We start from the raw sequence: 144,179 nt of genomic DNA on the forward strand, positions 1-144,179 counted from the left end.
TGATATCCAAGTTGTATATTAGTGCATTTTATTTATGACATTACTTCCAATTTGCTTCATATAGTGCCGTAGAGAACTGTTATCGTCTGGAAGAACTGCTTCCGCTGTTTTTTTTTTTTTTTTTCGCTTTTGGTCGAAAACAATGTGGAATTTATGTAGTCACTTTTTGTTAAATGACATACTGACTAATATAGACCATAACAGAATAAAATCTGATAGATTGGAATGCAATTATTAGGTACTATACGTAGACGACTATTTTTTCACTACTTGCTATATTTTTCACTCAAATTTTGTTTGTCCACCTTCGTAAGCAATAGCAACTAGGGACGAGCGTAGCATGTGATATCAAGATGGAAAGTGGACTACTGCAATCGAATGTGTTTTCATGATAATCCAAACTTCCAACATACGAGTATCAGTCTCCTAGATTTTCGTAAATAACTATAAAGATGATACTAAATCTTCCAAATAAGTACAGGTAATGATCAATAGAGTTCATAATTGACTTTTTAAGAACATGTTTACCCTAATTGATATATCACATGACTACCTTTCCATTTCAAAAAATATCACAGATTTCAAAATGGCCGCGGAGGTTCGTGATCTACTCTGCCTATTCTTGTTTTGCCAATATATGCAAATATCACTGTTCGAAGAAATCACATTCATCTTTACTAAAGTAGATGTAAATAAAACTATTAATAACAGAACTGTATCCTAGTTATTTTTTCGAGAAGAATGAATAGAATAATATCTAAAATTTATGATGAAACTTGAAGAAATAGTTATTCTACTTACGGAATCTGTTAGAATTACTAAAGAAAAATTCCCTAGAATTAAACCTCTTCCTGTTCAGAATTCCCAGCTCAAAAGATTAGGCAGAATGGGAATTGGACAGCATGAATTCCCGCCCTGACTAAAGATAAGATCATTTAAAATATTAAGTGCTGGAGGGCTTTTAGGCAGAACGGGAATAACCCTCCTGGCAACACTAATTTACCCAAACCTTAGAGCTCAAATGTTTCAGTATTTCATAGTTCATAGTATAAAAACTATAAATTGATAGAGCTATTGTATTAACACAATGAAGAGTTTAACAATGTTTCAGATACGCAAGTCATTAAGCAATATACTCCAATAATAAACATGGTATAAATGTTGCTACATAACACCATTCGTCCTCGTCTTGTAATGTGGAAGGATTCTGGTTACTAAGCATAAATTTACGAAACAGAAAGAGAAAAGTTTGGAATTTTTTCTCGAGAATCGGGACAGGGCAAGAGTTCCACAAATTTTAAAGGACGACACAAGAAAGTCTTATTTCTAATGTAGTTTCGTCTCGTGGACAGGTCCGGATTTAGAAAGGGGCTTAGCGCTTAGGATAGCTTCAGTCCAGGGCCTGCACCACTCTTACAGAGTCTTTACTAAAAATGAAGAATAGCTTTGAAAAGATGACTATGTGATTGATATTTCCTTAAAAATTTCTTCGAATATTGGAAAGCTTTAGAGTGTAATAATACATTCCGAACACAAATAACAAAACTTGGGTTGCACATGAAACGATACCAGACAATTTTCGGGATGAGATTTGAGATGATTTAGAATTCTTCCAACAGAAAGATATATTTTTTAGAGAAGAGACATCCATTTCAGCACATATATTCGAGACAATACATTCTCAACTTTTGCCTCATGCGCATCCCTAGATATGGCATAATTTCTTTAAAAAGATCTATATTATTATTATTATTATTATTATTATTATTATTATTATTATTATTATTATTATTATTATTATTATTATTATTATTATTATTATTATTATTATTATTATTATTATCTGAAGGTTATCTTTGAGTATATTTTATAAACTTCTTTCTGCTTTTTTGATATTATCTCGCTGAATCATGTTATTTTGAGTCAGTAGCTTGCTGAAACATGTCACGGAACCTTGTTAGCCCCGGGCTTTCAAATACCTAGGTACATAAATCCCGGTACGCTCGGGACAACACTATGGTCAACCCTTGTGTGCATTTAATATCGTTGATTAATTATTTTAAATGACTGCTAACCCTTGATAGGTAAAAGTGCAGCTGGTGGAACTTGAAAATGTAAATTAATGAGCATAGATAACCTCTAGCAATCTGGTTCAGCTGTCAATTCCTCATAGAAACACAAGCCCCTAGCAATACACTTAGTACACCATGGTTGGGGTGGTTAGGCAGTGTTAATTGCTAAAAATAATAATTCAAAAATATGCTGGACCAACGTAATGTAAAGTGTAGCTGACCGGCTAACACTTTGCCGTCATTTATCCACCTCTCTCATCCAATCGCTTTTTTACTCCTTTCGTAAGAGACTACGTTGGCAATTGAGTTGGCAAATGGTCGGTAAAGCAGTCAATAACAACTTAGCTTACAGTTGACTGGCTAGCCTCCGTTTCCCAATGATGGGACTACATTGACAATTGAGTTCACAAATGATCGAAAAAAAAAAAAACAACTTAGGGCCAACGCTGACAGATGGCAGGTCTACTTCCACAATGATGGGGCTGCTACGTTGGCAAATTGAGTTGGTATGTGGTCAGTAAAACGATCAATTACAACTTAGGGCCAACGCTGACGGTTGGCTAGCCTACTGTTTTCCAACGATAGGGTACTGACTGTGCTGGTAGGAAATGATTTTGGTCTCATACTAAATTACAGATCCACATTTCATACAATCTTCTGAGATGGAAAAGAATGTTGAGCATTAAAAAAAAAGAAAACCTTCTCCACCAAAAGAATGTGATACAATGTAACACATGTGAAATTGAACGGATCTGAATTAAAGGGATTTTTTTATTTATTTTTAAAAATTATTATTATTATTATTATTATTATTATTATTATTATTATTATTATTATTATTATTATTATTATTATTATTATTATTATTATTATTATTATTATTATTATTATTAGCTAGCTCATTGTGAGATTTCAAACCGCAATTTACAGCTTTATACCTAAGGGCAACACTTGCATCAGATTCTAAGAATTTGTTGGTATTACAAGCAGCACACAGTACTTTCCGAACCTGAATGTTAGTTTTCTTGGAACAAATAACAATCTTAAGAAATGACTGGGGAATCCTGCTGATGTTGCAGACAACATTAATAATCGGCGTCTAATCCGTTTTTATTTTTTATTTTTTTTTTTTTCCTCTTGGACAGCTAAGGAATAGAAAACAAACCATTGTATCCAACGAAAGGTATAATTAAAATCTAGTTTTATGTTTCATAATAATGTAAGTCCCTAAAGCGTCAAGTTTTTTTTTAATACATTACAGTGTACCAGTGTACTGTATATTTGCACATTTATAATTATTGCATGTAATGCACATAATGCACGTAACTTTGTAATGCAGATATAAAATAAACTTTGTTTTCCTGTCATGTTACTTGCATGTTCTTCTCTTTAGTATGTAGCTGACCTTGTGTTTCTTCGTTATCAAGGATATTTCTCCTCGTTCTTGTATAATTTTAGCTTCTATATTATGAAATATTGGAAACCTTTCAACAAGTTCACGACATATGTTAGCGGTCATGTGTTTTTATACAGTGTCGCCTACAAGACTAGAAAGACAGATTGGCCTACATGATCAGATATTTTCCTTGATGTGGCATCATTTTCAGGACATTTTTCGAGATATGATACACTCACTTCTTGTATCATAAACAACTTTATACCACATACCGAAAAGCATAATAGTTAAGCAATTTCGTACTCAGCGCCCTAGTGATCGCCCTTGTGTTCGAATCTTATAGACGGCATCAAGAAATGTCGTATGAATACTGTTGAAATAGCTTTCATTCAATATTCAGTTTTCTTATTCTTGTGTTATGGTATCAAAACCATTTATTTGGTTAAATTATTGACTTTGTTTAGCTAAAAGACGTATTTACTAATCAAGATAATTAAAATGCAATCTTCAGTTTAACGTTCCACGATTATCCTCTTTAGGCTAAGGGAGACGGATGATTGAGGCAAGTGAATGATGATGATGGAAGAATATGCGGAATGAGATTGTAGGAGGAAACGGGAGTATCCCGAGAAACCCCCACAGACATGATGTTGTCAATCACAAATTTACATGGCCGGGGATCGAACCTCACTCACCAGAGGACACTTAGTTACTGTGTCACCTCAAGATTCTTAAGAATACACTGATACACCATTCGCCAGACTAAACTGACAAGAATATTGTAATATTTTGCGTAGATAGAGACAATAATGGACCAAGAGTCTAGCCCTTCATCGATTTATTTATAAAAATACAAAATAGTCTTTGTGTTTTACAAAGTCAATATATCAGAATCTGCCTTATGACCAAGGGTGAAGGAAGTAACGTTTCATACGGGAACCCCGTCGCTCATGGCAGCCACCGGGGTGTTTTGTAGCGACTTCAGGTTATGATCCTGGGAAAACCTCCTCGGCTCATAACAGCCCCGTAAGGTATGGTTTGTGTTGACGAATCCCCTTCGCTTCAAAGCAGCCTCCAGGAATGTTAGGATAGGTAGAGACCCTTAGTCCAGTGCTAACTCCAGACCTGTTGTGGGTAGACGATCAGTGGTCAACTGACGTCTTCTTCTTCTGTAGTTCTTCTTTTATAGTCCCTCTTCAGGTGGCTCGTCCTCTTTCGGTTCCCATCGTGTTGATCTTCGTGTCTTCCTGTTCAGCGTATCGTCTGCTTGTTTCTAAACGTTAGTACGTATCGTCCATAAACATGAGCTCATGTTGTGATGCGGGGATCCTTACAATATTATAACAAGTAAGTTTCATCTCACATGTGAAACAACGTTAAACTTCTTAACTATGTGAATCCAATAATGAAGCCGGAAGTAGTAGATCTATAAAAGACTGTTCTAAAAAAAGGGGGGGGAAGCATTAGAAGACGAAACTTATTCTTAGGACGCAGAAGCCATGCCAAATAACCATTTCATATTATATCTTGTCCTTATTCTACGAATAACAAAAGTAAAACCAGAAATAAGAGGTCTCTCCTATTTCTGGTTGCAGTAGAGGAATAACATCAGAAGTGAAAGGTGTTCGTGAGGTACTAAATATACATTAAATCAAGTGAGTATCCTTTATCAGTATAAATTTAAGACTTCCAAACTAATGGTTGAATGAATAATTGTTTATCTTGTTTCAAAGCACTGGTGATGTTAATATGTGTGGCAAACCCCCAAAGAAGCCTATCATTCACACACGTGTCTCCATCCAAGTCTCTCCAAGTGACTCTCATTATTGTAGAGATTTTAAACCGAGAAGTCTTATAAGTATTTGTTTTGAAACTAAAAGTTTTAAAAATGTAATATAAGAAATAAGCACCTATTTTAACATCAAAGCAATAAATTTGAAATTTACTTGTGTAACAAATATTACACTTTTAATGGTTTCATCATACACTACCTTCTTGTTTAGAAAATAAATAAAAAAAACATCTAAGGTCCAATTTCGAACCCTCGATCTTCAATTTCAGAAGTCCTTTACGAAGATTGAGTGCCTCAACACGCTCGGCTACACAATAAGAAATGGCTGTGTTAATTCAACTCAATTTTAACACAGGGCAGTGGTTCCTGCGTGACTACCACTGTGCGGTGTTGATGTTTAACACAGGGGGTTGTTGCGTTTTTAACACACAACCGGTGTTGAGCGGTGTTAAATTCGGATCTGTGTTAGTATTTTCGGTGTTGATTCGACACCATGTAGTGTGTCGGTAGTGTGGAGAAAAGTGTTGAGTGTTACTTGTAGCGGTGTTGTACCAACACGAAGAAAGTAACACAGTGTGTAGTGTGTTAATTATTTTGTGTTAATATTACACCATGTCAAGTATCAATATAACAAAGTACCTGCGTTACTTGGACATCATTTTCTTATTACTTCAACACACAATCTGTGTCATAATTCAAGGTCAAATCCGTGTAAGTAACGCCGTTTTGGTGTTAATTCAACACTCCCTGTGTTAAAATTCAAGGTCAGACCATCAGATTAACACCGTTTTTGGTGTTAGTTCGATTCCACTTCTGCATTACTACGACACCTATTTCGGTGTTGAAATAACTCCGTGTGTGGTGTTGGTGTAACCATTTTTCTGTGTTGAAAACCATGTGGTGTGCATGCTTACGCTTATCGAAGATTCTAATTTTTAAATAAGAATAATAAAAAACTATAGAACACTTCATATAGAAAATTTTCATTAAATTTTTTGGCGTCCTCCCCACCATTTATTGTGAAGTATTTCTTGATGGTCCGAAACACAATCTTGACCAACATCTTGTTCAAGAATGCTAGGAAACTCTTACCTATATCCTCTAATGTGTTTGCCTCTTAATCGTGATTCTATTTGTTTTCCGCCATTTTTGAAGCACAGTCCCCGGTTTTGACTGGTGAGGTCTAATGCAGTGCAGAAATGAGACAGTAATACGATGTTGCTTCTCGCTCTTGACATTTTTCTTCAGAAACATTATGTAAAACAATTGAAAACACATCGCGCGATTTGCCTGTTGAAATTTTGCGTATACCTGGATTTGTTTAAGTATTTCTTTCTACTGTGTTTGCTTGTAGCTTCAATTCATAAGCCTTTATAATTAGATGTCCAACATATTAGGCAATCACGCAGAAAACAACACCGAAGATTCTACACTTGTGTTAATTTAGCACACAGCCTGTATGTCATTTCAAGTACCGGCATTTGACACACAACTCCAAATGGAGAATGAGTTGTTCTAACCACCTGTTTGTGCTATATTTTAACAGAATGGTGATAACACATAGGCATGTCGTTGAAATAACACAACGATTTTTTTACAATGTACTGTTTACAAATGTATGCCTTTTATTATTATTATTTATTTAATTAACAAGAGTTTCTCTCCCATCTTCAAGTTTATGGAGTGTTTAATATGTAGAAAGTTTGCAGGCTGTATGATATTATGAGCTGAAGTAGGAAAAAGTATAAGGGTGTAAGTATTGCAGCTAGTGTCAATATAAAGAAAGGAGAGAAAATGCAATTTCCTCTGTATAGATCTGCAGGAATTGTGATGGATCTAGGCACACTTATTTTGGACAGTCTCTGAAAGGGTTTCTAGATTTTTCTGAACATAATTGTACCAGATTGAAAGCTTCTGGATGGATAAAAAAAAAAAAACCCTAAGTGGACTATTTTCTATTATTTTGAAAACTTTCATTTGGTAGCTATTTTTTTTTTTTTTACCTTAATTCCTCCTTAGAATATCTTCGTCTCGGTGATAATATCATATTGATTTGACTAAAGATATAAGTTTGTAATTACTACAAATACTGTAGTTTATTACAAACAGAAAGTCTATCATTTTACATTATTTTTTTTTAAACTAATCTACTTTAGACCTAACTATTTACTCGAAAATCTCATTAAAATTCTGATAGAAAGGCGTCTTGAACAAGAAAATAAAATTTCTGTACACAATTTCTGAAGTCTGAGGAAACTACTCATAAAATCGACAAATTATTATAACTGCATTGATCACTTGTTCAATTCTTTATAAGGAAAGATTGAAATCTGAACATACAACGATACTTGTATTTTTTTTTTTTTTTAATATCTTTATTTGTACTTGTGGGCAAAATGTACTTTTAAAATACGCACAAGCTGTTCAAAAAAGGAAGAAAAAGAAGAATATAAAAAGGAGAAATAGAAGTAATTTCTTTTCTGTTGTTATGCGATGGTATTTTGTTATGATAGTTTTTTTTTTACGATATAAGTTTAGTTGTCATAGCAACGAAAGTAAATAATATAGAAATGAAGGATCCATCTCGTGGAAACTGTATATACAATATTTAAAAGTGTGTAAATATTTAATTTATTACGTACAACAGTAAAAAAAAAGGTAACATTTAAATGAAGTGTTTAGATGAATTTTGATAAATCGGTAACCTTAGTTATATAAATATACAAACTGCGGACCTTACGTTACAAATTGGCGTTATCTGTACCAGGATTTCGTCATAAATAGAATGTGGTGGCTTCACATTCCACCTTAAACTGTGTGTTCATGACCTGAAAAGGGACGCTAAGTTTCATAAGCAAACATGATACTGGTTAGATTGTCTTACCTCAGAACATATTACAGACTTATATTTTTGTCACTGTAATCTTTGGGTTCTTAAACCCTAGATATGCAAAAGAGTCCACGTGAAATAAAACGTCAGGCTCTAAGCAAAATATTGTGTAAGTTACTGGCATTGTTCGATTGTTAAGAGATGTGTTACTTCCGTGCACATAATACCAAATTTAATTTTGGACGAGAATCAGAATTTTGGTTGTTGATCCAACATCATGAGGGAGGTTACTTCAAAAAGATGTACTGATTTGTTTTCTAGAAAGACAATTAATAGAGGCTGATATTCTGACCCACATTACCTTCACACAGCCCTTCGTCTATTGTAGTGTTGGGATGGGATATTTACTTTCCAAGTGGCTGATTGTCATGCGTAACTCTTTTTCTTAGGACTTCATCTCTGATAGTCTTTCGATCCCTGTGTACGAAAACAGATAAGTGATAAATAAAAGTGTATAATTATGAAATAGTTTATGAAATGAAGATAATGAAAGAACCCCCTAACAGAAATCAAGCTCACCATGTTGTCTACTAATATATGTCAAAAATAAATCATGTAAGATTCGAATTTTGAGCCATTTGTGTGGTAAGATGTTGCCAAAAGGTAGACAGCGTGACATCTGTCAGTTCAGAGTTATTAAAAAATGAAGCGCTACACGAAAGAACAGCGCGTTTTCATTGCTGAGAAATATTTTTAAACATAATGAAAGTTTTCAGCTACAGTTTGCAATTTTCATACAAAATGTGGTTGGAATAGTGATTTAAGTTCATCAACTATAAAGAGATTAATTTAAAAATTTAGGGAGACTGGATCAATTTGTGATCTTGGCCATCCTTCAACAAGTCGTTCAACACAAAACATCGAAGTACTTCGTGAGAATGTTGCTGAAAGTAAAGGAACATCAATTTGACACCATGGTCAAGAATTGGACATTTAGAAAAACTGTCTAAGCGTATTATGAAAAATTTGTTTCTTCACGAAGTCCGATTGGCTCAAGAATTGAAGCCGACTGACCACGCACAGCGAAGAGAGTTCATTGAATACATTTCGCAACAACAATGCGTGGATGTGCCAGCGAAGCTTTGGAGGCCATTTATCCGATATGCTATTAAATTATAACCATGAAAAATTTCAACAAAGGAGTTCGTATGTCCCAGCAAAGCCATAGAGGCCATTTGACAGATATGTTATTCCATACATTGTATAATTTGTCAATCAATAAAAAAAAAATACAATTTTTAATTAAAACTTGTGTTTTCTATTAAAATTACTTCTTGCGTGAATTTTAGGACACCCTTTACAAAATCACATGATATAGGATAATTGGCGCCCACAGAACTATTTGTGGAAGAAAGCAAAGAAAAGCCAATATGGAGTTTCAGAATGTTCTACTATTCAAAAATGTAATAACCATATCTAAATAATTTGTTCAAAATCATAATGCCCAAGAGTCGTAAGTTTGTACAGAAATTGACTGGAACCTACCTAACCGTAAGTTGAGTGCGAATGTTTCTACGAAGTATCTGTACATTTCATTATCGATGAAAGTGAAATTAACTTTTTTCATTTTTATTTATTTATTTTTTTTAAAATACGAAGGTTTAACATATAACTCAAAATGGAAAAGTAAATAAATACGCTTCCTTACTGAAAACTCTGCTTGTTTTTGAAGTTTCGTGGAATAGTGTAAAACGAAATGAGAAGCACTTCTTGCTGATCTCTCGTTGTGGATGGATGGAAAATCTCGAAACTAAAATGATGAATTTTTTGAACGAACATTTCTAAGTATTCTCTTTGGGGGTAATTTGATACCGGTACTTAAAATCTGACATTTACTGCAGAACTGAACAATAGAACAATTGTTGGATTGAATTGGATTTGAGTCTAACATCCCGTTCAGCAACGGGGCTATACTAGACATGTACTTCTAGCTTAACTTGGGATCCGAACCCTATGAGGTCACATAGGGAATCGAACCCCGATCTCTCACTATTTACATACCCACAAGGGAACTCTACAACAATTGTATTTTGAAGTGAGATTAATTAGATATTTTATTTCAAGAAAATAATAAAAATTTTGATATAAAAATCAAACGTTTCCAAAACTAACTTTTCGGGGGGGGGGGAGTGTTTTAATGTTCGTCCTTCCTGCAGGAATATCACCATTTCAAACTATAGGTTCAACGGGACAGAATACAATTTGTAGAACCAGATCATTTCAGTAATTGCTTATTGATATATAGAAAAATATAAGTAAATGTTGTACTTGAGGGATTTTGATAACAACCTTTTTTCTTACTTTCACCAGATATTATATTATTATTATTATTATTATTATTATTATTATTATTATTATTATTATTATTATTATCGAAGTTTAGCGTCTCTTTTCAGCGCCGAAACTATATGAGATGTAGGCCCACAGTTTAGAGTGGAGTTAAAAACCATTATACGTTCAATGCATCTACTTAATATCGAATCCTGGACTCAATCCACCGAAAACGCGCGTTCTAGCTCCTAGTCCTAGGCCAGCGTGGACTAACAATAAACTGTTTTCTTTTTTTAAAGAATATTTTACAATATGATACAACTGGATCGAATTGCTTTTAGAGCTCTCTCGTGGCTAAGCGGTTAGCATACGCGCCTTTCGCGTGGGAGACCCGGGTTCGATTCCCTTCGGGAGCTCATGTGGTTCGGATTCCACGTTAATCAGTAGGTCCACGTCTCATATAGCCTCGCTGCTGAACGGGACGCTAAACTAAAATCACCTCAACAACGAATTGCTTTTAGTGAAACATTTGTTTTGAGCAATGTAAAGAGTTAGATCCAAACAGCTGAATGTGTTTCCATTCGAGAAAGTGGCCCCATCGAAAATAGTACACGAGAAAATGCTGTTTAAGAAACAACTCACGACAGATACTTTGTACAAAATAATAATTAAAATTGATTAACTTCCACAGTTACCAAGTAGAAAGAGACTTGCTCGTAAATATAACTCTCAAAACTGTAATGGATTGCGACTCGTAATCTGAAGCCTGATACCACAGACCACTCGGCTGTGGGCACTGGCTTATAAAAATATATGACCTTGATAATTACACATTAAAGGTGCAATTGAAACACGCATAAATCAACATATCTGTCAGAGTATAACCTAACAAATCCATTCGTATCAGGTTTTTTTTTTTAAATTTATATATTTGTTAAGAACAGATACAAATTTGCTAAAAGTATTAATAAAACAAAACTGTACCAAAGCACAAAATATACAGGCTGAGTCGGAAAGGACTTTCACAGCTTTGAAAACATATAAAAATGTATTGAATTAACTTAGAGAATCAATAAAGGTTCAATTTATATGTTTTCGCTCACTCGCCTAGTGCCATAGTACCAAATTCCTTCACCGCGAGGGCCACCATAATGCATTTTTAAAATGACTTTTACTGGTACGGAGCCTGCTCGGTGTCTGTTGTAGTTTGACGAAACGAATTCTGTAACAGCGGTTCAGAGCGTACATTTCGTCAAGCTAAAGAATCTCCAAGCAGGCCTACAATTTATAGAACTTTGTTGAGACTGGTTGTTCTGTCCGTCATGTGAAATCACCAGGTCGTCCGCCCGTTGTTGCTTCTTTTGTCGAACAGGTTAGGGAAAAGCTTTGCCCGTAGTCTCAAAAAAATCAAGCCGGCGTGCGTCTCGCGAGACAGGCATTCCAAAAAAGACAGTTTGTCGAGTACTATGTGAACGTTTACATTTGAAACCACACAGATTTACAATGGTGCAACGAATTATGACATAAATAAGGTTGCTCACAGAGAAAGTTAGATCGGATAAAAGAAGACGAGACATTCCTTAACACAATTATCTTCAGTGATGAAAGTACATTTCATATCAGTGGCATGGTGAACACACACAACTGTAGTATCTGTGGCGCAAAAAACTCACGCCAAACCATTGAACACGTCCGTGACAGTCCAAAGCTAAATGTATTTTGTGCCCTTAACCTTGTGTACAGTCCTTTTTTCTTAATGGAGAACGTTGTCACGGGTATCGTGTATCTTGATATGTTTGATTTTTCTTTTCAACTCCTCAGATAGATGAAAACGAACAACAAAACGTGACCTATTACTAGGGGAGAGGAAGGGAATGGCGATCAGCCCACTTTGCCCTCTTGCGTGACCCGACAAGAAATCAAACTAGTGCTGCCATCTGCCTCTTGTAGCAAGGTTCTTGTGTATTCTCGAGGAAGTTGCCAGACAAGACTGAAGTCTACAGCGTGCTGAAACTTGTTTTTGTTGATTTTCTTATAAGGATCTGCATATTTCAACTCACGATACGTACAATTTTAAGTTGTAAGATCTTGAAGTTACTAAGATTCATAAAAAGTTATATTACGTCTAATGCACGACACCCAGTTATATTACAAATAAACTACGTTTTACAGTATAACCAGCTCAATTTTCAAAATAGTGCAATGTTGGGAATGCCGATCAACGTGATCGGTTTACTATCATGGTGATTGCCATTCCTAACAAACATTTGGAATACTTCTCCAGCGAAAAATTATAAAAGAGGCTAGACCTAAGACAGGTAATACGCCTACTTGAGTTAAACACTGAAACTTTGGTATCGGTGTAACTTTTGTAGAGCGTGGGTGCATGCTGACTGTACTGTTGTGGACTCACCACATGGATATACAGGGTGCGGCACGTAAAACCGGCCCGTAAAGTGAACACATAAAATGAAAAATGAAATGAAATGAAATCTTTGAGTTTTACGTCCCACGCTTATGCCGGTGAGGCTAAAGGAGACGGTGATGATGAGTAATGAATGAAATGGTGGAATGAAGAAAGTGGGAGGAAACGGGAGAACCCCGAGAAAACCCACGCACACGGTGTTTGTCCACCACAAAGTTCACTTGGCGAGGGCTCGGATCGAACCCGGGACCCCAAGCACCAGAGGTGAACGCTCTACCACTGAGCCACCACGGCCCCATAAAATGAAATGTAATGTATTGAATATGATTAACTACAACACATAAATGAAATGTAATGTATTGAATATGACTACTCACCTTCACAGCAGCCTTCACAGCAGGTGCTGAAAGTGTCCTCCGCTCACTTCAACACACATGTGAGCACGATTGAGGAGATTCATATATACCCTTGTCAGTTCTTGTGTTGTAATGCTATTGGTGACATCCTGGATCCTGGTCTTGAGTTCTTCAATTGTGTGTGGATTTGTTTCGTATACTCTTCCCTTTAACAGTCCCCATAAGTAAAAGTCACACGTGGACAAGTCTGGTGACCGAGGAGGCCACAAGCCTTTGCTGATTGTCCTCTCTGGTGTAAACATCTCATGCACAAGGGACAATGATGCAGCTGATGTGTGGCATGTTGCACCGTCCTGCTGAAAGTAACATAACTGACGCTACTTTTCGGTCAAGTGTGTATAAAACTCCTCCAGAATTCCCATATACACGTCACTGTTCACTGTCGTCTCAAAGAATATGGGCCCAATAACGCGTGTGGCTGAAATGGCACACCAAACACCAATCTTCTCATCATGCAAGGGTACCTGGTGGATTGCGTGTGGATTTTCTGTCGACCAATACCGGTTGTTTTGGGAATTTACGTACCCAGACAGGTGAAACCACGCCTCGTCACTCATGATGAGCATTAGTGGATCCAAGAAACCACTGGCAACATTGCTCAACAGCCATGAACAGAAATGCACCCTCTTCTGCAGGTCAGGCTCCTTCAGTTCTTGCACAACACTTATCCGGTACGGTTTTAACTTCAGTCCCCTTAAAACACGTCTGCAACTTCTCTCACTCGCATGAACCTGTTGACTCAATCTCCTGGTTGACTTTCGAGGACTTCTTGTCATTAACTCCTCCACCTGCATCTTTAATTCAGGTGTGCAGACAGATGGTCGTCTGTTCCTGGGAGCATTTTGAACCGATCCTGTACGCCGCCATTTTTCAATCAATTCCTGAATGGTGCTTTTTACAGGCACAGAACGTCCTGGAAATTTCTCCCGAAACAAATTCTTTGTTTTCACAAAAGATCCAGTGAGAATGAACCCTTCAACAATGGCAACACGCTCGGGTATCGAATACGGCATTATCTCACACTGACACTCACCCGGCTTAACACAACGAGGCCTTTTTCTCAACTGGTTTCGACAAGTTTCACTGGCTGCGGCTGCACGTAACTGCTGCAGGTCACGTAAGTCGACCCGACCTCGACACGCCATCTCTTGGTAGGAAGGTAGATTATTTAAGTGTTGCCAAAAACACAATATACCAGAATATTACGACGGGCCGGTTTTACGTGCCGCACCCTGTATTTGTGACATGTCTTTGAAAAAACGTCAATAAAACATTCAGTTGAAGTTTCTTAGTCTTTCGAAGGCGCAATGTAGAAAAAAAAAAAAACTTAAACTGCCTATGAAACTATGTGTGTTTATTAAGCTTGTACTATGATCGCCATTACCAACATGTGATGGGAATGGCAACCAAAGTAGCAATTTGCGTTTTTTCCATCGTGTTCCTGAACTGAATGATCCTCTTTTCATTTTACACACTTATTGTAGAAGGATTGGAGTACGTATTTACAAATTTGTTTCAATATATTTTGCAAATCAAACCACGTAATAACACATTTTTCTTAGGTGATCGCCATTGCCCACCTCTCCCCTACTAGCAAGACGACACACCGCCTCATTTCCTCACGGACGTTCGAGATTTCCTTGATATTGCTCCTCACTTCGGTGGATTGGCCGTTCAGGTTCAATTTTAATATCCACCTCGCTCCCCAGACTTGTCACCGATGGATCTACCTGTGGGGTTTTTGTTAAAGATTGAATGTATGTTCCGCCCCTACCAGATAATCTTGCAGACCTGAGAAATCGTATCTACGCTGCCGTTGCAGAAGTTACGCCCGAACAGCTGCAACGAGAGTGGGAAGAAATTGAGTTCCAGTTCGATGTTTGCTGGATCACTAACGGCAGTCACATCGAACCAAAATGGTACATTTTGATGTTAAACTTGAAATGTTTTGCTACAAATTGACACCTCTCTCGTTCCTGTAAGTAATTTCAGTAAATTTTTTATATGTTTTCAAAGTTGTAAAGACCTTTTTGACTCACCCTGTATATTAATAATACCTGCGAAATAGCTTCAGTACTGTAACATAACCCTAATCAGAAACGTTACGATGAAGGCGATGTTACATTGTTGAAACCATTACTTACGTATTATTAATATAAATAGATATATATATATTGTTTTGGCTAGTTTTGTTTCATTAATGCGAATATTCCTAAAGCTCTAACAAGATTGTACTAAAAGTATTTTCAAAATTAGAATTACAAATCAAATACTTATACGCCTTTACATTATTTTCTTCAAATTTTGCAAATAATTTTGTTGAAATTCCGGAAGATTTTACTGAAAACATTTTTGTTCCCCAGAATTTGAATTAAACGATTGCGCTTTTTTTTCTTTTTTTTTTAGGGGAGACCGGGGTATTTACGAACACTTAAAGCTTTGATTATAAATAATTATTTTGTTTTTGGAGATAAAATTAAGATTTCTTGTGTATACCTAGGTAGAAATGTTCGAGTTTTCCCCGTTTACTAAAGTGCAGAGGAAATTCAAAAGTATTGTTTTTCAACAAACCAGTGAGAAGTTTTAAAAATGTCCCTATGTTCGGGATTGCCTCACAGTCAGTGGTCGGGGTATTCCAGAACATACTGTTTACTTCAAACTTTCCTTTACGAAAGAAGCGAAATACATTAAAAATATACCGTAATTTAGTATTTAAATCTTCAATAAGAATTATAATTACAAACATAACTCAAGTTAATGAGAAACATGACCAGACCTAATCATTTTTGAAACTATTACAAATGAAGGGTAATAGGTAATGGGCTAAACAAAAATTACTCTTATGAATACAAATTCAGAAATAGGGTCTAACGGTGCATTAAGTAAAATATTCATTAAAATGAAAACATTATTTGTAATTGTAGAAATCACAGATATATGCATTAATGTATTGCTTCCATAAACAGTAATCTTTATTAGTTAACGATCAAATGCGGTTAACACGATTAACAAAATTGGCTAATTGCGAATGGACTCTACTAGGCTAAGTAAATTTGTAAAACACTCTGTAAATCACACACACAGAAAAAATTGCAACCTATGATGAAGGATCAGATATCTAACATAGGGTTACTGACTATAGAATAATGAAGTAGGATACCAATGGCCTAAAATAATAAATATAGCAAACCATTCTAATTAATAAAGCTAACGACGCGTATTACCAAGATACGATCTATTTTCCAAACCAATTTCATTATAATTACACCATGGGACAATCCCGAACACTCCGGGGTAATGGTAAACATTCTGTCTGGCATTTCCACATGAGACACCATTTTATTGTTAAAGTTGAAACTAATTGTTGACTGCATACAGGCTAGTAAGATTACAAAGAACTAATGCTCAAATATAGGGGAATATATAGCCTTAGTAACAATATAGATAAGATATGAGCCAACTTACCTTGCCCAGATTGTTGAATCAACGTTATAAATAAATCGACAAAAACAACGAAACGTCTTCTTCCTGGCAATCCACTCAACTGACTGTCACCAAATTTATGCTACATATTTCTAGGTCTCTCCACTAGCATGCAGCAAAAATGTCTGTTTTTTAACAAGCTTTTTTGGGTGTAAACTTGGGTGTTCGGCATTACCCCAGTGTTCGCGAATACCCCGGTTTCCCCTAATATTACTTTCTTCAATAACCAACTGGTTCACATTAGCTTTGCTGTCTTAAGAAACTTAAACTAGAGAAAGAAATCACTGAACAAAGCAACTTTTACTATAAAATAATAAACTGTGTGATAGTTTCGCCAACTAACTGAGACACTGTCTCACTGGCTTCATGAAACACTGTCTCGATGTATGGTGAAGCCAATGTGTTCAGTTAGTTGGCGAAACTATCATACAGTGATTATTTTATATTAAACCTTGCTTTGTTTAGTGATTTGCTTTTCTAGTTCAAATTATTTTCTTTAATATGTGTAAGACGTTTTGTTAAAATCTCGTTAAGAATTTACTCCAAACGTTTACAAGATTTGAAATAAACAAATATGAATTGTAAATGAAATGAAATGAAATATTTAAGTTTTACGTCCCACAGTTATGCCGGTTAGGCTAAAGGAGACGGTGATGATGAGAAATGAATGCAAATGGGTGGAATGAAGAAAGTGGGAGGAACCGGGAAAGCCCCGAGGAAACCCACGCACACGGTGTTTGTCCATCACAAGGTTCACTTGGTGGGAGTTGGGATTGAACCCGAGACCCCATGCACCAGAAGTGAACGCTCTACCACTGAGCCAGCGTGGCCCCCCCTTAAATATAAATTGTGTCAGCACGTAAATCTCTAACATGGCTAATATAAGGATATTTATTTATATTGATGTTCTGAGAATTAGCTTTGTGTTGAACTGTAAATCTTTCGAAATTATTAAATACTAACTCTAAAATACTTTAATACGCGTTTTCCCTCTTCTTAATTGCACAATGTAGACATTAACTGCCAGTTTCCGTTGCTCCAAGGAAATAGCAACTGTCACGCCAACCTTCTTCTTCTTTTTTCTTCTTTTTCTTTTTTCAGTCCCACGTCGAATACTGTAACATTTTCATAATAAACTCCTAACTTATCATTCTTCTATTCTCTAACGTATTATGTCAAAAAGTGCTAATAGTAAAATTATTGTTATTGACTTTATAATATAAAGTCTTCTGTGAAAAAAAAAAAAAAAACTGCCAACTTTATCAACAGCTAATTGAGGTATTTCAAAGTCAATTTTGCGAACCGGAAGATGCCATTTAAAAACAAAAAGAAAGAATGAAAAAGCAAGAGAGAGAGAATGTGGATCCAACAACTTGTGGAAGAAACACTTTCACTTTCACCTCGGCCTACTTTTGACGCCAGAAACAAGAATTGAAAAAAGCAAAAATCTGGTTCCAGCATTTATGAGAGTCACTGAGTCACTATGTAATAAACCTTATTACTTGGATGTTTCTCTTTTACCTTCAAACTTTGCCACGGTTCTTTAGAAAAAACAAACATATCCACAACAAGGCTAAATTGATTCACGAGTTTCGAAGTTTTCTTTTTTATATATATAATATGTAGTATTGACTTTTAAATTCCCTGTGTCATGGCAACTGTGAGCGCTCAGCCTGAAAGACCTTAAGGTCAGAGTATTATGTTGGAGAAACGGCTGGAAGAGTGCACGACCGTGCACTCATCCAATTAAGGGTGTAGAAGCTTTGCTAGATTCACTTCAATGGTCAGATCAGGGTCGATTCATACCTCTGTGACCTTTGTCATCTTACTTTAAAATGTCAAATTAAGCTAAGATCAATTTGTTTTACATTGATTCGGATTAATAAGTGTACCAAAATCTTAAAATTTAAAACTGTTGTCATCTCCATTACCTATAAATTGCAAAGCCAAAATTAACTGAATGAAATGCAAAAACCAACGAGGAAATACTAGATGAGAAAGGCAACAGCCAAGTTAGTTTCATATTACATTGTGAAAATCATTCAGTTTAACGTCCCACAATTATGCCCATCAGGTTAAAGGATTGAGGCAAGGAAAAGATTGATGATTGAGGCAAGTGAATGATTGATGAATGAGGCAAGTGAATGATTGATGATTGAGGCAAGTGAATGATTGATGATTGAGGCAAGTGAATGATGATGGAACAATCGGTAGAATAAGAATGTCGTAGGAAATGGGAGTATCACGAGAAAACCCACTGTCACGATGTTGTCCACCACAAATTACCTGGCAAGGAATCGAACTAAGGACCCAACTTAGGGAGGTAAGTACTTTACTAACGAGCTACTGTGCTCCCATTTCACATTGTAAAATAACAATAGATTTCTAAAAGAAAAAAATACTATATGAATTCAGTAGTAAGGTGACCAGACGCTAAGTTATAGCCGGGACAGTCTCTTTTTGCAAATAATCTCGTTTTCTTCTTCTTCTTCTTCTTCTTCTTCTTCTTATTATTATTATTATTATTATTATTATTATTATTATTATTATTATTATTATTATTATTATCTAATTGTACGCCCAAAATAATCCGTTTTTAAGCAGAAATAAACAACGTGTCTCATAATTGTTATTCAAAATAGAAATGATCAGAACAAATTCTACATTCTTTGATTTGATTTGACTTTTAGTTTAGAGTCCCATTCAGCAGCGAGGCTGTATCAGACGTAAACCTATAAGCTTCACACGGAATCCGAACCACATGAGCTACTTCCGGGAAACGAACCCGGGTCTCCCACGCCAAAGTCGTGTACGCTATCTGTTTATCTACAAGGGTGCTCTCTCTACACTCTTTCGTTGAAATAACTGTGTATAGAGCTATTTTTGGTACCAACACTAAATGGGAATTTTTAGGCCGTGCCTGGCTCAATTTTTTGAATGCACAAGTAGGTACGAATTGTGTCACCCAACTGCTGGTGGCTAAAATGCACCTTGTGAATGAGATATTTATCCTCCTCCCTCCCGAGTCTTGTGAATCACAATTTTGCAAGTTAAAATTCTGGCTACCTGATTCAAACAGAACGAAGTAGCTCAAGTGGTGGAGCGTTGGCTTCGCATTCGGGAGGTTGTGGGTTCGATTCCTGCTGCTGACCATCCTGACTGCCAACCATCCAGGGTTTTCCTCAGTTCAACCAGGCAAATGCCGGAATGGTACATATGAAACAGGCCCTGGCCGATACCTTCCCAAATCCTTTCTCTTGTTATTGTTGTTGTTAGATATCCAATATAAAATGGCCTCTGAGCTGTATTTGGTGATTGTTAACTAAATAAATAAATAAAATACAAAAAAACGGAAGTAGCATATCTGGTTGTAAAAGAGAGATAAAGTGAGAGACAGGTGCTGAATTTGGTGGGGTGCTGACTGCCACAGCCAATTAATGGTGCTGATTGCCACGACTGGGGCTGATTGCCAATATCAAGGTGCTGACTGCCACGAGCTTGAGAGAAAGTTGCTAGACGTAACATTATCGGACGCCAAGAAGCATGAAAGAAACTAGATGATCCTTAGGATCGTGTTGTTCAGACCAACACCAAACAAAGGTAAACAAGTTTCTGTATATACACTCATGTCCAAAATTATTGTCACATGATTATAAATATGTTGTTCTAGTAATATAATTTGATAACGAATTCGCCCGGTACTTCTTATAATGTTAGTATGTGTATAATCGGCAAAGACAAGTATGTGGTAAATTTCATGTCAAAAGAGCAGTAAATAAGAACAATAAAACGAAAATAAAATTTTCTTGTCCATTTAGTTACACTTTATTTTACTCATTATGATTTTCGTATTTATAATTCTTTTCCTATGAAATTTATCACAAATATAAATTTCCTGATTATACACATAATATAAGTATTAAAAGTACTCTGCAAAATTATCAAATTATATTCTTACAAGAAGACAGTTATAGATATGCGCCAATAATTTTGGACATGAGTGTACTTTCAGTTTTGTCAGGGAGCGGTGCGTACAAAATTGGTACGATTTATGTATTCTCACTTGAACTCCCTATGTCAGCATGAACTGTGTACAGCTGTGCAAATTGTTTCGAGCAGCTCTTAAAAGTTCCATCAAAAAAGCACTGCTGGCTGTACCTCACAAGGGAAGTTCAGGAGAAAGCTCTTGCCTGCAGATAAACTAAGCATGCCATTTGAAGTCCCAATTCATGCTGATTATAACAAGCTAATAAAATTCCTGTACGGTTGAGAACGGTTCGAGATATTCAACTTGGAAGTTTATATGAGAAAATGAGGATATACGCATTTATACGCGTTAAGTACAACGTAATTAGTAACGAATATTGACATACGAATTGAAAGCTATCGGAAGTAACAGGAAAAAAGTGTTTTGCAATAACTAACGGGTTTGTTAGATACAATTAGTCATTACATTGTTCACAATAATCATAGGTTAGAGATGAAAATTGATCACTGTTGTTCTGTTTTATGAAGAAATGACACAGGCAAAATACTCCCTTGCACCATGAACATTTTATATGTGCAATTGTGTTGCATCCGTCAAGAGAACAGTTCGCAGAACCAAAGCAAAAAGCAAATTCGACAAGTGATTCAAAAGTTATAGGCCTTTCGTAACCTGCCTTGCAAAACGCAAACTGAAACAATAAAATGTATCGCGGTGATCGGAAGTGATTCGAATGGACACGAACTTTATTTGATTGTTTCGTTGCTACATTATAACGTCCATATGAAGAAGATTCATACTACGTACAAATCTCCTGCCATAATCTTTGATTGATCGGAATCAAAACACATCAAATGGTTGCACAAATCGTGTGCAATTCTTTGGTATCTTCTCAACCATTGCCATCCGTCATGGAACTTGTAATAGACAAATTGTCCGTGAATGGACCCCAGTGATCAAGCAATAGCAAGTTCAAACCATCAGGCTTCGCCATGGGTGAGAATACTTAACGCATTGAAACGTGCATCCACTCATTTTTTCATAGAAATTTCCAAGCTGAATATCTCGAACAGTTCTCAACGTACAGGAGTTTTATTACCTGTTGTAATCAGCATGAATTGGTCCTTCAAATGACATGCTTATTTCTCTGCAGGCGAGTGCTTCTCCCAAACTTCCCTTGTCAGCTGGCTTCAGACCATCATATCCATTAAATAATACAATAAAACAATTAATATAAACAATGAAATGTGCAAATTGTACATATAACAGAAAAGACAATCCCTTTATAAACATCCAAGCGTATGTCGTTCCACTTAGTGAGCAACTTTGTAACTTATAGGATGCCACATAGATTTGCTGTGATGATTACTAAATTAATCCCTAATTATTCTCTACTAAATTAATTAATAATCATAAATTTAATATGAGGGATTAATTCCTCTCTTTCCAAATACAGTTTCTCCCAGGCTCGTGGCAGTCAGCACGCCGTCGTGGCAGTCAGCACCTATCCCTGAATTTACATCAAGAAATTCCTCACTGTCAATTAATGCTTGTTTTAACAATGGCAATCATTGTTAAAACCGGAAATCATAGATTTCCAACGCTTCCCATTTGAATAGAGGGACATTTTTAGAACGCTGGAGCCACACCAAAAGGCAGTTTCTTTCTATCTTTCACCATCTTGCTCTAAATTAAAGTACAGGGTGGCCCAAAAGTAGGTATACACCCTTGCATTGATCAAGTATAACATTTTAGTATATGGGTTTATTTGCTTAGGCTCTTCCGAGCTTAAGATGTAAGTAATAACACATTAAGAACAAATAATAAAGAAACTAAGTCTGACTGATGGATAACAATAAGAAATGATATAAAAAGCAATGAGTTGGCCAGTAAGGGACTGTATATCTACTTTTGCGCCACCTTGTATAAGAATGTTAAAAAAAAAAAAAACTTATTACATAACAGTTCTCCAAATTAATACAACTCTGATCATAAAGACAGTTAGATGCCTTTGGAACGTTAATTCTAATAAAAATAAAACACGAATGCTATATGTTAAAAATTTTATTTATTCAAAAACGAAAAAAAAAAACTATAGATAAATATTCCAGTTAAGCTTCAATACCATAGGTCAGAGCAGATATATAGTGTCCTTCGTTTCTTGATAATCGAGTGGCTAGTGCATGTGCATTGGTGCTCGAGGTGCCGGGTTCAGTTCCCAGTGGGAGTGCATCGAATGCACTACAGTGGTTCTGGTCATAACTTAGACTAATTGTTTTACTGTATACCCTCGCTAAGGGCTTAAACACAAATCAATTAATGAGACAGATAATGTTCAAGAGGGAGAGATCGAAACCAATTGTAAATTTTGATTAATTAAGTTAGGTTGCCTTCAGTTGAATCCACGTTTCGGCACCAGAACTACACTATATGAATTAGTGCACACAGTTAAAATGACAACTAAATAGCATAGATTCCGGCCGAGAATCGAGGTCAGGTCTCCCACCGCGAAAATTGGAAATGCTAACCATTTAGAAGAATTTTAATGAATTAGAATAAACACAAAAGAGAGAAAGCGTTTCATGAACTCAGACAGTTCAGGGGTGGTATTTAAAAAAAAAAATACTATAAAAGAAATCGAGTAAAAACATCCATTGACCTTGTCCCCTTATCTGACCTTTTCTGTAATTTATGTCCCTGTATGTTTACAGTTGACTTTTATTGGGATGGGTAGGGGGCATCATTGGATAAAAAGCTACACATTCAATGGCGTTAATTTGACTCTATTACATCAAGTGTAAACATATGCAGTATAAGGTGAGAAAAATATATAAACTTGTTCCTCGAAGAAAAAGAGGAAGATAAAAAGCCTTGATAACATGCGTTGACTTCCACAAATGTTCCAGTGAACAAGAGCTGGAAATATATTCTCAGCCTTGTAATGGAGAAGGCCACCAGCAAGTTCAGAACAGCATTGACGTCGGAGAAGTACCCATTAATATGCAGCTCATAATAAGTTCAGTTGGTTATTCGTCTTCTTTATTTTATTTTCCTGGTCAGACGTAAAGCATCTAAATTACAAATAAGTTTTCGAGGAATAAAAACATATATATGACATCCAATTGTTTCATCGTTTCATCTTTTTATTTCCATATATGAACCTGTAGAATACTTTATGAAATTATATTCTATGCATTTTAAACGCATTTAGTTGCACACTAATCTGGAAGTTTCTTCAAAAGTGTTTCGTAAGACCAATGAATAATGCAATCTACACCTTACTTGGATATTAAAATGCAAAATTCAAGTTTATCAAGCAATTATATTTTCTAGAAACGCTCGCTCTATACAAAAATTGCATTTCTGCACACTAAGAATCCATCTGAGATAGATCTTGTGTACGATTAGGCTACATCAAGAAAAAAAATGCATGTATGTTGCTTTAAAACATTTATTACTTTATACTGATTGCAGGTAGAACTCAGACTATGACAGCTATATCATGAGTTTACTATAAATTTACAAAAAATAAGAAATAATACCTTAAATTATTTTTGTCCCTTAAACAACTAAGGGGCCTAGACACCTCCGGCTCGAGGATAGATCATCCACTGCTTTATAGACTCTAAACCTAAAGTTATTCAATAATAATAATAAAATTTCGTAGTGACAACTACCTTATGTCGAGCTCCTTCGTGGCTAAGCGGTTAGCGTGCACGCCTTTGGCGTGGGAGACCCAGGTTCGATTCCCAGTTCGGATTCCACATTAATCAGTACGTTACGTATCATACAGATTCACTGGTGAAAGGGACGTTAAACTCAAAATCGACTTAACTCAACGACCTTATGCGTACGACATCTATGAGAATAAAAGTTCTGTATTTGTACTTGGAAAGACAGTATTTGGAAATTCTCTTCATGCATATTGAGTTAAAGATAAATGTTAATATTAATGCAAATGCATATAACGAATTCCATCCACTCAGAGGCTTTTGCCCGATACTCCAAGCTAAAACTCAATTCCATTATTACCGTGACAATCTCCGGGCTACGATAATGTCTTACTTCCAAATTCATTGCTTCCGTAGCTTCACTTTAAAGTTGATCTACACGTTAAAAAAAAAAAAAAAAAAAAAAAAAAGCAAAAAAATGTATACTGTAAACAATTGTGGTGAATGAGTATATGTATAAGGCTTGTCTTCTCTTAATGTTCCTTGCAGCCAACTTCTTTGCTTTCCGCTATGCTCTTTGGAAATGCTTACCCAAAACTTTTTTTATGCACAAGGTTTATCAACCTCAAAGTCCACTGCCCCCTTAGGAAACAAAATGTAAATATTGACATCGGAGATTTAAAAACATACAATTCTATAGATACTACCAGTTGCAATTGAAAGAGAAGTTTTAAATACTTGTTTTCGTTTTAACTTGCAATATGTAAATTTAAAAAAAAAATGGTGGATTAATATGAATTACTTCTAACTATTGTCATGATTTTAGAATTGATCATCATTATATCACATTCAGTGTTTCTTTCAGAAACATCGTTCCGGGGGGCACACTTAGTATTTCGGGGGGGGCACTGCTGACATTATTCTATTTATTATTATATTATAGACTATTATTTTGGTCTCCTCCGGGGGGCACTCTCAGAGCTCCAGAGGGGCAGTGCCCCCCCAAAAAAACAGGTCTGGAAGAAACAGTGGTCACATTTAAGTCTAGTTTTATGACTATGATATCAGGACGTTCTATGACGTTCCGCCTATGATATCAGGAATACTGGAAGTCTTATAAGACAGCTCCATCCGTCCGTGTCTCTGTTGACAGGTATCAGTGTAGAAACGGTAAGAGGTAACGTGAAACGGTTTTCTGAAGTGGGTTGAACGTCCATTCGATTTCCTCTCTTATCCATCTACCACATATCCGATTGTGTAACAATCTATTCTAATAACGTGAAATACCAATAAATACATTTCATATATGATGAACGTATTTTACGGACTGCAATATTAACAACCATTTTTATGTAGGTCCTATTAGTTCAACTCCATTCGTTAAATGTATATCATGAATTTGTATATACAAAAGTTGAACACTCTTACAAGACTAAAGCTTAATAACAGGTTTTTATGAAGTATTAGAAATCCTCTAACTTTCGTAAGTTTGATAAGTAAACTATCAAAGCCAATATGATTACCATAAAAGCATTACCTTAAAATCTAGAATAATTTACACAAATCGTTTTCCTAACCTTTGGCCTCAGGCGTGATAATTAATAGCGTAACAAAACTTCAGAAAAAACAAACAAAAAGTTGAATTCCACTATTACTGAAAATTAGCAACAAATTAAACAATTTTAAAGACAAAATGAAATGAAATTAAATCTTTAAGTTTTACTTCCCACGGTTATGCCGGCTAAGCTAAAGGAGACGGCGATGATGAGTAATGAATAAAATGGTGGAATGAAGAAAGTGGAAGGAAACGGGAGAACCCCGAGAAAACCCACGCACACGATGCTTGTCCACCACAAAGTTCACTTGGCAGGGTCTGGGATCAAACCCGGGACCCTAAGCACCAGAGGTGAACGCTCTACTACTGAGTCACCGCGGTCCCTAATTTTAAAGACAGTAACTCACAACAATTACAATATAATCTCTGACAATGACATCTATGTCAATCAGGGTTGGAAAAAATAGTTTAAAAAAAGAACAAAGCGTGTTTAAAACATGAAAAAGGCGTTCAAAATGTTTTAAACATGTTTTTAAACACCCACGAAAAAACATACCCTGGTCCTAGGCTACCACACCAAATTTTTAAATTTGGGAATTTTTAAAATTTAAGGGGGTGGTTCTATGTACCGCTGACAAAATTTAGGGGGTGTTCTAAGGTACTCCTGCCAAAATCTAGAGGAGGTGGGCCAAGATACCCCAAGGTCATTGACCCTGGGGCCAGGAACCATGGGTCCTGAGGCAGAGTCCCAGAGGCCAAAAGTTTCCTCAACTGTCCCCCATATTACTCCCTCCTAGCAAACATTTCTGGGTGTAGAACTGGCAATGCTATTTGTTATAACTAATGTCCGGATTTGTATGTAATTACATATTTTTTCCTTCACATGTAGGTACGTCAAATCCTTAAATGTTTGTGATTCACACCTGTAGGGTGCTTCAACTCAAGCTTCATATTACATATGTTTACATATTTTGACCAATATTACATATTTCTATGGCTTCTACATTTTTTTTACATAAAACTGCCTTAAAATTTTGCGTTTACTGAAATTTTATTTTAAAATTTAAAAAAAAATAAACTCTCCAACTGCGCAAGGCTTGCATCTAGATTCAATTTTCTCATATCTATCTTTTCGTTTCTTTACCGAAAGAGAAATCTCTCTCTCTCTCTCTCTCTCTCTCTCTCTCTCTCTCTCTCTCTCTCTCTCTCTCTCTCTCTCTTTTATTTGTCAAACCATGTTTCGCAGAGTTTTCGCCGATAACAAAAGAAATATAAGAAGAAACAAGTAAAAATCCTCTCTCCGGGGTATATTAGCAGCGCCCTTTATTCTCAACTCTGGAGGAAGACATATCACGTGCTGACAGGCGACTGGCCAGGAAATTCCTAAAATGAAGTCTATTTGATTGTTATCGGAGATCGGACGGGGGAAAAGGTGAAAGCAAATCCTGCAATTCAAGTTAAAACTGTATGCTAGTGTGCTTCCAGGAATTTACTGCAAGAGTTCTTTAAAAGAAGCTGGCGACAATGGCAATATCATAGCAGGTAACCTAAACTTTCAAAGAACTTCGCTTGTTGAACTGAATGACAGGAGGACAGCACTCTAGTATTGCAGTTGCTAAACGCACGTGTTCTGTATTGACCGTCGAAGTTAGAAATGGCTCCGGTTGCCTCAACTTTATCCGCGAAATTGCGGTCGTGGGTAACTATCGATGATGCGTTTACTACGGACGGTAAACTGGTGTTGTGCCAAGTGTGTGATAAAAAAATGGATGTTCAATGAAATCTCAGTTAGAACAACATGTACGAAGTGCACTCCATGCAAGAAATAAAAATTTGCGAACTGCAAGAAAACAAGTACTCTTGACACAAATGCATCAAGATACTTCAGTGAGTGAGTTTTTCAAAGACTTGTGCCAAGCAATGATAGCAACAAACATTCCTTGGAACAAAGTTCAAGTATCAAAATACCGTGCTTTTCTGGAGAAGTACTGCGGGCGTCGAATTCCTGACGATTCCACTCTTCGAAAGTGTTATCTCGAAGTTTGTTATAGGGAAGCTATAGATACCATTAGGGCAGAAATAGGTAGTTCATATATTTGGATTTCTGTGGACGATACAACAGACGTTTTGAGACGTTATGTAGCAAATTTAGTGATTGGAAAGTTAAGTGAAGATGCTCCATCTTATTGCGAGTAAATTGCTGGAACACACGAATCATTTCACGATTGCTCGCTTTGTAAACGATGGTCTTAAAGTGTTGTGGCCGGGAGGAGTTCAGGAAGAAAAAGTCCTTGTTCTCTATACAGACAGTGCAGAGTACATGTTAAAAGCGGCTAGAGCACTTACAGTTTTTTTACCCTCACTTAATTCATTTCACCTGTATGGCCCATGCTTTTCAGCATATTGCTGAAGAGGTGAGAGACAACTTTTGCGAAGTAAATCAACTAGTTTTTTCCACAAAAAAATGTATGTTAAGGCGCCACAACGTGTTCAAGTTTACAGAGATCAACTTCGAGACGTGCCACTTCCTCCGGAGCCTGTGTAACTTGGATACAGGCAGTACACTTCCACTATGAACATTTTCAAAAAAATTAAGCCTGTTGTTCATTCATTTCCATCGGAGTCTGCTGTGTCCGTTGGCATTGCTTAGAAACTGTTTAATGACTCAAAAGTAGCGTGTGATATCGCATACATAGACAGCACTTTTGGCTGGCTACCTACAAGCATTAAAAAGCTATAGACTATTGGGTGGCCTCTTCCGGAATCCATGGAAATCATAGAGGATGCAAAGAGACTGTTGCAAGGTGTGTGTGGAGATGTAGCAAAAAAAAAGTTCGAAAGAAACTAAATGCAGTGCTGGAAAGAAACCCGGGTTACGACAGCCTATTGGCAGTGTGAGATTCTCAGTGGTGAAACAAGAACCCCCCTGAAAATATTTCCCCCAACTATCCCCCTCTTGAAATACGCTCCTGTTACCTCATGTGATGTGGAGAGATCATTCTCTGCATATAAGAATATTTTATCCGATCGCCGATAAAATTTTACTTCTGATCATTTGGAAATGTACCTTGTAACCCATTGTGCAACAACACAGTTGAACTGCAGACACATCTTTTGTAATTACTTTATTTCAAATTAAAAATGTTCATTAGTGGAAATATTCTTCAATTTTAGTTCAGCTGGTATTGTTTAAAAGATATAGGATTGCTTTTCCCTGCATGAAATAAATATATATAAAACAATACATTTCGTCTTAGGTTGCTTTTAGAATTTAAATTTGTATATTGCGTATAATTCATTTCAAGATTGGACCGTGGTGACGGATGCGCATTTAGTGGAAAAGGTTCTAGATTTGAAAGGGGACCACAACACACCACATGAGATTGCTGATGTAGAAATGCCGTATGCATTGCTTTTCTCGGGGCTTTCCTGTTTCTCTCTAGCCGATTCACATCTTCCTTCATTCGCGTCTGATTTTTATTATCCTGCAATCAGTCACGTCAGTGACGTATGGCTGTCTCAACTGTTCAAGCATTTCACTTCATAAGGGGACTTGCATTAAGCAGGATAAAGTGTAGTAGATTTTACTTTTTATTTTCATAATTGGTTTAAATATTGCATACTCATACGCGTGTTAATATTACGTTTTTATAAACATGTAACATATGTAATATTACATATTCTTATATAATTTATTTTACTTTGTAATGGAAAAACATCTTCATTCTTATATAATATTACATATTTCTTACATTTTTAAGCGATTCTGTTACATATTTATGTACATATTTAGGGAGTTGATATTACATAAAAATCCGAACTCTAGTTATGACGTTCTTTGACTTTTGGCTTCTGTTACATGCTGAACCTACACTGGCGGCTTTGAAACTTTGCTTTCCAGAATGTATCACATTGATAAGCATATTGTTTCCTCTCTTGTGGAGGTATATTGTGTTCATCGTTCATTCCTTACAATCAAGACGGATGATTTGGAATATAGTTCATCTTTTACGCACGTGTGTGGGTTGGTGTAGGCCTATATGTGACATTCGCGATTCATATACCATAAGATAGGGTTACTTTGTACAAGATTTAAGCAATTTTAAAGAAAATGTCATGTAACTTACAAAGGCAATGATTTAGGACAATGTATTTTAAATATATAATAGTTAGATATATAAGGAAAACATTAGTCCAAGTTCATTAGTGAATATTCAGTATGACCACAGTTATTGAAATATAAACTTTGGTGCAAAGTAAGCCCATAGCTGGGGTTACTTTGCACAACATACATAAAAATATGTTCAACATACGAGCATAACGTTTATGTGCAATGTTTTCCCTTTAGTATTTATACATTTTACTTTCTACACAAAACTGCATGGAGTCTACAAATATTGATATTAGAATGATGGTACCGGTATCAGTACTTAGTTTGAATAATCGATATTTGTAAAGAAAATTATGTATTTTCTGGTACTGGCACAGTAATCACACTCTTAATAGTTTAGCATATGTCCTACAAAAATGCCAACTCAGTAACAGAAAAGAAATCCCCGTGAATTGATTTGCTTTGTTTTTTCCTTATTTATTTATTTATTTATTTATTTATAATAGTCCTCTACAGAACCAAATTCCATTTACAGAGGAACATAGGTATACACACATAATTACATATGAAATACATATATGTCTGTATATTGAAAGAAAGAAAGAAAATATACATGCAAAGAAAGAAAAATACAAGTTAAATAATAAAAACAAAATTAAAATATTAGTAGTATAAATTTAAAAAAATGAAAAGTATGAAAAATATGAAAAATGAAAATTTGTCTCGAGTATAGGTTCAACATTCATAGAGATAACACTTCTTACCTAATTATTCCATACATGATGTCTTTTCAAAATATTATTTTTGAGAATACGTAAATATACAGAGATAGGATAACAGAAGTCAAGTTCCAAATCTGATGAAATCAGCTGATTGAAATTCTTACAAGCTCTAACTATGAATGACTTCTGGTGGATTGTAATACGAGATCTCGTTATGTTAAATACTAAATTCTTACGCAATGATCGTTTCGGTATATTGAAATTAATATATTGGAGTAAATTATAATTATCTGTCACTGAGTTTACTGTCTTGTACAAATGTGTTTGTTGAATAAGGAAACGTCTGCTGTACTACTTATGTCCAAGAATATAATCTCAACCGTAATCAGTGGAAGATTTACGGGGTTTGGGACTTTCAGGCTGAAGCCCGCTCAAATTGCATCAACTCTAAACTCTATGCTAGTCATTCCTATGCGTATAAGGTGCAGCCCTCCCCCCAGAAAAAGTCTAGTGATTTCAAAAAAAAAAAAAGCACGAAGCCTTTGTGAGTGAAGCCCCTCACAAACTACTTTTCTGAATATGCCACTGTTCATAATTCATTTTCCAACAAGGAATTCATTCCGGCATCTACCTAAATAGGAAATTTACCTAAATTTAGAACGTAAGAAGTTCAAGTAGTAATAATTTCCTATCTAAGCGGTATTTTGGACAGGTGCAAAGTAACCCCGAGTAAAGGCTGAAACCGCCTTCCCCCAGTTTTACTTTTTTATGACTTTAAAACGTTTCACATTTCAATTTCAACTATTGCTTCAAAGTCTCATTATACACAGTAGTATTCTACGAAACTGACTTAACTTTGACGGAAATTCTTGTACGTGATATCTTTCAAATTTTAGCGGCCTTTACAGTAACTGGTTTTCATACCTCTACAACAACAAACCCTCCCGGTAATAGAACTGATGTTAACCGCCAACATTATAGCCAAAATACAGTTAGATGTTCTATCTTACGGTGGCAGTTGAAACTTCCTCTTTTCTGTTCATGGTTTTGTAGACAGAGGACTGTGAAACTCTTTTCATATTTTGTGCAAAGTAACTCCTGGTGTGCAAAGTAGCTCCTGATGTCTTACGGTACCTCTTTTATATCAGCTACTTTTTCTAAATCAGCTGTTTTGGTTTTTAGTTATTAGAGTTACTTGAATGTGTGCGCTCTAATTCTGTAAATAACCTACGAACTCTGAATGAATTCTATAGCATGACTTCTGTAAATAACTTACAGAAAAAGCAGTTTGCACAGCTCTCCACTGAGGAAAAACTTGCAATTAAGGCTTGGATAAAACAAGCAAAGGGCAATTCAGAAGTGTTCGAGAGAAAAAAATCCAGTTTAAATTCATAGGACATCTTATGGAAGCAATGCTGTTTGCACTAGATATATTTCCTCAATTCGTTTTAAATTTTCCTAAATAAACTGTGAATAAAGTGTGTTTACATTCTTTACATTCTTTTTATAACATTAATCTCTGCCACGAACTGTCTTCAGTCTACGCTGCAGAGGAATTTGGATATATGTCAGGGACTCAGTTTGCCAGAATGAATTGTTCGCAATAATCTAGAAAAAGTTATTTAGTGAATCTACAAAGCTTATGAAATTAATATTAACTGTACCTATGACGTCAGCAAAAGATGACGCGTTTTTCCAAATCGAAAATATTGGACACTTTCAAGGAATTGAATACTCCAAGAAAAGTTATCACCATTGGTTACGCTTTTCATCGAAAAAGACCTGATAATGGGAATACCAGAGAGAGTTCAACCAGCATGTATTAGAGAAATTTACTCAAATCATAGAGAGGAGAATGGACTTACTAATTAAACAAAGTGACTAACCGGATAAAATGTTCAGCGTTATATTTTATTTTTTAAAAACATAATTTTATTTAATTACACATGTCACATAGCATTGCATCTAAAGTTATGCTGATTAGTCAATGAGTCCAGTTTATATCTTCTGTTTCCGATCATTCATACTGCAACACCCGAAAAAGAATCCCACGGCCGCCAGTGCACACAATGTTACATTGATAAGGATATTTCTTGACACATCCACAAACGTCAGCATTCACTGTTGTTGTTTATTAAAGTTTTGCGTTGGTTTTGAGAACCATGACTATATGAAACATGAACCTATAGTTTAATATGGAAGCCGAATACATTCAATGTTTTCCTACAAGAAGTCGAACTCGGGACTCTGTACAACAAAAGCTTTCATGCTAGCCGGTACACCGGCGGTAAGGCTAACTTTATCCACGCAGATTTCCACTAATGATCATGAGTTAGCCCTCCTTCTAATACGCTTCGTGTAGAGTAGTGTACTGTATGGAACAGAAGAATGGACATTGCGCAAAAATCATTAAAAACTATTAGAATTTTTTTGAAATGTGGGTGTGGAGAAGAATGGAGAGAATTAGTTGGATCGAGCGGAGAACGAATGAGAGGATGTTAGAAATGGTGGGGGAGAAAAGAACAATTGTATATATTATTTATAAGAGGAAGAGAAACTGGTTGGAACATTGACTAAAAAGGAACTATATTATGAGGGATGTGTTAGAGGCGGGAAAAATGAAACATTTCAGTTAACGTCCCACAATTATGCCGTTTCAAGCTAAGGGAGACGATGATTAAGGCAAATTAATGATGATGGAAGAATTGGTGGAATGAGAAAGTGGGAGGAAAGGGAGTTCTCGGAGAAAATCCATGAACACGATGTCGTCCATCACAAACTTACGTGGTCGGGGATCGAACCAGGGATCTCACGCGCTAGAGGTAAGCGCTCTACCACTGAGCTACCATACCCCCTGCAAAGAGAGAGAGAATTGGCGAAGGATTCTACAATTGTTGGACGATATGAAAACAGCAAAATCGTACGTTAAAATGAAGAGGTTAGCGAAAGATCGTGGAGCATGGAAGCTTTTCAGTTGCGGTAAGTGACCTGCCAATACTGTCAGTATATTTATGATGATTGTCATATTGCACCCTTACTTTTCCTGATCCATTTCACATGGTGTTGAAATATTTTACAAATACCCACTGGCGTCTCTGGCATGTAAAATTTGGGGGGAAGGGACATCAAAGAAAATGATTTAAATGGTACTACTTAGCCCTACCTGTTTATAATCTTCTATTTCATTTGTTACCTTTCTGCTTACCTTCACGGAACCTCTAACGTATATCAAGAACTCTGTTATAATCGTGGGGGGCGCGGTGGCTCAGTGGTAGAGCGCTCACCTCCGATGTTTGGGGTCCCTGGTTCGATCCCAGCTCGCGCCGTGTGGACTTTGTGGTGGACAAACACCGTGCTCGTGGGTTTTCTCGGGGCTCTCCCGTTTCCTCCCACTTTCTTCATTCCACCATTTCACTCATCTCTCATCATCACCGCCTTCTTTAGTCTAACCGGCATAAACGTGGGACGTAAAACTTAAAGATTTCATTTCATTTTCTGTTATAATCGCTTCACAACCTGAATATTATACTCCAAATAAATATAATTATTATTATTTATATGTTATTGTGTCGTTAGTAAATAAATAAAATTAGAATATTGAGTATTTTGAACTTCAAAATATTGGGGGGACACGTCCCCCTCGTCCTCCCTCCAGAGATTCCCGTGCAAATACCACAGTATTATTATACGTATGAATCAGATACTAGCTGGAGAGGAAAAGTTGAAAACTGAATTTTGATTCAAAAATTCAGATGAATGCACTTCTACTTTTTTTTTTTTTTCATTACACTGTTGATCTTAGTGAGCCATTAACCCTGAAAAAGGCAAACAAAAGGAAACATAAAACTTCCTTGGAGGAAGATGCTTGTATGTACGCTATGTACAGAGATTCTTTTCTCTTTTTTGTGAATAATAATGATATAGTAATAAAAAAAAAGAAAAAAATATTGGACATGGTAATTTCGTATTTGTTTGACTTTTCTCCTCTAAGTTGAATGAAGCATAACGTTCACATGTAGCGTTGAGCAATGACCTATTTAGTTACTTCACGTAGCATACAATCCACGTTGTTGCTTCCTACCTGGCCGACAGGTAGTTTCTGCACGGCCCCTAACAGGGCATTACGCTATATCGCAGAGTCCCCAAAAGCCAGTAGTTCTGAACGAGCTCAAGCAGTTGTCGTCTGCTACGCGTGGAGTAATTGTGAGAGTGGAATTCAGTCAGTCAGCACGATGAACGCTTGGACGTGTGGTTTTGTTTTGGTAGCTGTTATCTGTACAGTTACTGGTACTCATGTGAGGGAGTGTCAAGACGGTGAGATTTCCTTTTTTTTTTATGTTTATTTATATCTCCATCTTTTTTCTTGTTTAGAGCTAAACTCATTTTTAGAAACACAATCTTGAAATATGTTTTCTAACTGGTGTTAACTCGGTTTCATGAGGGACTTATGTCAAGAATGTTATGATGTAACGGTACACCCACCGTTCTCCAACTTTTAAATAGGTTTCTCTGTTCTTAAAGCGTTGCAACCCAGACAGCACAGCAGTTAGTATTATTTATATTTATAGAAATATGTACAATATGCTGTTTATCAAAGTTTCTGCCGTTTTTATTTCAATTATTTATTTATTTATTTATTTTTTAGATCAAAAGATCCAATATATTTCAATCAAAAATTTTTTTGTAGGCTTTATGTATGGAAAACTACATATAATGTAGCCAAACCCAAACTATCACTTAACTCAGTATGATGTGCTTATTCCGTAGAAAATACGAAAACTTGATTTAGGCGCCGTTCAAAAAATTTGTGGTCCCTGACCCAAAAACTAATTATTGACCAAGATCGCAATCTTTTGATCCATTTTTGGTTTTCCTAATTCCTTGTTATTTGTATCAATGAAGATATTTTAATGATTTACGAAGTATAGGTAAAAGAGAAGGAATAGTGCTACGATAAGAAAATTAAAATCTGTATTACCTTCATATTTATTTTCAATTTAAATATATTTAATAGTTAGTTTCTAGCCTGACATTTGGTAGTCCGAGGCTCGAATCCTGCACACGACCATCTAGAGAGCTCTTTCCTGCGTTCCATTTCTTGTACTATGCAAGGCTATCATGAGAGATGCTAGTTTGACTTTCTAAATCTTGGTCTTGCCTATAAGACGAGATATCTTACGAGTCCCGTGGACAACAGTAGTTCACCCGATTGTTAGCTCTAAACAATGTTTCAGTGTTACATGATTTACACTATAAAAACTATAAATTGATCAAATGTTTGTACTAACACATTAAATAACTTTTACCAACGTTTCAAGATGCTCAAGTCATTACATAATATACAGTAATAAATATGGTTTAAATGTTGCTATATAGACTCTTCGTGGATATCTCGTAAAGCGGAAGTATTTTGATAATTTCTAGATGAAATTAAGAAAAAAAATTAAAGCATAAATTTTGTACAAAAAATTTACGAAACCAGACGAGAAAAGTATTTTGCGAATCAAAAGGAGACGATATTTTTTACAAAATTTATGAGGAAAGAAGAGAAAACTACAGAAATATGCCTTGCGCTTCTAACAGACGTCAGTCTAGGAATATCATGATCAGTGACAACACCAGTTTTAATTTCTAGATGGAGGAGGGGCAAAAAGGGCTAAGCAGCTATTATCTTATACTGAAAAGGATAGTGTAATTACTAGACCTATGTTAACATACATGTTTGAGGGAACAATGTTAGACACTGAAGAAAAGGGAGAGTACTTGCCTCCTTGACCCTCTTTGGCGTAGTCACTGATAGGGGCGTCCAGATAACCACTTAAATCCCGGAAACAAAATTTCTTGTGAGATACTTTTTGACTCTTTGTGGAATAATTACAGGACTACTTTTATGGATGTTCTTTGTTGCCCTATGGCAGGCACATCCCAGTGAAACCCAAGGAAAATCCCCTCGTATTTCTGTTCTTAAAGTTTGTACTGTGGCAAGCACATCCGATTGAAATCCAATAGAAATCCCCTGGATATCTCAATTATCCTTAAAGTTTGTACTGTGGCAAGCACATCCGATTGAAATCCAACAGAAATCCCCTGGATATCTCAATTATCCTTAAAGTTTGTACTGTGGCAAGCATATCCGATTGAAATCCAAGGGAAATCTCCTGCATATCTCTATTATTATCCTTAAAGTTGCTACTGTGACAAGCACATCTGATTGAAATCCAAGGGAAATACCGTGGATATCTCCATTATCCTGAAAGTTCTACTGCAGATGTATGTCCCGGGATTAGAGTTATTCACGAGACAAGCGTTGAGATTGTCTTCTATTGAGAACAGATCATGAAAGTGATGTCTCGAAAAATGAGTCTCGCCTCATATCTCCTCACGGAAATTCTGTTTTGTCTCGTCTTGTGGGTAACTTTACTCGAGATAAGTCGGAGCACGCTGACTCAGTAATTGAGCGCTGACGTCTGGTGCGAGTGAAGTTCGAACTAAAGTTTCTACTAAATAATGTTGTATCTCTGGTTTTCTACGAGGCAAAACAAGGCAGAATTTTCGTTACGAGACAGCTTTTCCGACAAAAAGAAACAAATATTTTTCAACACGACACTGAAGTTTAGTCTCGTAGACAACCCTAATTGTGTCTGTGGGTTTCTCGATTATTTTCTGTCTGACTCAGGGGCAAAAGTGAGGTGGAACGCGGGAGGACGTCGTTTCCCCACTTCCAAAAAGTATCTATAGCGTCCCTCCACTTCCTAAAACCTACAATGGACATAGATAGGCACAGAGACAGCTTGACGTCATAAGTTCCCTTACCTTTTCGGATCCTCTTTTACCCCCTAGTCTGAATCACTTCCTTATGTTAACAATTCAGCTCCTTTAGCGTAAAAGGGAAGTATATAGAAAGTTAAATTATTATTTGAATAATAAACGATCCATTTCATAATAAAAGAAATAAATTCTTCATTTCATTCGGTATATATCATACGATAAACACTTACTGTATAAAATTTACTTCTTCTTTCTTGACTTCAGTGACACGGATGGAATCAGTAAAGTGGGCGGGTAAGAATGCATGAAAATGCGTCAATGGATACGTGAATCATGTAAATTGTTCTGTAGTTTAAAGTAATAGGAACGACGATAAATGTAAGGGGAAAAAATTGGCCTTGTGGTAAAGTGCAGTTGTCTAGTGCAAGAGCTACCTACTCCAATCCATGCTATGGACCATGTGATGGACAAACATCGTATCTGTGACTTTTACTTGGGATTCTTCGTTTCTTCTTACATTCTTGTTCTACCAGTTCTTCCGTAATCATTCGCGTTCGTTTATCATCCGCGAATTAGCGGCGAAATTAAAATACCGCTAATTTTACAGTAATTATATGATATCTTTAAATAGATAAAAGATAATTGAAATATGGAACAAGAGCGCCCTAGACAATATTATTTTGCGTGAGGTACCGTTATCACAAGTCACCTAGTGGCTTTCCGTTTTCAGCTGTTTAGAAACGCGAAAATAAATGCTGATTTTCAAAATGGCTCGAAATCGAAAGCAGATAAGTAAGTCGTGATAACGGTTTCTCATGTAAAATAATATTATCTAGGGCGCTCTTGTTCCACATTTCGATTATTTTTTTTATCTATTTGAAGATATCACATAATTACTTTAAAATTAACGGTGTTTTAATTTCGCCGGGATGAAGACTCTTATGTCTCAACTGGTCGATGCATGATGTACCAACGGGTATTTCTGATCAGATCCAAGACTACAGATGGCCAATTCCGGAAATTTTTAGTTTCCGGATTCCAGAAAGTTAAATCGGAAAAATTCAATATTTCGGAAAAAAATCCGAAATTCGGAAAAATTTTTGAATATTTCCGATTCCGGAAATTTTCGGAAATCCGGAAAGTAATATTTTCGATTCCGGAAAATTTTGGCCGTCCCTAGCCTAGACAGAGAGCAGGTTGAGAAAAGAAGGATAGGAAACGAGGTAGGTCAAATGGAACAACACAAGTGTTGCCAATCATGAATCCGCGAATACTGTAGCTGCCAAACGATCGACTACGCCTTCTTTCACTGTGAACACTGTCTTCTATCAACAGTAAGTTTGTTGTCTTCCTTTGCTCTTTCTGCGTGGTTTATTGAGTATAAGAGCTGTGAGATGATGTCACAGAGCATCTAGTTGGAAATAATTGGCTCTAAAAAGTAATACTTTATTTCGTTTCCAGACAAGAAAAAGTAACAAAATCCATCATTTGATACACCTCCTATTCTCACGATTTTAATGCATTGTTATGTGTCTTAAGAGAAAATACTGCATGAACTCTTTATTTTACACAGAGTAATGCTTCGGATCTCATAAGTATGTTTTCTGTGTCTGTACAGAAATGATGTCCTTTACAAAAAATTGATTTTCGAAAACGCATGGGAAGTGCGAGAGTGACAATTTGAGCCTTATTCCACCAGCATATCATACACAAATCTCGAAAATATATATAGGATCCAGGGGCGTCATTTAGGGGGGCAGGGAGGGCAATTGCCCCCTGAGTTTGAGATTTATATAGACTTTATCAAAAGAATAATGGTAAATCAGTGAAACACGAGAAATTTTACTTAAATCAAGGGGTCTTGCCCCCCCAAGCAAAATCTGAAATGACGCTCCTGATAGGATCAGAAAGATAAATTGAGGTTCCTCGTGGCTAAGCAGTTAGCGTACGAGCCTTTGATGTGGGAGACCGGGTTTAATTCTCGGCGGGAGCTCATGTCATTCAGATTCCACGTTAAACTGTAGGTCCACGAGTAATACAGCCTCGCTGGTAAAAGAAATGTTAAACTGAAAATCAAATTCAAATCCAAAAAAGACAATTTTCTAATATTGTAAATAAATAATATAAGAACACTTCTGAATAATATAGAAAGGTACCTCATTTTGTCTCGTGGGCAAAATTCATTTCAACTTTTTTATATTTGTATAATTTCACAAACAAACTAGTACTCACCATATAAATCACATTTCTCTCTACAGCTACCTAGGAGATAAGAATTGAGAATATGTTGTCTCCCAACCTTATCGAAAAGTGTTATCTACCTTTTATAATTCGAGACGAGACAACAAAGTTGAAGGGTCTCGTGTACAACACTAGTTCACCCAAGTCTGAGATATCCAAACACATTTTAATGTTACATGATTTATAGTATAAAACTATTAAATTCATAGAGTAATTGTACAAATGCAATGAAGAATATTTATCAACATCTAAAGATACTCAAGTCATAATACACAATTCTTCTTTAATTATTAGGTTTGAATGTTGTTATATCACACCCTTCGTGACCTCTCATGAAGCAGAAAGATTTTGTAACTTTTTGACGAAATGTCTCAGAAAATAACATATTTTTATTGAAAGTGCTCTGTCTCGTCTCCAAAATTCTGTTTCGAGATCAATCCTATACGTCTATTGATCGAACTTTATCACACAAATCAGTCTGATTTAACAGGAAGTATCAAAATTCTTTTTTAATAAACGAAAATCGTCTTGATTTACTTTTTCTTCTTCTTTTTCGTTTTTTGATTCAAATAAAGGATGAAAGCTTTTTTTTTCGCGTACAATAAAACTATGCTTTTTCAGTTTCTTAACTGGAAATGATTTCTGTTTTAACTTACAAAATCAATGAAACAATGGGAAAATTTCTCTGGAGCATTTTACCGTTGTATTCTCATAGCTGCGTTATGAATCGTTCAAAACATACTTTGAAACTTTTGTGTTTGTTTTCATTTCGTCTTGTTTTTATTATTACGTAAATAAACAAAAATAAGAAATAAAAGAAGTGAAATACAAGAAATATACATATATATACGGTTGTTAGAAATAACCATTAGAACACATGAGAAGTTTTCTGTTATTGGACTTAAGAAACAGGAAAAGAAAAACAGAAATCGAGGTGAAACTAATTCGTTTCACACCAAAGCTGTTACTTTTACTAACTACATTATATTTCTGTTTGTATTTCTATTCATTATCCTGGGTCTGGTTTACACGAAATGTTGTAATACATGGTTTTGTTATTGTTTAAAGTGGAGTTGCGCTGGCGAAACCGGTAAGGCATTTACTTGCCAACTGGGAGACTCGAGTTTGTTCCCGGCACTTGATACCAACTACATCACTTTTTGTATGGACCGGAGTTTAGGAAGTGGGAGACTTACCTCCAATCAGCCTTTGTCTTACCTTGTTTTGTTTCGGATGTGGGTGCTTTATTCCTTTAATTGTTTAAAATAATATATAGACTATAGTAAACCGTATATTAATGGCATGTCTTTGACTTCGGTAGTTCGTTAATGAACGATCAAAATCATATCATCAACTAATACAATAGGTACTTTCTGAAAATCATCCTAAAGCTAACTTGAATAGAAAATAAACTTTGCACGCAGTCCTGTACCTCCAAAATCTAAGTTGCACTTACTTTTCACTTTCAAACACAATGAAGGAGAAGATCGTGAAATTATTAGCTTAAGGGAAGACTGAACCACTATGTATTCATTAGCTTATTGAATAGCAGCACTTTGTTTTCTAAATCACACACATTTTTCATTCTCTTTCAAAATCCTGAACACTATGCAACTCTGCAATACGACATAGTTTTGTATGGTTACATAACAGTGAAGGATATTTCCCCATACCTATAGCTATCTAGACAGGGACGCCTTGAGGCAGTTGGATTTGAGTTGATTTTGAATTAGGATTTAGATTTCTGGGCTGTCGACATCTGTGGCCATTTAGCCCGATGACGTCCCTCGGTGAGCACACTATCCGGGGAAAAGGAAGGAAGGAAGAGGCCTGGGACCTATAAATTAGGTACCGCCCCGGCATTTACTGGTGTGAATAAGGAAAACCCAGGAAAACCTCACTCAGGGTGGCTGGCCTCAAAAAGCGTTTTACATTTTTCGACCGAATGCCCCCACAGGGAATCGAACCAGGAACCGCTCGCACCGAAGGCGAGTGTGTTAGTTACTACGCTACAGAGGCCACTGACTTGATCTTGAGTTTAACGTCCCTTTCAGCAGCGAGGCTAGGTGAGACGGAACCTACTGATTAACGTGAAATCCGAACCACATTAGCTCCCGCCCGGAATCGAACCCGGGTCTCCCACTCCGAAGGCGCGTACGCTAACCGCTTAGCTACGAAGGAGCTCTTAAGGCAATCGAACTGATTGTCAATTGTGAATTGGGTCCCGCGCCTAGGGAGGCCCCGTACTAGAGTGTACTATACTCTTGGCTTATCAAGTAATAAACAATACCATATTGCAAATTGGCTGGAATTTGTGGCCGACCAAAAATTATTCCCAATTGTGCCCTGCACCTCCTAAGACCGGCTCTGTGTCAAGAGTTTTGATAGCCACGATGTTAAAGCGTCTACCTACCAACAGGATAGTTCGGGTTCGATATCGAATTGGAGATATTTATTTATCGTTCTATCCACGTTCAAATGTGGTTTCGTGGTTTACTTAAAAATTGTTAAGTGTCTGTATCTTCGGATATCTGAAAGGTAAAGGCAACTGGTGCGTCGCGTTGATTACGTCACCTTAAGTCTAGTATTGCAGACGCTTACTTATGTATAGGCCTTGTTGCCCTCTAAAAAAACCCGAGTTGTACGTACAATACCTTTTACATACAAGACTCAAGAGTTCCTTTATTTTTTATCCAGTATATGGATATTCTCCTAACAGGTGACCTACCCTACATTTACTCCTTTTATTAGCACGAATCGTCTTATTTTTTCCTTAAATGACGATGATTCACCACCCGCATTTTTGTAACACCCGTGTCCCTAGGCCAAAGGCAACCAGTGAAAGAGATCAGTCATTTGCTAATTACACCATCAAGATGAGAGCAGCAATTGCAACTGAGGAGCCTGCAATACAGTTTCTTCCTTGTTCAAGGTATATTATCCGACGTAAATAATATACCAATATGTGGTAAGTGTTCGCTACATTCAAAGAAATGTTGTCAACACGTGAAAACGGCTGAATAGTTTGAAATGAATTTTAGTTCATAAAACCTGCCTCGAGCTAAGTTTTTCATCAAATTCCTTTGATTCGAGGATATATTCTCAAGAAGATACGTAGGGCTTAAAATTTTTGCAGAAAAGTGCCACTCACGATCCTCTCAAGCTTGAATCTTGAAATTTGGTATAAAACTACTAAACATTTCAATACTCTAATTGGGCATATGCCTGTTGTGTTGATTAATTAATTAATTAAAAATAAGTGAATACGTGTCCCAGCGGTTTTGAAATTTCCCGTTGAAAAATCGAAGTTATCTGTTGTTTGTGATAGCATCATGAGAAAACGACTGACCTGTTTGAAACGGATTGTGGAACATAGTTATAACCTTCCTCAAGCTAGGTTTTTACCACGTTACTTTGATTAAAGGGCGCATCATAAGTGGCTACTGCGATTCAGAAATAGGAGTATATACCAAAAATATATTAAATTTCGGGCAACCATCATTAAACTTTCATTGATATGCGTATCTTCAGAGGTGAATGGGGCCCAAATGTTTACCATAAAGTATTCTTCTCGTACAAAGAACAGGCTTTGCAAATAGTGCGAGATAATTTAAAATTATAAGTATTTGTCACGCCTTAAGTCGCACGAAAAATACGGTGGGATACGTGGAATTCTAGTCTGGAAACATAAAGTAATGGAGAGCTATGTTCAAGTGAGCCAACTAGGTGCAAAGATAAGTAAAGCGGGATTTCGAAGAGAAATGTGACAGAATGTGCTTATCCAGAACAGGATTTAATGGCAATGTTTTGTTTTGGTAACGATGAGACTTTGGATCTGGATGAATATGATCAAATTACGAGTCACATCATCGCTCTTAGTTTAAAAAAAAATGTAACATGATTTTAAAAGAAAAAAAGTTTCGATTTATTTTAGTCAGTTGGCAACTTTGCTGTGTTGCTTATACGTAGAAAGTTTTACTAAATTTATTTTCAAGCAAGCTTAAGTCTCGATAAATTAATTTACTTTCTACGTTATGAATGACTGTATATTGATGAAAAAGAAAGAAGACCGAAAAGGAAAATGCATGCAGAGAAAGCAGGCCACAGCATTTCCTAATGCAACTCAAGCTAATAAAATAAAAATTAAAGAAACATAAAGACATACACATTGCACCAGAAATCCAAATGCGAGAAACACGAATAACTTCTTTTTTATATTCAGAGATATAAAACACACAAAAAAATCATTTTGTGTGAATATGTAGGCTAACGTTCTTCTAGAACCTGTCTCAGACCTAATAGAAAGATACCAGTGAGAAGATCCTCACATTTGCTGGTTTGTGTGGCAAAGACAGATGCACTTCCCTAACATTCTGCAACGTTCCATTTTATTGTACGTAAAAGTAGGAGTAAATTTCAAGTCAATCCTTATTAACTTGCTTCTTCTGTTTACTCCGTATATCGTTCTTGCTATGTAGATACTTATTATTACTCTTTTACTGTAGATATTAAATAATGTAGAAAAGCAAGAATGTATACGGTTTACTCAATATTATTAGGGTCGTCAAAAAGCAAGAATGTATACGGTTTACCCAACATTATTAGGGTCGTCAAGTCTAAGAGGCTTAGGTGGGCAGTTCATATAGCTAGAATGGAAGAAAGTAGAAATGCTTTCAAAGTCTTGACTGGAAGACCAATCGGAAAACAACCATTAGGAAGAGCTAGGCGCAGATGGGAGGACAATATTAAGATGGATCTCGCAGAGATAGGAATACAAAGTAGAAACTGGATTCAATTGGCTAAGGATAGAAGTCAGTGGAGAACTTTGGTGGACGCGGCATTGAACCTCCGGGTATCATAGGCCACAGAGTTAGTTAGTTAGTTAGAAAAGCAATTCTCCTAAGCGGTTAGCGTACGCACCTTTGGTGTGGGATTTAGGATTTAGTATTTATAATTTTGGGTTTTCGGCATCTATGGCCATTTAGCCCGTCATGTATGAGGGATGATGTCCCTTGGCGAGCACAATATCCAGGGAAAGGGGAGGAAGGAAGCGTCCTAAGACCTATTAGTTAGGTACTACTTCGGCATTTAGCTGATGTGAATGAGGAAAACCGAGGAAAACTTCATTTAGGCCTGAAAAAGCTTTTACATCTTTTCGTCCGAGTTCCCTCACCGGGAATCGAATCCACCTTTGGCGTCGGAGACCCGGATTCGATTCCCGGCGGTAGTTCATGTGGTTATGTTTCCACGTTAAGCTACAGGTCCACATCTCATATAACCTCACTGCTGAAAGGGACGTTAAACCCAAAATCAAATCGAAAGTTGTGGGCAGCGGTGGCTCAGTGGTAGAGCGTTCACCTCTGGTGCATGGGGTCGGTCCCAGCCCCCGCCAAGTGAACTTTGTGGTGGACAAACACCGTGTGCGTGGGTTTTCTCGGGGTTCTCCCGTATCCTCCCACTTTCTTCATTCCACCATTTCATTTATTACTCATCATCACCGTCTCCTTTAGCCTAACCGGCATAACCGTGGGACGTAAAACTAAAGATTTCATTTCATTTTCACTTCAAATAAAAAGTAACTCTCTTGTCAAACTCCTTTCCCCTTACACCTTCATCTTTCATTGCTTCGCCTATTCTGAACTTCACCTCAATCTCGTGTAAATTTCTTAAGAATCTAGGATCTTTCTATTTTATCTCAACCTTATACAGTTCTCCCATCAAAATATCACTTTTCACTCGATCAAAAACCTTTTCGAAATCAATATAAATCTTATAAATCTATTTCTTTTTCGATAAACTTGTGTATTTACCGATTATCGAAGATAACCTAATGGTATCTCCTACGATCTTTCCCGTCCTAAACTCAAAATTTTAATTTTATATTCGTCGACGCCATCTCCGACATGTTCTTCTGTGCTCTGACTCCAGCAGCGCTTTACATAGTCTCACGGATGTGTCAACTGTGCACCCTATAGTTCAGCAAATTCTACTCTCTTGCCATTCTTTACGACTTGCAGGTTGCGATGTCCAATTTTGTTGGGTGCCTGGCCATGCTGGTATTCCAGGGAACGAGCGTGCTGACCGTGTTGCCAAAGAAGCTGCCCTTACAGGACCTGAGTATCCGTCACCGCTTCCCAGCTCTGATATTCGCCCTGTAATCAACCGTCTTCTCCTTCAGCGCTGGCAGACAAACTGGGATGAGCACCTTCAGAATAAACTGCATGCTATCAAGCCGCGACTTGGTGTTTGGGCCACGAGTTCTCGTCCTTCAAGACTGGAAGAACGACGATTGGCACGATTACGTATCGGGCACAGCCATCTGACCCATGGCTACCTGTTACGTCGTCAGAACCCGCCTTCCTGCACCCAGTGTGGTGCATTTCTGACCATCCGCCACCTTCTTGTGGAATGTGTTCCTCTTGCTCCTGAGCGAGCCCGCCTTGGCTTACCAGCTGATCTGTCTACCTTGCTTGGAGACGATGTCCAGATGATCCAGCGAGTTTTCACCTACTTGCAGCTTTTGCACGTCTTGCGTGATTTGTGAGTGCATTTCTCACATTTCTTTTAATTAATTTATTTCTGCTTTTATCTACCGTTTGTGTTTTTTCATGGTGTTTTTATGCTTGTCATAGCATTTACTTGCTTTTATCTTCTTTACTGCACTGTCATATTCATTACTAATTATGGGCTGCCCCACGTGTGTATACCTATTGCCGAGCTGCCCCGGCAGAGAAGATTAACATGCTGTTGTGTACTAACCCGTCCTTGTGTTTGTGTATCGAGTTTGCACATTTCTTGAATGCTATGACTTTTAATTCATAAATGACCGAACACCTTTTACGTACTCCAGACTTTGCTTTTACTTTATTATATCTATGATACTATGGTTTTTTTCTTGGGTGCTTCATTTTTCCTGTCAGAGAAGGGTGCAAAAGACCTCGATGTCGACGCGCCCATATAAACCCTTTCCATCATCATCATCAAAATTTTAATTCTAAATTTGTTTTGGCTTATATACAACCGTGTTCGATATTCGCAGTATAATTTTTCCCGTGCCCTTTCTTGGGGAAATTGCTATTGCTTATCTATACGCGCAATCCACGGTTCGACTTCGGTTTGGCCATTAACTTGATTATATATAATATGAGTAATGGTTCGCCTCGGATTCCACTTAAACTGGGAGTAGATCTCTCCCTGTAGCGTCATTTGCGATTTTACTTTGAGAAAGTGTGTGTGGAGGGAGGGGGTACAAGCTCGGCATGTATAAGTAGAGTTACACATTTTTTTTCCATTAAAATATGATTATACTATTCATTCATTAAATGTGCATATCTCAAACACAGGGGCAGGACAATTGTTTCGTTCTGCCCCCTCTAAATAATTCCCCGAATATCATCTCTTCGTGACTGGAATCAATACGAAAATTCTTTCTGTCTGTGATCGTATCTCAGTAGATATGATTAAAATACGTGCTGAGGGTAGAAGTACTCCAGTGGCGCACCCAAGACATGACTTCGGAGTTTAACCCCTTCACCAATATATTAGGGAAAAATAAACATTTACAATAATAAGCTATATCAAAAAAAATCACACTTATATTATAATTATGAGATTGAGCGCTTCAATCTACCTCTTTCCTTGATTAAATTCTGCGTACGTCACTATTGAACCCTAACCATTAAACAAAGAAGGCATGTTGAATAATTTGATTTATAAATAACTGAAGTGCGAGTAGCAACTGATGAAATATTATATTGTTACCGGTGTTAAGTGTGCACAAAACATTCTAAGAAAATCGAATCGGAAGAAGTGACTACAAAATTGGTTGCGAAAGTTGATCCGAACCAGTGGCGTATTTAGGGGGGCTATTGGTCTGAAAGCCCCGAAATAAATTTGTTAATTTTTCGCATTCCACGTATAACAATAATCCTTCTTAACATTTCTAAGAATTTCATTGACTTTCCATTTTCTTATGCTCTTTGTTCAGAAATAATAGTGTATTTGTCAAATTTCATTCCATGTAAGAACTACGTTCTTTTTTCTTTCTTTCGTCCATTCTACTCTTCTGTTTCTTTTTCATAGTTGTTACTTTCTTCCGTTTTTTCTATTATACTTGTCGTCCATCGTTAGTAAAACCAAAACTAAGAGGAGCTAATAAGCGAAACCACACCGACTTTCACGGATATCAACATAGCAAAGGATTATTTGCATCGTTTAGTTATAAAGAAAGGTAAATATTTGAATTAAAGAAAATCAAGAGGGGTGGAATAAGTAGCCCGGGGAAATTAGGTAGACCAAGAGGATGCTTCCTTTTTCTTATATGAATAGAATAAAAGGTAGATTCATTACTAAATTTTTGTGTATCATATCACATAAGATTCACCAGTCTGCAATTCTTGCCATTGAAACTTCAATTGATGCATAAACTAAAATATATTTAATTCTCAAACTCAGGTGGGCAATTGCCCCTTGCTTCCCCGTGTAGTACATAGCCTCCACAAAACAAAATTCCAAATACGCCACTAATTCTGAACTGAGACAGAAGTACAAAGGAAGAAATCATATCAGAAGTAGTGATATTTTACCTTCTAAATATATTTAAATGGTTGTAGTTGTTTAACACGTCATTCTATGACTAATTTAAGGAAAGAATGTGGTTTAGTAAGAAATAAGGCATCGGCTTATCTATATACTTTCCGGTTTACTGAAAACAAACTTTCTCTCTGTCTCTCCTTTTCTTTTTTCCCCTCTCTCCTTATCACCACAAAAATATAAAGTACTCATACCTTGACCTTCCTGTTTGTAATCTTATATCCACAAACAATAAAAACTAAAGTATTTATCAAGATCACTATATTCATAGATATTATCCTAACTACAGTCAGCAGGTCTACATTTTTTGTTTTTGTTTTTGTTTTTTCACAAGGAAAATGAAGAAGCCTTAACGCTTTAATTTTATTTTATGGTCGTATTATCCTTGAGTTCATAGGTAAAGACTTTTTAACGACTATCTTTCAGGGTAGGAAAAAAAATGATACGTTTTAGTATCCTCTTAGCCAATCGTTTCTTCTGTATTCTTTTTTCTTTTCTTGTGTTTCCAAAGTTTATAAAAGAAACTAAATGAAACCCAAGGATCTTATAAAATAGAGGTTCTGCCCTTACAACAAAATCTTGAAGCCATACGTCACAGTTTCGCCACCCCTACTCTGCCCACTCCGCCCAATAGGATCGCAATGTTTTGAGCCAACAATCATGGCGGAAACGAAAATAGCCAATCAGGCGATGCCGGAAACGAGAGTAGCCAATCAGACGTGCCGATGCTCGGTTTTTTTCTTTTTTTCTTTTTTTTTTCTTTTTTTTTTTTTTTTTTTTTTTTTGCTTCATCGATTTAATAGGATGACGATACATATGGGCCGATCCTCTATTTATAACATCCTTGATGAAATCCTTAACATTTTGTTGTTATGCCTGACAGGTAAAAGAACATCGATAATAATTTAATACATGTAATTTAAATAACTGCTAGTAATGAAAGTAAAGACCAAAAATACATGACTATATCCGTCACAAACTCGAGTGGCATGGCATTTATCCAAGAACCGGTGGCGTACGCAAGAGAGGATTTCGGGATTTAATTCCCCCTTGAACAAGATATTATGTAAAAGTAAACATTACTTTCATCATCATAGGTATTCTGCCATTATTGGCAGGTCAATTGCCGCAACTGAGAAACTTCCATGTTGCTAACCTCTTCGTCTTCACGTACGATTTTTCCGTTTTGCTATCGTCCATTAGTTGTAATCTTCTTCTCCCCTCGCTCTTTTTCCTGCTACTATTCCTTATAAAACGCTCCTCATGATACAGTTACTTCTTTGCCAATGTCCCAACCAGTTTCTCTTCTTCTTCTTCTTTTTAATAATATCTAAAATTGTTCTTTTCTCCTCTACCACTTCTAACACCCTCTCATTCGTTTTCCACTCGATCCAATTATTTCTGTGCATTCTTCTTCACGCTCACATTTCGAAAACTTCCAGTCGTTTTTCATCATTTTTGCCTAGTATGTTTTTGACTTATACTAAACACGGAACACTTTTCAACTCTTTATTCAAAGCCCCACAAAATAATATTTTCTTTCTCCTAAAGGCTTCTGTCGACATTCTATCCTTGCTTTTACTTCACGTTCACACTTCATATCGTTACTAATAATACTACCCAAGTGTCGAAAATACTATTCATCTGTCCTATTTTCTCCCTTCGTACTCCTATATTTCACATCGACCCCTTCGTTCCAATCACCATGGCTTTTGTCTTTCTCACATTTATTTTCATCCCATATTCTTCGCAGCCCTTCCTCAAGTTTTCTAATATCTTATGTATGTAAGTATATACAAAAATCACACTTTTGCTAAAAGAATATGAGATTGAACACTGGGACCTCCCTTCAAGAAATTCTGTGTACGACACTGCCAGAGACCATTTCCCATCAGATCCTGAGTCAATGCCCACATAACGCATGTCCACGGGGAAGTCCTTTGGATATTCTTTGGAGCCCAATAAGGTTAATGAGCCCGAGAGTGTGAGTTATCTCGTATATCATTAAGAATAGCGAACTCAAACTCGAACAAGTGCCAATCTGAGTAAGCATGAGTCTCCTTGAGATTAATGAGCGTGAGTTCCATCGAGGATAGAGAACCCAGGTGAACTCTGATTTCTACGGTAAATGGCCATCTATGGTCACAGAACAATATTTTGATGTCAAAAGGTCAACTTGTAATAATCCTACGAAAAGTCTAGAAATGTCCCATAGGAATTCTTCTGAAAGTCCCGTTTCCAGGACAGCCAGATTTCTCGCTATCTATTACCGTTTTTTGTTTCGATGGCGATCAACGTTGAAACCGGAAATGGTTGATGTCTACGACTTCCGGTTTCAATGGAAGATTAGTGAAGGGGATGAAACATACTCTTGAGGCAATGAATCGATTGCTAAAAACCGGTTTTCACTACCTCGTACAGTTTTTATTCTAATTCCTGTCAACAGACAAACAAATGGACATATAAGCCTCTCCATACTTTTGCATGACACAGTTTGGATGTTTAAATAAACGTAATTCATGTCAACTTCTCAATTTGTGGTAAGCGACTTCACAAATGATGTATATAGAATATTTGCTGTGATGTTGAACTTCCTAGTTAAGATGCAACATGTTATTTTTCTCTTTTCACATGCCATATACTGTAACCTACACACAGATATTTACGTTTCACATTAGGCCGAATGAGTAGAATAATATAGGCACTCATCACGTCACCTAAAGCACGAGTGGCATATTAGCTGGAATCATGTATGAAATTAATGTTGCGTGCAAGCCATTAAAAAAAAGTAAGAACGTTGCTCTGTGCAACTTTCTCTTGGCTACAGTCTGTTCGATTTCTCATCAACAAAAGTAACATTTGAAAATTCCGAAGAAAAAAAAATATCTCCCTTCTCTGTAGTTAGATATCTTCTTGAAGCATGAACGTAGTAGTAGCACTAGTAGCAATATAGTTAAACATTAATTTCTGACCGTTAATAATTATAGTATTTGCACGTAATATATTAGGGAAATTATGAAATATGTTATAGTACTGAGTGTGCTAACACATAATGATTTGTCTTCGGGTTAAGTTCTCTATATCATAATGACAACAATCTTGTATGTACATACGTTAGCAAATGTACTGCAAATTTCCACCTGTTGGAAGCTTTTAGTGAAAACTGTTCTTGTGATTATTCTTTCTCTCCTCAATGATAGGTTGGTGGACAACATGGAAATTTCAAAACTTTTCTCTTCCTTGCGAGAGCTGTTTTATACTTTGATACGGTCTCTTCTTCGCAGCTCACAGATGACGAGAAGAACCCTAAAACAGGGGAAGTGGGGAAAGATCAACGACACGATCAAGTCCATTTTCGGTTTTTGAGGTGTGGTCTATACTTAGATGTCGTCTGCTACTCCGGGTAAAGTTATTTTCCGTGGTGTCATTTGAAACCCCCGTGTGAAAAGTGGGCGAGCCCATACCTACGTCACACTACTTCTGCTAGGGTTCTTCTCGTCATCTGTGAGCTGTAATTGCTTCTAGATATTCTATTCTAGGTCTTCCTCTTCCTGGTTTTCTTTCTGCCTTTCCCTCTATCAAAACGGTGATCCAAGGGGAGTGCCGAATAAGGTGGCCAAGCATGCTGTTTCTTCTTTTTCCTATTATCTTCATGATCTGTCGTTCTTCATTAGCTTCCTTTAGTACGTCTTCATTTTTTTTCCTTTCGGTCCATGATATGTGCAGCATTCTGCGCCAACACCACATTTCAGATGCTTCCAGCTTAGATATTTTAACTTTTCTCAAGGTCTACGTCTCTGATCCGTAAAGCGCCACGCTCCATACCAGAATCTTAATTAATCATTTTCGAACGTCCAACGACACATTTGTTGATGTTAGCCGTCCTCTTTTCCTATTGAATGCTTGTTTTGCCTGTGCTATTCTTGAACTTACATCTTTTTCGCTTCTTCTCTCCGAGGATATTAGACTTAATACTTTTAAAGTGTTAAAATGCTCACGAAGATACAGTAACTAGGCTGTTAATTGAATTGCTATAATGATCGTATTGGGGCATTATGAGCTGGTTGATTCCCAGAGTAGAATTATTCTTAATGTGAACATTTTGAACAAGCCGCACCAATTGAGCAAATGATATGATTCCTGGATTTACCAACAAAGTCAGTGAGTTTTAATATTCTCCTCTTTACATAGTGCTTTATCAATAAATCCTGAAACAATGGACAAATTTGAGTTTGGCTCTCAATAAATTATAGAGAATGGCATTTTTAGTCAGTCAGAGAATAGTGTGTCCGAATTAATCCATTCGTTCTGAACTTACTGACCTGAGAACATGTAAAGAGGTCGGGAATGTGAACTTTTTTTCAACGTTCCTTATACTCTTTCTCTAACCTAGTCTATAATGTTTTTAAAATAATACTAGCTGAACCTGCGCTCTCTACACGTCTATACAACGCACCATTCACATATGAGAATGAATCTCCTTGTCATTCCTCATAACATCTGTACATGTCCCTTTATAGACATAAATGAAAAACGTCTTGATGAAAATCGGTAAAGGGCACCATAAAGGGGAATTTTTTTTAGATTTTAGATTAGATTTTTCAATATCTCGCACCGTTTGCAAGATTTGAGTCTACTTCCGGTTGGAGTTTCAAATTCATGTATGATCAGGGTTTTCTTTCTTCTTCCATGCGGTATGTAATAAGCAAATACATTACATTCACAATTAATTAATTAAAGCAAAATATACTAATGTCAGCGTTCAATGGGCAAAACACTGCAAACAATAAAGATTCATCTTAGATTGGAGAAATGGTTATTTTTCGTTTTACATTAGCATTTGGCCACGAAACAAACGCCTGAGAGATATACAACTCCTGTATACACTCATGTTGTGTTGGAATGTATAACTCCTAGGCTATGATGATTTACCTTCTTTTTTAATCCAACACTTCCAGTGTACCCCTAAAAATATAGTATAGAAATAACGACACATTTTTTTTTTTAAATATTCAATTAGAACTGGACAATTTACACAAAATTTGGAATCGACCAGCTATAACAGCACGTTTCTAACACTTGCGGTTTTCGAGATCTCATTGTCGAAAGGATTGGAGACAAACATGTAAACTTTTCTTTGGAAAAATCTTTTTAGTTTTACCTCCCACGGTTATGCCGGTTAGGCTAAAGGAGACGTGATGATGAGAAATGAGTGAAATGGTGGAATGAAGAAAGTGGGAGGAAATGGGAGAACCCCGAGCAAACCCACGAGCACGGTGTTTGTCCACCACAAAGTTCACTTGGCGGAAGCAGGGTTTGAGGCCGGGACCCCATGTATCAGAGGTGAATGCTCTACCACTGAGCCACCGTGGCCCCCACTGGCTATAGGATAAGCTTCTTTTAAGGCCCACGTCATTTTGGAAGGAATGGAAGTCGTTTTAAAGAAAGAATGAGTAAAAACAAAGTAGAACTGGGAACAGAGCAAAAACCTAAAAGTTAAAAGTTTAAAGGGTACAGATTTTAAGAATGTTATCATTTATGTAATTGAGAAACCAAGGACAGAATTTTGGATGACAAAAAGGAACTGTGAATTTGGTTGGAGTAAATTAGTGTTTTAAAACGTTTCTATTTAAAGTTGATTCTAAGAGAAACCACTATTTCTTACAGTGACCCGAGTAAGAATATGATTACATCAAATATGATAGTTCCGAAACACTGACCTCTAGTTCAATGGCAAAGTCAGCTTCCTCTAGACCATCTCGTAGATGAAAACGCAGAAATACCTGTTAAAATCAAGGACAATAGAGGTGCAATGCCGTTCTTACAGCCTTCAAATACTTAACATCCGCGTCTGTAATGCAAGAGTTACAAATTACCATTAACTTGCAACTGGCGACCTTTAAGATATATCAGTTCTCACAAGTCATTAACTTTAAAAGTTAATGCCTTTGACATCAGTTACCAATATAGTAGTACCTAACCTTCTCTTATTGTGATCCAGCGTTTCTAGTGCCAACGAGAAGTGCAGAGAGTACAAATGTCAGAGAAAGAAAGACTTAATTGAAAGTCAAATACAAGTCATTGATACGAACGTTTATTGAATACTGAAAAAAGTAGGTTACTTACGACTAGCTCTGCCGGTATTTTCTGTCACACTCTTGCGTCCTTGACTCAGATTAGTCTTCCGATTTGGAAAGTTTAATACAAATCTTTTAGCAACTGGAACAAACGAACAAAAACATATTCTGAAAAAAAATTTAATAGTTAGAACTAGTACAGGGAATCCACAATACATGTTTCTTTGCTTTTCAGTAAACTTTGCAGATCTGGAATTTGTTATACGCTGCAACAAAGATGTGGGCTATTTTGCAATTGAGGATCACTTGAGATGAGTCTCCTGCCTCTCGATCTTGCGCCCCTAACCTCATTGGGCTCGCAGTTGGACTCAGGATCGGGCTCGCGCTAAGTTATTAAACAAGAAACCGATTTAGTCCGAGAGCCGAGCTAGCAAGTTTGGACATGTCTGTTCCGGAGTGTTTAGAAGAATTCATTTCTTTTTGTTTCCTCATTTACTAGACTAAAAACTTACTTATCTGAAATTTTATTGCATTCGATTTTTCTAGGGATGCGCACGAGACAAGATTTGAGACTGTCTCGACTCGAAAATGTGCTGTAAAAGTGATGTCTCGACTCGATAAATATATATTTTTCTATTGGAAGAGCTGTGTCTTGACTCGAATTTTGTCAGGAAAATTCTGTCTCGACTCGACTCGAACGCATCCCTAGATTTTTCTTTCTCTTTCACTTTTCAGTAAACTAAAGTTGTTAAAGAAGTAACTGTGAAACTGAATCAGGGCTTATACACCTTAACTAACCGTCTGACTTATGATACTAGAAGGTTCGTCACCGCAGAAGTATCAATTAAATGAAGTTAATTCTTTTTGTTTAACATACCACGGTTTTCCTTAATGTTTAGGGAGACAGTTATGATGATAATGATAAAAAATAATGGAATGAAAAAAGTGGGATGAAACAGGAGAACCCCGAGAAAATCCACCACGCACACAGTTTATGTCACTAATCGAATTAGTTAGAGCACTAATCGAACCATGAAAGCACTAATTCACGTTCAGTGAGTGCTCTGCTACTTAGCCACTGCTGTCACTCAATCACAATTTTTGTTACTCATTCTCCCACTAGCAAACTTTATATGTTTTCCTGCAAGTGATCTGTCCTGTCCATATCAAGCTCTGTTTTTACTTGTTCAACTTCGTCGCAATGGATATAAAATAGACTTTCTGCAGTTATATTGAATAGACTAGGATGAATCCGATTATTCGACTCTGTTCAATTATTTCAAGCAAAATTGAGTATTGATTGTCGATTAGCTCTCCTCTGCTCGATATGAAATCGACCGACAATCTCAAAGACGTCCAAGAGAGCTGTTCCAGTAATGTGTCGTGTTGTAGGAGAATTATGTATATTAGAGACTTTACGGTTATTTTCTTAAAGTCCTTAGTTAGACAATTGCCATTTTTCAGTACCAACGAGCCTCTATATTGTTAATATGTATTCATCCTTCAAAGTGTCGCCCATAGATTTTAAGGGCTTCGAGACCAATTTCTTGGATCTTCACTATTGTTACTTAGTTCATATGAAAATAGTTGAGTAACAATTCAAAAGTCGCTAAATTTCTGTTTTATCATGGACTAAACTTTACTCTTGTCATAAAAGAGTGTTGAGACTAAATCCATATTTTTTTAAAAAAATCTAATTTTATTTAAAACAATCAATAGGAAATTTATGATTTTTTTTGTCCCTGTAGGGAATTCCAAACTTGCAAAGATCACGTATATATATATATATATATATATATATATATATATATATATATATATATATATATATATATATATATATATATATACGGGATTTGGACATTTTTCGGGGTCCTCATTCCTCCTTATAGGCGACGCTGATCCTCCGTATCTTGTAGAAATACGACAGATAATATGGCTGGTTCCAGTTAATAACCGGATAAGTCGACTTTTTTGAAAATTGATATTTTACAGGGATAAGCTTCTTTTGGTGAGTTCTACATTGTGACGAATTCATAAAATTAAGGAAGTTACAGCATTTCTTTATGTCAAAATTAACCATGTAACTATTGTAAAATTTATCTTTAAACTGCTGTCCTGTAAAATTTAGTTTTCTCGACTTAGCCGGTTATTCACTGGAACCAGCCATATAGGCCGCTATGGCTCAGTGGTAGAACCCTCACTTCTGGTGTTTGGAGTCCCTGGTACAATTCCGTTCTAAATTAAATTTTTGATAGACAAACACCGTATGCATGAGATTTCTCGGGATACTTCCGTTTCCCCTAACTTTTATTCCAGCAATCTCATTTATTTCATCATTATCTCCCTTAGCCTCGTTATACACTCGTAGGACGTTAAACAAAAAATATATATACTATGTTATACATGTGTGACATCCGTTTCAGAACGGTCTTTAGATTTATGAATGTACTGGAAAACACAGAGCGGTAGACAATCATATATTAGTAATACAGAAATTCTTCTTTTTAACAGTGACAACAGATGATTCACTATAATTACAACAGGAAATGGGTTTAAAACGTGTTTATTTTAGATTGGAAATCTAGTACAAATACATCAGATCCAAAGATAAAAATTCCATTGTTGACATTTACTTCATTTACAATCAAATAACAGTAGAAAATCTGAAAGTTGTGTGATGTCTGAATCATGTGCGTTGAACCATACTTCCTTCACTTCAATTTTCTTTTTACATTATTAGATTGAAGTTTCATCCGAATAATTTTCGAAAATAATAGTGAATACGATCTACGCCGGAAATTACATAAAACTTTCAGTGAAAACAAAATGTCGTGTCCTTCACTTGCACAATTTGTAAAGCTAAAGCAGATTGGCAAAGATTTGTTTGGAAGGAAGATAACTAATGAACGCAATTAGTGTGTCATCCCGTAAGTTATATATGGATGTTTTGACCTAAGTTTTGCAACAGTAGGTGGCTGCGGGAATGTTTGTTTGGATGAGTATTTTGTGAGTGTCAAATCAATGTTGAATTCTTTTCCAGACGTCAATCAAATAACGAGTAAATCAGCGTCAAAATGATTTCGTAAAAAAAATATTATTTACAATAAGAAATCATATGTTCGTTTATGAAATAAATATTAATTTACTCATATTTAATGACAGTGAATTACACTATTTTAGCAAATAAAGTAAAATTGAAGAAAAGTAATAACATATCCGGTTGTAATGATGTGAATAGGCTTTAGGGGAGATGGCTGCAATTCAGCTGAAATGTAGAAGAGACTATGTAGACTCTGTATTCCGATAGCAAATTGTCCTAAAATGGATACAATCTAAAAACGGTATAGTTGGAACAACCAGAAGTATGATTGAATGCAAAAATATGGCTTCAGCAATACTTATGGCTGGAAGGACAATATTATATGGTTAAAAATATAGCAGGATCAACAAAATGTATTGCTATCGCAGTCAGTTTTATGATGTTAATGACTGTGTTAATTGTGGTACTTGTAATTATAAATCTTGTGTTGGTCTTCGTAATTACAAGTACCATAATTGACATAGTTGTTACCATCATAAAAAAAAGACTGCGACAGCAATACATTTTGTTGATCCAGCTATTATAATATTGTCCTCCCGGCTATAAGTAGTGCTGGAGCCATATTGTTGCATTCAATCATACTTCTGGTTGTTACAACTATACCTTTTTTAGAGTGCAGAACGTAGTCAACAAGCACGTAATATTAACATTAAGGTTAGCTTAAAGGGACAAATTTTGCCGATAGATGTCACTACAGTCTTCCTATTTCTCTCATGTATTTTTTACCTTTCACAAAAATTCACGATTTCTCTTACAAATTTCAAGCTAGAAGTTTCAAATTTTTACAGAAGGAATTTCATAACCTATCTAAGACAACAAACCGTGCCGATTTTTTATTTAGAATTTTCGTCATTGTTGAAATGGTTTGTTTGTTGAAAGGGATATCCAAACCTTTAACAATATAACTGTTTCAACAATGAAGAAAATTCTAAATAAGAAATCGGCACGGATTGTTGCCTTCGATAGGTTATCAAGTTCCTTCTCTAAAAATTTGAAACCTCTAGCTTGAAATTTGTAAGAGAAATCGTGAATTTTTGTGAAAGGTAAAAAATACATGAGAGAGATACGAAGACTGTAGTGACATCTATTGGCAAAACTTGTCCCTTTACACCAACCTTAATGTCAATGGAAAATCAATGAAAAACAAATAATTTCTCCACTTATCTCAAAAAGCAAAACAGGGAGATGCTTGAAATTCAACTCAAATGTAGAAGAAACTATGTAGATTCTATAGTCGGAAAGCATATTGTCCTCAAGTGGATGAAACATAGTAAGAAAAATCACAAAACATGAACGTTAAAGACAACGGAAAATCAATGACAAAATGAATTCGTCCACATAATTCAAAAACTATAATAAGGAGATGGCTAAGTAGAAGCTTATTGTAAAGACATGATGAAGAGCTTAAAAATTACATATAGCACGTAAGGTAAATATGGATAGAACATTGTCAAAAGTAAAGTTGTTTGAGTAAAATCAATAATAATGATAAAGTATATGCATCTTCTTCGAATTTCCCAAGGCGCCCCACGCGGAGGTTTCGTGCTTGACATATCTCACATCTGGAATTTTAGTCTCCAGACTCAATTTAGCACGCAACGTGACTTTTGACCTGATCATGTGACACAGTCTGGTCCTTATGGCAAACTGGATAGGACCTTAATAGCTTATTCCGCTTTACTGTATTACGAGAAACAAACAAACAAACAAAGAAACAAAAAATTCTTGAATTGTGGCTTATTAACTTACCTCTACTTTATTGTTAGAAATTAAAAATTCTTGAATGCATTATGTAATGCATTTCCCATCAAGCTACTGACCTACCTCAATACACGAACTCTTATGAATTCCTGATTTTTTTCACGTATTTATATCATTAAAATAAACACACGCTGAACAAGACTGCACTTATTTAATATAAAAACACATTTACACGTGACGTTTCGATCTTCTAGCCAAGATCCGCATCAGACATACGTCTGATGTACGTCTGATGAGGATTTTGGCTAGGAGATCGAAACGTCACGTGTAAATGTGTTTTTATATTAAATAAGTGCAGTCTTGTTCAGCAGTGTGTTTATTTTACTGATTTTATTTGCAAGGCGTATGACTATGATTGTGTGTCAATTTATATCATGGTGAATCAATGCGTAATTGTTAAGAGTTTTTTGAGAGTTGAATTTCTGCTCGACGTCAATGAGGACGATGATATTTTGAAGCAACAGACTGCGGAAAAAATATCTGTGAATCAGAGGAGAAGTATAGTTCTGAGGAAGGGAGTAATGATGGAAAATGGACCACTGTTAGTTCCAGTCATATAATTATTGTTCTTGCACTGTTTGTCACATTTTAGTTTCGTTATAAACCTATTTAAAATAATTTCCTCACATAAATCACCTAACTACTGTTAGATATTAAAAGCTTTGTTGAAACATAAAATGCGTTAACTACGGAAGTACAGTATAATTCGGAATGTGAAACACAAAGTAGAGTTACATACGTCACTGGTGGTCAAATGGCAACACCAGAGTAAATATGAAATAAATGTATGATTAGTTCTTTATTCTTTTTTAACCTTATGGGTAACAGGAAAGGTACAGCTACCTGAATCGAGAGCTTGACTTTTAACTGATAAAATGTTTTCGTTAATCTTTTGGTTACCAAGACCATTTTGTAAGGTATGGTCGTTGGTTTTTGGCCAATTTCCCGTTAAATGTAGATTTCATAGTTACTTTAAGTCTTCGTAGCTCAGACTCTTATTGTCTTAAGCAAATGAAACAAGAAGGACGATACACAGAACAGAACAAACATTCAGAAAAGGTATGACTCAGCGAGCATTGGCCCCAAATATAGTTTTTACGTAAGTGTTCTAGGGTTATCAGCCAGGTGAAGATATTGACACCCGACGTTTCGAATGCAGACATTGCATTCCTCTTCAGGGATAGTGACGAAGAGACAGAGATATGAACAGTGTCAATAGAGACAATGGGTTTCAATTTAATTCTATCTAGTCGACCCTTTTCAGGAACAGACAAACAGACATTCAACGAAGCCATTTGTCGTAGCGACAAAAACAGCTAATAAAGAACCAGCCTTTTCCTAAGCTAATCACAAGCCCTCATGCATAGCTCCGTCCCGAAATAGTTACTATATATAGATATGTCCACATATCACCGGTCTTTTCATCACAGTCTCAGAAGATGAATGCAATGCCTGCATTCGAAACGTTAGATGTCAAGCCCAAGAACATAATGCTAAATCACGTCGCCAGGAGAAATTCAATTCTTTCTGTTGTTCTTATTTTGTCTTATCCCCAGTATATTATAAATTGGGCTTCGTTGACTTATATTGATGGTCTAACAATGAAAGGCATATTATTTAACTTAGTGGTCAATATTATAATCAGGAAGACAGTCCGTAAACTTAAATGGGTTAAGTTCCAAAGTTGGGCGTCCGTTTCCAGCAAAATTTTTAAAATTTACAGGACAGATATGGATAATTTGATCGTTTGTGTGCTTGCTAATATATAAGATTCTCGAAAAATCTGTTTATTTGTTATATATAAGCGATTAAAAACATGGGACTATACGGCGAGCGAAGGGAACTACTTGGCGCAAGGTAACCGAACAGTTGCATTGTGGGAAAGAATCGAGCATTTATGTTATCAACATGGCGAATGTACGTACAAGGGCAATGAACTAACAGTTTTAACATTTGTGAAGCAATACGTTGATAACGAGCAAAATCTTTTAAAAGTTTGTGAAGAGCACGGATTAATGAACCTAATAACAAATTGCAGAAAGTGTGGAAAGGAAATAACAGTGAAAGAACGTGGCCGACGAAAGCGGACGCCCAACTTCGGAATAAATGCCACTTAAATTAATACAGCTTAATATTGGGTTGTGCCGAATTAATTTTTCTTCTTGTTTTGTCATGCAGTATTTCGCCATCTTATTTTCAGCCACTCAATTTCTCGACTATTGAAACATACACAGGGTTGCTAAATTTCACAAAGTAAAAAAAGGACATCTGACCAGGGTTCCCATATTTTATTAAGTAAAAAACAAGAACATCTGATGAAAACACATATTTACAAAATATGAAAAATTACAATATAAATTCTCTTTTAGTTTTTAAATGACTTTTTCTATATTACTTTACATATTTTAGGCCTAAACATCTTTAAGTCAAAATTAAGTTCATACACTATTGAGTATAGTTTTAAACATTTGTAGATCTATCTTCTGTACCAAATTGTATTTGTCGGTTGAACCTATCTGTTTCAAAAGGTTCAGGAATTCCTTTTATACATGTAAATGAATGAATTGCTCACATGTTTTGTCTGAAATTATACTGAACAATTATAATATTTGCAACAGAATCTGGAGTCAACCTCCTCTATATACGAAAAATGTTTCCAGATTTTTAGACTAAAATAAGCGGGGCACCCTATGAAAGTTTACAGTATATTCATATTTATGCACTTGTTCCTTATTGAAACATCTTATTTAATTAAATTAATTTTATTTAATCATATTCACGAAGAAATTAAATGTCGACTAAAAGCAGGGAATTCGTGTTACTATTCGGTTCAAAATCTCTTGTCGTCGCGAATTCTGTCGAGGAATTTGAAGCTTAAAATATATAAAACGATAATCATGCCTGTTGTTCTGTATGGTTGCGAAACATGGTCGCTTACTCTGAGGGAAGAACATAGACTGAAAGTATTTGAGAACAGGATCCTGAGAAGAATATTCGGACCCAAGAGGAACGAGAATGGGGAATGGCGGAAGCTAGATAACGAGGAACTACATAGTTTATACGGTTTACCCAACATTGTTAGGGTCGTCAAGTCTAGGAGGCTTAGGTGGGCAGGTCATGTAGCTAGAATGGAAGAAAGTAGAAACGCTTTCAAAGTCTTGACTGGTAGACCCATAGGAAAACGACCATTAGGAAGGCCTAGGCGCAGATGGGAGGATAATATTAAGATGGATCTCGCAGAGATAGGAATACAAAGTAGAAACTGGATCCAATTAGCTAAGGATAGAAGTCAGTGGAGAGCTTTTGTGAACGCGGCACTGAACCTCCGGGTTCCATAGGCCATAGAGTTAGTTAGTTAGTTAGTTATTTAATTAAATAATAGGTCCATTCATGACAAATGAATAACTAAAAGTAGATTATTCTTTTTAGCTCAGTCCCGGTGACTATTGATTTTTCTAAAATGTCTTACGAATGCTATTAATTTATGGTTTGGAGAAAAACCGGGACATTTGGAGTTAGGTACAATTTTAAGGAGTGAGAGTTACGTACATTCGAGATTACTTCGACTAAACTGGGGCATCTGGGAACCGTATAAACGCATTCACTTTCCTGGGTAATGTTATCAGGTGTGCCTTCTGAGATGTGGTTGGCTAGGATACACTTCCTCTGTGACCGATAGATACAAATATTTAAAAAAAAATCGAGATGGAATAATTTGTTTCAACTTTCGAGTTTTCTGAGTTGATAGAAAAACCTACACAATTTAATGTAAGAGAAAATACTCTACTCATTAAAAAAGAAAGAACGTATACAGGTAAAGAAGAACGTTTGGTGATCCTAGACAATACAGCTACAATTTGAATGTGGGATTTGAACATACGAATTCATGCATAAAACAAGGGGTGTCTTCCGCAAAAGGTAAAATACTACCCATTTTTTGAATAGATATAATCCCACATTTATCATTTTCATGACATACGAAAATGTTTTAATTTTTAAGTAAACTATAAGTTCTGGGGGTAAACGGAAAGAAAGAAACAGAATCATCTGCTCACGTAAAAGCACATGCACCCTTGGAGTGCATGTCTATTTAACTTCATTTTACGAAGTAAATAAGAGATTCGTATTTTGAATTAAGACAAGGGAACATAAAATAGCATTTAAAAAAAACTATCAATGAGGGAAAAATAATGCCTATCAGAACACTTATTTCAAAAGCCTTATGCGTTTATTTGAACCATACAATAAATAAATAAATGAAACGAATCAGTTAAAATAAAGATTAAAAGTGGTAGTCATCATGGCATCTCCCTTCTTATAGCTTATGCAATAATGAAAAAAATACAGCAAAACAAATGTTGCTTTACATAATAATCAAGCACTGTGATGAAATAGTAGAAGATTTAATTGGAAGACCATAAAAAAGATAATTACATCAGCTGATGCAAGGTATACTTAAAATTAAAAAAAAAACGAAAACATGTCAGTACTTAATACGATTTAAAAGAAACAAAACAGCTCAATGACACGTGAATTTCTTCTAATAGATATGATATTCTATTTTTCCTTTATACACCTTGATATGCATATATATATATATATATATATATATATATATATATATATATATATATATATATATATATATATATATATATATATACGTATATTAACGAAAAGAAATAATTTCTTATTGAAATGGTTGCTGAATGTTAGAAAGTGTTACTTAATTCCACTTAAGTCTTCTTGAGATTCAAGGGCCTAGTTTCGTAAAAGGAATTAACTATTGTAACACTAGAGTGGAGCTCATAAAATAATAAAAGCTTCTACAATTCTATGTAATTAAGTACTACAGTGTTAACCCGAAAATAAGATAGAGTCCTTATATAATATAGGGTGAACGGTAACTATGTGAACAAACTTGGACGGGTGATAGTACATCTAACAAGAAGCACAAAAAGTCCTAGTGAACATGGGGGAAATTCCGTCCCGTTTTTAGGAGTGACAGAGTGTCGAATGCGTGGGAACATGAACTTCAGAGGCCAACACCTTAAAAACAATACATCGTAGAGAGTGCGGTTAAAAACGTCACTTGGAAAGCCATACCTACCCTATTGAAAAATACATGTTTGAACACGTGCGCATGGGATTTCCCAAAGGAATGAAGGGATTCCCGGACATGGTGTAAAGGAAAGAAGTGTCACACGTTAGTCCCGTGCGCACGCATAGCTGCGTTTTCAAACATGCATTTTCCAATAGAGTAGGTATGGCTTTCTAAGTGACGTTTTTAACCGAACTCTCTGCGATGTATTGTTTTAGTTCATGTTTTGAAGTTCATGTTCTCACGCATTCGGCACTCTGTCACTCCTATATATATATATATATATATATATATATATATATATATATATATATATATATATATATATATATATATATATATATATATATATATACAGGGTGATAAGAAACTATTTGAACAAACTTCCGGAGCTGATTCCCGACACCGAAACCAGCAAGAAGTTCCTCTGGAACTTTGGTCAGTGAAGGATAGTTTCGGTGATATAAGGTGCGGAAAGCGTGGGAAAATGAACTTCAGAGGGTTGTAATTCAAAAACAACGCAACGTAGATAATGCGATTTAGAACATGGCACTCGAAGTCATACCTGCTCGATTTTTTTAAAAAAAAAATGTATATTTCAAACCTCCGCAAGTTGTCTGCGAGGAATTCCTTAAAGGAACGTAGGGATTACTTGCCAGGATAAAGGGAATCTCTACATTCCTTCGGGAAATCTCTCGCAGACAACTTCCGGAGGTTTGAAATATACATTTCTTTTTTTTTAAATCGAGCAGGTATGACTTCGAGTGTCATGTTCTAAATCGCATTATCTACATTGCGTTGTTTTTGAATTACAACCCTCTGAAGTTCATTTTTCCACGCTTTCGGCACCCTATATCGCCGAAACTATCCCTCACTGAACAAAGTTCCAGAGGACTTTTTTGCTGCTTTCGGTGTCGGGAATCAGCTCCCGAAATTTATTCAAATAGTTTCTTAACACCCTGTATATATATATATATATATATATATATATATATATATATATATATATATATATATATATATATATATATATATATATATATATATATATATACAGGGTGTTTAATAAATAATGGTCATAAATTAAACCGTAGATAGTACACGCCAAAACTAACAAAAAAGTCTTAGTAGACATGTGTCCGCAAACGCTTCGTAACGGAGATAGGGGCTGTCGAAAGTGTGGGAAGATGGAGTTTAGAGACGATTATCTCAAAAAGTATGAATCGGATAGAGGGCGGTCCAATGAATGAATATCGAAGTCAGACCTGCGCTATGCAGAAATGCATGGTTGATAACTCTGCAATGCGCGCGCAAGGGATTCCCCAAAGAAACGGAGGGATTCCCGGAAAATTGTCAAAGGAAAGGGGGCTCGAGATGAACATCGAGGGCGAGTCTATCCACCAGTAATTCATAAGTCGTGGTACCAGGTCGAAAGCTCGAAAAGATACAAAATGGCGGACAATGTTTACGTGCCGTGTGTGTTTGCATAATCAGCAGGAAATGAGAGAGTCAATGGAAGAAAGGTGGTGGTGCATGTTGTGAACTACTTCAGAGCACATTCCTAAGACGAATGCACATGTACAGAGTAGTCCTTTACTGTACCAATACAAAGGTAAAACAAACGATGCGCGAAAATGAATGGAATGCCCGAAAGGAACACTGGTAGAACATGCAAACCAACTTCATTTTCCCACACTTTCGACAGTCCCTATCTCCGTTACGAAGCGTTTGCGGACACATGTTTACTAAGACTTTTTTGTTAGTTTTGGCGTGTACTATCTACGGTTTAATTTATGACCATTATTTATTAAACACCCTGTATATATATATATATATATATTAGGGATGGCCAAAATTTTCCGGAATCCGGATTCCGGAAATTTTGTTTTCCGGAATCGGAAAATTTACTTTCCGGAATTCGGAAAAATTCCGGAATTCGGAAAAAATCCGGATTTCGGAAAAAATCCGGAATTCGGAAAAAATCCGGATTTCGGAAAAATTCCGGATTTCGGAAAAATTCCGGATTTCGGAAAAAATCCGGAATCCAGAAAAATTCCGGATTTCGGAAAAATTCCGGATTTCGGAAAAAATCCGGAATTCGGAAAAATTCCGGAATTCGGAAAAATTCCGGAATTCGGAAAAATTCCGGAATTCGGAAAAAATCCGGAATTCGGAAAAAATCCGACATTCGGAAAAATTCCGGATTTCGGAAAAATTCCGGATTTCGGAAAAATTCCGGAATTCAGAAAAAATCCGGAATTCGGAAAAAATCCGGATTTCGGAAAAATTCCGACATTCGGAAAAAATCCGGAATTTTTCCGAAATCAGGAATTTTTCCGATTTTACTTTCCGGATTCCGGAAAGTAAAAATTCTGGAATTGGCCATCCCTAGCTAGTAGCTGTTAAAAGAGAAACACAATAATGAATATATATACTGTATTAGTTTCTTGTAGTTGGATTTGTCTTTAGCACTTACGTAGACAATTGCTACTGCAGTTATTTACTGTTTTATAAGGGTCTTATTTTCACACACAAAAAAGTCGCCGGTATGTCTCAAACATTATCGCGTTCCCACCTACAGCTACTCCAAAGCACTGCAAACTACTTTGTAACCAGGCGAAAGGCAGTGGAGGAAAAGAAATCTCAACAAATATTCTAATAACATTCGCTTATTGTCAACATACCTACAGTGAGCGCAGAAAGTGTTCGTACACCGTGCATACTTTATATTGAAAACAGCTAGCATGAGAACGGGAGGTGGAAAATATATATATAACCAGAATTAAGACTACACATTCATACATTTTATTTCTATATACAAGAGAAAGGCCAAACAAACACAATCACTGTTTTGTTCAGAAGAAAAGAGAGAATTCCTTTTTTGTAAACGCAAAATGTCACCGTACACTTATGCTTGAATTAGTGCTTATAAAGTATATTACGTTATTTAATATTTTGTAGGATTACCCTGTGCGTTAATGATTGTAGTCTTCGTGGCATTGATTTCACCTGTAGTAGTTCGTAGTTCTGTAGCTTCGGGACTGATTATGTCCCATTCTTCTTGAATAGCTTTTCTTAGGCCTTCTTTAGTAGAGACAGGGCCGGCGCGAGAGAGGGTCGAGCCGTGCCACCGCCCAGAGCGGCAAGTCTAATGGGCGACAAAATTTGAAAAAGAAAAGAATACTATCAAAATATAATGCTTCGTAATAGGCTCACATGGAAAAATAAGATTGTGTTAACCTGAGAATGTAATTGAACTTACTTCACTCACATTCAAGAAATACTCTCTCAGGAAATTCAGAGCATTCCTCCTCGTTTTCAATTATCAAACTACTAGCCACAGGTATCTCGTTCAATATTTCCCTTGCAGCAGTGTAGATAGGATTTTGAGCTAGAGTGCATAAGATTATCACGGTGTCTTTTTATATTTTTTTTATTCAATAACGTTCTAACGCTCCGCTCCAAGTATGCAAAAGGTACACTCCCACTTGAGACAGGCCGTTCTAGCCTGTAGCATTCAGGGGCGGATCCAGGACGGACTTCTGGGGGGCGGTGGGTTGTAATACTGCTACTTAGAGCTACTTTTAAGAGCGTAAAAAAATAAACTATATATTTTATTTATATATAAAATAAAAAAGTTTCCTCTTCTGGGGGGGAGATCGCCCGATCGCCCCCCCCCTGGGTTCGCCCCTGGTAGCATCTAGAGACATTTAGGTTCTAATAGCGAGTTTTTGACCAATTTACAAATTGTTCATTCCGAATATAGTAAATCGTACAGCGTATTATTTCTTGAGAAATGTTTCATTTTTTGTATAGCTAAAAAAAAGTTTATGACTTTTTTTTTCTGCGTCAGTTCAACGTTGGGCCATACTAAAGGAACATATTAGTAGTCTCACTTTAAAATCATAATCCACCACAAGGTGGGAGAGCCGAATTGATGCTCTGACTCAGTTATCAAATATAGGAAGTTTATGATGCCTTACTTCAAATAAGTAATGACAATAGAACCGATAGAATGGTCGTCCACGATGCTCTGTGTATAGCAAACCAGCTGAGTTACTTTTCTTTCCTTTACTCACTCGTTGTCTGATATGACTTTAAAGCATTGATTCTCATGTGTTGGATGCAGTAGGATTTCTTGAAAATATATCTGGGTACTTTGAGAGGAGCAGAAATTATGCAAAGTTTAAATCTTACTTAGTTGATACGATGGACTTGGCATCAGCATTAGATACGGGTGATCCACTGATACGTAATACAGTGCAAGCTCGAAGTCGAAAGAAGAGACAGTTTCAGTACGAGGCAGAGGATGAAGCTACTGAAAACATCCACAAACAAGATACAAGATCGATTTTTATTACAAAGTTCTAGAAGTGATTGTGTTAGCTTTTAAGAGAAAGATTTGAGCAACTTAAACATCACAGCGAATATTTCAATTTTCTTTGCGATATAAGTAATCGTAAAGATATAGCCTACCACCTGAACTTTTTGTCTGAAAAGTGTACTAAACTTACCACCATTTTAACACACGAAGAATTGAAAGATATTAACCCCAGTGATTTGAAAGACAAACTGAAAGTGTTATCCACTATAATTAAGCCTGTGAAAGTTCACAAAATAATAATAATAATAATAATAATAATAATAATAATAATAATAATAATAATAATAATAATAATAATAATAATAATAATAATAATAATAATAATAATAATAATAATTAAGGAACATGACTTTGCTCCCAATGTTAGTATTGCACGTAGAATTTTGTTAATCTTGCCTGTAACAGTGGCAAGTGGAGAAAGAAGTTTTTGGAAACTTAAGTTTATTAGAAACTATCTACACTCTTCTATGTCTGAAACACGCTTGAGTGGTCTAGCGACGATATCAATAGAACACAAATTGGCTAAAACATTGGACTACGTGATGTGATAAAGGAATTTGCTCATATCAAAGCAAGAAAAGTTTCATTCAATTAAGATATGTTAAATTTATGTATGTCTATTGTGTTTTAGTACATTATAAGGCTTAAGCTAATCACTTACATTTACCATAATATCTGATTTACTGTATTATCTTCTTGCTCCATACTCTGTTGAAAACGCCTTTTGATATAAAATAAGCCTAAAAATTAAAATTCTTAGTCATGATTAAAGTATATTTTTAAAATTTTATTTTCTGTATGCGCTGCTCTATATTACAGATATACAGCGAAATCGAGCATACTGAATATTGTGTCAGTATAGAGTCGTTTAAATATTACGTGAACATTCCAGAAAGGTAGTTTTTTTTTTTTTGTTTACTTTTCCATTTTATACATGTTTTTAAATGACACTTGAACGTTATCTGTCAAAATAAGGTTTGCGGATTAAAGGGGCGGCATGTGAAAGCACCGCCCAAGGCGGCAAAATTGCTAGCGCCGGCCCTGAGTAGAGAAGCTGTGCCTTCTGATTGTTGTCTCCAGAACAGACCATAGATGTTCTATGGGGTTCATGTCTGGGGATTGGGGAGGTGTGCGAAGCTGTTTCAAGGTATTATAGAGTAGCCACAATCGAGTATTTTCCGCTGTATGTTTGGAGTCGTTGTCTTGCTGAACAATAAATTGTTTTCAAAAACCATCTTCTGCGCACTAGTATGGAGATTTTCCTTTAATATGTTAATATACACTTTGTGGATCATCACTCCATCGATAAGGTGGAGACGACCCACCCCTGAGGCACTCATACAACCCCAGACGAGCACGGACCCTCCTCCGTGTCTTACTTTAGGGACGAGATTTTGAGGATTCATCTCTGTATTCACCTTGCGCCATACAATACGCCTCCCATTGGACTCGATAAAGTTAAATTTACTTTCGTCCGAAAATGTGACCCTATTCCAGAAAGAAGCCTGATCCCTTATCTTTATACTCTTTTTCAAACTTTAGTCTCTTTATACGATTTGTCTTGTTCACCCAGAACATTTTCCTGGCTATCCAACCATGATACCTTGGAAATATTCCGCACTGTACTGGCTGATACTTTAACACCGCGTGTTTCCAGATCCGTTGCCAATTGCACAGCACTATTTTTTGGAACCTTTTTTCTTTCCCTAATAATGTAACGTTTATCTTGTTCGCTCAACAGTCTTGGTCTTCCAGTTTTGTTTTTTTTTTTTTCGCACAGTGATAGAAACATTATACATAGCAATTATTGTTTGTACTGTTGTACGAGGCCTGTCTGCAAGGTTTGCTATCTTTCTCAAAGACTTACCCTTCTTATGCAATTTAATAGTTACTTTTCTTGTCTCCTCATTTGTTTCTGTTCGGTTGCTTCCCACTTTGACAGCCCAACGTGCAGTTTTTTCACTTCTATTCACAACTAAACTCATTCTGTTACTCGTCATGCTATACAGAGGTGTATATTCAGGTGAATACTAGTGAACCCCAGTTGTGGTATCTTTGTTTCGTATTCGTACGTCAGGTGTACGATCACTTTTTGCGTTTACTCTATACACTTTCTACGGAATTTATTTACTTTCTGACCATTAAACTTGTCTTTGTGGTTCTTTATTGATACATTCATAAAGCTTAGTTTTCATTATTCACATTGTGTGTGTTATTACACTTCTTAAATTTTCTGTTTCTTTTTCGCAGGCATTCTCGTTTCAATAGCATAGGTGTACGAACACTTTCTGCGCTCACTGTATGTACAGTAAATACAAATTTATAATTTTTGACTTTACGAAGTGTACAATGTAATTGTTCAATAATTAACATAAGCAGGCATTCATTAATTTATATTAATATAATAATTAATAAAACTAATAAGCGGGTGATTGATGACTCAGTGGTAGAGTTTTCATCTATGGTATTCTAACCCAGGACATGTGGGTTTTCGATGGCTAATTTTGTGTTCGAAAATTTTCCCGGTGGAAGGCCTACCTTTCTTATATTTGTTCCATCATCACTCATTAACGAATTTAGATTATCAAAACTCTATAGCCATATATTCATTCTGTCCGTCAGTGAAGCAAACAGTCTCAAGAACTATCTGATGGATTACCAATCAATTTTGGCCATGATGTACAGAGTCAATAGTTAAGAATCGAGTTCCCTGATGAATGTAATATTCAAACCGGAAGCGGTAGAAATCAACCATTTCCGGTTTTAACGTTAATCATTATATAGTAAATATGGTAATAGATAGCGAGAAGCGGTTTCCAGTATTCGACATATATATAACATTCATGTAGATAGAATGTTACCCAATTTGTGCATCTGCTGAAAATAATGAGCTTAGGTATTTAGAGAGCATTTTCCGCTTTAGAAAATGTGTGCTTGGTAAAGAATGTAGAGAATTAGCTGAGTCAGGCATGTAGCTAGAATATGGTAATAGGAAGGGGGGGGTCTGTCACGAAATACTGTGGTTATTTACCAGGGGCTCAATCATTCTAAACTATTTTATTGGCAACATATATTGGTTCGTTTAGCCAAGATTTCTAAATGGGGGGATGATATGAAATACTGTGGTTACACACCAGAGGCTCGATCAATCTAAATATTTTACTGACAACATACCCATATTGATTGGTTAGGACAATAAAATGAGGATATATTAGTAAGTATTTTAATAAGAAGCTATGAAGAAATCTCGAGTAAAAGAATATAAAAAAGTATTGAAAAAGATATAGTTTTCCGAGGTCATTCGAACGGTGTCGAGAATTTTGCGTCTGGGAAATTTGCGCCCTACCTCAAGAACAGGGAAAATTGCGCCTGCGATGTACCTCCACCGGGAAGTTGAGCCCTGCGAAATAAAAGAACCTATTGGAGCTTACGCATTTGCTCGGAGGGGCTGACATTACAGCATAAACAATCCTTCCCCACAACCATGCCATTTGTGATTTATTTTCATTGTGGCTATATAAGGGGAGAATAAACTTCAATATAAGCCAAAAGAACACAACGGATCAAAGCAATCACTGCTTCTTCCAGAGATGATTTTGGGGGAACACTGGCCTCCCCAGAGCTCTCAGAGTGCCCCCTCGGAGGAGATCAAAATAATACGTCTATAATATAATAATAAATAGAATAGTACCAGCAGTGACCCCCCTCCGGAATACTAAGTGTGCCCCCCGGAACATTTTTTTCTGAAAGAACAACTGAACGCAATTGTGTGTTTGAATTCCAGCAAGTAAACACACTGTACATAGTTTTCTTGATAATATTACTGAACTGATTTTACATTCACTTTACATTTTCTTTTCTATATTTTGTGTCCTGAAAAGCCAAACAACTCGCAAGGATTGTGAACAGAGATATCTGGGTAGAGCCAAACAACCTTTTGTAGATTAAATTATACTCTTTGATTATATTAATAATTATATATCAGTCATTTATACTTTTTTGTAAATTTTGTAGTATAATGAAAAATTGTATTTGTATGGATTGCCCTTTAGTGAACTAAAATTGTATTTTTTTCATTTGTTCGGAATATTATAACGGATGGAGTAACTCACTGAGACGATGATAGGCAAGCCTAGTTCAAGTGTGAGTGGAAGTTACTTTACACAATACAAAAATAAGTTGAATTGTAGGGCGCTAACATCCCAGTGCAAATATATAGCCGGCGCATTTTCCCCTCTTTTTGGGGTAGGGCGCAAACATCCCAGTGCAAATATATTGCGAGCGCATTTTTTCCTATTTTTGTGGTAGGGCGCAAATTTCCTGGGCGCAAAATTCTCTCGTCAAGGAAAATATAATGTCCGTGAAGTTGACAAGCCACTTATGTCAGACTCCAATTTCGACTTTAAACGTCGCTAGTGCTACGTTAGTGTTCGATAGTGACGCAAATCGTTAGTACTCCACAGATAACGTGTGCTTTTTAAATAATGGATATAGGTCTTCTAACTGCATGCCAACACGCCCCTTCTAAGAATCATCTCAAAAATGAGGTTAACCGTTAGAGCAAGTAAGTGCTCATTAGAGCCATTAACATTAATGCCTCCATCGTACGGCCCTATGAGTAATGATAATAGCACGCTCTTTGCTAGTCTCAATGCGTCCCTATATTCTCGCGAACATTCTGACGTGCCCAAGTTAGTTACTTTTTTTTTTTTTTTTTTGCAACTATTGTTTATCTGTTATTGTTTATTGCTAGTCTGCAGAGTAGTCCTTACATTAATATGCCATTGTCCTTGATAATCATTGCGTATTTACAAGCAGTTTGTTATTACTGTTAGAAGATATCAAAAAACAACAGATAAAATCTACTACTTAACGGTTCACATTTTTCTTTTACAGTACATAAACGATTGATAATAATAATAATAATAATAATAATAATAATAATAATAATAATAATAATAATAATAATAATAATAATAAGACTATTCCAGCATAAAAGTTATCAATTGCATCCCACTGGCAACAAGAGACGCATATTTTAACTTCACAAAAATTAGTTTCTCACGATTTTCTGGAAAACTACGTATGATAACATCTTCATTATGTCAAGTTGTTTATCTCAGTGTGATATATGTCTTACCTCTGGACAATATCACAGTAAAACAAAAATTAAATATTAGAAGTACATCGTACTTTTGGACTACATCTCATTAACCATGGGAAGATTGAGTAGTGTATACTTTAGGATGTAAGTTTCAGCTTAATTTGCATCATACATTCTTAGGATTACAAAAAGGAAATTTGTTCGTTTGCGTTTGACAAAATTCTTAGGATTACAAAAAGAAAAAATAATTTTTCCGAATTCCGGAATTTTTCCGAATTCCGGATTTTTTCCGAAATCCGGAATTTTTCCGAAATCCGGAATTTTTCCGAAATCCGGATTTTTTCCGAAATCCGGATTTTTTCCGAAATCCGGAATTTTTCTAAATTCCGGATTTTTTCCGAATTCCGGATTTTTTCCGAAATCCGGATTTTTTCTAAATTCCGGAATTTTTCCGAATTCCGGAATTTTTCCGAAATCCGGAATTTTTCCGAAATCCGGAATTTTTCCGAATTCCGGAATTTTTCCGAAATCCGGATTTTTTCTAAATTCCGGAATTTTTCCGAATTCCGGATTTTTTCCGAAATCCGGAATTTTTCCGAATTCCGGAATTTTCCGATTTTACTTTCCGGATTCCGGAAAGTAAAAATTCCGGAATTGGCCATCCCTAATATATATATATATATATATATATATATATATATATATATATATATATATATATATATATATATATATATATATATATATATATACATTAGCCAACATATTTACATATATATGTTTACATTACATCCTACGTTGCGCTTAGCAGTAATGTTTTCTGAGACTTCTTTAAAAAATTACCTAAGATCTCAAATTTATCTATCCCTCTCTCTTGGCTCTTGGTGGGAGATCATGTGATTCAGATCCAAGGTTAAGCAGTAGATCCATGTCTCTCGTAGCCTCGATGTAAAAAAGGACGCTAAACTCTAATTCAACCAAACAATTCAAGTTCTTGAACAGATCTAGCGTTGTATATGTTTTTCGGAGTACCATGACTGAACTCGCCAATTCACGAAAATTGTTATTCTATGCTTCAAAACCTCAAATGCAAATTTAAAATTCCACACATTGCTTCAGTGGAATCTTCACACCTACCTGTAATGATAATATAAAATGTAGCAATAATAATTATAATCATAAACCGTTTTGATGGCTGCGTTACTGAAATGACGGATTTCAAGAACTAGATTAGCGAAACTGCACTGTATAGTCACATTAGTGATAACTGTATTTCTAAATGTAGGAATACTTTGCATATAGTGGTGTAGTCGAACAATGTAAGACTTTATTATCTGACACGAAATACATCAGGGGTTCGAGTCCCTCTTCAGACCAGGACAATTTTAACTGTCTTTGATGTTTGTATTCGTACCTTATTAAATTTTGGTAGATATAGCTGTTTCAAAAAAAAAAAAAAAAAAAAGTAGAATGTTGACTTCTGGTGCGAAAGTCCCTACTTTGATCTCTGCCAAAATAAGATTGTGGTAGACAACATTGTTACCGTGTGTTTTCTCGGGACTCTCCCATTTCTTTGCGCTTTCTGATTGCTACTATTATTATCATAATTATTTACTTTCATGAATTGACCTACAGGGCATAAGCATGTGACAAAATGGAGAATTGACGCGATGAATTATGTAGAACTTCTATATGATTAAAACAAATAAGCCTCGAACAACGCGGTTTCGTATAGAACGGACGTCTCTTGGAATGTATTAACCGTGTTATGGAAGGTACTTCTGTATAACACTGATTCTCAACTGGTGTGACGCGACACACTAGTGTGTTGCGAAACTTTCGAGATAATGTGAAAGTGAAGGTTAAGAAATGGTTGATTGAGTTAGGCTGGATGAGACGCGGACCTACAGCTTAACGTAGTCCGAACCACATGAACTCTTATCGGGAATCGAACTCGGGTCTCCGCTTGAAGATACGTACTCTATCTACATAGCCATGAATGAGGTCCTAAGGTAAGAGATAAATAAAATAAAAATATAGTGTACATTTGAAGAGGAACAAGGTAAATTATCCAAAGTCGTAAAACTTAATTTTCCAGAAATGTTTAAGAATGAACATTCCCTAGTAATTAATGCAAAATTAGAGCTTTTTTTTTTTTTTTTTCACACAATAGTTCAATAGTTCTGGAATTTTTCAAATTGTCTGCCGTGATGTTAGTGTGCCGCTGTCCCGTGCACTTCCAACAGAAAAGCTGTGCAGTGATCAATAAAGGGTTGAGACTCACTGCTATATAATAATAATAATATTGTACACAAAAGATATACCACAGTTAACGTTCATACTAAGCAGACTTGTTGTACATTGTTTCTAAGGAAAAGTAACAAAGAAAGAGAAAGATCTATTTTAAACTCCCATAAAGATTAGAATGTAGATAAACATTACTAGGGAAACAACTCAATTCTGAAGAGCATTGTAAGAAAATATTCAGCTCGTAAACATTTAATAGGCCGAAAGATTGTGTAAAAGAAAAAAGTGCGGGAACTTGAAAGACTTGTTTAGAGCTATAACAATCAATATTCTTATTTACGTGGTGTATTACAATACGATTATAATTACGTAATCCAGTTGAAGGGAGGCACGCAGGTAGTGAGTGACCGTAGGACTGAGTACCTCTACCAAACTATCGGTCCCCGATGGAACTTTTTAGTTGTTTGCTTAAAATAATAAGCAGTCAGTAACACGGGGACCCGAAGGGAGACAGGAAGGCATCTTTCCCCTGGCTCACGAAAGTGTGTACGTAATATAGCAAACCACTTATAATAAATACCAGACGTAATATACCAACCACGGAATGGCCCACCCCTAGAAGATTTTCTTCGGGCGCCCCTAGTCAGGACTATAGGGCAAAGCCTTCCTAAAAATTATCTAGGTTTCCTTTTCTTATACTATTTTGGCTACGAGTTTTTGGAGGAAGGGGCTTTACGATGAAATTTCAAGTTCCATACCCTCTTATGATGGACTATTCGTATTAATAAAACATTAAATCACAAAGATGCCTTCTCCTATTGATTACCTCAAAGTCTACTTTGTTAATCTAACCAATCACATAAAAATCGAAAATATTGGCAGATAAAATTTGAATACAAATATTAAATAAAAGCTAGGGCCCATTCTTGTGGTTTAGTCGCCATGCAACCCAGGCCCGTATCCAGGGGGTCTAGGGGTCCAGGCCCCCCAATTTTTTGCTGCCCCCCCTAAAATTTTCATGGTAGGCTTGCAAATGAATTATAATATGGTAATGAACTATCATATGGTTGAATCGCCCCTCCTAACTTCATCCGGCCCCCCTTACATTTTTGGGCTGGCTACGGGTCTGATGCAACCTGTTGTTCGAGATTTTTCCAGCCCTGACCTGAGTGATAATAACTTAGCATACTTACTTCTACTATTTTATATAATAATTAGCCTTCGGCTAGCTGGGAACTTCGCCCCCGGACACCTGGATTTGCTCGACCAACAGCCTGGCACTTCTCAATCTGTATCTCTGATCTGAAGGGATTTTGAGGTATGAGTCTTATTATAACAATTGCAACCCCTAACATTGCCTAACCGAAAGTATTACATTTCAACCACTTTTGGTTTTGGTAGAGTGCTGTGAGTGGTAATGATCTCTTAAGACGGCGAATCGATTTAAAAAAAAAAAAAGAGCTTGTCGCTTTCTGTTGCCGTTTTCGATATATGGGGGTCAACCGAGAAGATGGAACGCATTCTCAATGCTGAATTGATTGCAGAAAGCCGCTTCTTAGGGATGCGCACGGGACAAGATTTGAGGCTGTCTCGTCTCGAAAATGTGCTGTAAAACTGATGTCTCGACTCGAAAAATGTATTCTCCTTTATTGGAAGAGCTGTGTCTCAACTCGAATTTTTTCAGGAAAATCCTGTCTCGACTTGTCTCGTGCGCAACCCTACCGCTTCTTGATGCCTCTTAACGTTTCAACTCTGATACCTGTCCAATAGACAGACGAACGGTTGGTCGGATGTATATAGCTGTACTATAAGACTTCCGATACTTGTGCATAGCATAGTTTAGAAGTCTAAAAAAAAAAAAAAAAAAAGTAATCTTTTATTTAACGTTACACGCTTATATACCCGTTAAGACTTAAAAAAAAAGATACGGACCATCCGCTTCTTTTTAAAAGGACATATCGCTGCAAACGTACACAGTTCGTAATTTTTCGACCCGAAAAGAATCTTAAGCAGAAAAAAAAAATCACATTTGTTTATATGAATTTGCGATTCAGGATTTGGCTTGTGGGGTTCAAAGAGGGTGGTCAGGACTTTTCTTTTTAACAACACTGTACCACACCTCTGAGAAAAGCTAAATCATTCACGATTTCAAAAGCAATCCAGAAGTGATGGCTTCCGGATTTCCAAATAAGGCATCTGAAGGCAACCACAACACCTTAAGGTGCAATAAAACATACACCTGTTCGAGGGATGATGTACTTGTTGTGTAAGTTGCAATGACAAGCAAAAGAGAATTTTCATTGGACCTAACATAAGGATGATAAACAAAGAAATGCAAGAAAAGTTTAGATTATTCTTGGTGCATTTATAAGGTTTTGAAATATGTATACTGGCTTTGCATCGAGAACAATAGGAAGCACTTAATGATACGTGTAATAAATTCGTAGTGTATCTCCAAGGTCAATATTAACGTTTCTTAATCTCTCTTCAGATGTCATATCTTAAGAATGAATTAGTTTAGCATCAATCCTTTTTTATTCTCTACTCCAGTGGTTCTCAAACGAGGTGTCGCGACGTACTGGTGTGTCACGCAGTTTCCTAAGATGTATCGCGAAATTTTAGAATTTAAAAATCATGAAGAATTTAATAATAATTAGTTAAAATCGAGACAGACTGTATCAGTCAACACCTCCAGCGGCAGCAATAATGTTCAGTGCTACATACAGTCATTATAAAAAGTAATAGGTTTCACTATAATAATAATAATAATAATAATAATAAAAATAATAATAATAATAATAATAATAATAATAATAATAATAATAATAATAATAATAATAATAATAATATCAAATAAGTGTGTCACGACGTGCTGGACGTTCAATATAGTGTGCCGTCAGTCAAAAAAGGTTGAGAACCACTGCTGTACACTGCTGGTACCAGAAGAGATAGATCATTGCACAAGAAGGATAAGGTTTAACGAATATAAAAAAAAAACGAAACCTGAATATGTATTCTCCCCCTTCCCCCAGAATAACTGAGTTGAGACCGGCGCAAGAGAGTATTTGGGGGCCCAATCAGTGAGTTTGTCCCGGTGCTGGAAGGTACTTGTTGCCCCCCCTCCCCCCCAGTCAGCGAGTTATTGTAAAGATATAACAGTTGAAGCTAGAAGTCATGGCAGCGCCCCCTCTTTGAATTGAACTCAGTGATGCCAACCTGTGGGAAAAATCCCATATTGTGGGAATTTTTTACCTTATTTTCTTGGAAAGGGATAAAGAAAAACCAGCATATATGGGATTTTTCGAGAAGATCGAAATTTACGGCTTATTCATTTAGATATTATAAAAAGTGACAAACAGAGAAATTTAATTTTTAATATTATAGTATATTTTTAATTAGTATAACTTGGGAAATTCATAAGCAAAATGGGACTTTTTGCTTCTCGACATGGGATTTCATAATGTTTCAGGTTGGGTTCACTGATTGAACATAAATGGTTTCCGGGTTGTATCTGTGGGTCATTCTCTCGTCGGGGCCCATTGCTGCACCAAAGGCTGGCTCTATCCGTCTGAGAACGAGAAAAGAAAATAAAGGAGTAAAGAAAGGAAACGAAAGTGGGGAAAAAGAAAAAAAAGAGGAAAGACAACGTCAATTGAAGAACAAGATATTTCTGAAAGAAACCAAATTAATCTTTAGGTCTACTAGATTAACTGCGATAGACTAATATAATTTCGTCATCACTAGGGCAGCCATAAAACATAAAAAGCATCATCTATGGTTGGTACCATATCTGTGATTTAGACTACTTTACATATCCAAATTTGCTAATTTTATCAACATAATAAAGCATAATTTACAGAAATAAAGCATAAAGCATAATGCTTAATGCTTTTCATTCCAGAACCTGTATATGTGTACATCAAAGAAAAATATGTTATACTTTGTGATAAAGAAAAAATTATCAACAAAGGCTATTACCAATGCCGCAAAGAATGGATATCAACTACCAATTGTCTTTACGCGTAACAATGGAATGTTCGAATTCCTCCTCTCTTCGCACCTTCCGCTCAGAAGGATTTTTTTTCTTACTTTGTGTTAAAAGGGAGGCAAGGCTGGTTGTGCTTATTCCAAAATGCCAATATCAAGATTTTATGCAATCTCAGAGAGTAAGAGAATTCTCAACTGACCATTTCAAAGTACAAGGCGGTAATCAACTTTGTACTCTTTGTTCTAAATTCATCAATTATGAAAAATCTACTGTGCAGCTACATGTTTCTTCTTCGAAACATCGCTTAAGGAAAACTACACAAAATGTAGTATTTACTGATGTAATTTTAGTGGGAAAAATTAATAGTTTCATTTACATTTTAATAGAAATGCTTAAAAATGAAGTAGAATTCAAGGAAGAGCATATTAAGGCGTAATTTAGGAAAAAGCATAATAAAGCATAATGTAATGAAAAATAAAGCATAATATACAGCTGTATAAAGCATAAAGTTCGTTGCCTAGTCATTACCAATGGCCACTTTTCTTCTGCCGTAAAAAAAGAAAAAGAAAAAAGTACTGAATTAGGGACGTACGCAGGGGTAGGTCATGGGGGTCCGGACCCCCCCCCCCCGAAATTTCGACTTTTGTGTAAATTTCGCCTAATTTTAGGGGCAATTTTAGGAACTTTAATATAAAATACCTTTATATTGAGTTTGGACCCCCCCCTTCCCGAAATAAATTCCTGCGCAGGCTACTGTATTGAAGTTTCCACGACAATTGATTGAGATTACAGCAGTAAATTCTTCAGTTATCAAAGCAGAAATTAGTGTACGCGCGACTGGGTTTTACGGAACCCTTATGGCAGAGGGTCCCGGAGCACTGTCCCGCTGACCCTGCCTAGTTACAGCACTGATTTAACGTCATAGTGTTAAGGACACACTCACGTAGGGGGTCCATCGGGTCTGGAACCTCCCAAAAGAAACTTAGGATATATATATATATATATATATTTGTTCACTTATTTAATATAACTAGGACTTGCTTAGCAAAGAAATGGTTGGTGTACGGTAAAGATTTTGATCTTCCATTTCATTATGTACTCATTCCTTTCTTATAAAAACAATCTAGTTCTATGATTTTTCTGAGAATAGGTGGAAATAGTTAATTACTTGTCGCCTTTTCGAGTGTAGAGTAACTTCGGTTCAAAGGTATAATGTCTTGTAGTATTAGATCCACAAACTTTGGATCCCTCCCAAGAAAAAATTGACTGCTCGCCTGTAGTGATATACTACTGAAAGTAGTGTTTGTAGTTTAAAGGAAATTTACCTAATCTAGGGAAATTTCGTAGGGAAATTTAGCAGAAACGAAATGTGTGGATAAAACTTGAAATCACAGGGAAATTCTCGTCTTGACTGAGAGATCAATATAAATGCGTCTAAATTTTTCTTTGTTTTTCAGAAATAAATCAATACAAGAGCAATACTTTGTGTGTGTGTGTGTGGGGGGTGTTTGTGTGTGTGTGTGTTCAAAGTACTATAATTCGCACCGATTGTTGCCTGGCTGTTTTTGTATGTATTTTTTGTGAAAAAAGTGAAGGAAAATGTACAAAAAATAGAAGCAAAAAGCAAATGAATAAAACAGATGTAGTTGGCACTTAACTTTAATATAGCTAAGTAAATCTTATCATATAACTTCTGTTCCACGAATTGGACACTCAACAAACTAGGGGGAAATTTGATAAGAAAAGGGAAAATTTGTGTCAGTCGAGGGAAATTTTCGTAAGGAAACCTACGAACACTGATTGAAAGCAAATTTTGGTGCCAATTTCAGCAGAAATCTTGTGGCATGGAAGATTGTGAAGCATTTGTGTGTGTGTGTGTGTGTTTGTGTGTGTGTTAGAAGAGAAGAGGAGTTTGTGAAATATTTTATAGGTATCAAATATTATACCCACTTTGTTCTTCATGCACTCATTACCGCTGTCGTTCAGACTTCTGCCACTAGATGGAAACAGTGTAGTAGAAAACGTTTTGCCTTGATGCCGCATAACACCAGTGTACACATTTTACTAAAATGCACTTTTTATATTATTTTTGTTCTTGTTACGAACTCACTATGATACCAACTGGTGCCAAAATGTAATTTCAGTTTAAGAGGTTACCGAATTTCACATATTCATTTTAAGTAAAAGTTTTATCATAGTGAAAGTTTTATCATGTAAGTAAAAGTTTTGCCGGGTGCATGTAAGTAAAAGTTTTATCATAAAATTTCAAAGTTTCTTTTTCATTGTTTTCGGGAATTGCATAATGTAGAGAGATCCTTAACACACCTTTTGATGCACTGAAACATCAGCAGGGTTGCGAATTCAGAGTGTTAGTTTATGAAAACTACGATTTTCCTAGTTCCTCCTTACAGAGGCCTCATCCGATTAGTAATCGTTGGAAATGAAAAAACATTTTTTTCTGCTCCATAGTTTCCAAGCTACTCCAACTAAACAAACTGAAAATTAAGGACAGAACATCCATACGTATGAGTTATGAGTCAATTTACATGTTTTGCAAAAAATTGATTTACACCTTCGGTTACATGTGGCAACACTGTGTGGTTCCTGGTGTACTTCAATCGTTGCTTCCTAGTTTAAAAATATATGCATGAAGAAAGCTTCATTTTGGTACAACCATAATTTGCGTATCGCTTCAGGTTCAAAAGTTCTACTATCCCAAACTCCGGGTTACATTGTATATTGGACACCCTGTAGTGTAAGCCGTATCCCAGTACACTATAATGCTCCCAAGCAAGTTGTGTATTACAGGATTAAGACCCACTCTACCATATGTGCAACACGTAGACCCCTACGTTTGCACGGAGCGGCAAGATTCGAGGGGCGGCAAAATCTGTCATATAACTATGTTATTTAAAATAAATATTTCTTGTTGGAAACAGATTTCATGATTATGGTAATTAAATTTACTAAGCTAACCTTCTATTTGAATACTACTACATTCATTAATCATTTTTAATTCGTATTAGTTTAAGGTCACCTGGATAGTGCTGAAGCAAATGGTCAAACAAATCGCAGCAAAAACTGCTTGATTGTTGTCTAATACAAGAACTCGAACAATAGCGAACACCTGTTCCATTTAGTTAGTTATCACAGGTATTAGATATGAATACTAGTCAGAAATAAGTTCCATATCATTGAAGGTGGAAACAAGTTTTTTTTTTTAATTTTTAACAGATGTAGAAGGAAAATCAAGAAATAAAGATAGAAAAAGCTCTAGAATTGTAACTTTATATATTGAGATTGAAGCTCGATATTGAATTCTATAAAAAGGATTTATACCATTTTTTCCTCTGCAGGTGTATTAGCTTTATCTTTCATTAATAAAATAAATTAAGGAAAAACAAACACAACGAGATTGTATTTGTAGTGGTTAGGCCTTTCTAAATGCGAGTGCCCTTTCCCTCCCCTTCGTTGTTCATGATGGGGGAACATACTTAAAATCGTGGCTTCAGAGATTTGTTCTTTCTGGAGAAAGGGAGCCGGCAAACGATGCCATTACACGCGGCGGCAAATTACCTACGGCCAGCCCTGTACAGGACTACGGCAGCAGATGCAGTGTCTGAAGAAACAGTACGTAGTCATATATTGTGACAATCGTATTCTTTACATTTGCCAGTATGCTTTTAAAAAAAATGTAAAGTTGTTAATTGATCAAATCATTTTAAGGTGGTTATAGATTAATTCTGCACACAAACAATAAGTTTGTACTTATGATATATGGTGGTCTCCTGATTTTCAACTGCACAGTTTAATTTGCAGCTTTTGAAAAATATGAAAACTGGAATTCAATTTTATAATTTATTATTCAAGCAGAGAAACAATAGTATTTATTCATGAACAAAGTATTGACTGATCACGTGTAATCATGGTTTGTAATCTCATGTTCAGCGTGAGGAATCACCATTACTCCTTCATATTGTTTCGAAGTTCCGCACATTTTTTTTTTTCGTTTCCCTTATTTAAATATTATTTCCTTCTTTTGCCGCGTCATTTGTGAAGTATCCTCAAAAACACATTTTAGTGACTCCACAAGTAATATGGTGTTGCAATTTGCCGCTCACTTTTGAACAATACACACTACGTTGTTTCATAAATGGCACTGACGTAAAACATTGTTTTATGTTAAAATGTTGAAACAAAAGGGAAGCAAGGAGATGCTTACATAGAACATGAATTGTTAATTAAGAACATAGCAAGAGTACTTAAGCATTCTTCTTTTAAGTAATACTACACTTCTGCTAACAGACTGCTTGGCTTTACTCGTAAAATATTGCACATAGTTTTTACGTGCTTTTTTTTTTTTTTTTTTAATGAATGATGGAAAGATTTTGCAATTCGTTTAGTTTCTAACTTGCTTTTTTAAATGACTGTTGTTTGTAACTTTTATTACGTTGAAAATTAATTTATTTGGACATTTGAATATCATTGAATGTAGATTGTTACTTTCTAATTTACATTTAGTCTCGATCACGTGCACACTCAGAAATGTTTGCTGGGAGGAGTCCAAAGTACTTTTTTTGGGGGGAGGGGGACTGAAGGAGGCTCAATAGGTCTATATTATATTGAATCTGTCTTGCTCTGAGCCCGAAAAACACGATATGTAAATGTTAATTACTGGCACCTACACTTTTAGAAACAAGAGTTTTAGGAATGATCCAAAGAAATAGATCAAAAGATTGTGATATTGACCAATGATTAGTTTTTGGATCGGGGGCTACAAAATGTTTGAACGGCCCCTAAATCGAGCTTTCGTATCTTTTACGGAATAAGCATATCATATTGAGTTAAGTGATAGTTTGGGTTTATCTACACTATATGTAGTTCTCCAGATATAAGGGCTACAAGAAAATGTTAGATTGAAATATATTGGGTCTTTTGATGCATTTTTGGATCAGGAGTCACAAAAGTTTTGAACGGATCCTAAATCGAGTTTTCGTATTTTTTGCGGAATAAGAACATCATACTGGGTTTGTCTACACTGTTTGTAGTTCTGCAGATATGAGCCCTACAAGGAAGTTTTGCCTGAAATGTACTGGATATTTGATCCAAAAAATGATACAACTAGGTTATTTTTATAAGAAAAGAAAAGAGTACAGGTGAGACGTAAAACTAAATCTTTAACCTATCTCAATCACTTCTCTATTAAACAAGTATAGTTCTGTAAAGATGTCTACAAATGTTAATAGAGCTACGAATTTCTTTTTAAAAAAGGCCAAGACCCGTTGGATCCCCCGTGGATGTGCCCCTGGTCTCGATAAAGTCTGGTGGGTCGTTTTCAAAATGAGAATCTTATTTGTGTTGTTAGAGGTGACAGATTTCTCAGTGAGAGAAAATAAGAGGAAGATTCTAGTGTTCGTAGGATAAAAAAGGCGGATAGGTGATATTCAGAATTTACATAACATACTTTACATGATTTCACATGGTGAAGTAGAATATTTCAATTGCAGACTTGGGCAGTTTCATTTTAATAATTGTTTCACATAAAGCACAAAAAATATCTTACAATTTCCGGTGGAAGCTCATGTAGTTCGGATCCTACCTTAAGCTGTAGATCCTCGTCAAATGTAGTCTAGGTAATAAAAATAAACCCCGAACTTAAATTCAACCAAGCAGCTATATTAAGGTCGCTACATATGTTCTGCAAATCCGAAGAGGAAAAACTTTACCTTTATATCTCTCCGAACAAATTTCCGGAATGTATGTGGACGAAACTACGCATATTTTTTTCCTGTTCTAGTTGGGCTATTCAGGTCAATTTAATTCAAGCAAAATTCGATTTTGAATAACTTTACATTTTTAACTGTACAGGTCCGCCCGGAGCGTTGTGAGGATTTCTTCTTCAGCAGCTCGCCACAGATGTTCCGGGAATCCTAAGAGGAATAACTGTATAATTATTCAGAATCGAATTTCGATTCGATCAAATCGGCCTGAACAGTCCAGCTAGAAGAGGAAAAACTGCACCGTTTTCGCCCCACACACATTCCGAAAATCCGGAGGAATCTGTACAGTTATTCCTCTCCGGATTTCTGGAATGTCTGTGGCAAGCTGCAAAGAGAAGAAACCGCGCATGTTTTGCCCACACACGTTCAGGAAAGCCGTAGAGGACTAACTGCACAGTTATTATTCTCCGGATTTCCTGAACGTGTGTGAACAATGTTGTTGTTTATTTATTTATTTATTTATTTATTTATTTATTTATTTATTTATTTATTGAATTCACAAAACCTGAAGGAATAACTGTATGGTTATTCCTCTCCGGATCTTCGGAATGAATTGTGACCTAGTTTTGTTTTAATGAAGACTTTTTTAAATCTCTTTATTGTCACACATCCTTTGTTTATAATACCCCCCCCCCCAAAAAAAAATCTTTCAGGACATATCGAAATTTACACTCACTTGGGAGTTCTTATTCTATTAGTTCTCGCAATAGCTTCTGTTCATGTCAACAGTATATCACGGCCGATCGAATCTGTGATATAATCGAGACAGTGTTGACTGACAAAGGAAAAGATGCTAACTTCAAAGCAAATTAGTACTAAACATAAGGTTGAGGAACTGGTAGGCTAGGAAATTAAAAACGCTACCTATTGCATTTTGCCTCTGAATACGAAGTTACTGTACATCGTTGGGTTGCTCTGTTAATAATGAGTGAGAAATTAGTTATTATAATTAACCTTCCCTGCAATAACCTAAAAACGTTTTTGAATATGTCCAGAACGATCTTTTTTTTTTACTTATTAAAAAATCGGTAAAAAGTCGTCTTACATGGAAAATAAAAACAACATTAAAACGTACCATTAACCTATAAAAACCTTTTGAATGTGTCCAGGACTATCATTTCTTTTATTTATTAAAGAAATGGGGAAAAGTCGTGTTACGTGGGAAATAAAAACATAACGTAAAACGTGCCATTAACTTATAAAAACATTTTGAATATATCCAGAACTATCATTTCTTTTCCTTATTAAAAAAAAAAAAAAAGGGAAAAAGTCGTCTTACGTGGAAAATAAAAACATAACACAAAACGTGCTATTAACTTATAAAATCTTTTGAATGTGTCCAGAACAATCATTTGTTTTATTTATTAAAGAAATGGGAAAAGTAGTCTTACGTAGAAGATAAAACATAACGTAAAACATGCCATTAACTTACAAAAACCTTTTGAATGTGTCCACGACTATCATTTCTTTTATTTATTAAAGAAACGGGAAAAGTCGTCTTACGTGGAAAATAAAAACGAAACGTAAAAAAGCCAGCTAAATTTATAACTTACAAGGAAAAAAGTATTGTTCGTATGAATTGTTCATATGAATTCTTTAAAGTACTCTCAAGGGATGTAGAACCGTTAATATTAAAAAGTAGTTCCTGATGTTGCACTCTGGGAACTTTGGAAAGCCTGGTGAGTATATGATCAGCATACGCACCTTCGCCGCGGAAAATCCGGGTTGAATTTTTGGTGGGAACCCATGTTCATCGGATTTCAAATTAAGGTATAAGTCTATGCATTACATAGCCTCAATGTTGAAGCGTGAGGCATTATACTTGAAATACTTCTTCTATAGCTATCTTTTTCTAATCTCATTCATTCTCACTCTCAGCTTTGATCCTCCATCACAGGGAAACGAGTAAGGTTCTGGTCCCTTTCCTTTAGTTTTTATCTGTATGTCGTTGGAGTGGCGTAGTCAGAATTTCGTTAAGTAGGGCTCAAGGTCCCTAGTTCGTGTCATTTCAGATGTTTGTATATTCAGTATATTTTAATGTGCCAATTTTTATTTTTTTTATTTTTGCAAAATATCTTATTAAAGGGAGACTATAAACCAAGAAACCTTCTTGCGTACGTCACTGTGACCTATTATTCTGTACTGACCCATATTGAGACTGAATATGATTCAATTTTCCAAGTGCTGGTTGTGAACGAAAGATCTGGACTGGAACTTTGACACGTTGGCGGTTTTGCCATGATACTCATCATTACCATCATATATATAAAATCCTGTCTCTTCTTCTTCTTCTTCTTCTTCTTCTTCTTCTTCTTCTTCTTCTTCTTATTATTATTATTATTATTATTATTATTATTATTATTATTATTATTATTATTATTATTATTATTATTATTTATCTTTATTTTTTGTATGATAAAGTTTATTCTTCCTTCGAAATTTATCTGATATATCCAACAACTGATGTGGTCAAGCGGCCATGTTGATGATTGGAAGAATCATCCTTAGGGAAATTCAAACCTTAATCAGGCCATAATCGTTTTACTATTCATTCCATTAGTATCATTCATTTGTTTAAAAATCGTTCCTTTAGCCTAAAGGGCAGAATCGTGAGACGTGAATCAGAAAATATGTGAATTTCGCCTCAGATTGTGAAACTACAGCGAACTTGAAAGAGATCTAAGTGATCCAATTATAGTGATCCAATTTAAAATCGATACCGCTACTGGTATCATACCGCAAATATAGCGCTACAAGTTTCAACAAAGGAATTAAACATTGACATAATCAATTTTTTATAATGTTGAATCTATATTGAAAAGTACTTTTCTTTCTTGGAATTTCATTGTTTTTGTTCTACGTGGATCATTGTCGAAATAGGAAATACCTGTCTTTCTATCGTAAGATCTCCATACTTACGCATAGCATAGTTTGGAAGCCTAATAAAGTAAATCTATGAAAAATTATTACGGAGTCTTCTTACGTACTGTAAATTTACAGTAAGAAACTCCCTGAAATCAAGCAACAATCATTGTAACAATGATAAATATGACCGAGTAAACCAAAACATAGGATAAACTAGGATTTACGCGTTGTTTAGCAGAAGAAAAGTAATATCGTCTTATATTTTGAGCCAGTACGGTCATTACTAAGAAGGGACACAGAGGAAGAATAATTAGAGAGATGGAAGAAAGATACAAATGGACATGTGATTATGATAATTCATTTTTTGCTGAAGATGTGTAATGGGAAAAAAAAATTCGGGAACATATCAATTCAGGATTTTATTTCCCATTTCCTGTACAGGAACACCGATCACCCAAGTTATTGTTGCCACGAGAAATACTGCAATAATCGGGATAAATAACTAATCGTCGCCAAGGATTTTCCATATGTATTAATTAAATTTTATATATGAAGCAAAAAACAAAAGAAATTCATTTGAAACAACAAGGTTAATCTTTATTTATATGTAAGAAGTTTATAAGGATAAAGATATCTACATGAATTTCTGACAAAGATGGATATTGAGTAGTGAGCAGGTGCTGTTGGATAAAAAAAGAAGCATTATCTAGAGAACGATGCCTCAGTCAAATTATAAAGCACAATAGATCGAGAATTGCAATAATCGAGGTATTCTTCTATATAATTGGTGTTCACTATATTTTTCTATGTGTATCTTGAAGCAATTCTAGAGATACTTAAATAAAGAAGTATCGTACTATATGACAAGAACAGAGATTGCGTTCAGAAAAGATGCACTCTCCATAGCCCAAATGGACTGTGTTATTATTATTATTATTATTATTATTATTATTATTATTATTATTATTATTATTATTATTATTAATAATAATAATAATAATAATAATAATAATAATAATAATAATAATAATAATAAATAAATAATGTAGGGTTGCATGTATCACATGTCTCTTGTCTGGGCGCAATTGTGGCTATGAATGCTGTTTGCTGCTTAATAAAGATTATTATTATTATTATTATTATTATTATTATTATTATTATTATTATTATTATTATTAAATTTCTGATACTATGAACTAACTAGTTACGAATTATTTGTTGGCAAAGGAATTCTATTTGTTTTGTACTTATACTTGCTTAATGCTTATTAATTTATGAAAAATCCTTTTTTCAATTTCAGTGGAGAAGGCTAGATACATAGGAGACAGAACAAATGTAACGATCAGCGGCTGTGAAGAACCTCCTTGCAAACTGAAGAGAAGGACGAAAGTAGACGCAGAATTTAAATTTAGACCTAGTAAGTAATTAACGATATGTTAATTTCAATTCCCATATATTTAGTCCATAGAAGCTCATCTTAAATCTACTATATTTAGTTACTGTTATGACTGTGATACAAATATTCTTTTCTTTATAAAGATTACCTTAGTACCTTAATTATTTATATATTATTTCTACTAAATTACCTCAGCAGGTTGTTTATACGTCCCTTATTATATCTAGACTTTTTTAGGGGCTGTTAGTATATCTATAATTATGTCTGATTACGTTCACAATATATACATCTTAATCTTATTTCATCAAAAATATTAAAATCGCTTTTAAAGGTTTCTTATGTAAAATGTCTCATTCTTAGAATGGAAACCGAAGATGAGAGTTTCACATTATTCTAGTGACTAATTGAAAAACATACACGTAGAGAATTTTAATGCGAGCATGAATAACGAATTAGTTAGTGGAAAATAGTCGAACGTTATCACGTAACACCGTAAGCTCTTTCGCTAGATACTTCATCTGGTAGCGATGGGAAGAAGACTAAAAGAAGAGTTTTTTCTCCTTCTTATACATGCATATGTATTGTTAAAAGTTATTGTACATTGTGTTGTATTGTGTTGACAAGTCTTCCATTTTTTTTTTTTTTTTTTTTTTTACTAACAGTGCATTGTCACGATTACATAAGTCAAACCCTAATAAGTGGAACACAACAAAATAGAAAGAGTTGCAGAATATTGTATATATTTACTACTTACGTTTGAAAATTTGCTTAAAAATAGTTTTCCGTCTCAATTGTATAATATTAAATAGACATGAAACAGAATTATTTTAAAGTCGAAAATGTTTAATTATACTTGAATTCCTAAATACAGTTTATAAGCTCCAATTCGTTATTTCAGAGTGCTTAGATCTCTAGTCTTCTTCAGGATAACGATTGAAAATAGCTCAATTGTTTACGAAAACAATTACGTTAAGAAAATTAGCGTACTTGTATGCTTTCTACAATTAAAGCTATTGCTGTATGCTATAGATCCTTCTGATGAATGATACATTTTATGAAGATGATAATGTCTTTTTTAATACTGAAACATTATCCAGAACACACTATCAATATCATTTTATTTAATAAAAAGTATAATATATTCAACAGAAATAATAATACATATTTATGTTGAGTGTGTCATTAAGATATATTATTACCACAGCTAAAAAAAATAATGAATTTTTTCGAACTAAAATTGAAAATTGAGGCTAAAAAATAATGGTTTAAATTAAATATTAATGCTAGAAAATAGTAATGGTTAAAAACTAACTTGAAACGTAATGCAAATTAACGATTTTAACTCCTAGTTTATAATGAAAACTGTCTTGAGTTGTTAAAAATAACGAAAATTTTGTAGATAGGGATAAGGAAACGTTACTGTGTATGTATAGTATTAAAATATTATAACAGTGATTAGTATGTATCATGTCTACCTTATATCCATGAAGAATATCCATTTCGTATTGGTTTTGAGAAAAAAAAATGTCGATTAACGTTTTAATCATTACGAATTTCTTTAACGATTATTAATCAAAGAATAACTCATGAAAATTTTCATCGAGTAACTGATTAATTTAATCCTACATTTTTAGTAGATTATTGACTAACCTGCTCGTTACTTGAGGGTGCCTATCTCCGTATAATCCATCACCTGTTTTTCTTGTATAAATTAAAGATTTTAAATACAATGTTTATTTATTTGTTTATACGTTTGATCCAATTTTTTCTCGGTTGTCCCTAATATTTCAATGATCAACTTTGCGACATTTACAACTTGACATCTCGATGCGTTCCATGCACGTATCTCTATGTTAGGTATGTCACAAATCTCTTATTATATCTAGGACACGGACGATATTAATGATTTATTTGCTGTGTGATCAAGAACATGTATTAGTATTAATTCTATCTTCCTTAGTTCATCAAAACCTTTACATAACGTTGTTGATCCATTATTTTTATTAATAATACCCGACACATTTCTATTTTATCCTAGCTATCTATGTTTCTCTATGGTTTTTATATATATTTTACTTACGTAATTAAGAGAAAAATCTTATAAAACATATAGCGAAAGTTACCGTATATATCACTTTTAATCAAAACTGAGTATTTCGTACATACAAACCTTATATTATCTAGACTTCTTCATCCAATTTATTCCCGATATATCGTTTAGAATGTTTGTTTCTCAATAAATATACATTGAAATTATATTCACTCTGATAATCGTTGGTGTTGGTAGCTTTAACTAGACTATTGCAGTACTACTTACTTACTTTATTTATGATTGCCTCAGCACAAAAGTTTTCGTTCTTAATTAATATTCATAATTTTGCATGTTCATAGTTTTGCATAATGTATCGTGCTTTCTCAAGGTACCACAAGAATTTCATTAAATATCACTGTCTAACATTTGAAAGAAAACACATGTAAAAATTTAAAGAATATAACAAACTATTAAATGTATAAAAGTTAAGAGTAATTAGGAGTTTAAACTCAATTAGAATCTCTTTACTTGTTACATATGTGTCTTAGGTACGTCCTTGTAAGCTGATAAAGAAAAAAACTTTAAAAAAACTTAAATCATATAAATATTGATAGGGGAGCATTTTCTGAGTTACTCAACAACAACACCACCAGATTGACAGTGCTGCAAACTTATGTTGCATTTTTCCAATGGCAATACGTTAAATTGTTACGTACGTCAAATCTATATATTAAATGCCCCTTTATTACTCAATTTTGCATAACTAAAGAAGCTGTAATATCTAAAACATCTAGATTTCGGAGACCTCTGCAACAGTATTAATGCAAGTGAGACATACGGCACAATAGGACAGTACACATCCAAAATATTTTAGTGTCGGATACTTAGATCATGCTATGTCGTATTTCGAATAAATAAGGACAAAGTTATAGGAAATTGAAAATGTCATTTTCTAAAGAATTTTATTTTTTATTTTTAAAAAGAAAGTGCTCAAATAAGTGTCACGTCCAATTACGTAAATAGTTTCAATGGTCACAAAGATCATAATACCGTTTACAGTGATTTGATATCTCAAATCATTGCGAGAATATGAAAAACATTATTGAAGATTGCTATACTGCTTAAAATGGCGTACCTGTGGGAACTTTTTAAAACGATTGTAACTCTTCTTTGCTCTTATAATAATACAACAATATTATGTTGGTCGTAATTACAGCAAGTTCTCGAAATTACAGAATTCTAAGTAGTGTTGCAAACTTTACCAGTATTTAAGATATCTCCAGAACAATTTGAAATATAAAATCGCTGTAAACGGCATTATGAACCTTATATCTATGGAAAACCAGGGATAATTGTGAGGAGGGAATGTAACGGGACGTCATTCCTCCACTTCCAAAAAATATCTATATCGTCCCTCCACATCCTAAAAATTACAATGCACAGAGATAGGCACGGGGGACTGCGTGACGTCATGCGTCCCTGTACCTTTTCAGATCCACTTTTACCCCTCTGGAAAACTATCTATGTAATAGAGCACTTTTTCGAAATAAAGCCTTTTGACAAAGTCAAATTTTCTATTACTTGTAACTTCGTTCCTATTTATTCGACATAAATTTTATCATGATCATAGTATTCGACACTAAGATACTTCGAATATGCATTACCCCATCTGTCTAACTCACGTTATTACTGTTGTAGAAGCCTCCAAAGTTTGGGTATTTTTCGATGTTTGTAATACTTTGCGTCCTTAGATTGTAGTACTGAAATATAAGTTTGGTATTGAAATTTTTATTCAACGTGCAGTGTAATATGGCGTAGATGACATTTAAAAAAATACAGCTTTGTTAGGTTGACAACACTGTTAATCTGATGGTATTGCATGGTGTGCTAATCAATGTTCCCCTCCATTATTAGCATGGTACAAAATCACAGCTTTTTTAAAAAAATAAATTAATGCAAAATTTACAAGGGATCCTCTATATGTTTGCTATCAATTTTTTAAAGAACTATACTTACCTCAAATACGGTATCTAAAATAAATCATTCGTTAAGACAAAATATAAAAGAATTCCTGTGCGTATCATGAATTTTCTTTTGTGTCACATGATGCATGATTTCTTAAGGTTTTCTGATAGAATGAAAACATTACGTGGACTCAATGTGAGCGCCATCTATGACATGACAAACATCGATGCGGTAATTTAGCTTTATCCAGATTTTGGTTAACATGTGTGGTGCGACTGCAGTTGCAGCTTCTTCATTACTGATTCGCAGTTCGTGCAGACCTCGTGAGAAAGGAGACTCGTTCCTTAATGTAACGCTACAACAAAAATTCCAGTGTGGTTAAATTTGGTGTTCGTGGAAGCATTTAGAAGAGTATTGTCCGAAGGGTGTGCTGGTCCTAACCAACATTTTTTAAGTATTTCATTGAGGTACAAACAAACTGAAATAGTGATAATGAGGGGATACTCCATCCTATTGGAACAGATAATCATTTGTATCCTCAGATGGGGCATCAACCAAAGCTGGATCATGTCAAGATAGGACATGCCTGTAACAGTGTTCTCCGCGAAGACAAACGGACCATACAATTTCTGATGTGACCTACCACAAAACATTCAACTTGGGGGAATTTAGTACATGTTCAATGATTTTCCGTGAATTTTCTGTTGCCGAAAAACGACATGTCTATTAATCCTATTTTCGAATTCCGTCACACACAACGCTTTCTCAGCACTACCAAACACTATATTGTTGCTTTGATAAGCAGCGCCTCATGTGGTCAACGTTGAAACTACAGGAACCTGTAATGAAAAAAAAAATCTTAGGAACATGTGCATCATATCCAACTAACAACATAAACTAAAGTACAATATTTTTCTAGTAATAACATTTTTAAAGTGTGACTTACTTTAGAGACACTATAGATACAGTACATTTAATAATGTGTTTATTCCTTATAATGTGCTAAGGTTTCCTAATATCATTAAAAGGGCGTATCAAGGGGATAGAATTTTAAAGAGCACTTTTCATCATTCACAAAATATTGACATATTCTGATTTAGTCTTTGTTTGGTGCTAATTGCTAATTTTCTTTTTAAAAATCACAATGGTTCTTTAAAGATCAGAATGGTAATATTCTCAATATGTAGTAGCACATGCTAATTTCTTCCGCTTGTTTAGATTTTGACGACTACTTAACAACCAATCAGACCACGTAGAATAGCGTATTCATGATTAGTAATGACATTTTTATTGCTAATAAAACTCCAACTGACCAAAGCAGTATATATATATATATATATATCTGTCTTACAGTTTCGGATATGTAACATTCTTCAGACATTTTTTTAAAACAGAAAAAACGCTAAAAATAAGTGAACATTTATAAATTCTGTGCGTACGTTTGATTAATTGAATAACTACAAATCTATTTGAGAGTCTTAAGCTTTTGGTATAAAGTTTAACTATAATTTAGTGTACCAAATTTTATTTGTATAGTAACTGAACAATGGATATATGATAGAATCACAAATTGAACTAACTTTTCTTATTAGAGGTAAAACTGTTAGAAGGACATAAGAGCCATATACGGCGGACTGTCAATGGGTCAAGTCTTGTCAACGTTACAAAGAATTAGCCACCTGCTATTGTCACTAGGAAGCACAAGAACGTTATCCTGTTTTTCTCTTAAAAAGTAAAAAAGGTTGGTTTTGTCATGTTAAAAAAAAAGTTGGTTTTGTTTCTGTGTAAACTATATATTACATGTTTTGTTTATTTATTTCTGTTAACAATTCGAAGCAGGAGACCAATTTTATTCTTGTTTTCTTTAATATAGAGAAGACGCAAGTCTTCGTACATTTCTGAAATATGTGTTCATAATTTTAAATTATTGACAAAATAACATGTTCTGCTTGTAATTACACTTCGAATCCTAAAATATTATTGCATTGCTTGTAAGTTGGAAATATTTAAGATTTAAGAGTGCTGTCAATTTCATAACTTAAACATAAATGGATTAAATTATTTAATTTTTATTCGTAAATGTGGTAAAACATTTTTTTTACCTTGGTCTATATTTCTCTCACAGATACTGAAATAAAGACGTTGAAGAATAGCGTATATGGATACATTTTGGGAGTTCCGTTTCCTTTTGTTGGAGTACATAACTCTGATGCCTGCAAGAAGATATTTACTGCCGAAGGGGCAAAAGCAGAGTGCCCACTACAGGCCAATACAGAATACATTTATAAAGACACAATAAGCGTTCTTCCAGTATATCCACAGGTAAGATACGTAAAATATGAAAGTTTATAAATCAAGGGTGTTTAATAGGCCAAAGTTGCTGGGTCCTCATGAGTGAAACGCAGAATAATTTATCTTTTTGGAACGATAAATTAGGTAAACAACTTGACACAGTATGTCCCATTTTGATTGGGACTAATGATTTCAAGGCTCTTATTCCGGTCTTCTGCCGGTGTACATTTTGTCCCTATTTTCAGTTGTGATGGTATTTTAACTCTTTTTTTTCGAACGCCTTGTAATTATTACAGTACATTAAAGTATTATTTTTGGTATTTCATATTTTCACATTAACAGCTATGTGCATATTCTTAATTTACAGCAGGTTACGCGTGAATACCGGTAAAGCGCACCACATTATTGCATCCACATACAGTTCACTTACAATCTTTGAAACTAAGATGTGTACTATTTTCCTAACCGTCATAACTGATACATTCTTTTGCTGATTTGGAGTGTTATGCCGATGGAATTTGCTAAATTGAACATAGCAACAAACCAGGCCGGTAGCCAGCCCAAAAATGTAGGGGGTAGGGGGGGCGTTAGAAGTTAGGGGGGCCCGACCCAACCATATTACAGTTCATTTGCAAGCCTACCGTGAAAATTTTAGGGAGCAGCAAAAATTTAGGGGGGCGGCCCCCATAGACCCCCATAGATACAGACCTTCATCAAACTATCCTGTTTTGGAAGATTTACCTTTCACCAAAATATATCGTTTTGAAATAAGAGAAGAATTTTTTTTCTTATATGATAATACTCGTACGGTGAAAAATTATTTTAATCAATTTCTTTGGAATATATTTATTAAGTTTCTTGTATCATTTAAACCACGTTAGAGCTAAAGAAGCACAGCATAACACTCAATTGATTGTGAAGAGGTATCATGTGACCATATACCACGCTTGGCTTCCATGAACTGGCTCAGCCTCAGAGAAGCAAAGATAAGATTCCACGAACACCAACAAGCCAATATTTCAACGCTAGACCACTTGAAATTATCGTGATTTAGTATGTGCCATTCACTTCTATTTAATCAGTTGGTTACAATATTAGTTGTCACCTTACTAGAAGTTTCTGATTAGTCGTACAAATATTGGGGCTATGTTGAATTTTATTCCTAGTTTATTTCTTTTTAACATGAAGTAAAATCGCTTTTAATAAGCATGGAACGTCAAAAACTAAACCAATATTAAAGTAAGATTCTGAGTATTCAATAAAGAATGGGAGGAACAAATTATCTTTGGTATGGGAAACTCGTCGATACCTATTTTTCTGATTTATTAATTTAACAATTACAGTTCCTAAGAAATACAACATTGAAAGGCATTTCAAACATTTAACACATATTCTCATGACTTTGCTGTAAGAAAATATATTTTGAAGAAAAAGAGAGGACGTAATTGTCAGCAGAACTTGCTAGTGAGGAAATGCGAAGAAATGAAAAAAAAAAAAAAAGTGCTTCGAACATCACATGAGATATCGGTTTTACTTCTTCACAAGAAAGAAAATTACTCAGATAATAAGATCATTAACAAAGTCTTTTTGTGGTTGCCGAACCCAAAGAAAATAATGGACAATATTTTTTCTCGAAATAAAATTCTGAGGCGCGTTGCAGAAATGCCGAATCATGTGTGAAGACATATACGTATTAAAATGCTAATTCCGTCTACTTTCTATCTCTCTCTGACTCTTTTACAATAGAGGAGATGTGTGACATTACAAATAATGATCACATGCTTCTATTTGTCAGGTGCATAAATGACAATTTCGATGTATTTCAAGAATTTTTAGAACATTATTAACCATAATAACTAAAAGGGATTCATTAAGCACTTGTGTTGAAAAATGTGATTTTGGTGATGTTTGATTTCGGTAGACGAAATTCGAAAATATTAATGCAGATGGTGCATTATCTATGGTGATGGAGAAAAAAAAAGTTGTGTTTCTATACTTGAGGAGTATTTGAAGTGGAAATTGTTTTCACAGCATTTTATTATGCACAAAGAGGTATTGTGTATAGAAGTCAATGACTTTAGTCGTACTAGTTCTATTGTGTATTGTGTTGGACGTTGCGTAGTCAAGCAAAGAGAACTGAAAGAAATAAAATTCGAAACCTTTACTTCAAAATTCAGTCAGAGGGCTATACAAGGAAAAAGTTGTTTCACGTTTCTTGGAATTACGAAACCAAATACGCACCTTTATTTTAGATGTTATGTTCGAAGAATGTAAATTGCTTAGAGACTAGGAGTGGCTTTGTGATTTAGCATTTTTAGGGGACATCTTGCATTGCAAGATTTCAAGGTAACGATTCTTTATTTTCACTCACGCTCAATTAAGTCAACACTTCTATATTAAAGCTGAAATTATTTCCTAACAACTTGAAGCAGGATAAATTTGGTTATCTCCCAATTCTGCAGTAACATTATAGCTATTTTAACTTGGATCAATTAAAACTATAAAGTAGATGGTAAACATTTGTATGAGTCATTAGATTTTCTTCTTGAATCTGAAGAAAGTAATGTAAACTTGGTTAAGAAAATATTTTGTTTTGCAGAGTTTGACTTTGGTATAAAAACCCAGTCTCTTCAAATGGAAATGTTACAAATAATTTGGAACTTTGTTTAAAGTTGAAAGAACTGTTTAGAGCTTCCATCACTGCAAATATAATTACATTCTGCAAATATTTTCCTGAAAAATAGTTTTCCAAGACTCTATTATCTTCCTCTAAGATTCATTTGTAGATTTGGCTTCACATATGAATATATGTGAACAAACATTTTGATCTATTAATGCTATAAGGAAGCAAATTAGTTTAAATCACCACTAATATACACACGTTGCTGATATGTTTATTTTAAGTACAAGAATTACATCTAACATTGATAACTTGTTAAGTGAGAAGCAAATTTAAAAATTTCATTAGTATTAAGTCTTCAATTTAACGAAGTTCATTATGGTTTTCTTAAAACCTTCTAATAAACATAGTTCCAATATAATAGCACAGTTTATTATTACATGGCAAACATAAATTTATGTAACTAACTGTTGAAGTTACCACTATAAAATATACATAAGTTTCAATACGTTATGAAAATAAAAAAATATTCTTTTTCCTGGGGTATGTAGGAGCGAAACATTTTGTGAATTTTAAAAAGAGAAAGCAAGCAATATAGAATGTGTTTAATTTATCGGTATTTTTTAGTATTATTTCTTTTCTGCAATACATGTTGCAACAGAACAATCGAGAAGATTACAAATTTGTGAACAACCAATTTCCATAATGTTACTGTATCAAATAACATTTTTTGGACTTAGAGAATTAACACGAAGCAACCATGCAGATTTCATTAAATCTCAGCAAATTTTTATTGCAATGCGTACGAAATACTATAGTTTATGTTAGAAAAAAGAATCGAAAATTGCCGTAACTTTTAAACAATCAAAGTATCTTTTATTTATTTATTTTAAATCAAGGTACCAAGAACTTTATAAGTTTCATTGAATTTCCACGAATCCTTCCTGTACCGTACGAGGTGACACACTATAGTTATTTAAAGAATATCGAGAAATGAAGAAATGTGAGTAAAATAGTAAAAGTAAATATCACGAAACAATAAAATAACTTTGGAATACAATTTGTAATAATAATAATAATAATAATAATAATAATAATAATAATAATAATAATAATAATAATAATAATAATAATAATAATAATAAATTCTTTGTAAATAACTCATACTTTTATGGTGCAAACTCACACTCTTTTATGTTACAAAATTAACCATCTCAACCGTTAATTGTTTTTTAAAACCGTCTCAACAAGAATATTTTGTTTCGTTTGTTTGTTTCTAACAGTTTTAGTAATTTCATCATATGAAAGTGTCAAAAATACACAAAACAACGTTATTAACTGTTAACTATAATAATTACTTATATTAAAATAAACAAAAATGTGTTTAGCTATTTACGGGATTAGTCATTTTGGGGCCTATGCAGAGTCGTCCTGACTTGTGATTAGTGCCATACTAAAGAGTTCGACTAACATATGCTTCCTGCAGTAGTCAGGCCCTTAATATGACGCTAATCATACGTCAAAACGACTCTGCATAAGGCGGTTTATTTCTTTTAAACAATTTACATATACAGTAAAACTTTTGTAATTGCTTACTTATATAACTAAGTTGGTTAGATGGATGAATTAGTAGTTTAGTGTTCCTTTCAGCACCAAGATTACATGAGACGTGAACCTACAGTTCAAGATGGAATCTAAACCACCGTAACACGCTCAAATTCCAATGTTCTTGCACCGAAAATTGACCCGGACCATATGCCCTAAAAGCGCACGCGCTAACCACTAAAGCAGTGGGAAGGGCTTGTGTATCTAAAATTTGGCCACATATCTGCGATTGTCGGGTACAATTACTGATTTTTTTTGGTATAATCCTTTGAAGATATAATCTACTACCATTCTGTAACTTTTATAATTTGTCTCATTTTCTGTGGTATCTCGTAAAATGGCAATCTTAGACAAGTTTCACTATAAGATATAGCCGTGATCAAACAGACTGTTCAAATGTTGCATACTTAAAACAGAAGAAATGCATTGTTTTATAATTTCGCTTTGTTTATTTTATAGGTGGCTGTGGACGTATATTGGGCTTTAGTCGATGAAGAAGGAAATCCAGCAACCTGCTTTATGGTCAACTCGAAAATCACTCCTTAATTTCATTCAAAAGCTCTCAAAGACTGATTGATTCCATTTGCTCGCTAATTATACTCCCATCTTGTGTTGTCCCATTGTATCATATTATTTTGTATTTCGTCTTCGAATTATTGTATTGTTTTATGTATGTATTCATGTTCATAGACAATATATTTTAATATATGTTACATATTTTTACTTTTTTTAATCACTCCTTTAAATCTGGTTCTACTAAATTAATGGTTCATAAGATGTAAACTTTTTAGAGAAGCCCTGCAAATTAAAATGTTTAAACGCTGTCTTCTATATTCAGTAGCGTATCAAGAAAGGAAATCCCAAGTCCTTCCCTCTTTAAGTATAACATTAAGTAGGTACTTGAATTAATATTTCTTTAAGTTAACCCTCAAACTACACAATAGAGTGATTTCGACTACATTTTTAATTCTATATGAGGATAGTAGTGTGTACATTTGTATAACCAAGCAAATTACTCTCTGAATGTCATCCATGAGGATGGTGAAACATGATTTGTCACTTTTGGGTCATTTTCTGATTTTCCGCTCCGGTAGTTGGCAGACGTTAGTGAGATCTATACACTGGAAACAGTTGCTGATGGCTTAGTTAAAAAAAATCCCTATTTATCAGCATCGTAAACCTAGGGTAAACGGACATATGGCCCAAACAGGGCATTAACTAAGAAAAACTGTAATTACTAATCACTATATATCAACACTGCTGAGCTGTGAACACAGTGTACAGTAAGCTTTGAGTGTTGAAAGAAAAGAAACCAAATATATCGTCATTAGCTCGCAGAATATAAAGTGGAATAAATAAAACAGAAGATAAAGTACCTGAAAATACATAAAATTATTTGGTATAAACATTGAATTTCGAATCTTAAGCCCTAGCACGTACAATTTAAACAAAAAATACTTACTGTTTGTAATGTTCGGCGATGCTTGTAGTGTGAAGGCCATACTAAACAACTGCAATCTCTTCGGTGAAATGAGAAATTTATCTTTGGTTTGCTTTGCGGATCAAATAGACGTCAGTAAGGTTAAGAAATCGTTTTAATTTTAGTAGAAGGAAATAGATTATGCTATCCGTTAAAAGTGTATAGCACAGATAATGTCTAAGTGGATAGGTGAAGTGCAACACGATATCTGTGACACAACTCACAATGATTTGTTCTAGGCATCCTTTCACCAAGCAGCGACAAGAATATGGGTAAAACAGTGTTCCCCAACAACTATGTGCCTGTTGCTGATCACTACAGTAGTTCAACTGTATCAGAAAAATAAACTATCCCTCACATACCAAGCGGCACAACAAGAAATCAAGGTTAGCTTCTGTCCACTGAACCATCTCCACTGGCTTCCCAAAACACAGAAAGCAGTACTGAGAAGTGAAGCTCAAAATCAAAGATCCTCACAGATCCGGACTTTACTCGAGAGTTAAGCACGAAAAAGAAGAAAAATGTACGTGGAAAATCTCAACGACCACCTCAAACGCAAGTGAAAGTTGTTCTAAATCGTCCGACAACTTTTGCAAGTAATGTGGGTATGAATAGTATCTTGGTAAGGAGTGAGTACAATATCCTAGGTGCACATGTTGTTTCCACATACGATGCGTAGGTAACGGCAACAATCTCTACTTCATTTGCTTGTCTTGTACCAGCAACAAAGATAAGAGGTTTGTAAATATCAACAAAGAATAAATACATGCCCATTTGTCCCTATCGCGCTGTCCGTATGTCCCGAATACGTTGGAGTGAATAGATACTTAATACCACCTTAGTTTTTATGTTATAATACTCAATTGTAAAGGAAAAGCTTTCTCATATTTTGTCCATATATTACTTAGATATTGTACTATTCGTGTGATAATTATAGTTCATTTTTCAAAATCTGAGAGTTATTATGGCAAATATGCTTAGGATGTTCGTTTGCCCCAAGTGTGCCATATATATATAACATTTCATTTTCGCCAGTGATCTGAAAGTATTTTAAATTTAATTCATAAGGCTCTAATTTGCTTGCCTTTACAAATCACATTTTGCCATCCTCGTATAGAATTTATACCGTGAATTAATTTTACCAGACTGATGAACGAGGCTTAATGTAAATTCGGTTCCCAGTCCCAGCTTTCGAAAACATAATTCATAATTTATGTATGTGCTAAATCTTTTCAAATCTATGATGTAAGGTTGCAATCTGCGATATGCTTACATATATCTTACGCAGCACAGTTGGGTTAATTTCAAATCCAACACCAGTGGTAGACCTACTTGATGATCATCTACGCTGATCATCCACGCTTCTTAGCTTGCCCGGAGTAAAATAGCCGACTGCCATGGTACTCTGAACAATTTTAAGAGTTGCGAACCCAAGATATGTTTGAAACCTCAGACCGGAAATATTTCGAAGAAAATTTATCAACTGCAGCCTTTAAGGCTTAGTTAATACAGAACATGACAGAACTGATAACGGCTAATGGTATTTCATATTTACTAAAATAAAATAAAAATAAGCAAATATATATTCAAAATGAACAAAAGAAACAATAATAACGAAATCAAGTTAATTCACATTCTGTATTATGAGTACAATAGAGCTTCTAGGACAAAATATGTGTATACCAAGTGGCATCTGTTTTAGCCTTTATGTTTAGATTTTGTAAGTCATACCTTTGAGAAAATGTGAAACATTACTTAAGCCATGACAAGATTACTGTTGTCTAGGGGAGTAGAAGTTACGATTGTAGCAACCTTGTCAACTGCAGAGTCAAAAGCATACTGTATTTACTTCATACAGCATTGTGCCTCATTAGAATCGAAACATGGCTACATGGCTGTTGGTAGTAGGAGAATGGAGAGAGAATTTTTATACATATTTACCTATATATATATATATATATATATATATATATATATATATATATACACTACAGATATGGTGTTGGCCGGCCAACACCCGAGAGACGAATAATGAGGAGTAAACTATATAGACAAACCTGTTGGTTGTGGGACTTGTCAAATATGGTCTGCTATGACGCCGTAAACGATCTTACTAATTTGCGCAATTCCTTTATTTATTAATAATTTAGGTGACTCCTCATGCAATATAGATATGACATTTCCTATTTATTGATATTATTTTCCTTTTTCTTGTGTATGGATGTGAATTCAAGTGCAGTGCAAATCATTTGTAAGAAAAGTAATGCAATATAATTCATGTCAGTAAAAAAAAAAAAAAAAAATCCATTTAATAGATATTCCATACGTATTATAGCTATCTATTTTGTCAAGGAATTGGATACATGCAACTGTATCTCTATGCCCAGAAAAGAAATATCTTCTTATAAGAAAAATAACTGTTCAATCAATTTCAAATTATCAATTAGACCCTAATGATCCCAATCAAACTAAAAACTATCCCAATAAAAAAAAAATCCCTTGCAAAATTCACATGACTGTTCCAGGGGAAAAAAATGTATACTTACGTTTTAACAGCACGTATTATCAGGGGCGTAAATAAGGGCCCCGCTGACCCCGCATTGCGGGGAGAGGCCTCAAGCAATCAGGGGCTCCCCAATTCGTAAAGTGGGGCGTAGAGAAAGGGCCCCGCTCCATGCTGTCTGCGGGAGGGCCCCCAAGCCTTTAGTTACGTTACTGCGTATTATCTTCCGATAGTAATCCAGTCACACAGTTTTGTCAGGCTTAAGCAAAATTATCCAAGCACTCGAGTCTGTAGTTTGTAGGTTTACCATACGTCAGCATTTAGGAAGACACGTCCGTATTTTGAGAGTAAAAATTTCCGTCCGCATATATTTTCCGAAACTCCCTGATTTGTTCGCATTTTCTAAACTCAAGTGTATTGTCTTCCTAATATGGTCTGTGTTACTGGTAACAGCACTCAGTGACGAATGTGAGCGTAATCGCTCTTGTAGCGCGCGTCAAATTATATATATATATATATATATATATATATATACACACACACACACACACACACACACACACATATATATATATATATATATATATATATATATATATATATATATATATATATATATATATATATATATATATATATATATATATATATATATATATATATATATATATATATATATATATTCCTTCCCTATCAATGCTTTCTGTTGTTCCTACCGAGCTCTGGTATGTTAGGATTTGGTGAGCATACTGTCACATTTAAATAGTTAAATCTAGGAAGAATCTGATTCGATTTCTGATTATTATGCTTGTTATATACCTACAGCCAGATACGGAGAACAATGTATTCTTAATATTGGGTTAGAGCAAATGAAATGTATAGCCCGGATGCATCATTTCCAAAAGCCAACCCTCACTCCGAAAATTAAAACGACAATACATCGTTAAAAAACTCGCCATTGCTGATTCCGTGCTTAAAAAAGAGAATAAAAAACTGTAGTCTGTGTTGCAAAGAAGTCTTCAACCACACTCAATCACGAGGGGAGATCTTACCTTCCAAGAAACTATCGAGATTTTAGAAAATATGCGATAGTCAGTGGTAGGGAGAGATATCGGGGAAACATGGCGGGTGAGGAAGAGTTTGATACTGTAACTCATGAAGAGCCTGCCTCAAGGTTGTGAAAACAAAATGGCATTTACAATAAAAACCAAAACACATGATTAATTTGGTTTAAATCAGTATTTTTGCTTATGTTAACAACTTCTTTTAAAATGTAGTATATGTATTATAATGGTAAATACAATATTTCACACATAGGAAGGAGTAGGCACAGATGTGTTATTGTAGTTACGCTTTTGTCCTCATTACCTTTACTAAACTTCATGTATTGTGAATTAAAAAATTAACCAATCCGCTAACTAATGTTTGTACTTTTAAAGATAGAGAAGATGGAAAAGCAATACATCATGTGCACATTATACAGTGGGGTATCGATTACTCGAAGCTCAAGGGAATATATAAAAATTCAAGTTAACGAGTTTTTTGCGTTATCAAGGTGGTCATAACAAAAATTCAAGATACCGAGGTTCGGCGTTCTTCATGAAATGTGACCTCTAGGCCTATAGCTCGAAGTTTTATTCATTTAATCTCTATAACTCGAAGTTTTATTCATTTAATCTCTATAACTTTAATTTTTATTCATTCAACTTCTATAACTCGAAGTTTTATTCATTCAACCTCTATAACTTGAAGTTTTATTCATTTAACCTCTATAACTCGAAGTTTTATTCATTCAACCTCTATAACTCGAAGTTTTATTCATTCAACCTATAGAACTCGAAGTTTTATTCATTTAATCTCTATAACTCGAAGTTTTATTCATTTAATTTCTATAACTCGAAGTTTTATTCATTTAACCTCTATAACTCGAAGTTTTATTTATTTAATCTCTATAACTCGAAGTTTTATTCATTTAACCTCTATAACTCGAAGTTTTATTCATTCAACCTCTATAACTCGGAAGTTTTATTCATTCAACCTCTATAACTCGAAGTTTTATTCATTTAATCTCTATAACTAGAAGTTTTATTCATTTAACCTCTATAACTCGAAGTTTTATTCATTCAACCTCTATAACTCGGAAGTTTTATTCATTCAACCTCTATAACTCGAAGTTTTATTCATTTAATCTCTATAACTAGAAGTTTTATTCATTTAACCTCTATAACTCGAAGTTTTATTCATTCAACCTCTATAACTCGGAAGTTTTATTCATTCAACCTATAGAACTCGAAGTTTTATTCATTTAATCTCTATAACTCGAAGTTTTATTCATTTAACCTCTATAACTCGAAGTTTTATTCATTCAACCTCTATAACTCGGAAGTTTTATTCATTTAACCTCTATAACTCGAAGTTTTATTCATTTAATCTCTATAACTCGGAAGTTTTATTCATTTAACCTCTATAACTAGAAGTTTTATACATTTAACCTCTATAACTCGAAGTTTTATTCATTCAACCTCTATAACTCGAAGTTTTATTCATTCAACCTCTATAACTCGAAGTTTTATTCATTTAATTTCTATAACTCGAAGTTGTGAAAGTTCCTAAATTAAACAAGATGACTAGCAAAAATAAAATACTAGACACAATTATAGTACACATTACAATCAACGACAGGAGTAGCAACAATGATAATTACACAAAAGCATAGAACTATAGCGTCGAGTTACCGAGGTTACATTAAGATAAATTCGACTTATAGAGGCAAACGTTGACCTATAAAAGTTCGCAGATATGAAAGTTCGAATTACCGAGGTTTCTAAACATGATTATGTAATCCTTAAAATTTGACTTATCTGAAATTTTTGAACATTTGACTTACAGAGGATTTTTTTTTTAAGCATTGAGTGTTACGGAGAGTTCAACAAAATGTAAAAAAATCGAGTTATCAATATTCGAGTTATCGAGGTTGAACTGTACTACACAAATAGGCCTAAGTGTATTTTTGTAAAAGAATAAAAACTACACAAATTTCGATTTCAAATTTCTTCTACATGGATTATTTAACATTTTATTTTTTCCACCTTGCAAATTCTTCTAAAATTGCGTTATGCCACACAGCCTTTGCCATAAATGTATTGACATATAATACACAGCATTGACACGATTATGAAGAACACAGAAGTATAATTCGCTTCATATAGTAGAAATCGGGTTTAATTCAAATCAATATCAACAGATGAAAGTTTCAAATGGTTTGTGCAGCTATGTTGGGAGTAACATAATGAAAACATTTGTTAAATACATCAAAGAATACTGACCCCTACTGATACTAATAGTAACTAGAACTTTTGATTACTATACTTTACTTCGTCCCTCTCCATTATCACTTGTAACTTTTTAAAATAGTTTTTCATTTCAACTCAACCAGTTAGAGCATTTCTGTTTCAAGTGTGTCCTCGGAAAATATGTTAAACCTACTTCGGCTCCACCTCCGCCGCCCTCTTGTGGAGGAAACCTTCCTTTTGCTTTGGGGAAAGAAGTGAATGACCTCGGATGTGTTGCCAATTTGTCATTCGGTCGTTTGCTCTTGACTAGTGAAGATCGTATGATACTTAGAATGGCAAACAAGACAGTGCATAGCAAAGCCCATCAATGTAACAAGCCTGTCCATATTCAAGTAGTAAAAAATCTCGGCCAAAGCAACTTGTCTCTCCTCTTTCGAGGGAGGTACGGGAAAACACATATCGACAGCAGCACCTACAGGGGCAGACTTGAAATAGGAAGGCTCTAGTCAATTGCACACTGTATGTCGGGGTTTCTCCACCTGAGAATCAAGACCTCTATGTGGGTCTCGAAGAGAAGTAGAGAAGATAAATGTAATTGGGATCTAGCATCGGAAAAATATATTTTAAACTGTAATGGAAGATCAATTCAGGTTCATAAGAAGCAGTATAATGCATTCATTCACGTCGTGCATTTTACAGGATTGTTCCTTATTACGAGGTTGTGTCCCGGCGTTCCGACAAAATTCTTCGAGATGCAGAATTGTCCCGTAATTTGTGTGTTTGACTTTAACGTTATGGTTCTTAAATTTAAATTCTATAATTGATTACTATCGTCACAAAAAAATCTAATACCAATTGGCAATACAGTTACCAGTGCCGGAACTATAAATCGCAAGTCCCCACGATGCGGGAAGCCCTGACTCTAAGAAGTCCAAGTGCTTTTAAAGGTTCCCTTACATCTTGCCTGTAAATACTAATTTTTAAAACATATGAAAAAGAATCATATTTTTACAACAGTTTAATTACTGGAGAGTGAAAAGAAATTTGAAGCAAATGTGTGGGCCCAGGTCTGGAGACAGACTTTTCGATATTACACTCACATTAGAAAACAAAAAGAAAAAAAATAGCACTTAGAGGCAGTAAAGAGCATGATGGAATGATGGAATCTACGATGGATTTTTTTTGTCTCTTTTACAGTTGTTAGCTAAATATGATCCTACAATGGCACGGATAATCAGTCTACCCAAATTCTAGATTACAAACGTGTTCAAATTATTAGACTCAACATTCAGTTTCTGAATATTTTACTGTTCTTACAACATTACGTGAGAAAATAATTCGAACTTAGTCCAAATTACTATTTTGGTCCCGGGTTCGATCCCAGCCCCCGCCAAGTGAACTTTGTGGTGGACAAACACCGTGTGCGTGGGTTTTCTCGGGGTTCTCCCGTTTCCTCCCACTTTCTTCATTCCACCATTTCATTCATTTCTCATTATCACCGTCTCCTTTAGCCTAACCGGCATAAACGTGGGACGTAAAACTTAAAGATTTCATTTTCATTTTTCAAATTACTACTTTGTAACTCTGTCCTATTTCTAGTGGGTGTGGCATATGCTTTTCAATATCAATAAAACAAATGCGTACGTAGCATTCAAATATAATTACTATAAAGTGTGTATATCCAAATTGGGAACAAAAAATGAAATGAAATACTTACAAGAAAGTTATCTCTCACGCAAAGATTAATTTCTCATGAAATCCCTTATTCTTTATTAAGTCTTTTATCCTTTGTGTACGACTTTAGCACATTTTGCCTTCAATTCAGCATCGTGATACCACAAATTGTTGATCTTCTTGATCAATTGAAGTTTAGTTCTAATGTGCTTCTTCTCTAGCTTTTCTGTCATGAAGCTCCAAAAGTTTTCAATCGGGTTCATATCAGGACTAGTGTCTGATCATGGAAGAACACTGATTTTGTTGTCCTCGAAGAATTTTGTCACAGCTTTGGCCTGGTGGCATGGGTCTCCATCATGCATAAAGATGAATTGTACGTCATCAAACCAGAGTGCAGTCTGGGAAAGCAGTTCTTCTTGAAGAACTTGTAGGTATTAGTCGTGCTTCATTGTCCTCTCTACTATATAGAGTCTTCCAGGCACGAAGACAGAGATCACACCTCAGACCATGACTGAAGTAGGATGCTTCACGGTTTATTAAAGACATTCCAACTTGAATTCCTCCCAAGTCAACGTCGCACATATTGTGAAGATTCATCAGACACAAAGATACATGATTCGTCACTGGAACACACTATTCTCCAATCGTCAGCAGTTCAATATTCTAGGCCTGGTGCCCATTCGAGACGCTTCTTTGATAGGATTGGAGTAGACTCTAATTTTTGTTTTCTTTCTTGACCGTGTGCTTTTATTCCTTCGGCACAAAGAATCCTTCGAACCTTTTCAGGCCAAATGTCTGCGCCATACTCAGCCATTTTTATGCTTAAGTCTATTAGAAGTTGCACTTCTGTTTCCCCTTATCAATCTTTTTTAGTTCTCTATTCCTCTTAGCGATAGCTTTGGTTTTCGCCCACACTTCCCAACCCTATTTTGGCTCTTGTTCGTTTCAACAGAGATTCTACTCACAGATTTTTGTTCTATCCCAACTCAACTAGCAATGTATTGCCGTGAATATCTTATTTCCACCAGGAGTATTTTGTTAACTTCCATTTTACGCGGAGAAAGGTCTTTTGGTTTTCCCATTATGCTGCAATTACAGGACTACAGAGAATAAAAGATTGATACACGAAACACGTCACGATCATTTTAAACTGTCCCATTCGAACTGTTGAACGCTTTTAATGCCGTTAATTCCTTACGACAGCAACTTCAACACTTCAGACTGTAACTTGTTGATAGGAACTACAATAGCTATCTACAACTGAAACACCACTTTCAGAATTACCCCCCCCCCCTCCTCACTAATACTATCTGCTGTTCAACGGTGATATCACCACTTCAACTGTACAGTGAACAAATGAAGGATCCTATATTGGCGATTTAACCATTAAATTAAATGTTCTAGAACTCTGAAATTAGGACTCCTACATCAATTTTGCATTTTCGAGCGTGAGTCTAATAATTTGAACACGTCTGTAAGCATCTCACAAGTAAACCTTACGTTTGGGTGAATCGAGTTGCTGACTGAGACACATATGAGAAAGTATTACTAAATGTGGTCAGTATTTCAGTGAAGTTATAGGTGCGAAGCTCCAGGGGTTTAGGAGATACAGCTACCAGAACATCACATGGAAGTACAGAATAGTCTTCATACAGTTGGAGGTAAAAGCCCTGTAAGACCTCTTGTAACGACAAAAGCCGGATAACAAATATATGGGTACATATTAGGACTAGGGAGAAGTCATATAGTAAGGGTACACCTGACGGCGGCCATCTTAAAATCCGCCATTTTGAATTGAGGTTAAGTTTTTAAAATAGGAATAGGGTCATGTGATACATGATTTAAGACGCAAATTTAATCAGAAGAACAATGGTGACGTTAATTTTGATTTACGCGCAATTGGTAAAAAGTTACAGGGAAATTAAATATTGTTGCAGCATATGTATTAGTCCTTTACTCCACCTAGTAAATTTTGTGTTAATGATAATAATTAAATAAAAAGCAGGAGGATAAATATTAGGTCTATGGTAAGAGATGCCTTGACGGCGGCCATGTTCAAATCCGCCATTTTGAATCACACAAAAGTTTTTACCAAAACGCATAACAGTAACACCTTATTAATAGCAAATTTTACCATAAATCCAACGGTATAACCATTTTTGCTTTATCATTAACCAGCACAAAATTAAATGGGAATAGAATAATGCAATAGATGACTTCGGGCTAGAAGTTAATCAGAAATACAATGGTGGCGTTACAATGTTAGTTGTTTGATGAGCAAAAATGGTTATACCGTTGGATTTATGGTAAAATTTGCTATTAATAAGGTGTCACTGTTATGTGTTTTGTTTAAAACTTTTGTCTGATTCAAAATGGCGGATTTGAACATGGCCGCCATCAAGGCATCTCTTACCATAGACCTAATATTTATCCTCCTGCTTTTTATTTAATTATTATCATTAACACAAACTTTACAAGGTGGGGTAAAGGACTAATACATATGCTGCAACAATATTTAATTTCTCTGTAACTTTTTACCAATTGCGCGTAAATCAAAATTAACGTCACCATTGTTCTCCTGATTAAATTTGCGTCTTAAATCATGTATCACATGTCCCTATTCCTATTTTTAAAACTTAACCTTAATTCAAAATGGCGGATTTCAAGATGGCCGCCGTCAGGTATACCCTTACTATATGACTTTCCCCTAGTCCTAATATGTACCCATATATTTATTATTCGCCTTTTGTCGTTACAAGAAGTCTTACAGGGCTTTTACCTCCAACTGTATGAAGACTATTCTGTACTTCCATGTGATGTTCTGGTAACTGTATCTCCTAAACCCCTGGAGCTTCGCACCTATAACTTCACTGCAATACTGACCACATTTAGTACTACTTTCTCATATGTGTCTCAGTCAGCAACTCGATTCACCCAAACGTAAGGTTTACTTGTCAGCTATATTTAAATCAAGTCATCCATTGCCTGTGTGCAAAATTAGAAGCTAATTTGTTGAAGGATCCGGCCCAGCGGATTCAGTATGAAACCACATTTTTAACTTTTTTTTATCCATGAAACCTACTGAATTTAGAAGGAAACCACCTTTTAGTATGAACTTGGCAAGCCATCTAGGAACAGGAGTTTAAATTATTTTCAGGATTTTCATTCACGCTGAAACTATATAGCGAATTGACGTTCAGAGTTTGTTGTTTATAGCAGCTTTCTTGCGTCATCAGAGAAAAGCAACTGTTTTACTCCTTTCGGGACAAATATTTCGTGAGGAAAGGTAATTAAGCCTGCCATACGTCCCGTAAAATACGGGACAGTCCCGATTTTGGACCCGAATGTCCCGTGTCCCCAGAAATTTAGTCGGGACAGGCAAATGTCCCGTATTTTAGTCCCGTTCCATTTCTGCTTTCAGTATCAGCTTATCGAAAAGTAAAAAAAAAAAAATCCTGACATTGGTTGGCAATCCTGTTATTAGTGAATGAATGATAAACTGTGACATGAACAGCTTGGAGCAAGATATCATATCACTCTCTCCAATTTCATAACGAGCAAGCTAATAGGCTTGCAACGTACGGTAAAGTTGCACTTGTGCATTGGCAGTCAAAGGGACCTGCAATCTTTGATCAAGTGCACGAGCTAAGATGTTATTAATAATACAAGTGAAATGTTCCAATTTTGTGTCAACAAGAATGCCTAAATGGGCGTGCACGTTTTTTTCTTTTCTTTTCTTTTTTAATTTAAAGGAAAAATACCGTTTTCTGTAAGCAACGAACTTGAACTATGAAGTTGACTGCAAAATTTGCAATGCTACTTTTTCATGGAAACTCGGACATTCTTTAACTTCAGAAAACAAACAAACATAAGATGACTTCAAGTGCTTCTACATCTACAAGCACAGGGAAGATAGTAGATTATAACCAGAGCTACAGTTCATTGGATTAGGGTAGACCGGGGCTGGTTGGCGAACTTTTCATTCTTTTTTTTTTTTTTTTTTTTTTTTTTATATGAGCAGATGGTGCACTGTATTGCAATGTAATGGATGTGTACGGACAGACCAATGTTTCCTCTGATAAATTCAATTTTTGTTTTCGTTTTGTTGCTTAGAGTTTTCGAGAAACAAATTTTTCTTTCTTTTAAAACGGAATATGCCAACCGACCCCTAGTAAGGGGCTGGCTGGCTGATATTCTGGAGCTAGTTGGCATACTTTTTAAATATAGCAAAACACAAACAAAAATTGGATTTATTACAAATAAACGATATTTTTCTAAATTCTTATATATATTGTAATGAAGTAGGTTATTTGAAGTTTGAAATGACTTTTATTCACAACATTTAAAAGAATCAGCATTACGAAAAATGAAAACTTCTTTCTTTCATTCTAGCTTGGTTGTCAAGACATTGAAAGCTACAAGATTATCAAACCACATCAGTTTGAATATGATTTGGTGTAGGTTAATTCCTCATATTATTTCAAAATGTAATTAAAATAACTGAACTATCAAGAAACGTAGTTTATTTCCCGCTGTTGACAAAGTAGCTAAGAGAAGCTAAGATATGTTTTAGCTGAATTATCGAGAAATGCAGCTTATTTCCTACTTTCCACAAAGAAAGAAAAACCAATAGCTAGGCCTCTATTTTTGTAACAAAATAGCACATATAAACTATTCTTGATCATGAGAATTAGGCCTATTCAGAAAATTCAGAGTCTGGCATACAGGCTTATCTCGATTTCTAACTTTGACAGTAATCCAATACGTGCATGCTATTATATAACATTGAAGTAAAAGATTGGTAGAACTGTACACAACATAAAACTAAAACAAACAATGTAACAATAAAAGTAAAATAAAATAAAATTCCACACGGGGTTGTTTGGCGCACTTACCAACCGACCCCAAAATAACCCCAAACCCATGATGTGCAACAAAGTCGTAATTGCTCAGCAATTATTTGGCATTTACGTTTTTTTGTTTGAATATTCATAAAAACAAAGTTCACATCTAACTAATGCTATATTACTTACCTCTGTACTCCAAGTAGTGACGATTCTGTGATGTAACGGAGAACTGAAAAAAATACTTCAGACTGGCGAAAACACTCTTTATGTAATAGACGCCATAATCCGCAAGTTACAAATTCCATATGAAGGTGGCAGTTTCATCCATAGGTCGCTCTTTTATGACAGCAGCAACAGCTCATTACGTTTATTAATGAAGGAGTTATATGCAGTTCGTCAACCAGCCCCTGCTGCCAACCAGCCCCGGTCTCTCCTACACATCAAAAGTCATAAAAAAAAATTATGATGTTAATTTCAACTGTGTCAGAACAAAAGCACATTATTGTGTCTATTTTTAGTATATTGTAGGTGTATGATTTTCTTTCGTCTGCTACATTCTTAAATAATATAGCATATTCAGATGGAAACAAATCTCATTTGTAAATGCAAAATATTCATAGGAGTTTCCCAGAAGCATAAAGTTTCCTGAGAACGAATTGTTCGCTACTTCCTTTTATCCATTTCAAATAATGCAGTGAAAATGTTTCCAAAAATATGTATCGTGCTGGAAAGTTGGGGGGGAAGGGGGAGGGGGGAGATTGAAGATGTCCCGTTTTCTCATGAAAAAAAAATATATGGCAGGCTTAAAGGTAATATACATTCTATATTTTTGATACTATAAGTGTTTCTGTCGAATTATCTATCCTAAATAAGTTATATTTATTTGAAAATATATGTGGTTTCAAATAGAAACCACGGAGCAACACTGACATGTTACAGCACACATTGTTTCCTGTAGATTTTATCATTTTTATTAGAATTCACACATTTTCTTGGAATATTTATTTGTATTTCTTATAAGGAATTAAAATTCCCCAGTGACGGAAACTGTATATAATGTAATGAAATTTGATGTCAATTCTGACGGAGGAAAATTTTGTGTCATCTGTTTGATTTGACTGTTCTAATGCATTTCTAATTCATAAAGAACTTTGAGAAGCAAGGGCGCCAATCCTGGGGGGCCGGGGGCCCGAGACCCTCCAAAGAACATGTAGGCCCCCTATTGTATTTATGAATATACAATATTTGGCATAATTTGAATGCAATTTGTCTTAAAATCCTCATATATATATATATACCTTCTGCATCTGAATGGGCCCCTCAGATTTACGGAGAAATCAGCGCCCTTGGTGAGAAGCCATTCTCTTTGAAGCAGTTCCGACTTGTTGTATTACTGGGATGACTGGAACACCAACATCACCAAACTCCCGGAATGGAGAGCAAAAGCAACATCTCAGTAAACATAAGCCATATATTCCACTTAAAACAAGATTTACAACAGCTTTACATATGCTATTAAGAGGAACAACTTGCAGATGTGCATTCTGTAACACTGTACAGGAGCCTCATCGAACGCCAACAACGTGCAATACCTGCAATATTGGAGTCTGTATAACAAAAACCTCATAAGAACTGCTTTGATCAGTCTCACCATAAGAAAGTGCAATGCTAGATTTAGCTTGGTGGTGGTAAGATGAATCACAACATTTGGCAAACTTGTAAAGATGCCCCAGTATATCCATTATTGTGATATTATTGCTTTTCTATTAGTATCATCAAATATTTAGCAACATGTTTACTTTAGTACAGTAAAAATGTAATAACAATTATTGCCCAGTGGTTCCAGAGTGAAACTACATTTGACAACACTGTAATTATTGCTCCAAAATTTTATTGTAATATTCTTCCTTTAATTTCATAGTAAACATATGGTTCATAAGAGGTTTTCTTTCTCTTCATAAATTCATTCTTTCGGAAGCAAAGGGTTAAAAGAGTTCCATTTTTCTCATTAATCATTGATACGACTCAAGATTTATATCAAAGAAAGATCAAATGAGTTTCCTTATTTACTACATAATTTTTTACAGAAGTAAACGATAGCTTGGAAAATGAAGTTTCTAGACGCATCAAGATTGAAGAAGTGTTTTAAGGATTTTCACATGTAAAAAATTCAACTGCATCCGGACTTGCAATCCTAGTGTTAAGTCATTTGGAGAAGTTGGGTTTGTCTGTGAGAAAATGCAGAAGGCAGGGAGATGATGGCACTGCTGTGCTGAGTGGTGCTTACTCAAGTGTTCAGAAGGGACTCCAAGAAATTGAGGACGAGCTATATATGTTCACTGCTGGGTACATAACCTAAACCTTGTCATTAATAACACCTTCAAAGATGTAAAAGAACTTTGCCAGTTACTTCACAACATTCCAGTATGTTATATATATCTATATCTATCTATCTATCTATCATTATTGACAGAAGAATCAGATGTCACTTTGAAAAACCTCAATCCAATCACATGGGCCTCATGGTTTCAGTCCATTGTAGTTACCAGGTTGAGGTATGCTGATGTAGTGAAAACTCTAAGAAAACTTTCACTAACAATTAAGAAGGCTAACGAGGTATCAGAAGCAGAGCGATTGGCGAAAGTAATAGATTCCTTCGATTTTGTGTTTCTGACTGTCGTGCTGTCAAAAATGTTTTCACAGCTGAACATCATTTCTCCTAACTAAACAAATTGACCTTTACGCACTCTTGAAGAAAGTCGAGAGGAATTGCAAGAAAATGAAAGAATACCATCAAATAATACAAGAGGTCGCAGCTGTTGCTGCGAAGTGGAAAGTGAACCTTGTGTTCGTAGAAAAAAAGACAACCCAAAATGATAAAAATAAATAAATAAATAAATAAAATAAAAAATAAAACTTCGACGAACTGGTAGGTTATCGGTTTTCAGACATAGAGTCCTACTTTAGGGTTAATGTTTACGATAGACTTCTAGATATCCTGTACAATGGAATAGAGAACCGTTTTACTTCGTTCTCAAGAGAATGTGTGCATGTTCACATAGAAAATCTGAGTGAATACCTCTTTATTATATCTTGTAATTAACTGTAATTGAAAAGGAAAGTGTCCTGTAAATTGTATCTTTTTCTTCTTTTTCAAAAGTTCATGAATTCTAGAATAACTTACTTCTGTGGAGTAAGTTTATGTAATTTTCTATTGTACTTTAGTATAGAAGAGATATTTAAAATTTATATTACACTTACTCGTAGTAAATATAATGTATTTTTTTAGGATCTAAAAAGATATTTTCTCTTCCTAACCTAACTTCTGTTGAACCAACACCGTTTTGTTGAATACGCCATTGAACATCTTAGTGGGTTGTCTAACTACCAATATTCTTAGTCCGTGTGCAGTTTTGTGATTAAGTATTGTTAGTGGTCTCATTGTTTTCCTTATGCATTGTAGAATAAGAAAAGCGATGGTGGATATCCGTGACCCGCGACTGGCAAAGATGGCGGACAAATGAAATTTTTATTTGTCTCCATCTCGGTTATTTTTCATCCGATTTCGAACATCTTTTTTTTTTTTAAAAAAAAAGAAACGAAAAATCTTTAGTAGCTCTATACTTTTATTTATTACGACATTTGTGCTATATACATTAATTTTTACCCAAAATGCAAAATTCATGTTTTTGTTCATTTTTTGTACTTTTATCAATATTGTTGCAAGAGAAGTTTGGGACGAGAATAAACTAACTGCGAATATGTAGAAATCAGTTTTATTGGATACTTAAGATGTATGAGATGAGATGGTGAAGGTCTTGGACTCCACTGGCAAACATGGTAACCATTTCAAGATGGCGGACGGACGAAATTTAAATCCATCCCTGTCTCGTTTATTTTTCATCCGTTTTCGATTATCTTTTTTAAACTCTTTAGTTGGCAAGCATTGATAGCGTTACCATTAAAGTGTTTAGTTTGCTTTTGTGATTGAACCATGTCTGCCTGATTCGTAATTTTTAAAGTATTTTTGTACTTCGGTTACAAAATACAGGATGTTTATTTCAAAGCAACATTGCCATAAAATAGGTCTTATGTGTAGCTACTGAGCAGCATTGTCCTATTATGGTCAAATAGTGATTGTCGGAATAACTCAAAATAAGGAAACATCAATAAAAAGTTTTTTTTTCTAACAAGTCCAGAACTAACAAAAATATGTGCTCTAGACATGAAATCAAGTAAACCGGAAAAGCCTGAAGACCATCATGAAGCAAAGTGTGCTGCATCAACTCGTTATAAGGAAAATGTCATTGCTATGATAGAATGTTTGACAACCCATGTCAATCCTTTTCATCTATGATGGTGAAAAACTGCTTAATATTGTCACAATGACTATTGCACCACCTGATGTGAAACATGATGCGTCCATCATGCCAGACACTGTTTTACAAGAATACCAAAAATTTGTTAGCGAACGAATTATTGGAACAAAGAATTTCTGGGATTCATTTTCACACAGAAAACTAAAATTGTGGAAAACAATGGCAAAAAAAAGTAAAAGTTCGAAGTAAAGAAGATGTTCTAGAAATAAAGGATGGCAAAAAGTTGCTTAATCGTCTTATCGTTCTTTGTCGTTCATCCTGATATAAATTTGTAGGAAATTATTGGAAAGTATGATTTAACAGCAGTTCCAAGATCCATGTTTGCAAGTGATGGAACAATGTACACAACTCAAGCCAAAAAGAAGCTGATAAGCAATTTGGAAGAACTTTGCACAAAGGAAGTAACAACAGAGATTCCCAATCCTTCTTCAGTAACCAACAAAGGTGCAAAAACAAAGTAGAATCTACTGACTCTGGGACTGCAATTATAAATGGTATGGCAGAATTACATACATTGATATCTTCAAAAGATACGCAAACTCTTTCTGATTTGGCAGATCAGTTTAACAATAACTTTTTAGGCAAGTACAACGAATACGCAGAAATTCATATCGTATTCGATACTTACTTTGAGAATTTCCTAAAAAATGCCACCAGAGGAAAACGGCAGCATGGTAACCCACCTATTATGTACAAGGTTAAAGAAAAAAATAAATATGAAATATGTCACCATGAAAAAACTTTTATCTCGTTATAAAAATAAAGACTTACTTACTGTAGTATTAAGTGAGAATTTGCTCAAAAAGTCAAGTCATTTAGAGAAAAAAAAAACTGTTATTCTTTCTTTTCGTGGTGAAGTCAAGTCAAACAAATCACTGTCAGAAGGTCTCAGCACTTCATAGGAAGAAGCTGATACAAAGTTGATCCTCCACGCAATGCTTGCGACCCAAAGAGGAAATTAAAAAATAACATTTTTTTCACCAGATACTGATATTCTTGTACTGACGATCAGGCCCGAATCCAGGGGGGGGGGTCTAGGGGGGCCGGGACCCTTAATTTTGCTGCCCCCCTAAAATTTTTACATAGGCTTCTAAATGAACTATAATATGGTGATAAACTATTATATGGTTTCGATCAGGCCCCCATAAATTCAGCCTGGTCCTTCCCTACAATTTTGGGCTGACTACCGGCCTGCTGGCGATCAGTAAATGTCCAGAATTGCCAAGTGATACCACATTTGTTTTAACTGGTCCTCAAAAGTGCATGATTCATATAGATTTAATATATATCAAGCCTTAGGTGAGAAAAGAACAGAAGCTTTACTGGGAATGCATTCTCTTTCTCGATGTGACACTACTGGTTTCTTCAGTTATAAATCAAAAAACAGTTTTTGGAAGATCATGAATGCTAGCGACAAAATTTTCAAAGCTCTTGCCTCATTAGATCAAACAGATATTATCTAGAATGGTCATACACTGCACTTAAAGAATACACATGTTCAGTGTACATGCCAAAATTAAATATTAAAACCTAGAGTGAGCTAAGGTGGTGGTTGTTTATCAAAAAGCAAGTTCAGGGATCAAATATGCCTCCGACTCAAGCTGCCCTTCACTTGGCTATAAGAAGAGCTCATTATCAAGCGATGATACGGCGAAGAGCTCACATTCCACAACCTAATATTCCACCCCCAACTTTTGATTTTAGCTGGATGGTAAAGGAAAATGAATACCTACCTGTCATGGTGACATATCTTGTGATCCTCAAGCACTATGTTTATCAGCACGCTGTTCCTGTGTCAAGTTACCGTGTCTAGCATCCTACAAGTGTGTGCAGAATGATGTACCATATACTGAAATGTGCTCAGTGATTTATCTACACTCCCCTAACACCCTCCCAGCACCCCCCTAAAATTTTCGGACACCCCTTCGGAAATAAATCCTTACACCCCTCCTACAAGGGGGTGCAATATTAAAAAGTTTCATTCTCGTTCTGTCTAAAGCCCTCCAGGACTTTGTAGAAAATATTTTAATCGATTTTTTTTTACGCATAACGGGAATTTTTGTGCTGCCTAATCTTTGGAGACAGGGAATTCTATGCGAGGAGAAAGTTTTGAGGGAAATGCAGCACCGAAATGCTTGACTCCTAGCGTGTTTGTATGCAGATTGGAACTCATGTATAAAATGGCTGTAATAACGAGGGCGGGAACTAAATCCAAGCAGTCAAAATGCAAGGAAAATTCTGACGAGGACAAAATCACAGGAATATTTATTGGATGTACTCCCATGCGCAAAAAAAAAAAAAAAAAAAAAAATTGCGCGTGTACTGTAACTTAAGATTTTTCGCATTTATTCCATTTTCCTTACGTTTATGAGTAAAATTCAGTTATTAGTATGTTGAGATAATAGAAAGCAATCCATCTAAGGAGATATTTCCAAAAAATATAATAAAATAATAAAAAATATAAGCAAAAAACAAAATTATGCTCGGTTTTGTGTATACTGGCAACCATGATTTCTAGGGATTTTTTCAGTAGCAGATCACAATTGCGGAGGGAATTCAGTAGGGGAGTCGAGATGTTGGATCAAGGAACTGGATAGTGGACTAAAATGTTGCATTTATTGGTTAAAACCTAGTGTGTAGATTGCCTGCCAAATATAAATTAGCTCTGTAACTAAGATGTACGAAAATATAGAATTAAACAGAAAAACTCTTATCTTAAGGTTCGAAGCGATACGCACCATGGTTATGAAGATGATTTCTTTTAAAAAAAGAACCAACACAACGTAGCCTCCGTGGTTCGGTGGATAGAGTGGCGGAGTGGTAGTTATTTTATTATTTTGACACCACATCGAATCCCATCCCATCCCATCCCATTTTTTTTTACAAAACATTATAAGAAGTGTATAATTTTGATGTTAAAAAGAACCGAAACAATATAAGGAAATAATTTACTGGTAGTATCCTTTAATCGACGTATTTATTCAGTATTAGAATACGTGTACTATTGGAAACAGTTATTGTTTTCAGTTTATAGTCTTGTATGTTACTTCCCGTTCTTGAACAGCAGACAACTCACTTCGGGTTTGTGTGTCAGGAAGAACATACGCGACCTTGACAGTCTGTCGAGTCTTACCCCTTGTTACATCGACCTGATGTTAAATGATCGTTTATGTGTGTGTGTTTGTTTTTTGCTTTTTAGAGTATTGACTTTCTCTCTCTCTCTTTTTTTTCATATCCACAAGTGCAAGAATGCTTTCGTTGAACGTAACTAAATTATACAGATCTATGTATGCGAAACACGCATATTTCCAAAAGATAGCATGAATATGAACGATAATCATACCATATTTCTACATTATATAGTAGCGTGAAAAACTTATATTAAAATGATATAACAAACAGGCATAAGCTTTTTTTCTAGCATGGCAACACATTAAACTTAACTCATTAAATTTTGGGAATTACAAATTATCACCTTACGTGTCGTTGTATTCCTATTCTTTTTCACGTTCAAGCGACGAAAGAAGAAATTGTAGTAATAGTGATAAAAATCGAATTCGAGATTTCAATGAATTCAAGTTTCACGCCTCCACATATCGAAAAAGTGATTTTGATCTGTTCGTTTGTTGGTTGGTCACGCTTTTACATGCATTCAAATAGAGGCCATACTGTTCGACGTATCTGGACCTAAGTCTAGACATGAAGTTTTTATAACACTTTATCGTTTCGAATTCTATATTCTCCGGCACCTAAAAATAAGTGTAGTTTACTGAAGGATGAAAATTTAAAACAATTAAATTGTTTCAAAATTAGCTGTAAAGATTTTGCTTATTTTTTTTTTTTTACAAATATAGTTTGAATCATTGCTCTGAAAAAATACATAAGGTGTAATTTACTGTATGGGATGCGTTTTTTCGAGCAATTTTCTCAATCACATTTCATAAATAATTGTATCATTAATAACCTAACAATATGACACAACTCGTTCGTCCTGTAAACATTCAGAAGAGGTAGTTTACTCTTCTCCGACGATTTTCCCATTAACGTCTGACGCAATTTTGTTCATATTTCATAAATAAATGTTACATAAATAACCTAACGATATGGTATAATTCCATCATCCTAAAAAGCTAGAAGTGGTATATTACTTTTCGGGGCAATTTTTACCCTACGATTTTGTCGAGAATGACTCTGGCAATTTTGTTCGTATTTCATAAATAGCCTAACTCGTTTGTCCTGAAAAGATACACAAGGGATATTTTATTCTTGGGGATGACTTTTTTGACGATTTCTCAGAAAGTACTCAGACGCTTTTGCTCATAGTTCACATACAATTATTTCCTTAATAATTCTAATATATGGCATAAGTTATTTCTAACAGAAATATGACCAATGGGTACTTTACTTTTGGACATAAGTTGCTTCGAACAAACATTATTTTATTCACATTTCCCAAATAAATGTTTCAATAATAGCTGCAGCCTAACACGAGTCAGTTTAAGAAATTCGAGCGAGAAAATTCAGTGCGTTTCATCCGTACCCATTCTTAAATATATTTTTAAATGTTACACCTAATCACAATTTTCCTAACAAAATCGAAACTTCTATTTAAATGTGCCTTGTTGTTGCCAAATGGTTCAAGTCCATTGGTTCTGGATTTGATTTCCGGTGAGAGCTAGTGTATTTTTATCCAACGTTAAGGTATAGGTAATAAGTAGGTGCAAAGAGAAAAGTGTTGAAACAAGCCTAACCAACCTAGTAAATAATACAAAGAAATAATACAATATTACGAAATTATAGAAAAACGTTGTTAATATTAGATATTTGCATGTGAGATTGTCCAACCGATGACTGTCAACTCCAAAGGTAAGAAAGTGAAACATCCAATACCAGGTTAATCAGTGGTCTCTAGGTAAAGCTATCCTACTAGGAAGTGATTGAGATACCAAAAAATGTTGTAATCGCTGGAGACATGTTAGGAGAATACATTGGGTGAGAGACTTTAATTCATGAATAGTCTGCACCTTCGTTGGTGTATTGAAGTGCGTAAGTGGTGTGTGTTTAGCACATCGGGTTCCTTTGTTGTTAGTCCCAGCTTTCTAGACCGGATGCAGTTATTCCCGGTAGAAAATACAAAAAAGTATACATTTCTATTACTATTAAAGTAAATAATTACACTCATTCCCTCAATGTGATACTTGTTTGTTTAATTGTATACAGAGAGCTGATCCGTGGAAGAATCGTTCATAATAATAAATAAAATAAACTCGACAAATATTCTTGTAAATAATATGTAAAAGTTTGCGTCACACTGTTCGTTTTGCTGGGCACGCCAGTGTGCCACGTTATCCGGTTGTGGCACACTGGAATATAGGGTATGGCTTTCTAATTTTTCCCAACTATTTTAACTGCTTCAATTGAAATGAATTTATAATAATTAGAGAGTGAATTTAGTCTTCTTACCCTTCGATTTAGAAATAAGGTCCGCTAGAATTGTATATATAAAAAATAATAATACTCAGAATTTTATAGAGTAGTTTGTTTTATTCGAAATGACATACTTCCTGTAACTGTTTGGGTTGGAATTATTTGAAATCAAATCTTTAAGTTTTACGACCCACGGTTATACCGGCTAGGCTAAAGGACACGGTGATGATGAGAAATGAATGCAATGGTGGAATGAAAAAAGTGGGAGAAAACGGGAGAACCCCGAGAAAACCCATGCACATGGTGTTTCTTTACCACAAAATTCACTTGGTGCGAGCTGGGGTCGAACCAAGGATACCATGCACCAAAGGTGAACGCTTTATCACTGAGCCACCGCGGTCCCTCTAAAATTATTTATAGGAAAGAGTGACTACTTTTATGAAAACTTGATATCGAACACATTTGTTTAAAAATACCAGCTTTTTGTGAAATATTGCTTAATATTCAGGAAAACCTAAGTCAATAATAAAATAATAATAATAACTATTATTATTATTATTATTATTATTATTATTATTATTATTATTATTATTATTATTATTATTATTATCTTAAATTAAAAACTCTCTTGACCTAGTGCATTGGCACAATTCCACGAATTAAAAAGAATGTGTTTACTTATCATATAAGTGTAGAAGGACTTAATCCCTGTTGCTTTCAATATAAAAAGAAAGTGTCCAACTGTCAAATGATATGCTACATAAAATGCCCTATGCAACATAATATAGTATAGAGTCATCATTCCAGGTTGTCTAAAGAACACTTTCGTTTTAGCAAGAAAGGAAGAAAATAGAAAATACTGAGTTTTAACCTAGTAGAAAGATTGCAGATTTAAGGGAAAATGCACAGAGTTGTTGGATATAAAATGTAGTTCGGATTAATGGAGTAAGACACCGTAAATATTTTATTGTTTGAAATATACTGGGAGTGACCAAGCCATTACATATGGAAATATCGAAAGAGATACGTTAATGGTGTTAGTTGCAAACTTTTTTAGAAATAAAAAAACATTAAGGAAATCTCTAAAACTCTGATATCACAGATCCAAATTGACTGACTGTTAAGTAAAACTGCTAAATCTGAGTAAAGCAAAAAAAAAAAAAAAAAAAAAAAAAAGTATTAATGACCTGTGTTACAGTTTCAGACATATCATTCTCATATCAAAACTACGATAGAAGTAAATTATGAATAAAGGTGAATTCACAGTTCTGGAATACCAACAAATGATTTTGCTAGATGTAACTTTTCGGAAAACTTTTTTATAAGGCTTTAGATTTATTATTATTTTTTTTGTTTGTTTATTAGCTTCCCCATGCCGTAAACGTCGCCAACTCCTAGTGGCTCACTTGCCGGTAAATGGCGATCGTCGATATAGCGACGCGTCGAAGGATTACCGCTAGCGTGCCACTAGTGGCAGGGAATCGTCGAGTCGAAGCAGATATCTAGAGTCGGGGGTATTGAAGTTACCACAACGTAAGAACGAGGACTTCATTTTGGTCCGCGCTCGTTTGATTTGTCACGGAGAATCGTAAAGGGACCAACATGAACTATCGCCAGTCATGTGCATGCGGTTATTATTATATATTATTTTTCCCTGACGAATTGTTATTATAAGGACAATACTTGAGCTCCGGGGGTCAAGAGTAACTCCTGCCTTTACATCATGAAGTGAAAAATCTTGAGGTGGGTGCGTATAATTGTATGAATTTAGTTGGCAACTGTCGCCGATCACTAGCAAGTGAATTGGGAGAACTATGAAAAAAGTAAATAGACGCTTGCCATTTTGTTATAAAATTACATGACGAGTGCATTTGATTTGATTCCGAACAGTTGTCTTCAAATATACACGGTTAAAGAAGCACTCTGATTAGAAATATTAAAAAGACTTCAACGATTTATCACTCTACAAGCTGTGTCTTCATAATCGCCTCCATGACGAATTCGGCAGTTGCTCGGCAGACGCCGTGCCGTTCACCTCGTTGTTCCGGTAGGTGTTCGAGTGGAAGTAGTGAGTGTGTTAACTTGCTTCAACTCAACCTGCATTGTCAAGTGGAGTATTTTCTACTACCAAGTAGTTCGGATTCTATTTACTCCTTTCATCATATTGTCTAGTGTGAAGTACAGGTTTACCTACTAAGTGCATTATGTCTGTTATCCGAGTGAACACTTTACGTTTGTCATTTCAAGATGTTGTGAACAAGCCTAACACATTAGTCTTGCATGAATGGATCCGCAATACTTTTCATCTGCTTCCTGATCAAGTTGTCAGTATTGAGTTTGATTATAGTCGCAAACAGTTATATGTTAAGTTAATCTCGCAAGTGCTTTGTGAACAAATTCTGTTTCGAGCGAATGGAAAGGTTAGTTATTCAGATGACCTTGGTACTTATAACATTTTAATCGATTCTGCCAGTTCCAATATTATGACTGTGCGTTTACATTTGGTACCCACCGAGTTGGAAGATCATCATATTTCTCGTGTTCTTTCTCAGTACGGTGAAATTAAGTCAATTACAGACGAAATGTATTCTACTGGACACATCTATGAAGTAAGGACTGGGAGAAAGATAATACGTATGAGCATTAAGCGCCCCATACCTTCTTATGTGACTATCTGTGGTTTACGTTTGTGGTTAACGTATGGAGGTCAAGTTAAAACCTGTGCCATTTGTGACTCACCAAATCATTTTCTGATGGAATGTACAAAGCGCCGTATTCCTCCAACCGTACCAGCTTCAGTATCCAGTGTCTCACCATCAAGAACCCCGCCCATGCCCGGCAATTTGAATAAAGTGGATCCTCTACCAAACGTTCATTCGTTTACTAGTTTTCCTGTGTTAAGTGAGAAACGTCCTCCAACTTTACAGGAGAACCTTCCACCTCCAACTGCAACTTCTACAAATACTTTCGTTAAGGAACTCAATGAAACTGAATCCACTTATCCGCTTGATGTTCCCCCAAGTTCTACAGCTGCATCTCACATCAGTTCTCCTGATATTGCCGCCCAGCAGACCCTCGCTTCCAATACAACGCAGAGTGACTCATCCAGTTCCACTACCATAGCGCCCAATAGTTCGGATATTCCACAACAGAGTACTACTGTTTCAGCATCTTCCGCATCGGAGATGGATACGCTCCCTGAAATCACGGTAAGTACTCCACCGTTAGTGGGCATTGATGACTCTCACCAGGAAGTGAGTGATTCTCTCGATAGAGATTCAGTATCTACAGAAGCATCCCAGTTCCCCTCTCTACCCGAGAAGAGGCGTCGCAAAGGTCGATCTCAGTCTTCCCCTCGTGATACATCGAGTAGAGCCAATAAACTTCAGAAAACTAAGTGTGTTCCCCCTGTAAGCAACAATTGTGTGTCTGGTTTCACGAGGTCACGAGTAGATCCCCATCATAGTGAAGCAAGTACTAAGGCAAATGATAGTGCTGCCTCTTCGGACAAGTGATCATATCACCTTCCAGTATAGAACGAGAATGTGTGCGAGTGTTGACCCCCGTCTTTGTTTTTTCAAGTGTATTGTGTCATTTCCTTGTGTCGTGCTTTTTTGGTGTCTTTTTATTTTTCTGTGGCCATTAAATATGTATGCCACGCGTATAGCCACTCTTAATGTCAACGGCATTTCTAGTCTCACCAAGCAAAAAGCGCTAGCCGATTACATCAACACATCGTCTCTGGATATAATTTTCCTTCAAGAATGCAACATTGACAATTTCTCCTTTCTTTTTAATCATTTGTGGGAAGTCAATCCTTCCGAAACTGGTTCTGGAACAGCTATTATATATCGCAAAGATATCTCATTAACCGCCTTTTCAAAATTTCCGTCAGGTCGTATTATCACAGCCAATTATGAAAGCATACACTTTTGTAATTTATATTCGCCGTCCGGGAATAACAAACGTGCTGAGCGAAACTCTTTCTATCTCACTGACGTTCCCACGGAGTTACATTCTGGTGCCAGAGATTTGATTTGTGTAGGAGACTACAACGCAGTGTTAGATCCTATAGACTCAAGTTTTGGTTACAATACTTCTCCTACATTACGTAAATTGATTCAAGACTTTAAGCTAGTTGACGTATGGCGTCATTATAAAGGTAACGCCCCAGGGCACACTTTTTTTCGACGAAATGGATCCTCACGTTTGGATAGGATCTATGTCAGTACCACTTTAATTAATTTTGTGCGCTCCATAAACGTTCAACCGGTCTGCTTTTCTGATCACTGTGCTGTGGTTTGTACCATTGATCTACCTATCCGTAAGTACTTAAAGTCATCCTTTGTTTGGTCACTCAATAACAGCATTTTAACTGACGAGGATCTACAGTTGCTAATTACCAATAGGTGGAACTATTTAATGCACTTTAAATCTCACAAGAAAAGTTTGTTTTCATGGTGGTTACATCACATTAAACCGTCCTTTCGATCTATCTGTAAACAGCACTGCAAAGACAGATCCTCTCTTCTTAAAGAGCAATATAATTATTACCATCACTTATTATGTGACTACTATAAAGAACTTGCTCAAGGAGTAGACGTACTCCCTCGTATTAAGGAAATTAAGGCACTCCTACTCACTTTACATCGTAAAAAAAATCAAGGTTTTTTCACGAGAGGCAAAACAACGATGCTTCAGCATGAAGTTCCCTCTTTACATACAGTTATCTGTGAAAGGCGCAGAGGTAAACAAAACCTTATTTCCAAGGTCTCCTTTCCTAACGGTGTAGTTCACGAGCATGATCAGGTAATCCCAGCTTTGTATGATGCATACCAGAACCTATATTCCCCCGCTCCAACCCAATCTTCTGACCCTTGCTTCGAGCGTCCGACCGGTACTTTCACCCCGGAGGCTCGTAACATATTCAATGCGCCCTTTACAGAAAGAGAAGTCAAGCACGCTATTTTTGCGGGGAAGTTAAATAAATCTCCGGGACCCGATGGTCTTACACTAGAATTTTACCGCCAATTTCACAGCATTCTTACGCCTTTTCTCACAGAAATGTTTAACGAAATCCGACTCACTCCCACGTACATCTCTTCTTTTACCGCTGGCATTATGGTACTTGTACCTAAGCATGCAGGTGCGCATGACTTTGATAATTTTAGACCGATTACCCTCCTTAATGTTGACCAGAAAATTTTATCTCGTTGCCTTGCCTCTCGTTTAGAACCGTTTTTAAATCAAGTCTTACACAATGATCAGTATGGCTTAAAACATACAAAACCTATGTTTTTAGCATTAAGTAATATACGAGAAGGTATTCATTGGTGTCAGAAAACAAGTTCTCCTCAGGTCGCTTTATTGGCTCTTGATTTTCATAAGGCATTTGACAGATTGTCACATGATTACATGTTTAAGGTACTTGAAAACTATGGTTTCGGAGACAGTTTTCTTAATTTGATTAAATTTCTTTATACTCAACGATATGTAAGATTAAAGGTTAATGGTGCACTTACATATCCTATCAATGTACGTCGAGGTATTGCACAAGGTTGCCCCCTGTCTTCCATTCTGTATAGCTTGGTTCTTGTTCCCTTTCTTTTAACACTGGAACAAGAAATTCAAGGTATACAGATTGGTGCAACATCTTTAAAATTACAAGCATTTATAGACGATATACATTGTTTCATTAACAGTCCCCAGGAACTGTCACGTGTTGAAATTCTCATATCGAACTATGAGTGCGTTTCAGGTGCTATTCTCAATAAACAAAAGTCACGCCTGATGTGTATAAATACGGCTGACCAACACGTGTATATGTCTACGATCCCCTTTACTGATCGCATCAAAATCTTAGGCGTAACTTGGCAACGTCGCATAGCCAATACTATAGACTACAATTTTCATACCACAACATGTACTTTGGTTGCACTCATACACCAAAGTAAAGTCCGGCAGGTAAGTCTTGCAGGCAGAGTGTACCTTTTAAATGTTTTTATTTTTAGTCGTCTTTGGTTTCTGACTCAATTATTTTCCTTGCCGAAGAAATACCTAAGTATCATACGAAAACACTCAGGGCAACTGCTGTGGCATAATCACTGCCTAAGGGTAAGTCACGAGACTGCGTGTTTATCAAAACGTGATGGTGGCCTTGGCCTTAAAGACATTAAACTTCAGAGCTACTCGCTGCTGATACACCGCGTCTTGCAAACATTATGCTCCTATTCAGAGTCCTTTTCAAGCAAGGCGTTATGTGTACCACTACGTCATATTGAGTTACAAGCTCCCCTGCATATACAACCTTGGATTTCCCTTGTGCCATACCTCAAGGACGTATTTCTTGATATTAGTTACTCGCTTATCGCACGGAGTCACCTTGAAGATCTTTCTGTTAGACAATTATATAATCGTTATCATGCCACCATAATATCGGTTCCCCGTATTGTAGAACATTACCCAATGACAAACTGGGAGAAAATCTGGGCAAACATTCATACTCCGGTATTGTCTCCTGCCATGCAATCTCTTTGGTACAGTGTTGTTCATAATATATATCCTACTAACGGGAGACTTTATGAATTGGGTATCTGTAATGTTTCTTTCTGTGGTACTTGTTATGTTCTCGATACTCTCCAACACCGGCTCGAAAATTGTTCACGAAACACAGCTATATGGTTTCATTATCAAAAAATCATTGCCCGTATCTGCAGAACAACACCTTCTAATATTCACTGTACGCCATTCATGCTGCTTCCGGATTATCAATTTTATCCCAGCACTAAACATAACGCAATTTTATGGATCACGTCCCAAACTATCGATATTCTTTTATGTAATGATTTTAATAGTAATGTGACTTTGTATGTCAACCAACTGTTGTTCCGTATGCAAACTCTAACACTTTCAATTCGTACACAAAAGTTTGCTAATTTTCTAGCAGCAATTTATTGATGTGTCTACTGTACTTCTTCTTTTTTTTTGGTATAATTGGCTGCTCACAGTACAATTTTGTTTGTTAATCTTTTCTGATGTAATTGGCTAATAAGAGTACAATAAAGTATTTAAAAAAAAAAAAAAAATTCGGAAGAACACGCAATTAGTAACCTTAAGGTTGATGGTTCACGCCCAGCTCAGGGCATTTTCGTTTTATTTTTTTAAAAAATGTTTTTAGACTCATCTTGATGCAAAGAAATTACGCATATAGGCGATTTAACGTATTTTAGGGGAATAATTTTGTGGTTCGTTGGCGTTCCATCGCTTCTCTGCCGGTGGTGGTATAATTTTCAAAACGGAAGTGGGACCAATTTTTGGCTGCGGGACTGTCAATTTTTGGGGACATGTCACTAGTTGCCTATCGGTAGTCCATCGACGCTTACGGCATGGGATTGTCCCCTCACGAGTGAGGCAGATTGTAATCGACCAAGAGTGTTTTGGAAAAATGGGAAACATCTTCCGACTTCGACTTCTGAATAATCCGTTTAGGATCAAGTCGAATCAAGGCTGCGCCACTTGAAGGTAGAACAAGTGAGGCAATCGTTCCAAGCACTACGCTCGACAGCTTCCGTCTCATTCAAGACTTAGGCTCTTCAGGAAAAGTAACAAGTTTATTACTTGTAATTTATTCTTTGAGTCAAAGTATTTTGCAATAAACCATCGTTTTGTAAGATATTTTTACGATTGTATACTATTAATTTCGAAAATTGTACTCATAATATAATTTCCCATCATGGATTTGAAAAAATCAAAGTTGGAACAAAGAAAGATCTCCGATCCACATGTCTCTTCATGTTTGATATGGAAGTCTCATCTTCATTATTGACCCTTAATTTATTTTAGTCCTAGGCAACGCGAATCGACGGGATGGCTCTAAGTGAAAACATTCATTTAGATGGTTAAGTAATCAGGAAATTCCTACTGTTATTTCACGAAACACAACTGATCTTGAGGGAAAAGAAAAACAATTTTGCTTACCAGGGGGAGGGAGTAAATCATCTACTTACGTTTGCTTAACTAGGAAGAAGGCAAGGGCGCCGATCCTGGGGGGGCCGGGCCGGGCCATACAAAGCTCATGTAGGCCTCCTTTGTATTTATGAATATACAATATTTGGCATTATTTGAGTGTAATTTGTCTTAAAATCCTCATATATATATCTTCTGCATTTGAATGCCCCCCCCCAAATTTACAGAGAAATTGGCGTCCTTGGAAGATCTAGTGAAATGAATAAAAATGTGATAACGTAATACTTGAACAACTCTATCTAATGGAGGAAAGTAAATTAGTATTCAACACTTCTTTCAGTTTTAAGCATTTCAAAGATTCTCGTAATTTAGTAGCGTCCCGGATTTGCATTTTTGAAGTACGGGAACTTTATCTATACCTTAACGTGGGAATCGGTTTCGGACCATGCACTTAAGCCGCTGTGCCATAAGAGGCACAAGGAGTTTTTCTTTCGATTTCCTTAGGAATATTGCGAATGGTATAACTTTTAAAACTATGTGTAAAAAAGAATACACATCGACATAATAAGATGATAAACTGATACCTAGGAAATATATTGAATTGTTTTTAATTTGTTCTCACGCTTCCAAAACCGTACTTATGCTTTTTTTTTTATTCCAGCCTTTTAATATAAGCATTTCAGACTATTGTCTGTTCTAGGACGATACAATTCTAGTTCATGTATATGCTAGATTAGGAAATACAGTAGAGTTTCGCTTATCCGACATAAACAGGCAGGCAGAACGCTGGATAATAGGAATGTGTTAAGAAAAGACCTATTAAAAGTAAAACTTATGATATAATTTTATATATTACGCATCTAATAATAATGTTTTATAACAAATAACTGCACTGCACTGAATCAGGGACGTATCCAGCGTGAGGGCCTGAGAGCTGTCTCTCTCCGAAACTCAAGCACTTTTTAATAAACTTGCCTTTACCCTTTTGAGGTTTCTTTTATATCAGTTTACTAGTAGTCAGTGTCCAAACTTTGGGCAATGTGCTGTCTTGTTATAATTCTAAGAACATACCATAATGCCATTATACCAGGTGCAGTGGCGTATTTAGGGGGGTGGCTTCCGGGCTTAAGCCCCCCACGAAATCTTACTTAGTATAGTAAAGTAAATGAAATATCTTGCAGAATTTTCACATTTCCAGGCAAAGCCTCCCCCCGAAAGTTAGCAAAGCCCCTCCCGAAACAAAATCGTAAATACGCCACTGACCAGGTGGAATTAAAGAACAGTTTTAAATAGGATTAACATTTCGTTTCCGTTCTGTTTTTAACTTTAATATATTGGAACGATTACACTCCATGTCTTCTTGCTATTTTTGTTATGTGATATACGTAGCAGACAGTTTTCTTTAGTTACATTTCTCTCAAAAATATGTTTCATTTTGTTTGTGCTATAGTGCAGTTTCCAAAATAAACCGGTTTATAAATGAAAAATAGGAAAAAGTTTAAGAGAGGTACAGAACTGTTGCATGATTATTATTATTATTATTATTATTATTATTATTATTATTATTATTATTATTATTATTATTATTATTATTATTATTATTGATATTTAAAAACATTAGAATTACGTGCTTACGAGGATTCGTGTTGGGCCCCCTCCGAATAGAAAACCTGGAAACGTGTCTGCACTGAATGATAGACGTATGAGTCAAGGTGTAGACGGGCGCGCTAGGCGATAGACTCCACAGCATGAAAAATAGATTAAGACCACAACTTGCAGATCTTCTTGCCGATTGGTGCTATTTGAAATGATATATCGGATCATATGGTATGTGGAACAAAGGATGGTCGGATAAGCGAGACCATGGTGTATTGGTGTTTCACGCATCTAAACCTGTAAAATGTTTGTATAAACAATTATCTTTCACTCCCTAGCTAAATTTGTGGGTATGATCACACACCTTGCCTCATAAAGTATAGTCTTATAAAGAAAAAAATATTTTTTTTAGCTAAAACCTAAAGAAAAGCCTACTTCATTTTTTTTTAATAATGGCAAACTAGTCCACTTCATCACGATAAATCACGTTTGGTACTAAGATGTCTTTTTCTGTCCGTATATATCCTTCACACTTCGTTGGAGACAGAATTGTTTTTCCCCTAAGAAAACAGGATCAGAGAAACTATACAACAGCATGAACAGAAAACAATAGCTATTAACAATAGTTCTCTAATCCTGGATAAATACGTCATTACAGCAAAATATCAGTAAGTTGTCATTATTATATTGCTTCGGTTCTTATTAACATGAAAATTATAATGTTTTGTAAAAAAAAAATGGGATGGGATGGGATGGGATTCGATGTGGTGTCAAAATAATAAAATAACTACCACTCCGCCACACTAACAACCGAACCACGAAGGCTACATGGTGTTAGCTTCTTTTTTTTTTTAAAGAAATAATCTTCATAACCATGGTCCGTATCGCTTCGAACCTTAAGATAAGAGTTTTTCTTTTTAATTCTATATTTTCGTACGACATCTTAGTTACAGAAGCTAATTTATATTTGGCAGGCAATCTACACACTAGGTTTTAACCAATAAATGCAACATTTTAGTCCACTATCCAGTTCCTTGATCCAACACCTCGACTCCCCTACTGAATTCCCTCCGCAATTGTGATCTGCTACTGAAAAAATCCCTAGAAATCATCGTTGCCAGTATACACAAAACCGAGCATAATTTTGTTTTTTGTTTATATTTTTTATTATTTTATTATATTTTTTGGAAATATCTCCTTAGATGGATTGCTTTCTATTATCTCCACATACTAATAACTGAATTTTACCCATAAACGTAAGGAAAATGGAATAAATGCGAAAAATCTTAAGTTACAGTATACGCGCAATTTTTTTTTTTTTGCGCAGGGGAGTACCAGTGCACACCCTATATGATTATCTTTCCCTTTCAATTCTCATATTCTAAAATGTTATCTATATATTTTTTTTTAACTGAAATAACTTTTTCTTTCTTTTAAAAAGCTGAAAACTCAATAAAACGTAAAAATGTTATAATAAAAGAGCAGGTTAGCTTTAATTACTTTCATACATACTCATATGAAAAGTTCTGGGTATTCTTATTTATTATATCTTTAATACATTTGAAACACGTTTAGCATATTACAGTAAGACCATTCATGAAAAGTAACTATGAAGCTATTTGATTTTAAAAAAAGTTGTTCTTGTGGGGTACCATACAGCAGTCCTATATTCAGTAATGTATAAATATTTATTTTAATTCTGAAATACTGATCAAGATTTTTTTTTAGCCAAGATCAAAATATATACAGTACTTACTATAACAATCTTACGTCTTTTGTTGGGTTTTCAGCATTTTTTTAAATGTTATTTCCGTAAAGTTGTATTGCTCCCTCTTGTTCACGCAACGGTTTGATAGTGTTTGTAATGCCACGCTATCGATAGTGATCATTATGACCGGCGATAAGTGACATTAAAGTCTTAGAGTCGCCACTAGAAACATTGTTCTAGAAAAATATACTTCAACGGATCCAGATTCGTTGAATGAGTTGACCTTACCCCAGAGAGCATACATAAGAATGTACGGACCTTTGTGTTCGAGGGTAGTTGGTTTAAAGTATTATGACATAAAACATGAAGTTCCTATATACAAACATACTTAACTACTGAAAACAAGCAAGTAACTAGTTTCAAATTTTATGGTTTATATTTTGTTCAAAATAGAAGTGTCAAACAATTAATAACAGCCGAATTATTCTTTGCGTTAACGAAGATATTACATATGATGGTATAATTCCATTATCATAATCAATCTTCAATTTCCTAAGATACTGGTCGTGACAATAGTTGATTTATCTTTGTTGGACTTCTCTCTTTGATTACGTCTGTTTAGATAGTAACATATTCCGGGAGAATCCGGCTACATTATACAGTAGATGGCTTTAAGACCATAATATGTTGTAGGCATCAAATAATAGAGACAATGGATTACACACACACACACACACACACACACACACACACACACACACACACACACACACACACACAGTATATATATATATATATATATATATATATATATATATATATATATATATATATATATATATATATATATATATATATATATATATATATATGATGTATTCAGCTAGTCTTTGTAATTAATTATGAATTATAATTGAGCTGGTTAGATTGTAGCCTAATATATATTATTTAGATTTTTTATATTATAAATAGTTTATTATAAATTTAAATGAAACCTTAAATTGTAATAATATTTGATTGTTTATTTTATGAATATCAGAAACTTGTTACCAGTGGTGGATTTAGGCCAGGGCCGGGGGGCCTAGGTCCCCCCAATTTTTTCAGTGACAAAATAATTTAAGCTCTAGAGAAGAAACACCTCCTCCAGTTCCCTTCCAGGCGGCAACGTACCAAGAACTGACGAAACGTTGCCACGTTGGATCGCAATAGATATACGTTGGAATAAGGGATGCTGAACGAACATCTCCAGAAACGATAGATATTCGTCTGCCTACCTCTCTAATAAAATCAAGGCTTCTAGAACCCCATGCTCCACTGGTCTCGATAGCTATTGCAGCAAATATAAATTTATCGAGGAGATTATTATATTTCCTTTCCTTTTCTGCCTCTCTACGTCTAGCACGTAGAAGAAAAAAAGCTCCGTGTGCTGAAATCGAGTCAAGACGAGACAGAAAATATTCTAATTTGGATATTTTGTTTGATAGCACAGTTGTAAATGCTTCCTTTGTGAGAGCAGAACCCAGAAGACAAGCATCCTGTTTGCTTAGGAGACGTATTCCTGGGGCAACTTCTCCGAATCTTCTGAATAATTGGTCGGATGTGACTTCATCTGATCCAAGAAAACCAACTTCGCATTTTGGGAAATTCAAATGTAAGCCAAGAGCTGATGCTTTCTCATTTATACAGATGGTGATCAGAAAAATGGAAACACCTGTAGTTGGCAACACGTCAGATGTATGGGTTGGTAGTGGTGTCGTGGCGCTCGCAGCGCCGGACCTCTGGTGCTGGTGAGTTAGGACGATCTCCATACTACGTCAGGCGCAGTGGAGCAGCAGTGTCCAGTGGCTGCAGCAGACGGAGGTAGTGTAAAATGGGAGACCTCTCAGATTTTCAAAGAGGGCAAATTCTTGGTGCGCGGTTATGTAGAGTGAGTGTGACGGCAGTGGCTACTTTGTTAGATGTGTCGCGTGGGACAGTGTTGAAGGTGATGACGGCCTACACAACACACGGGAAAACCACATCGGGGAAGCGGAACAGTGGGCGGAAGAAAATCATGAGTGACAGATCATGCCGGGTATTAAAGCGCATTGTCACGCAGAACCGTCGTGCCACTACGGAGCAAGTGACGGAGGAACTCAATCAGCACCTCCCCCACCCTTGTTTCGACAATCATAGTCCGCCGCGAATTACATGACATGAACGGGCCATGTTGTACGGGCCAAACCGCTCATCAGGGACCATAACGCTTTCGCACGCCGCAAATGGTGCCGCGACCATGCAACTTGGACCGTTGAGGATTGGGAACGTGTGATATGGTCGGATGAGTCATCCTTCACCCTATTCCCAACCACGGGCCGTGTTTATGTGTGGAGAACGCCCAAAGAAGCTTATGATCTGCAGTGTCTCCGCCCAACTGTGAAACATGGCGGCGGCTCGGTGATGCTGTGGGCCGCATATCATGGTTTTCATTGGGTCCTGTGGTCACACTTAGCGGACGAATCACTGCCAACGATTATGTCGCAATATTAAGAGACCACTTGCATCCTATGGTCCGGATGTTGTTCCCGGACAATGACGCCATCTTCCAGGATGATAATGCACCCATTCACACAGTTGGCGTTGTTGCAACGTGGTTTGAGGAACATCGGGATGATCGAAGGCCGAAGACCATCTAGACCTCCCGAGCTGCCAGATGGAAAAGAATGTATAGCATTTTTAACTTCGTTTATTGAAACTCCTTGAAACCTGTTTTGATCTTCTGGAAGATTCGGTGAAGTAAATGTTCCAGGGTGGGCTGGATGTTTCTCCAACAACGTCTCAAACACTGAAGTGTCAGGGACTGCTATTGTATCATTTGACATTAGTAAACGGGCTGCTCCTCGGATATCACCATCTGATAGTTTGTTTTCAATAATTTTTAGATTTGACACATTTTAGATTATTTATTTACTCACTTCTATGATTCTCTTATTTATGTATTCATTTCTTCATACGTAGTTTCATTATTTATTTATTTCGTATCAAATATTTATTATTTTATTTTTTTATTTTTTATACTTATTCAAAAACGCCGCCTTTCATACCTCATTTATGGCTACAAAATCGTACCAAGCAATTAAACTCGTCCTCATTTCTTCCAAAAATTCATTAAAATCCACATTAAAGTCGTGCCATCAATCCACAAGATTGGGTGTTGATTCTCCAGTTACCAATTATCTTAATGATCATTACACATTAACTATGAGTAACGCCGGACACAAACATCTACGCATTTAATGAAGTGATTATCGAAATTTTAATATTTGAATTACTAAAACACAATTAAAAGTTCCAGATTTGATAACTGATTTTACACAAGAATTTAGATTTGGTTTCAAGATGATTAACCACATTATGAAGAACATTTGGGAGAATTTAGCTGTGGCAGGATAATCCTACCGGAGATGCTTAGTTCCTCATGCATCATTATTACTTTTATTTATACCAACAAATACTAAAGTAATTTTCAGGGTTTTGTTCATTTTCTGGCTACAAGAAACTTCTCAAAATCCAGGAAATTAAGTAGTTAAATTTCCTTTTTCTTGTAGGAGATTTCACATATATTATAGTAATAATTACAATTTCTTCTTTTAACAAATATACATTGGCACCAAAATTATTTCGCGCTGCCAATCACCATTCTTTAATCTTCGGTGCAGATTCAGCTTATCTCAGCTAATACAAAGTGTATTTAAACCAACAAATACCATTGAAACACGAATAACAAACATAAGTGTGCAGGTCAAATATATATAAGCCCCACTAAATATCAGTGACCTGAAAACTGTGATATAAAAGCGAAAGCTGGAGCATCACAAAGTGAAGAATTTCAGACAACATTTTGGATGCATAACAGTTGAAGAAAAATAATCATTCCTTTATTAATCTGCGCCTATAATTCTATAGCTTGAATTTAGTCCGTTTTGTCTGAATTTTCCTTGGGGTTTTTCCTCCTGAATTGTGTCTTGCATTCGTACTAATGTATTTGGTAATTCTAACAGAGGCTGTAAAAAAAATAACTATTTCTTCAAGTCCCATCATAAATTTTAGACGTTATTCTTCTTGTTCTTCTCGGAAAAATGACAAGGATATTCTTTATCAGCAGTGTTATTCACATCTACTTTGGTAAAGATAAATGTGATTTTTTAAATATCTGCGGGCAAATGGACAATTGAGTGACTTAGTTGCAAGAAAGCCGTTTGACATTGTAACTGAAACGAACATAAAATAAACTTAATTCGGTATAATATCAAATTATTTCGCTCAAGATTGTATTCACTTTTTCAATAGTTCATCTCTAACATGCTAAGAGTCACAGAACGTAATAATTGCCACAGTTCACATCCTCAAGGCATGTTTGGTCTTATATTAAGTAAACAATGCAAGAGAATGCATAATGAGACCATTAAGAAAGATGTTAATCTTCTACATCACAACTCCTTTTTCGGCATTACCTAATCAGCTGATTTGTCTTTATATACATAATTCTATACTACATGTAATAGTATTATATGTACTTCTATATTTATATTTATATTGTCGGTGTAAATAGCAGCAATACAAAATATCAATATCTATACTGAAATACTTGCATATTTTTTGCAGTTTCAATCAATTCAAAAGGTAAGATAATCAGGGATAAGGGAAGTCTTACGCAACGTTTTGCATTGCTTTCTTAATATGTGCCCAAACTTGTCTTGAGGATGTGAACTGTGGCACCTTTTACGCACTACGAGCAGTGGCGGTTTTAGCTTGTAGGCCGGGTAGGCACGGGTCTCCCAAAAACTTTGAATATATATATATATATATATATAAACACTAAAAGATACAATAAAGAGTAAATATATTTTCCACTTTTTATATTGATGGTAAATAATTATATAAAAACAGCATCAACCACTACTGTAAAAGTAATTTCCCATTGGCATTAATCAATCAAATGTGCATATGTATCCATATGCGAGGGAGCGGGCCTACCCATAATTGAAATTCTAAAACCACCTCTGACTGTGAGCCTTAGCATGTTGGAGTTGAAAACTTAACAGAAGTCCGTGATCTTGAAATGGCCACCATGTTTGCCGGTGGAGAGTCCAAGACCCATACCATCACATCTCGTACATCTTAAGTATCCAATAAAACTAATTTCTCCATATTTGCAGTTAGTGTAATGTCATCCCAGACTTCTCTTGCAACAATATTGAAAAAAGTACAAAAAATGATCAAAAACATGAACGGGAAAAAACTAAAATAGATAGCAGAAATGTCGTAATAAATAAAAGTATAGAGCTACTAAAGACTTTTTCGTTTAAGAAAAAAAAGATGATCGAAATCGGATGAAAAATAACCGAGATAGAGACAAAAAATGTCATTCTTCCGCCATCTTGGAACGGCCGCCATATTTGCCAGTCGTGGATCTCAGATGTCCACCGTCGCTTTTCTTATTCTACAATACATAAGTAAGAAATGAGACCCCTCATAATATTTAATCATCAAATTGCACACGGGATGTAGGCTAGTTACGAAAAACACTATCTTTTCCAACCGTGATGTTGCAACATAGATATGAGGTTTACGTAGTTTACACTCTAGTCGTAAGATGGCAGCATAGATGAATAATCATAAGGAAGTTACTGCTCTCAGGCGGACATGATGCGAAATATTTGCCAAGTCTAATGAAAACAGTAGCTATAGATATGGGTAACATTCGTTAAGTTTTAAACGACACAAGACCTAAACGGCATAAGACCTAAAAATAAGGCGCTAGACCGAAATATTAGGTCTTGTGCGCTAAATGATCTTTAGGTCTTGTACCGCAAAATGACTTTTAGGTCTTGTGCCATTTAGGTTTTTGTGCCTTTTTCATTCACTTGCCTTAGTTCTTAAATTCGTCACCACCACAAGAAATTGCGGCGATGCAGTAACTAATTGATATTAATTCCGACGGTTAACAGCTATATTTGTCTATATTATCATCTGTTCTGCAGTTGTACATGAATTATATAATATAGCCTGTTTCATTCTAAGAATTAATTATATAATTGGTTCATAAATTCGTTTCTTTCAAATGGAGATACGAAAATCCCATGACAAATTCCTAAAAAGGAATTAAATAAAAACGTTTAAAAAGCATATTTTATCAGACTTTTCTGAAACCAAGCAAGCATTGAGAATTGCAATATATACTCTGTGGAGTGTATTTCATTAGAAGTAGGAAAAAAAGTCCACTCTTTCCAGAGATAGGACAAAAGTCCACTAGATAGTTCACGAGTGAACATTAAATGCCAACTGTAGACATTAAGAACGCAATAAATTTAAAATGCAACAACAAACATTTATTATGCAATGGAGTTACTATATTTCACAGTATGTTGATAGAGTTGATATGTAGTATAAACAATAATAATAATAATAATAATAATAATAATAATAATAATAATAATAATAATAATAATAATAATAATAATAATAATAATAATAATAATAATAAACCAAAGCGTGGGGGTTTGGCGTGAGACTAACAACCTTACCCTGTAAAAAAGACACTTGTTCAGAAACATTCACAGAAGCCTCGGACAAGGACTGTTAACTTGGCACGACCTCGGCAAAAGAAAATGGTCATGAGATTTAGAACATGTTGTACTAGAAGTCTATAGAGCAGGCGCGTTAAAATCCTAACGAGTGAGTTAGAGAAATACAAGATAGACCTACACGTTCAGGAAGTTGGGTGGGAAGGAAATGAAGCTGTGAATTCCGGAAATTTTACATTTTTTTTACGGGGAAAGAAATAAAAATCACTAATTAAGAACAGGGGTTTTCGTTCACAAACTAATAATATCAGCTATCAGCTATTAAGCAAGTTGAATTTGCTAATGATAAACTTTCTTTTATTACTCTTAAGTGTCGGTTTTGTGATAGTATCATTGTGTGATTTTAAATGTACACTCATGTCCAAAATGATTGTCGCATATCTGTAACTGTCTTTTCGTAAGAATATAATTTGATAATGATTTTGCAGGGTACTTTTAATACTGATACTATGTATATAGCCGGGAAATGCATATTTGTGGTAAATTTCATCGGAAAAGAATTACAAATACGAAAATTAGAATGAGTAAAACAAAATGTTGATAAATGTATAAGAAAGTTTTATTTTCCTTTTATTGTTTTTATTTTCTACTCTTTTGACATGAAATTTGCCACATACATGACTTTGCCGATTATACACATACTAACATTATAAGAAATACCGCGGGAATTCGTTATCAAATTATATTCCTACAAGAACATATCTATAGACATGTGACAATAATTTTGGGCATAAGTGTACATGCCCCAACAGAAGATAAGGATAATGATATAAAAGACAGTTTTTACGAAGAAGTGAAACGGATATTTGACCAACTCCCGCGATACCGTATGAAAATTCTATTAGGGGATTTCAACGCGAAGGTAGGACGAGAGGATATTTTCAAATCGATTATAAGGAACGAAAGTCTTCATAAGGAAAGTAATGACAACGGTGTTCGACTCGTGAACTTTACAACCTCCAAAAACCTTATCATGAAGAGTACACAATTCCCACATCGCGACATTGATAAATATAGTTGGACCTCACCGAACGTAGAAACAATCAAATTGATCATGTTTTAGTAGATAGAAGAAGACAATCTAACATAACTGATGTTCGGTTGTTTCGAGGAGCTGATTGTGACACTGATCACTGCAGAATAAAAAAATTACAAGATAGCCAGTAATTTATTATTCATAAGGATTCCGAGTCCGAGGAGCAGGTTTTACCTTTCATGTTTTTCCTCCATTGCAAATTGTAGTTATAGATATATTACTTCAATTCTGGATATTGTATTTGCATAATTTGGAAGTTTGCCGTAGTTTCATATTGTAAAAGGAAAGTCGCTTGCCGATGTTCAGTATTGGTGTCAGACTTCCCTATTAGATGTCATAAACAATTGACAAATTTCAATAAGCAATATTCAATAATGATAGGTAATTTTAAACTATTATTTGCATCCCAAGTTATGTGGCAGTTATGTTACTACAACTATTCGAGGGAACTCAGCTGCGAAATTCAATTACCCTCTAATTTTAAGACTTTTCGTATTGATAGTCCGGCTTTTTTCCCCTAGGGGGCGAGGGAATGGATGTTAACCAGCATTTCATATAAGTACCTTATTCCAAATATGTAATACAGTAACGGCAAGTGGTCAACACAACATTCACACATCTTCAACATAAGAATAAATAGCTAACTTTAATTGCAATTAATAATTACAAATTTCAATTGCTCAATTGCAATTAACAATTAAGTATTGCAATTGCACTTTTGTGATTGACAATTAACAATTACAAATTTTAACTTTCTGGTGACTAATTAACAATTGAGCGGTGTTACGCAACAACCAGTCAACCCACAAAATTAAATACAAATGAGTTAACCCTGCTGGAGGGCTCGAAGATATGCAAAGAACATACTAAAAAATCCTGGTAACGCGTTTGCGATCAGTCTGCCATCTATGAAGAGAAAAGCCAACCCACATACG

The 144,179-nt window shown here is 35.4% G+C and overlaps 1 protein-coding gene across 1 annotated transcript; it reads left to right on the top strand.

Moving 5' to 3' along the window:
• The first annotated feature begins 34,817 nt into the window (after positions 1-34,817).
• On the top strand, positions 34,818-101,423 carry LOC145665144 (NPC intracellular cholesterol transporter 2 homolog a-like). Its single transcript, XM_081732424.1, has 4 exons — positions 34,818-35,103; positions 90,101-90,217; positions 96,319-96,515; positions 101,170-101,423. Exons 1-4 carry the CDS (start codon positions 34,818-34,820, stop codon positions 101,254-101,256), a joined length of 687 nt encoding a protein of 228 aa, XP_081588550.1. The 3' UTR covers positions 101,257-101,423.
• Positions 101,424-144,179: the final 42,756 nt, after the last annotated feature.

Source organism: Thermobia domestica, chromosome 11 (genome assembly GCF_964235325.1).
Source record: "Thermobia domestica chromosome 11, izTheDome1.hap1.1, whole genome shotgun sequence".
NCBI lineage: Eukaryota > Metazoa > Arthropoda > Insecta > Zygentoma > Lepismatidae > Thermobia > Thermobia domestica.

What these genes read in the sequence shown, in the direction of transcription:
- LOC145665144 (XM_081732424.1), top strand. Translation starts at nt 34,818, where the DNA reads ATGACCTATTTAGTTACTTCACGTAGCATACAATCCACGTTGTTGCTT. An exon ending in TGTGAGGGAGTGTCAAGACG is followed by an intron (nt 35,104 to 90,100) that starts GTGAGATTTCCT and finishes TTTCAATTTCAG; the next exon opens with TGGAGAAGGCTAGATACATA. An exon ending in AGAATTTAAATTTAGACCTA is followed by an intron (nt 90,218 to 96,318) that starts GTAAGTAATTAA and finishes TTTCTCTCACAG; the next exon opens with ATACTGAAATAAAGACGTTG.